This window comes from Chionomys nivalis, chromosome 3 (genome assembly GCF_950005125.1).
Source record: "Chionomys nivalis chromosome 3, mChiNiv1.1, whole genome shotgun sequence".
Taxonomy (NCBI): domain Eukaryota; kingdom Metazoa; phylum Chordata; class Mammalia; order Rodentia; family Cricetidae; genus Chionomys; species Chionomys nivalis.
The window spans coordinates 79,125,430-79,269,608 of record NC_080088.1 but is presented as its reverse complement, the minus strand read 5'-3'; the positions used below and the strand labels follow the sequence as shown (position 1 = coordinate 79,269,608).

Sequence of the window (144,179 nt, the reverse complement as noted above, 5' to 3'; positions counted from 1 at the left end):
CTGACTGGGAGAAGATCTTCACCAACCCCGCAACTGACAAAGGTCTGATCTCCAAAATATATAAAGAACTCAAGAAACCAGATCGTAAAGGGCTAATCAACCCAATTAAAAAATGGGGCACTGAGCTGAACAGAGAATTCTCAACAGAAGAAGTTCGAATGGCCAAAAGACATTTAAGGTCATGCTCAACTTCCTTAGCAATCAGGAAAATGCAAATCAAGACAACTTTAAGATACCATCTTACACCTGTCAGAACGGCTAAAATAAAAAACACCAATGATAGCCTTTGCTGGAGAGATTGTGGAGAAAGGGGTACACTCATCCATTGCTGGTGGGAATGCAAACTTGTGCAACCACTTTGGAAACCAGTACGGCGGTTTTTCAGGGAATTCGAGTTCAACCTACCCCTGGACCCAGCAATACCACTCTTGGGAATATACCCAAGAGATGCCCTATCATACAACAAAAGTATATGCTCAACTATGTTCATAGTAGCATTGTTTGTAATAGCCAGAACCTGGAAATGACCTACATGCCCTTCAATGGAAGAATGGATGAAGAAAGTATGTAATATATACATATTAGAGTACTACTCAGCAGTAAAAAACAATGACTTTGTGAATTTTGAATGCAAATGGACGGAAATAGAAAACACTATCCTGAGTGTGGTGAGCCAGACCCAAAAAGAGGAACAGGGGATGTACTCACTCATATTTGGTTTCTAGCCATAAATAAAGGACATTGAGACTATAATTTGTGATCCTAGAGAAGCTAAATAAGAAGGTGAACCCAAAGAAAAACATATAGTCATCCTCCTGAATATTAACCTTCATTAGGCGATGAAAGGAGACAGAGACAGAGACCCACATTGGAGCATCAGACTGAAATCTCAAGGTCCAAATCAGGAACAGAAGGAGAGAGAGCACGAGCAAGGAACTCAGGACTGTGAGAGGTGCACCCACACACTGAGACAATGGGGATGATCTATCAGGAACTCACCAAGGCCAGCTGGCCCGGATCTGTAAAAACATGGGATAAAACTGGACTCGCTGAACATAGCGGACAATGAGGACTACTGAGATCTCAAGAACAATGGCAATGGGTTTTTGATCCTACTGCACGTACTGGCTTTGTGAGAGCCTAGGCAGTTTGGATTCTCACCTTACTAGACCTGGATGGAGGTGGGTAGTCCTTGGACTTCCCACAGGGCAGGGAACCCTGATTACTCTTAGGGCTGATGAGGGAGGGTGACATGATCAGGGGAGGGGGAGGGAAATGGTAGGCGGTGGCGAGGAGGAGGCAGAAATCTTTAATAAATAAATAAATAAATAAATAAATAAAATATTTATACAGTGTGTTGTAACAAAAAATACCTTAAATTTGTATCAGTGTACCAAATATTTGAGATTAACAAAAAAGAAAGAAAATGTGGCAGTCTTACACAGATGCTATTCCATTCAGCACAAAGAAAAATGAAATCACATTGTCAGGAAAATGGATGGACTTGGAGAACATCATGTTAAGTGGAAGAAGTCAGACTCAGAACGACAAATGCCATATCTTTTCTCTCACATTCAGAATCCAGACTTAAATTTACAGATGTGTGCATGTGGGACGGGCCATTAGAAGGGACAAACAGATTCTAAAGGTGGGAAGGAGGGAGAGAAATAAAATCCATGTGACAGAAGGCTCTCTTTGGAGGACTGGCGAAGGAGACACAGGAAATGGGGAAGGGGACAATATGAATAGTCACTGGTGTAGTGACTGGCACAGTACCCACACTCATTCCAGTAAATAGTCCCTCATCTGGGAAAAGTTAGACTCTTTAGGAAGGGTGAGGTAGGTAAATACAGAAGAAGGAGGTAGGAAGATAAAATAACAATAGGAATATCTGAAATAATCAGAAGGAGTCATATTATCAGTTATTTACCTAAAAAGAATCCTATAACAATGTAATTCTGTTCATAAATATAAGTATACAATTGAAAGACGAATTTTCCTCAATTGAGCTAACAATGTCCCCTCTGAGAGCCAAAGACCACCTAACAAAAAAACCTAATGCTAGGCAGGAGAAGCCCTCTTTTTAGTTGTTGGTCAGGGTTGTCCAAGTAACATCCCAAATCAGACAGATTACCGCTGTTTTCCTTGGTTGACCCCCTATGTGTGGAAAGTAAGTTCCTATTGTTCAAGATAACATGCACTTCAAACACAGGACCCAGATACCCCTGAGCTGGAACTGACCTGAATTCCCTTTCCCTGAGGACTAGTGTTCATGGTACCAGAAGGTTCTATGCAAGCTTCCAAAGGTGGGAGGCAACCAACAGTCCTACCCAGCTATAGATCCTATGAACCACATCAATGGCCAGTGTGGCACAATAGTCCTAAGAGTGGAGCAGTGGCATGCATATCTTAGTGGCAGCAAACAACTTTCTAATTGGATTTAAGACCTGACTGACAAGAAGTAAGAAGGTCTGGCACTGAAAACCTAGCTATCTACTCAGTGATTGTGAAGTCATGGATATTGGAGGAGCATTTGCTACCACTGCTTTACTAAACCAGCATAACCCAGTCTAAATATCTGTCCTTAAATTCATAGACAAGTGTAGAAGGAGCTGAGGACTGCATTCTTGCCACCCAGCTCCCGGCCTGGCTAGCTTATGCCCCCAAATAACAACACACAAACTGTATTCATATAAACACTGCTTGGCCCATTTCTATTAATGTGTGTAGCACCACGAGGTGGTGACTTATCTTGCCTAACCCATATTTAGTAATCTGTGTAGCACCAGTCTTACCGGGAAAGACTCAGTATGTCTGACCTGGTGGCTTGCTTCATCGTGTCTGCCCTGGAGAGCAGTGGCATGGCGTCTCTGACCTCATTTCCTTCTTCCCAGCATTCTATTCTGTCTACTCCACCCACCTAAGGACTGGCCTACCAAGTGGGCCAAGGCAGTTTCTTTATTAACCAATGACCTTCCTCCATCAGACAAGTGTAGTCTTTACCCCTTGTCAAGCAACTTTCTCTTTGCAATAGACGGAGACCATTACAGAAAACCATAGCCAGTCAAAATGCAGGGTTGTGAAGCCCACTCTCAATGGATACCTCTACACCTCAACTCCTGCACCTAAAGTTCAGTGAACATTGTAGAAGAGAGGACAGAAAGACTTTAAGAGTCAGAGGATCAGAGAGTTTCCTGTGAGATTGTATCTCCTAGGAATGTCAGAAGCTACACATAGAATGTCTCACCAACATGATTGTCTAAACAATCATGAACAAGGAAAACATCAATGGACATGCTGAAGCAGACAAAAAAAAAAAAAAGCCCATGAGGCCCCAGTCCCATACAAAGAACTACAAGCAACGGAGAAATGCTGGGTGTGGGAGAAATAGCCTTCCCCAAGGAAGAACAATACCAACTGGTTATTCGATACCAATGATCGACTCTGAAAACATACACAAAATAACATTATACAGAGTGAGCAAGTTATATTTAGGAATATATATGTTAAATATATGCATGTATGTAAATATGATACACTTTTAAAATATATATATATATAATTAATGAAAAGAGTATATGAATTTGAAAGAGAGAAAAGAAAGGTATAAGGAAGAGTTTGAAGGCAGGAAAGGGAAGGGAGAAATGCAATTTTATATAATCACTAAAATAAAAATAAAAAGATATTGTGTTTGTGGTGATGAAAATGGAACCTAGAACTTCATGCATGCTAGGTAAGTGCCCTGCCCTCAAGCAACCTCCTCAACCCACATATGGAGAAAGAATTTCCATTGTAACAATTTGGGTCTGGAACCATGGCTCAGTGGTAGAGCCTCTGCCTAGAAAACCCTAGTGAGGTGCTCTGGTCCTGGCTTATTGCTTAGAATCTTGCCTATCTTAATGTAGACTCTGGTTCCATTCCCAATACTGCAAACTAATTAACTAAATAGGGAGAAGATTAAGAAATTTTTTTTATTAAAAATTTCCAACTCCTCCCATTTCCCTCCCCCTCCCTCCCTCTCCAGTCCAAAGAGCAGTCAGGGTTCCCTGCCCTGTGGGAAATTCAAGGTCCTCTCCCCTCCATCCAGGTCTAGGAAGGTGAGCATCCAAACAGACTAGGCTCCCACAAAGCCAGTACATGCAGTAGAATCAAAACCCAGTGCCATTGTCCTTGGCTTCTCAGGCAGCCCTCATTGTCAGCCATGTTCAGAGAGTCCAGTTTGATCACATGCTCCATTAGTCCCAGTCCAACTGGCCTTGGTGAGCTCCCATTAGATCAGCCCCACCATCTCAGTGGGTGAGTGCACCCCTCCCAGTCCTGACTTCCTTGCTCATGTTCTCCCTCCTTTTGCTCTTCATTTTGACCTTGGGAGCTCAGTCCAGTGCTCCAATGTGGGTATCTGTCTCTATCTCCATCCACCACCAGATGAAGGTTCTATGGTGATATGCAAGATATTCATCAGTGTGGCTATAGGATAGGGCCAGTTCATGCACCCTCTCCTCAGCTGCCCAAGGAACAAACGGGGGACATCTCCTTGGATACCTGGGAACCTCTCTAGAGTCAGGTCTCTTGCCAACCCTAAATGGCTCCCTTAATTAAGATATATACTTCCCTGCTCCCATATCCATCCTTACTCCATCCCAACCATCCCATTCCCCCAAGCTCTCCCCATCCTTCCCTTCTCACTTCTCTCTCTACATCTCCCCTTACCCCACTCCATCCACACCTCCAAGTTCCCAAGTTTTGCCTGGCAATCTTGTCTACTTCCAATATCCAGGAGGATAACTATATGTTTTTCTTTGGGTTCACCTTCTTATTTAGCTTCTCTAGGATCATGAATTATAGGATCAATGTCCTTTAATTATGGCTAGAATCCACTTATGAGTGAGTACGTACCATATTCATCTTTTTGGGTCTGGTTTACCTCACTCAGGATAGTGTTTTCTATTTCCATTCATTTGCATGCAAAATTCAAGATGTCATTGTTTTTTACTGCTGAGTAGTACTCTAATGCGTATATATTCCACACTTTCTTTATTCATTCTTCCATTGAGGGACATCTAGATTGTTTCCAGGTTCTGGCTATCACAAATAATGCTGCTATGAACATAGTTGAACAAATGCTTTTGTAGTATCATAGGGCATCTCTTGGGTATATTCCCAAGAGTGGTATTGCTGGATCCTGGGGTAGGTTGATCCTGAATTTCTGAGAAACCACCACACTGATTTCCAAAGTGGTTGCACAAGTTTGCATTCCCACCAGCAATGGATGAGTGTTCCTCTTACTCCACATCCTCTCCAGCAAAGGCTATCATTGGTGTTTTTTATTTTAGCCATTCTGACAGTGTAAGATGGTATCTCAAAGTTGTTTTGATTTGCAAAGAAATATTTTTAAATTAGCTTGCACAGTAGCAAGTTTCCTTTCGGTTCTTTTACATATACGTAGTTTGGGTTGACCTCTCTTCCTCCTCACAGACTGCTATCTCTGTTTAAATCTTTTTTATCTCAGTATTCTCTCCAAAGTTGATATCTTTACAAGGTGACTAAGCCACAAACCCTGGGCTCTCATGAGACAATTATTACAGCAGGAAAATGTGCCCATGAACAAGATGAGTGTAACTCACACTTTCTCATATTTTATTACCTTTCGGCGAGTTTTGACATACCAGGAACGTCTTTGAGAGATGGTGGCAACATCTTGGCTGCCTCAGCCTATAAAGTTATGTAGCAATAGCAGAAACTCCGAGACAACTCTTAACTTTTTTCAGGGACTGAAAGGTAGGCTGTCTTGCCTCTGGGACAGATCCTCCTCCTCTTTTTCCTCTGTCTTCCTCAAGGTCACCTACAATCTGGTATCAGATTGGCCAAGAGCAGATTTTGAGAACCAGAGTTTGGCATGGGCACGCATTCATTGCAGGTATGACAGCTGTGGGAAAAGCCTGAGATTTTAAGAGCTTGTTAGTTACTGCTCCTGTTGGTGGGAGTTACAGAGGATAGGCTGAGCCAACTTCCCAACACAACAGTCAAATAGATAATTAAGACATGGAGAAGGTTCCATGGGTAAAGGTGATTGCTGCCAAGTCTGAAGACAGATTCATCCTGGGACCCTCATGGTGGAAGGAGAGAACTGACTCTTGCAAGCTGTCCTCACACACAAGATACATAAATAAATGTCAAAAAATATAGACAAGTACCGGTGAAAAGCAGAAAATTTGGATGAATGTGGCCACTTTGGGAAAAGGAAAAAAGAAAGGGTTCCAGTGACTGTGAGTCTGTCGTTGGGGTCCTGGCATGAGTCTTAGGTTTAAACAGATAAAGAATATGTGGTAAAGGGAAAGAGGTATGCATAATTAAGCAGTGTTGTTATAGACAGGGTGTGGGTGTTCCTTGTTTGAATTATGGTTCCACAAGTGGCTGGAAGAAGCCCTGTTCTTGGGAGGATAAGCAATGTGCAGCCTTGTCATTGCAGACGCTGTCCTCATTTCGGGTATGGTGTGTCCCACAAAGGTTTATTCCCAGAAATTCAGGGATTGCTGCAGGCTGAGGACAATGACTGGAGGTGACCTTTAAGTGATTTGGAGGTCTGGAGGTGAACACTATGGAAAGCAGAGGTAGTTCAATGAGGCTGCAGAGGTGGCTCAGGCCATAAAGTGCCTGCCATGCACATGTGAGGATCTGAGTTCAAACACAAAAAACAATGTTTAAGGAAAACCAGAATACAAAATAGACCTGTAATCCCCAAGCTGGGAAAATGGAGACAGGATGATCCTTAAGGCTTGCTGACCAAATGGCTTAGTCTACTTGGTAAGTTTTAAGCCAATGAGAGGCCCAGTTTCTTTCTTTTTTCTTTCTTTCTTTTTTAATCTTTTTTGAGACAGGGTTTCTCTGTGTAACAGCCCTAACTGTCCTGGAACTTGCTCTGTAGACCAGGCTGGCCTTGAACTCACAGAGATTCTCCCGCTTCCACCTCCCAAGTGCTGGGATTAAAGGCGTGCGCCACCATCGCCCGGCTCATTGATTCTTTATATTGTTCTCTTTGTTTCTGTTTTGTCAATTTCAACCCAGAGTTTGACTATTTCCTGCCATCTACTCATCCTGGGTGAGCTTGCTTCTTTTTGTTCTAGTGCTTTCAGGTGTGCTGTGTGCCGTTAAGTTGCTAGTGTGAGATTTCTCCAAATTCTTTATGTAGATAGTGCTATGAACTTTCCTCTTAGCACTGCTTCCTTAGTGTCCTATAAGTTTGCATATGTTGTGGATTCATTTTCACTGAATTCTAGTAAATCTTTAATTTCTTTCTTTATTTCTTCCTTCACCCAGTGGTAATGCAGTTGAGAGCTGTTCAGTTTCCATGAGTTTGTAGGATTTCTGTAGTTTGTGTTATTGCTGAAATCTAACCTTAACCCATAGTGATCTGATAAGATATAGGAAGTTATTCCAGTTTTTTTTTTGTATATGTTGAGATTTGCTTTATGGCCAAGTATGTGGTCAATTTTAGAGAAGGTTCCATGAAGTGAAGTGCTATCTGAGCCTTAGGTGTGGGAATTTTCTGATATATATATTCCCTGGAACTGAATTCTAAAGACAGATGAAACAGGAACCTCAATGGACCATCTCACCTTTAGGCAAGTTCTGCAGTGATTTTTCTGTGGGTCCTGCATGTCCAGTTCATACAGCATAACAATATTTGGGAATTTGAGCATAGTTCTCTCCAAACCACTTCTTCCTCTTTGTTGGGCAAAGTATTTTTGGGGGTGTTCACAGTGATCTTTGGGGGGTATTGGTCCATCAAACTACATTAGTCCAGAAGAAATCCATAGGTTCTCATCTTCCGTGAAAACAAAAGAAGAACCTGTTTGCCAAAGCAACAAATCCTTAGACCCAAATTCTGAAGTCAAGATACCTTTTAAATATATATGTTTGTTTAGCTTAGCAGCCGATACAATGAAGTGTCTTTCTGTATTTAGTTTCTTCACTATCAAAAAAATTCAGAAAAACACAATAATATACATAATTTAGATTCTCTGTGTATATTCCATCTTTATATGGCTTATTTTTCTTTACTCCTTTTAATCTATGACTTTCTGTATTGTCTCTTTAAAGACTTTGTTTTTTTTAAAAATGATTTATTTCTTTTTATAACTCTCTATACTCTTTTCTTTCTCTCTCCCAAGCCTATATACATTTATCGAACACTGTGACCCATTTAGAGGTCTTTTTTTTTTAAAAAAATATGAATCTGTCTTTATTGTGTATCTGTGATTATTTTCTGGCCAGAAGTATCCTTTTTTAAAATGCTAACTGGGCATGACTAGGGTCAACACAGCCCTGCCTAATTACTCCACCTAATCCAACATGGCGGAGGCATGTTCACTGCCTCTGAGAGCCATGTAATATTGCCCCATTTTTAGGTACACATTGGGTGGCCATTAAGCAAATTGTAGCACTCTGCTCACAGACCCCACTTAAATGCTCCCTAGCTGGACCTCCTAAAAGAGTCAGAGCTCTTCTTGCTGGCAAACCAGGAATCCTTTTAAAGAAGCCATGCAGTTTTTGCTGCTACCACTGAGTCAGGAAGCCTTCTCTTAAAAGAATCATGCCTCTGCTTGTTTCTAGCGAATGAGTCCATACCCATAAAGAAACATGGTGTGTTCTCACTCATAAGTGAATATTAAGCATAAAGTAGGGGGTGACAAACATGCAATCCACAGCCCCAGAGAGGCTAGATAACTAAGAGGGCCCAAAGAGAGATGCATGAATTTTTCTGGCAATAGAAGATATCTCCTGGGTAAACTGGGGTTGGGGGTGGGGAGTACGAGGTGTAAGAACTTGAAGGAGCATGTTGGGCAGGCTGGGTGCATGAGGCAGGTTGGGAGCAGGATGGATGGGGAGAATAAGAATAGAAACATCTTGATGGGGGGCATTTTGGAGTTAGGGGAGAAACCTGGTGCCAGGAAACTCCCAGGAATCCACAAGAATGACCCTAGATAAGATGGTAAGACTCCTAGCAATAGTGGAGAGAGTGCCTGAGTGCCTGACTGACCATCTACTGTAATCAAATTGGTGACTACCCTAATTGTCATCAGAGAGCCTTGATCCAGTAACTGATGGAAGCAGACATAGAGATCCATAACCAAACACTGGGCCCATCTCTGGAGTCCTCCCGAAGAAAGGGAGGAGGGATTGTACAAGTCAAGTGGGTCAAGGTCATGATGGGGAAATCCACAGAGACAGTGGACCTGAGTTCCTGGGAGCACATGGACTCTGGACCATCAGTTAGGAAGCCTGCATGAGAATGACCTAGGCCCTTGCATGTGTGTTTGTGACAGTTGTGAGCTTGTTCTGTTGTAGTGCTCCTAGCAATGGGATCAGAACTTGCTCCTGAGGCTTAGTTGGCTTTTGGGAACCTGTTCCCCATACTAATTACCTTGCCCAGCCTTGATGTGCCATGTTTTGTTTAAGCCCATGGGAGGGCTGTCCCTTTTTTAATGGTGATGAGGAGGAATGGATGGGGAGGTGGGTAGATCAGTGTGTGTGTGTGTGTGTGTGTGTGTGTGTGTGTGTGTGGTGGGGGCAGGAACAAGAGGCGAGGATGGAGGGAAAACTGTGGTCCTTATGTAAAATAAGTGAAAAATGTTAATTAGACAAAATTTTAAAAAAGTAAAAGAAATAAAAAGAAATGGCGGTAAAGAGGAAAGACAGAGAAACTTTGCTAGGTGATGGTCATACCGACAACAGCACAGTTTACTGTTTTAGGGTTTGCTCCTTAAATACTTGTATTAACAACGAAAAGCACCCTACATTATGTTGTGCAAAAAAAGGTTAAAAACTAAAATCCAAAAGTTAAAAAAAATGGTGTAGATAATTAACAATGCCAGATGAATCAAGAAGTCAGGTGGCTGGAATTGGTTCCTGGCTAGGGAAACCCTCACTTTGGGCTGCATTTAAGAGTAAGAGCAGGCCCTAGGGACTCTTCTCCTGGCCCATAGCCATGGTGACAAATCCAGTAAGCATGAAATATTCTGTCACAACGTTTCTTCTGTTATTAATCACATGGGCACCCTTTGTTGACCCTGACACCTCCCCTCTCTTAATGAATCCTGTGGTAGGGTTCTATGTCTGTGTTGTGTGGCTCCTTTCATGTTGGGCTCTCAGGTTGGGTTTTAGGCATGTATTTTATGGTTGAATTTTGTGGCTCAATTTTATACTTGAGCTTTATATTGGATTTTGTAGTTGAGTTCTATGACTTGGTTGTCTTTGTGTTTACATTTCATGACTGGATTCTGTATCTTGGTTCTATGGCATGGTTTCATGTTAGATTCTGTTACTGGGTTTTATGACTGTGTTCTATAGTTGGGCTTGTGGCTTTGTTCTGAAGATGGGTTTCATAATAGAGTTTGGATCTTGATTCTGCAGCTGTGTTTTGTGTGGGACTCTGGCTGGAGCTTATGGTTGAGTTGGCTCTGTGGCTGAGTTCTGTGTCAGGCGCTATGTTTGGAGCTTGTGCTTAGGTTTGTGTCTTGACTCTGTAGCACTGGTTGTGCCTCCTTGTGATCAGATGACTGGCTAGAAGCTGCAGCTTATTATACCCAACCAGCAAACGAAGATAATATCTCATATCAGAAGCCCATAAAAAGATGAAAGTTCAGAGTACACCTTCTCTTTGAATGCATATTGCTTTCACACCATCATAAAGTTGAAAATTGTTTTTCGAAACCATTGTAAGTCTGTAGTTAATCATTTAAGAACAAAATATGCATCCTTGCTTCATAATATATCAGGAAAGGTTTGGAATTACATTTGATTATGTATGATCAAAATTTTAAAAAGAAAGAGAAAAGAAGAAACCAACAAAATCTAACTAACTGAATGGAAAGAAAGCAGGGCTAGAAAGGCATGGCTTGCTTTTTTATCACATAACAGATGAGTCCAGTTATGATACAGAGGATGCATGAAGCCAGCTGTGACCTCCTTTTCCATCTTATTGCCCTATCTTCCTTTGTATCTGGGGTTTGTCTTTAGGGTCTTGTCGGGGACCCTTCCCCAACTTCTTCAGTTATGGAAGACCCTGGGTAGTGCCACAGAAATCAGGATACAGGGAATGCAGAGTAAGAGATACAACTGCATACTTTATTGCAAAGCCAGTGCTCTTTTTATAATACTCAAATCATGATTCAAACTAGGTTCCCATAATACATGAAAATAGTTTCATAGACTGGTCACTTGGTTGCCACTAATTTCGAGGGCTTCATGCCCTAGCTAATCTAAACAAAAAGCTCAGTGTTATGGGAAAAAACACTTGCTGTAATATAATATGTAAAAAGACAAATCATAACCTAATCAGAGCCTTTGAACTACAGTGTACATCTGTGTTCTCAAGGACTGACCATTGGCAAGGCACTCTACTGATGGGAGAGGTTTGCCTCCTCCCAACTTGGTTTGCCAAGCCTATCAGCAAGAATGCTACCTCAAGTCTCCCTTGCACCGAGTTTCTATGCAGTTCAAAACCGGTCCTCTACAGGGTCTCAAGACAACTGCTACACTTCCAGACATGACAACTATATTCCAAACAGCAAGAAATGAGAATGGGTGATTTGAATGTTCTGGAGAGATGGCTCAGTGGTTAAGTATATACACTGTTTTGGGGGAGGACCTGGTTCAATTGCCTCTAGATTAGATACCTGTCCTCGTGAACACACACCTACACACAAAGGCATAGTTTTCAGAATTTTAAAGGAAAGAGCAGAGATTCGTAAATTAATGTATTCACCAGTTTTTCATTGTTGTGATTAAGTATTGAGAGTGGAGTCTTATGTGGCTTATGGCTTCAAATAGTTCAGTCTTTGGTTGTTTGTCTCCATTACTCTGAATTTGAGTTCAGCCTAAACATCATGGTGGAGCTGTGTGTAGAGGTGGAGGCTGATCACATTACATGGGACAGAAAGCAGAACGGGGAGGGAACCCAAGACCACGCAGAATCTTTTGGCTATGTTTCTAGGGTTGTGCTTCCTCCAGCCTCACCACAAGGGCTCCAGTTAGACCTGATCTTTTGGATTATTTGATATGAACAAAGCATCTGCCATGCAAGGATGCTCCAGCAGTCCTGTGGAGAGGCCTCCCACCAACATCTGATGCCAACTGGGCAAGCCAGGAAATGTGTTACCTTCAGAGTGAATCCTGCAGTCTCAGTCAAGGATTCAGAGACAGTATCCTGTGTGACATCCAACTCCATTGATAACTCTCTTGCTAGAGCCTTCCATTCAAATTGGCCCTGAATTGTTTGAAAGATTTATTTTATTTTTGATTATGTGTATGTGGACTGGAACTATAGCACAATGGTGGGATGTTTTCCTACCACAAATAAGGGTAGCACCAAAAATGTGTCTCTGTAGCCGGGCAGTGGTGGCGCACGCCTTTAATCCCAGCACTCGGGAGGCAGAGACAGGCGGATCTCTGTGAGTTCGAGACCAGCCTGGTCTACAAGAGCTAGTTCCAGGACAGGCTCCAAAACCACAGAGAAACCCTGTCTCAAAAAACCAAAAAAAAAAAAAAAAATGTGTCTCTGTGTATGTTTATGTATGTGATCACAGCTGCTTATGGAACCTAGAGTTGTGAGATTCTCCTAGATTTGGAGTTAGGGATTGTTGTGAGCTCTCTGATGTAGGTGTTGAGACAAGAGCAGCATGAACTCCTAACTTAGAGTGAGTATACACAGGCCTAGGACATAGGTCATTAGAATGCACTTGTTTAGTTTGCAGAAAGCCCTGGCTTCATTCTGATGCCTGAAAATAAAAGACAACAGATTTCTATGAGTTCCAGGTCAACCTGATCCACACAGAGAGTTTCGGAAAGCCAAAGCTACATAGTATGTTGATGGAGACTGCCTTTTCATTTCCCAACTGCTCAGACACAGAAACTATCTTAACTACAACACTGTTTGGCTAATGATTCAGGCATATTTATAGCTAGCTCTTACATCTTGAATTAACCCATTTCTATTTGTCTATGTATTGGCATGAGGATGTGGCTTACTGGTAAGGATCCGGCATCTGTCTCCTTCGGCAGCTTCATGGTGTCTCCCTGATTCTGCCTACTTTCTCTCTATATTTCTGTTCAGGTTTCCTGCCTGGCTTTACTCTGCTAAGCCATTAGCATAAACAGCTTCTTTACTAACCAATTGTAATAAAACATATTCACAGCATATAGAGGGGAATCCACATCAATAGTGAGACACTGTTTCAAAATAAACAACAAAACACAGGACAATGAGAAAAAAAATGAGCACATAATTGACTCCATACAACAGTGAAAAAAATTCAATCTTACAGTCACTCAAAGATGCTAATCATCAATAAAAAAAAGATGCAGAATTTGTAGGTTTTAATAGCATCTACTCATTATAGAATCCTGTGTCAGTTTGCTCTTCCTAGTGTACATTGCTGACTTTGGGCCAGCAGGCTCCACGTAGCAGGAATAGTAGCAGGCTGTCTTTTCAAGCCAGTCTTTCCACTTCTGAGGATCCGTGTGGGAGAAACATGAGAAACCGGCAAGTATTTCCAGACAATGAGCCTTGCCCGAGTGTCCTGTTACTACTTTGCTGGCACATGTGTTTGGTGGAAATAGAACAGTAACACACAGAATAGGTGATACGGCCGCTTAATATGGGTATAGATCTTTCGAAAGAACTAAACAACGTTTCTTGTGGGAGTTCATTCTCTTCCTCCAAAGATCAAACTCTGGTGGTGAGGGTTGGTTCAAGTATCTTAACTTTCTGAGCCATCTGGATGGGCCATCTTTAGATCTTTTAAACAAGATGGATAGTGTTTTCATGAAACATTTTATTTAAAGTTTATTTGATATTTTGTTATATTTATCTAGTGGAATACAGGAGGAATTCCCCCTCCCTGAGATAGCTCAAGCTGGCCTCAAATTCACAAGTTTGTTCTTGAACTCTTGATCCCTTTGTGTCCATCTTTTGAGTGCTGGGATTACAGGTGGGTCACCATGCCTAGCTTATATACGTGCCACGGATGGAAGCCAAGGCTTTGCATGTGCTCCGCAAGCACTCTACCAGTAGCTGTATACTCAACCTCCCTTTTCTTTTTGAGTCAGGGTCTTGCTACAGCTCAGGCTACTCTTGAACCTATTTCTTTGTTCTCAAATGCTGTGACGACAAGCATGTATCACCATGCCCAGCAGGATCCAAGTTTTGTTTCTAGGCCTTTCTTGTGACTGAAAATCCTCACGCAGACCAGAGTTCAGATCCTTAGCATCCATGTAAAAGCCAGATGTAGTGTGTGTATATAATCTTGACCCTAGAAAGAGACAGAAGATGCTGAGGACCAGGGGTTTCTTCTGTTTTGTTGCTTGTGTGTATGTGAACATGGCGGGGGGAGGCACTTGAGTGAGCCCTTGGAAAGACAGGAAAAACCTCATAGAGGTGTTCCCTGATTACTTTTCAACAAACCTCCTTCTGTCCACAGGACCTTCATCCCTAGGTGCTTTGTCACCTTACCTGATAAGTTATTTTCTGTTGTAACAAAATACCCGACAAGAGCATCTTAAGGAAGAAAGGTTGATTTTGGCCCTTCTCACCTTCAGAATGCGTCTCTTGGCCTCCCCCATCTACCCACATTATCTGCATTCTGCACACCTCACCCTGAATCTTGTCCTTGTGCACTATGCCCAGCAAATACCTGACAGTCTGCTCTGGATCTCTCGTTCCCGCCCTTCACTTCACCTCTTCCTTTCCCTTCCCTTCCCTACCCCCATCTCCTTCCTTTGTCTCTCTCTCTCTATCTCTCCCTCCCCTCCCTCCTTCCCTCTCTTTCTTTTCCTCTTCTCTCCTTTCTTTCTATATACCTATGTGTGTACACAAGTGTGCATATGTGCACATTGTGCGAAGGCCAGAGGACAATTTCAAATGTTACTCAAATGATGTCCACCTTATTTTTTTAGGTTTATTATTTTTATTTTATGTATATGGACATCTATGTGTATGTAGACCTGCAGGAAAGTCTGTGCACCATGTATTGCAGGAGCCAGAAGAGGGCACCATATCCCTTGGAACTAGAATTATAAAAGGTTGTAGGGCACCATGTGTGTGCTGGGACTAAAACCTGGGTATTTTGGAAGAGAGTCTCTTAACTGCTGAGTAATTTCTCCCACCTTGTTTTTTGACAGAGTCTCTCACTGATCTGGAGTTTTCTGATTGGCCAGGATGGCTAGCCAGCAAGCTCCAGGGATCTACCTCTCTCTACCTTCCTAGTACTAGGGTTACAAGCACATGCCACTATGACTAGTTTTGTGTGTGTGTGTCTGCTGTATATACTTATTCATATCTATATAGGTGCAAGTACACAGTGTTAGAATTTCTGGCATCACCTAGCCAACTCCAGAGTCTTACAGTCATGCATGTATTGTTAGTATTCAGGCAAATGCTTAATCAGCCAGTAACACTATAGCTGTACTGTACTACATAATCTATGTGCATGTACTCTTTGGCTGTGTAAGTCTCTGTAAGCATGCGATAGGATCTCTTTAAAAGCAAGCTCCAGCCAGGCCGTGGTGGCGCACGCCTTTAATACCAGCACTCAGGAGGCAGAGGCAGGTGGATCTCTGTGAGTTCGAGGCCAGCCTGGTCTATAAGAGCTAGTTCCAGGACAGGCTCCAAAGCTACAGAGAAACCCTGTCTTGAAAAACCAAAAAAAAAAAAAAAAAAAAAAGCAAGCTCCACCCATACCTTGCTCTCTCCACACCACTTCCCTTCCCAAGGCAGGCCTCAATAATCCTCCTCTTCTCACCCCTCTCAATAAACTTTCACATGGTTTTCTTGTCCATTGTGGTTCATCTTCTCTGCTGCTAAACTACAACATTTGGTGCTGTGAGACTTGGCAGGCCCTGAACCCAGTCTTCTTAGCCCACTTTCCAGCTACTCTACTGCTGGGCCCCTCCACATAACATCGGCTGTAATTGGTGACTCTCCCTTCTCCTGGTTAGTGTAAACACTTCCCTGGACCTGTGGGAATGACTGTTGATTGCCCAGCACCCCACTAGTGTCCTTGGAGGTGGGGAACCCCCAGCCACCGTCTTCAAGGCTATAGATGGCTCCCTTTTCCCAAAAGCACCTCTGGCCATTCCCCAAGATAGTGTTTTCATGTAGTCCTCATTTCTTGACTGTGGATTCTCAGATCTTGACCCTACCTGCAGCTTGTCTGGTACCTACATGTCTCTTGGACCCTCGTGTCCCTTGGGCTCAGCCCTGGTCTCTGCTCTTTGTTTGAGGAATCACTGAGGTGCTCGCGCCTTCTCATTCAATCCTCAGTTAATTTCTGGGATTCTAGAAATTCCAAGCCGTGAGTGAGGCAGGGAAATAAGGTCCAATGGCTTGGAAAAAAGCCTCAAACCTCTATGCTCAATGCCTGATTCAAAGGCTTCTAAACTCATCTTTGCACTCAGACATGGCCCAAATACCCCTTAGATAACCACTCAAAATGGCCAACTAGCAGCATTTAGACCCCAATATTTTATGTGACCTTTCTAACTTCTGCCAGCAAATGGGTGGATGAAAGGAGTTACCTTGCGTACAAGCCTTCTTTTACCTCAGCTCCAAACCCCTTCTCCATGCTTCCTGTTCACTCACTCACATCCTAGCAGCCATACAATCTGAACTAGAAGAAACCCCTACTAGCCTGGACCCTGTTAATGAACCCCCACTATTCCAACCTCAACATACAACTGCTCTTTCGGCTCCTCTAGCTTCTTCCATCTCTCCAGTAATGGGCTGTTTGAACCGTCTGACTCTCGCATATACTTTCACCCCTCCCATTAATTATTCTCATGCCAACATGGGACCCCATCCTTCCCTCTCCACCCATTCCAACCCGGCTACCCTTCTACTTTGGGAGGGGTTGCCAGAGTGGATAGACTGGTTAAGGTACATGTCCCTTTCTCATTAAATGAGCTCTCTCGTTAAAGAATTCCAATATATAACTCAATCGTATGGCCTCACGTTTCATCTCTCTCTCTCTTTCTCTCTCTCTCTCTCTCTCTCTCTCTCTCTCTCTCTCACACACACACACACACACACACATCATATATATATATATATATATATATGTATGTATATAATCCTAGCTAACAACCTGCTTCCTGAGGAACACAGGCAAGTTGGGGAACAGGCCAGAGCACATGCAGACAAAATTCATCAAACTAAGGCAGCACATCTGGCCGGGGCTGAGGTGGTCCCCGCCTGGAACTACCAATGGGACTGTAATATCCCAGGAAGCACTCTATCTAGAACCTGCCTCCTGGCAGGTCTCTGTAAGGCTGCCCTTAAACTGGTTAACTATGAAAAATTCTGAGAAAGCATCCAGGACAGACAGGAAAATCCATCTCAGTTCCTAGAATGCTTTACAAAGGCCCTATTACAGTATACAAATCTAGACTCTGAAAACCAGAGGGCACACAACTATTTATGACCTATTTCTTTTCCCAGAGCTTTCCCAACATTAGATCCAAGCTTAAGCATCTGGAGAGAGGACCCCTAGCCCCACAGGCAGAAGTCTTAGTGCTGACCTTTAAAGTGTACCATGGGAGAGATGAGAAAGACTGTAAACAGAAATACCAAACGCTGGCCAAGGACATCCAACTGACCTCAGTGATTACCTGGACTCCCTTATCCCCAGGGGCTCGAGGACCATTGGGTCCCTGCTTCAAATATGGTCAGGAGGGTCAATGCACCCGCCGGCTACCTAGGGCATGTCCAAAGTGCCACAAAGAGGGACATTAGTCAGTTGACAGTTCCCATGTATCTTATGGCATGGGGACATCAAACACAGAGCACCCTCCAGCTAACTTTCTAGGCCTGGCCACAGACAACTGAGGGGACCTGGGCTCTCTTGACCCCACCACTGTCTTCTCTGACAGGGAGCACCAGGTAGTCATCAGGGTATCAGGAAGGGCCAACTCCGTCCTCTTGGACACCAGAGTCATGTACTCGGTCCTGAGAGAGTTTTGGGAATCCACCTCTCTTTCTTGTTTCCCTATTGTTGGGGTTGAGGGACAGTCTTACCTGCCTCATCAGACTCTACCACTCAACTCCATTTTCGGGGCTATTCCTCTCATTCATTTATTTTTGGTTGTGCCAACTCATCCTGTACCCTTACTGGGAAGGATTTTTCTAGTCAAAGTGGGAGCTTCTATTTATTTTGCTCCCCTCATTTGCCTGACCCCAGACTCACCAGCCCTTCTCCTCCTAGTCACCCACCCTACTGGTTCCAACATGCCATTTTCTCTGCCAGCCTTCCAGGTGGACCTTCAAGTCTGGGATACCCAGCGCACTTCTGTTGCTAGACACCATTCACCTATTGTTGTCCAATTACAGGACCCTACCTGGTACATTATCCAAGCCCAGTACCCACTCTCACTCCAGAGCCTTAGGGGACTTAAACCCATCATCTCTTCCCTTCATCCTACATTTTCTCTTTTTAACACCCCTATACTTGTAGTTAAGAAACATAATGGGAATTACTGCCTGGTTCAAAACTTCCAGCTCATTAATTCTACGGGGGTCCCCCTCTATCCTGCGGTGCCTAATCCCTACACCCTTCTTTCCTCTATCTTTTCAGGGACCTCTCATTTCTCAGTCCTAGACCTCAAGGACATTTTCTTCTCTACCCCTCTCAATACTCAGTCTCAAAATATCTTTGCTTTCACAGGACTGATCCTGACACTCACCTCTCCGCACAGCTCACCTGGACTTTTCTACCCCAGGAATTCCAGGACAGCCCATATCTATTTGGCCAGGCCCTAGCTTATGACCTACTCTCTTTGTCTCTCCCCAAATCTAAACTCATACAGTACGAAACTGACCCTTTAAAATAAAATGTGAAATAACAATAAAAAAAAAATAAACTCATACAGTATGTAGATGACATTCTCGTTTGTAGCCTCTCCCTACAAACTAGCCAAACTAACACCTCTGCTCTTCCAAATTTCTTGTCTAGCCAAGGCTATAGAGTCTCACCTTCCTAGGTACAACTGTCTACTTCTCAGGTCACCTACTTGGGATTAACCATTACCCCAACCCACAAAGTCATTACTTTGAATAGAAAACACCTAATCCAGTTTCTTGCAGTCCTCTACAAAAGAGGAAATGCTATCATTCCTAGGAATAGCTGACTTCTATGTTTCTGGATTTCCTCTTTCTCCCTTCTTGCTCACCCTTATATGAGGCAGCCCTTGGCCTCCCACATGAACCACTCCTCAATCCCATTATTAAGCTCTTTCAGAAGCTCCAACAGGATCTCCTCCAGGCTCCAGCCCTTCATCTCCCAGACCTAACTCATCCCTTCTCCTTCTATATAGCAGAAAAAGAGCGATATACCCTTGGGTCCTAGGCCACCAGTTGGAACCTTTCTTTGCACTTGTAGCATACCTGTCAAAAAAAATCTAGATCTTAACGACTCAGGGATGGGCACCCTGCATATGTATTTTAGCAGCTACTGAGCTCTTAATTTGTAAATTAAAAAACTGATCTTTGGGTCACCCACCACTATTTTCTCCTCCCATCTCTTAATTTACAAAGGCTTACAAACGCTACCTCCTTCCTGGGTTCTTTCTCTCCAAATGGCACTAGTAGAAGATGCCACATTTACTTTCTAATCTTGCCCACCTCTCAGTATCTCAAATCCATCCTTTCCGTCTCTCCCTTTGAACCTATGTGTGGGAGGCCAGTTATAATCCTTGGCCTCCCATCCAAACCCTCACCTCTCTCTGATCAACTAGTCACTCTCCTACTCTAGCATCTCTGCTCCCTCCTGTGGAACTTTACTACTTTACTATGGAACTGACTACTCCCTACCCCGACCATACACCAACCCCTGCCAATCCCCAATCAACATCTGGAATCAAGTCCTTCTCTCTCCTCCAGACTAATGCCCCTCACCCCTTCTCCATAAATGGCAGGACCCTTTCAAAGTAATTCTTATAACACCTAGAGCTGCTAAGCTTGAGGGCCTCCCTCATTGGATTCACTTATCCTATCTCAAACCCTTTACTCCTCCACCTCAAGCTAATCCTTCTTCATAGACAGTGGCTCCAACAAGACCCTGCTTCCTTAAGTTTCAGAGGACATCAGGACACAGAGATCAACTGCCTTGTCCCCAATTTCAGAAGAATTAGGCTTCACCCCACAACTGTACTCAGCTTTACTGGATTGGGAACCCTCTATGTTTTTCTTCCTGACCTCTTTCCTTTTTCCCTTATCTCTACTAATCACACCCTGCTTCATCAATTTCCTCCCTATGGATCTCCAATGAGATATTCAAAATTTCTAATTAAACTAATTAGCTGTTGCTACAGGGCTACCAACCATTAGCCAGAGAGCTGGAGACATAAAGACTGTCAAACACGCTTGGGCTGTAAGAAACAACACCACCCCAGAGATAGCCACACCCCTGAACTCAAAAAGGAGACTCACAGAATAGACTTCACTGTAATTCTTTGCTATTGACTGCCCTCAGCAATCAACCACCTGTGTCTCCCAAGGGTTAAGGGGTTACCATGATGACGGAGAAGGAACAGGTGTTTTAAAAGAACGAGGCATATTCCAGATTCCTCTTTCTTGCTGTGTTACTGTCCATGACTTAAACACTAACTGATATAATTCTGATAAGCTATTATCTAGCTCTAGCAGAGCACCAAACACTATATCACTACATCATCATAGCCACAACCTCAGGATTTTAAATTCCCTTTGGGTGTCTTTTAATGTGTCTAGAATTTACCTCTTTTTGTAAACTGAAAATTCTTGTAGGCTCCAAGGAGTCGACCCAAAACAGTTCAGATTCACTCCAGATAAGTACCATCCCTCCTTTCCCTGGTTTTGGGACTGCCCTTCTCAATTACCAGCATCTAAGGAAAAATATGTTTTCCCTAAAGTTAACTTTACCTTCTGCCTTGCCAGCATCCTGCCAGGTCCAAAGGTGCCAGATGGTTCCACAGAGCCTGTGCAGTGGTGAAACAATCAACTACCCTAGGATGTGGCCAGCACTCCTGCTTTCTCAGGTCTCCCAAAATGGCATGCCTCCATGTCAGCAGGCGCCCCCACTTCCTGTCCCCACTTGCTATCCCTAACTCACATTTTATAATCAACAAAAGGGAAGAATGTTATCATTCCTGGCATCACCTGGCATCACCTTGCCAGCCCTGGGGTCCTATGGCTGCACATGTGCTATCAGGACTCAGGCTAATCCTAGCCAGTCCCAGGATCCTATGGCCATGCATGCATTGTCAGTATTCAGGCAAATGCTCAGTCATCCCAGGGCCTTATGGCCATAGGTCACTATGTAATCTATGTGCATGGGCTGCGTGGTTGTGTCTCTGTAAGCATGCCAAAGCTCCTTTAAAAGCAAGCTCTGCCCATTCCCTTACTCTTTCTACACCACTTCCCTTTTTGAGGCTGGCTTCCATGATCCCCCTTCTTTACACCCCTATCAATAACCTTCCATGTGGGCTTGTACATTGTGGTTTGTTCTCACCTCTGCTAAACTACAACACACAGGCCAGAGGTGGACTTTGGGTATCTTCTCCAATCAATCTTCACATTATTTACTTATTCTATTAATTTTTATTTTTTAAAATTATAATATAATTACATCATTCCTCCTTAATTTTCCTCATTCCAACCCCTCTCATGTACCTCCTTGCTCTTTCTCAAATTTATGGACTCTATTTATTTAGTTATTGTTACAGAGACACAGACACACAACCTACTCAGTCCATATAATGTTACCTTATATATATGATCTCTTTATGCAAGGTCTCTCATTGAGCCTGTAGCTCATACATTCAGATAGGCTTGCTGACCAATGAGCTTCAGGAATCTTCCTGTTTCTGGCTCCTCTCTACCCACCCACCCAGTGCTCTGATTACAGGTGTACATCATTGTTCCTAGCTTTATATGTGACTACTGGGGATCCAAACTCAGATCATCATGATTGTGCAGCAATCACTTTACCCACTGAGACATCTGTCAAGCCCATCCCAGCTGGCATTTTCTGTGGGTTCCTGAGATTGAACTCGTAGCTCATGCTTGCAAGGCAAACATTTTTCCCCACTGAGACGTTTACGTCTCTATGCTCAGTCCTGGATTGTCTAAGGCAGACTCTAGTGAGCTTTGGCTCACTGGTCTTAGAAAAAAGGTTCCTCCCAATTAAAACATGCACCAAAAACCCAGAACAGGGAACAGAAGCATTGGCAGGAAGAATCTGTAAATTTCAAAAAAAAAAAAATACAAGCAGTAACAATGAACTCATTCTCTGTTATAGTTAATGAGATGCAGTTATAATTGAAAGGATAAACTAATTCTCAAAATGAAAGCTAATAGCCAGTTCACAGTGTGCGTGCATACACTGTACACGTGGAGACCAGAGTCTTCGGTGGGTGTCTTTATCGATTGCTCTTCACTTATTTTTTAAGACAGGGTCACTCCATGTGTGCCAGATGGGCATGTTTACAGGGATCCTCTTGCCTCTCCCTCTGGAGTGCTGGGATAAAAGGCTTACCCCACCATGCCCAGTTTATAAAGTGTCACTTGTATGTAAATGTTTTTATGGTTGACCATTTAATATCGGGTGACCAGTTAGTGTGCTCTTCACTAGGGAAGACTACTTTTCCTGCTCTCAGCGTTCCTTACTTGCTGTAGTTATTTGTGTAGGGTCGAGATCTCATGGGCTTTTTTTTGTCCATTTTGCAATGATCAGTGTCATCCTTGTTCAGCTCATCTTTATGCAGTCACGTTGGTGAGACTTTATGGGTGTAACTTCTGCTGTTATTAGGAGATATGATCTCACAGTAAACTCCCTGATTGTCTGGCTTTTATAATCTTTCTGCACCTCTTCTGCATTGTTCCCTGAGCCTTTAATGTGGGAGTTGTATTGCAGATGTATTCAATGCAACTGGGCTCTGCAACTCTGCATTTGGATTGGTTGTGGTTTTCTGCAATTTTCTCTAACTGTTGCAAAGAGAAGTTTCCTCAATAAAGGATGAGGACTACACTTATCTGTAAGTATAAAGATTCATTTTTAGAACGTAGTTAAGGATATGTTGGTTTAGTAAAGTGGTAATTTCTCCATGATCCATGACTTCCCTAGCCCTGTGTATTTGGCTAGGTTTCTAGTACCAGACACGGATTCCCTCTTTTTGAGTGGGCCTTAAATCGAATTAGAGAGTTGTTGATTATTGCCAAAGTATTCTTTCCACTACTATACCCTTAGGTTTTTAAAGTTAAATGTATTCTCTGACAGTTTCATAGCTATATACAATGTATTCTTACCACACTCACTTCCACTCCCTCATCCTCCCTTCCGCCCTTGCTGACCTCCTTTTCCTCCAAGATCCCTCCCACTTTGATGTTTGTTTTCTCCTTTTGTTTTGTGACCCATTGAATTTATTTAATCAGGCACCCACTTTTACAGTAACACATCCAGGAGAGCAGAGTCCTCTTGGCTCTGAGAGAGTCTCATCTTTAATCTTTATTTGCTCCTGATGGGTGTGTAAACTGGTATGACCACTATGGAACTCAGTATTGGGGATACTACAAAAGCTAGAAATCAAATTAGTCATATGATCCAGCTATATGATTCATAGGCATGTAGCCCAAGGACTTGCGGAGATATTTCACATCCATGCTCATTGCTGCTCTCTTCACAATAGCTAGGAAACAGAATCATCCCAGGTGTCTATCAACAGGTGGACAGGCACACAGTGGAATTTTATTCAGAAACTGAGTTACAATAATTCATCCATGAGGGCAGAGTCCTTCTGACCAAATCATCTCTTAGAATCCCTCCTCTTTTTTTTTTAATTTTTAAGGTTTTTTTTTTTTAGATTTATTTATTTATTATGTATACAACATTCCTTCCATGTATGCTTGCATGCCAGAAGAGGGCACCAGATCTCATTCTAGATGGCTGTGAGCCACCATGTGGTTGCTGGGAATTGAACTCAGGACCTCTGGAAGAGCAGGCAGTGCTCTTAACCTCTGAGCCATCTCTCCAGCCCAGAATCCCTCCTCTTAACACTGTCACAATGACAATTAATAGGGCATGATGAGCCCTGTGTTGGGTACAACCTGCGGTTCCAACTGTTCTCGGGATCTCGAGACCAGCCCAAGCACTAGAGCGGACCCTATCTGAAAAAGAAAAAGAAAAAGAAGGTGGTGTAGAAGAGGAGGGGAGGGAAAGGAAGGGAAGGGGAGGGAAAACAAAGGAGAGTTGAGAAGTGAAGCCATGAGAAGAAGAAAATAAAAAAAATAAATTTGGCATGAACGTGGAAGGGGACTTGTGAGTCATAACAAATCCCTGCCTCAAACTTTACCACAACACCAATTCCAGAGGAATCAAAGTTCCACAGATGAAACATAGAACCGGGTAATAAACCACACTTAGATATTTTCCTCACATAATAATTTGAAAGTGGGAAATATGTTTCTAAGGAAATAAACGCAAAAGCCATAAACAGTATAACTAAGTTCAATTTCATAAAAGCATAAATAGATTCATAAGCAGAAACATCATAAATTAAGTAAAGATACGCAAGTGGGGTGGGGGGCACAAGGAATATAACTCATATCATAGAATACATGGTCAATTCTTGGGGCTGCAAAGATAGCTCAGTGGTCAACAGCTTATACTGCTCTTGCAGAAGATTTGGGCTCCATTCTCAGCACCCACATCTGGTGATTCACAACTAAGTCATGACTCCAGCTCAAGGGGGTCTGATACTGTCTTCTGGCCTTTGTGGCCACTGTACTTGTGTAGATGTCCTCTTGACCCCAGAGACAAAAGTAGTTAAACAACAACAACAAAACCTTGGAAACAACAAACAAACCACAAACAACAACACCCTCCTCAGCAAAAAGGGCTGAAATGATGGTTAAGAGCACTGGCTTCTTGCTTTTCCAGAAGACCTGGTTTCAATTCCATTCACAGCTACCTGAAACATCAGTTTCAGGGGATCCGGTGGCCTCCTCTAGCTCCCGAGAGCACCAGTCACACACATGGTACTCAGATACATACACAGGTAAAACAAACAGACAAACAAACCAAAGCAAAACAAAGCAAAGCAAAAACCCATACACATAAAGTAAAACAATAATTAGAAAAGTAAGATACAAATATCTAATTTTACATTGAAAAGGAATCCCATTCCTTAATATTAAAAAGAACTTTAGTCGAGGAGACACCCCAGTAAACAGCTTTCAATGCAAACATATGGTCTGAGTGTGCTCCCCAAAATCCATAGAAAAGAAAGAGATGTGGCCCTTTAACTCCAGTGTGTGTGTGTGTGTGTGTGTGTGTGTGTGTGTGTGTGTGGTGTGTGGTGTGTGTGTGTGTAAGCAGAAATAGCTAGGTCTCTGGCTTGTGGGGCTGCTCCTTTAACCTGACTGATTAGTCTCAGGCCAGTAAGAGTCTTTGTCTCACAAAAGCAAGACTGGGGACCAACGAGATGGTGAAGCAGGTAAAGGGATTTGCTACCAAGCCTGACAACCTGTGCTTGATCCCTGGAATCCACGGGGCAGTCAGAGAGAACTGATCCCTGCAAGTTGTCCTCCGACCTCCACTTGTGCCCCATGCCATGAACACACACATACGCAGATGAATTAAATAAACAAACAGCACAATAACAGTTATAAAAAAAAACCCAAACAGACCTACCCACCCAGATTGGTAGGTCTTAAGGAATGACACCCTCTGCCCCTACCCCACATGCACACATATGAATGCACACATACAGCTTGTGCTGAGGATATAGGTGGGGCAATTAACTAGCACAGCAAAGGCCTTGGGATCTGAGCCCAGCATGGGGCTGAACAACTGCTGTGTGTGTGTGTGTGTGTGTGTGTGTGTGTGTATGTCCACACTCCTTGCATATGGAAAAAGACAACAACCAAAAATCACACAAAGCCTTCCAGGAAAAGACTACAGATTGGTTTTTTAAGCACAGAGGTGACAAAAACGTAAATTGAAACAAGTTAATAAAGCCTCTGATATTAGGGCTGTTTGATAACAGTGCGGACCTTAGTGGGAAACCTTTGGCTTACTGTTCAGAGTCATGTCTCCTTAAGCCTCTCTGGGTAACTTCACTCATAAACATTTAATTCAGGAGGCAAGCTCATTGGTTTGGAAATTTCTATAACAGACAATCCATTTGCTGTCACCTGGGTAAGAAGCAACATGGGGGTCATTAAGTGAAGATCCTTTCAGGTGTGACATTTGTGGTATTATGCAGCTATAAGAAAGGACAAGTGGGTAGGAGGCTAGGGAGATGGCTCAATTGGTAAAAAGCTTGCCCGAGAAAAGTGAGGATGTGAGTTTGATACCCAGAACCTTTATTGTAAAAGCCAAGTACAGAGATGCATGTTTCTCGTTCTAGCTCAGTAATACTGGGGACCTGGGTACAGGCAGAGCCCTGGGGCTTGTTGGCTAATCAGATTGGTCTAATGAACAACCCTATCTTAAAACAACAAAACAAAACCCAAGTTAGATGGCACGTGGGGAATGACAGCTGAAATTAACCTCTGTTCTTCACAAACATGTACGTACCCACACCCACACACTCATGATCCCCCCCCCTTCCACACACATACAAGACGGCCAGGTACAGTGGTATCTGCCTGCAATCCCACTAGTGGGGAGTCTGAGGCAGGAAGATAGTGAGTTCAAGGCCATCCTGGGCTCCACAGCAACACTATCTTAGACAAATAAACCAAAGAACAGTGGTAAGAAGTGCCAGCCTGGGATAGCTTAAAAACCCTGGGAGCTGATCATTTTAAATAGTCACATTAATGACTACAAGAAAGAAAGAGAGAAAGAAGAAAGGAAGGAAGGAGGAAGGAAGGAAGGAAGGAAGGAAGGAAGGAAGACAAAAATAACAAACCAACCCAAACACTAAGAAATTTTTACTTCCAAGGGTCCAAGTGTCACTTGAAATTTTGGAAGTTCTAGTGGAATCCCTACACGTTGCTGGGGAAATTGAGGTTCTTTCTTGAGCTTTTAGTCTTGTTAATAAAAGAATTTGAAAAGAACTCAGAAAAAAACACAATGCCAATTTTATTAGAGCTTAAAATAAGATACAGATCTTGTTTGGCTGATAACCCTGGGAGGCCTGCTCTTTTCTGAAGGGAAACAGAGGAGTGGGGTGGAATGATGGTCAAGTTCAGAAAGAGTAAGAGAGAAAATCATGCCAGCATGGAGGTCAGCCACACTGCCGACAAGTACCTCATGTGAGGGAGGAGTGTTAGAAAAAGAGTAACACCCAAAGTGTTATGGAAAGCCTGCTTGGAAAAGAGATACAAAGAAAACAAGTTAAATTTTTTTTTTTTTTTTTAGTAATTCAGAAAAGCAGACCAATTTAGGAGGCTGCAGGACCAGAGCTATATAGGAGACATCACAGAGTGTAGGGATTCTGGGAAGACAAGCACATCCTCTCACTTAGGGACAATAAGTCCTCCTGTCTCTTTAGTTCGGCGTAAGATGGATGTACATTTTTGAGGGGTGTCCTTAGCCAGGTGATTGATGCACCCACCTGGAATGTTGGATCTCCACCCAGGCCAGAGATTCTATTCTCTGGTCTAGAGGGAAACAGTTTTCCCCTAGTTGGTTTTTAATGCTATTTTAAACTGAAGACCTGTATAGATGGCTCATTCAGTAAAGTATTTGTGCAATCATGAAGACCTGAGTTTGACTCCCACAGTGAGGTTCATTTTATAATCCCAGGGCTGGGAGTGGGTTAAGGTCTTAGGGACTCTCTGATCAATACACCTAGCAAAGTCGTGGGCTCCAGGTGTAGTGAGAGATTCTAAAAAGTGGAGAGCAATAAAAGAAGATAACCAATGTTTACATCCATGATGTCGGATAATGCTTTTGTACATTGTAAAATTTGTCATTCATATTAATTTAATAAGACACTGATTGGCCAGTAGTCAGGCAGAAAGTACAAGTGGGGTGATCAGACTAAGAGAGTTCTGAGAGAGGAAAGGCAAAGAGTCAGTCACCAGCCAGAGCAGAGGAAGCAAGATGAGAATGCCTCTGTGTGTTTCTTCAAGACTGAATAGCTGTGAGACCAGGCAGGACAGAAACTTTCATCTATAATCCAGCATTCATATGTGGTACACACACACACACACACACACACACACACACACACACACACACACATATACGTAAACACACATACAAACATATATATACATACACATACATATAAACATACAAACATATGCACTCATACATATATACTCACACACATATAAACATATGCACATACACTTAACACAAACATATATACATACACACATACAAATATATACACACATATGTAAACATATACACATACACACATATAAACATACACACATACAAACACAAACACACATACAAACATATATGCATAGATGCACACATATCCATAATACACACATACATACACGCATGCAAACATATACACACATAAACATATATTCACATACACAGACACACACAAACATAAACACACATACATACACACACATACAAAAATATACATATACACACATCCAGATATATACACATTCAAACACATGCGAACATACACACACATATCCACACACATGCAAACATACACTTATACGCATATGCAAACATATATACACATACACACAAACATATAAGCACACATATACACACATACAAACATACATACACACATACAATCATATGCACATACACACACATACAATCATATACACATACATACCAAAAATAAACACATTGACAAACCAACATGAGTTCCTAGAAATAAATATTAAGCTAAAAAAGGTTCAAGGCTCTGAACAAGTTAAAAATGATTAATATGTGTTAATAATTTTGATCATAAATGTTCCTTCAAAGTTCACCTGTTTCATGTGATAAAGGCCTAGGCCTCAGTGCAGCAGACGATGAGTCATGAGGGCTCTGACTTCAATGGATTGATTGGTTAATAGCTTAAAGCACTATTGGATAGGTAAGCATCTTAGAAGCATTGGAACCCCTCTCTCTCCTCCCTCTCTCTCTCTCTCTCTCTCTCTCTCTCTCTCTCTCTCTCTCTCTCTCTCTCTCTCTCCTTCCCTTCTCTACTCTGAACCCAGCTACAAAATGGGAATTTTAAAGGACCCTTGTTCTAGGACATGACTTGGCCATGCCCCTTCCTATCTTGGGGCTGTGACCTCATTTAGTCATTGAAACAGTCATGGGTCCTGGCCTGGCAGGAGGCCTTGCCATTATGAACTGGTTATCCAACTCTCTGGGGCCATGTGCCAGCTGCCTCTGGAAAACTGGACAGGTTTTCCCAGGAAAGATGAAGACAAGTCTAGCACCCAGTAGACTGAGGCACAGTAGGAGAGAGTAGGGAGGAGACAAGAAGGAAGAAATGAAAACAGGCTGCAGGATCTCTAAGGTGAGTGCCAAGGCAGGATCCCACATCACTTTCCACAGAGGGGAGATCCAAGTCAAACGTCTTTTCTCAGAGGTCCCCAGATGAACAGACAAGCAAATACATACATACAGAGATACATAGAAATACACACCGATGGAAACACACATATACAGAAGCATATACAGACACATACACAGGTACACACCAACGTACACACACTTACAGAAGCACACAAATACACAGAAACAGAGACAGAAATACATAGAAACAAAAACAAAAATATACAGAAATACAGCAGACACACAGAAATAGAGATACAGAGAAACACACATACCAATTCGAACACACAGAAATACACGGACAGACAGACACACAGGAACACACACACACATGCACAGAGATAGACACACACAGAAAAACACTCAGACACAGCAGAGGAAATCAACACACAAAGTTACCTACCCAGTCCTGAGGACAAATGTCCCCAGGGACAGACACACCCTCACAATTACACAAAGTAGCACACAGGATCAGGCAGCAGGCAGACAACCAGGAGGGAGTTTCCCACCATTGTCCTAGCCTGCAGCAGCTCTCTGTGCATAAGGCCCTGGTCCAGGCTGTTTTGGCACTGAGATGGATGGGATTGGAAGTGGGCACTCTCTAGGGAGGCCAAAGATGTAGAAAAAGAGAACCAGGAAAGAGAAGACTGTTGGGGGAGGGAACAGACAAGGTGGGTCATTGACTAAAGTGCGTAAAAGGATCAAGAAAGGGGCAGCAGAAGAACCTTCTAGGCAGAGGAAACAGTTTATAATCCTCTGCATTCCATTTTTCCTGTACTGACCCCTACTCATGCCAAGTAGAAACAGTGGTCCCACCCCTCTAGATATCTGCAGCCCTCTCCTTCAAGACCAGCATGGTTATTTTCCTTTCCAAAGACAGGAATCAATGGGTTTAGAGAAGCTGTGTCAGCATTCAAAATCACACAACATAAAGATTTATGTGGGAACCAGCTGATCTTTAACAGAAATCCCTCTAGGGACAGAGAACCACCCCCCCGCCCACTCCCTGTTAGTTCCCCTAGAGAAGAGAAATCTTGCTTGGCAAAGGTCATGCCAGGGAGAACAGGTATGGGAAAAGCTGTGCGATCAGCCTTCAGTCCTTCTGGCTGCTGTGCTGGGTTTTAGCCATACCCCTGTACCTACTCCCACCCTTACAGAGCAGGGCTTTAGGGACAGGCAGAAAGAGTGGGTGATGGAGCATGGCAGGGGCCTGGGAAAGACCTGATTAAAGGGCTAATCCTGCAAGCAGATCTCAGGCCAGGAGGCTCTAGTTTGTAGGATTTTCAGAGTTGTTACCAGCACAAATGCTCACAAACCTGCCAGAGTGATGGTATATGTTTGTAATCTCAGCTGTTCCCAGACATGCATGTGGGTGAGAAGTAGAATCAACAGTTGAGGGTGAGTTTATTCTTTATTATATTTACTTATATGTGCCACGACACTCATGTGGGAGGTCAGAGAACAACTTGTGTGAGTCCATTCTTTTCCTACCATGTGGGTCCCAGCATTGAACTCGATTTATTAGCTGGGCAGCAATCACCTTTATCCAATGATACATCTCACTGGCCCAACTATTTTTCATTTTTAAGATGTGGTCTCATGTAGTTAAGTCTGGTCTTGAACTCATGATGGTGCCTAGAAGATGGTCTTAAACTCTCCATCTTCCTGATTCTACCTCCTGAGTGCTATTATGACAAGTACATGCCACTACAACAGCCTGAAAATGACATTTACAAAAGGTCCAGGGGTCAGGCATATGTAGTGCCTGTTATTCCAGCACTTTGGAAGGTGGAGGCAGAAGACTCATGAGTTTGGCCTAAATAGAGAAACTCTGTCTTGAGAAGAAGGGGGAGGGGGGAGGAAGAGAGAAAGAAAAAAAAAATGACTAGGAGGGAGCAAGGCTCTAGGTTCTATTCCTAGCAGCTCTGGGTTCTATCTCTAGTAACACACACACACATACATACACACACACACATACACACACACACACACACAAACACCAGGTATCGTGGTCCATACCTGTAATCCTAGCACAGCCTAGACTATATAGTTCCCCTCCATCAACAAAAGAAGAAAACAAAGTTATCAAAAACCTGTTGAGTAAAATAACATACAGGCTGCGGAGATGGCCCCGTGGTTAAAGCACTTGATGTACACAGTATGGGGACCTGAGTTCGGATCTCCAGAGCCAGCGTATGATGCCCACCTGCAACTCCAGTTCTGGAAGGTGGAGACAGGATCCTCAGAGTAAGTTAGCTAGCAAGACTAGCCACATTGGCCAACTCTGGGTGTTGTTGAGAGACCCTGCCTCAATGAGTAAGGTGGAAGAATGAGCAAAGATATTCCTGACATCAACTTTAGCCTTCCACATGCACACACACTCATGCACAGGCACTCTCACACAGTACATGCCCACATATGCAAAAAACATGTGCACACCCATATACAGACAAAAAAATAGAAAAATAAAACAACATGTGTTCTTACTGTGTTGGAGGGCAGCTTACTCACTACACTCAAGTCCAAGTATGTAGAAGAAGATAGCACAGTGGGGCTCAGAGTTTGCTCTGGGTTCCAATATTTGGCAGGCATCTCTGGAACTCAGGTTCATGTCTGCAAGCAATACCGTAAGGACCCTGTGGTGACACGGGGTCCCAGATGGTTCTGAGTCATCACCCTTCTCAAGGTCCTTTATTTCATGCCATGTGAAATCTTGTTTACCACAGGAAGCAACATATTTAGGGGTTGATGAGATGGGTCAGATAGCAAAGCACTTGCTGCTAAGTCTGACAACCTGAGTTTCAGTCCCTGGAACCCACATCGTGGAAGGAAGTTCTCAGAACTGACTCTTGCGAGCTGCCTTCTGACCCCCCCACATATAGACTGTGCCCCCACAAATAAATAAATATAAAAAGAAATTGAAGTATCATAATCATAGATTTTAGAGGTCATGACAATGTCAAATTGTCCTGACCAGTTTTAGGCCAACTTGGCACAAGCTATGGTCATCTGAGAAAGGAGCTTCAGTTGAGGAAATGCCTCTATGAGATCCAGTTCTAAAGCATTTTCTTAATTAGTGACCAATGGGGGAGGGCCCAGCCCCTTATGAGTGGGACAATCCCTGAACTGGTTGTTCTGGGTCCTATAAGAAATCAGACTGAGTAAGCCATGGAGAGTAAGCCAGTAAGCAGCATCTTTCCATGGGCTCTACATCAGCTCCTGCCTGCAGGGTCCTGCCCTGTTTGAATTCCTGTCCTGGCTTCCTTAAATGATGAACTACAATGTAGAAATATAAGTCAAATAAACCCTTTTCTCCCCAACTTGCATTTGTCTTTGGTGTCTCATAGCAGCAACAATAGAACCCCTAACGAAGACAGTGTTATCATTTTTGAATTACTATTACTGTGTTTAGCTCAGGCTTCATGGGTCCAGGGTCCAGCGTCCAATCTACAAGCCTGGCCACAATGAGCCCAAAGTCTGGAGAAGATCAATACAGGTGTCTGCTTCAGTCCCTTAGCTGGAGGCTGTAATGTTCAATCTCAGTTATCAGCTTTGGGAGAGACACCTGTGGATATGCCTGAGCGTCCTCATTAGATGGAAGTGGGAAGACCTGTCCACTGCGGTGCACTGCTCCGTGGCTGGGGTCCTAGAGTATATAAAAAGGGGATGGCGAGCTAAGCACCAGCATTCATCGCTGTTTCTTGATTGCAGATGGAGTGTGATCAGATGCCCCAGTCTCCTGCCTCCGTGACTTTCCCTCAAGGATAGACTGCACATCTCGGAACTGTTAGCCTTCCTTCCTAAATTGATTTTGTCAAGAGTGTTTTGTTGCAACAACAGAAAAGTAATTACATAGAGGGGAAGAGGGGAGCAGCCCAGAGTTGCTTCCTCAGTTCCCTCTATCAGATGAGGCTCACATGGATGGGAAGATCATAAAGGGTGTGAAAGTCTGTGAGTGTTGGGGTGGGGGTGGGGCAGTAATGGGATACAGCTCAGTGGGAGAGCGCTCTCCAATTGTGTAAGAAGTTCAGGCCTGTGGAAGAATCCAAGCCTCTTTCGCCGAACCTATCAGTGCGTCTGAAAAACAGGACGCAGGCGGACGTGCAAGCTAGAGCATCATAGAGATCTAGGACTGGGAAGCGGGAACCAGAAGCTGACCAGCTGAAGCAGTAGTCTTCAGGCGGTGCTGGGTTAAAAGGTCAGAGATAAGGTAGTGCAGAAACCAACAGCTTGATTGGAGTAAGGCCAGGTGCCCAGACGGGCCGGAGCTGGGGCGGACCTGACAAAGCCGGCCTGGGGCGGGGGACCAGACCTTGGAGCAAGAGGAAGAGCCCGAAAGCGGGTTTAGAGCGCTGTGAGGCTGTGCAGGGTAGAGAGCCAAGTGGAATTGGGGGCGGGTCCTGGAGGCGCGGGGGTGGGGGCTGAGGGCGAGGTTTGGAAGTTCTGGACGGCGGGACATAGACTGGGGTGGAGCCTGGCTTCTCAAAACAGGGTCTGCTGAAGGCGGGGTCTCAGGGTACGGGGTTAGGGACTGAGGGCGGGGTCTGGAGGCGGCCGAGGATTGTGGGGCGGGCTTTAGGGAGGGGCCTGGTGGTGTGGGGGAGAGGCCAGGACGTGGGTTGGGCAGTTTAGGGCACAGGGGTCTTAGACCCAGTGGTTTGTGCACGCCGGGTCCGAGCACACTGGGCCAGAGCCCACTGAAGTCACGCCCCTCCCCCGCCCAGACCACGCCCAAGCCCCCACCAAACTCCTCCCCGAGGCCCCCTTGGGCTCTATTTCCTCCCCTGTGGGTGGAGGCTCTGTGGCGAGCACAATCCCTCGGTCCAGCGCCGTCAACCGCGTGTCTACGGCATCTTTGGGTTTGCTGATTTCCACCCTGCCTGGGCCTCCACACATCCGCTTGCACCCCAGGTAAGCAAGTGCCCCTCTCCGGGGGCGCCGGCCTAGAAGCAACCCTCGCAGCGACCTCCAGTCTCGCCTCCCAGGCCAAGACCAGCCGGACTCGGCCCCAAGGTAGGGTCAATGAGCTCCCTATCATTCCGTCCCCTAGGTACTTCTCAGGGTTTCCCAGCAGGTCGGGGGCTCGGGCCACCTTTTCCAGAGAGTTTTGGGCCCCCGAGGGCGAAGGTGAAGGTGGACGTGACTGGAAAATGCGCGGGAGCGAAGAGGGGCTATCGTGGCCCCGTGTTGCGGGGAATCCGGATGTATGAACGGGCGCTGCGTCACAGGAGTGTCTGTCACCGGAGAATCGGTGCCGAGCTCCTGCTGGGTGCCACGGATCGGGCGATGGCCGTAGACACAGCAGGGCATTGTCTGGGAGCCGCGTAGACCAGCCGCTGAGAAACGTCTTTAACAGGATTGCAACGTTTCAGCTGGTGCCGGGAGCGTGGAGAGCACACATCCTAATACCGGAGGTAGAGGGTTAGAGTGTCGTGAATGAGCCCCTGGGTGTGTGAGGGAAAGGGCCAACCGCGGCACCTGCTGTGGAGTGCTCTCTGGACCCGGGCAACAACATCCCGGGGAAAGGCCCAGGTTGGTGTGTTTGTAGATCACAAAAGAGGCTGACGTATGAGAAGTGTATACAGGGAAGAAAGAAGGTAGGGAGTGGTTGACAAGGGATTGGAAGACAATGAGGAGCCCACAGTTCCATTTTCAGAGCTATGGATAGGAGGATGCTTAAACCAGCAAGCAGCAACCATTCGATTGTGTCTCGAGAGGAAGAACCTGCAGCCAATATGTGGGGGAAGGTTGAAAGGACCGGGACAGAGGCAGCTGGCAGGACCTCTGATGGAAAGTGTGTGAAGACATGAGAAGTTAGAAATTCTTTATTTCCTCCCAGAAGAACTGTGTTTCGTGCGTGTTTGGAAGTTGTCCTCGAGGGAAGGCCTGTGTGGAGACAGCGCTGGGCTGCCGAGGGAATGGAAGGGGCCTTATTATTCTTTCTCTAGAACTGGGTTGAATCTAGGGCGTCATGCGAGGGGGGCACTCCACCACGCAAACACTTTGGTTGCTTCCTTCCTTTATGTGTGTGTGCTCACATGTGGTGTAGATGTGTGTGTATGTATGTATGTATGTGTACGTGTGTGTATGAGCTCAAGTGTGTGGAGGCCAGAGGGTGACTTCTTATGCATCCCTCAGTTGCTCTCCACCCTATCTTCTGAGACAGGGTCTCTTACTGAACCAGGAGCTTGCTGTTTTGGCAAAACAAGCCACCTGCCTCTTCCCTCCTGCCCGCTTCCCACTGGAGTTACAGGCACATATCACAATGTCCATTTTTTTTTTTCCCGTGGGTGCTGGGAATCTGAACTTAGGTTCTTCTGCTTGCATAGCATGCTCTTCACCCACCGAGCTACCATCTACCTAGCCCTTATGTTTTACTTTGAGACAAGAGTCTCACTAACTTGTTCATTCTGGCCTTGAACTCATTCTGTTGGCCTGGCAGGCCTTGAACTTTCAGTCCTCCGACCTCAGTTTGTCAGATAACTGGGTTGACAGATGAACCATAGACTTGGGCATGGAGGGGCCCTTTATTTCTGGGATGGGGGCCTGAAAGAAGAAGAGTGTGGAGGTAAGAGGAGGCTTGTAGGACCCAGCTTGGCTTGCAAAACCCATGAACTGCCTGGGATATGGAGACACAGGGCTCCCCAAGACTGCAGTCTGAGCCCAGCCAAGGTTCGTAGGCACCAGCATGACCTCTGCTGGGGTGAGCATTGTCTGGCTGGAGCGCTGGAGAAGAGGAATCCTAGACTGGGAAGTTGCCTTGGAAGCTCACTAGCCTGTGCAGCTGGCCCCTTCCAGCCATAGCTGCTGTTTGGATGGAGTTCCCAGAGCATCGTTCAGTCTGCCTTGAGTCCAGCCAGGTCTCAGGGAATATTGGGGATCTTTTTTGCCTCCCTTCTCAACTTCACTCACTCCCAAAGGGGAGTGTTTCCGTTAGTCAAGGAGCGAAGGGGCAATAGTTATACGCTGAGAGCCTGTGCCCATGGGAAAGGGTTCCAACTTTCTGCTTGCCAATCTGGGAAATGGGTCTGCGGTATCTTTCTCTGAGAGTATTAATGAGCCCTCAGCTGTGGATAGTGCTTGACAAATCTCAGTGCCTTTACACTCCTGAGGTCCTGGGAGTGGCCTCCACGCTCCACTCTGAGATAAGAAGAACACTATCCCCCTCCAAACCCAAGGCCATTGGCATAGTGCCTGGGAGACAGTGAACATTTGGCGAAGGAGCCTCTGGGCTTACGAAAGATGAGTGAGCAAAGGTCTCTTCCTCCCACTCCTGGGATGACACAAGAAATCATTGCTGCGGGGATGCTCCCCTGTGATCTGGGTGCCCCAGGCTGCCACATACTACTGCCTGGGCTTGTACCTACCTCCTGTTTGAGTGCTGCAGCCCTCAGGCTAGTAGGTTTACCTCATTTTCCCCAGCTGTAAAATGGGAATGATACCACTTAAACACCCTATATAGTTAAAGAGCTGAGGACAATGCCTGGCTAATAATCAGTGCCTGATGAAACCAGCCCATTATAGTGCAGAGCTCTTGCCTCAGGGCAGAACCGAGTACAGTAAGTAGCACGACTTGACCCAGGGAGAGTCAGAGAAGGCATCCTGACTGGGGACAGTGATTCAGCTAAGGATGGAGAGCTGTGCTCACTAGACAGAGGAGCAGCGTTGCAAACCGAAGGATCAGGAGGTACAAGGCTCTAAGCACACTGCTGCGTGCTTGGAGGAGTGATTAGCAGAGGTATGAAAGGACTTTGAGATCCTTGGGGGCTGGAGAGGTTGATCATTGGTAAGAGTGCTTGTTTTTGCTTGCAGAGGACCTGCATTCAGATCCCAGCACCCCCATCAGGTGGCTCACAACCATCTGATGTAACTCTAGCTACAAGGAATTTGATGCTCTCCTCTGCCCTCTTTGGGCAGTGCAATCACTCTCTCTCTCTCTCTCTCTCTCTCTCTCTCTCTCTCTCTCTCTCTCTCTCTCTCCCTCTCCCTCTCTCTCTCAAAACAAACAAACAAACAAACAAACAAACAAAACCTTGAGATCTGGAGGATAACAGGATAACTAGACCTCAGTGGGGAATTTAGAGACTATTCTGACCCCAGAGAACAGACTGCTGGGTGTGTGTGATGCTTATGAGGGCAGGAGCCAGGAGACCAGAATAGAGGTGACTAATCTGGTTCAAGTGATGGGACTGTATCAAATGGAGGTTTGAATGGGTGAGAATTTAGTGGACCTTGGATGGACTAGGTGGGTTGGGGCAGCCATTGATTGATATGAGTGGCTGGCGTGAGGGGAACAGGGTTACATTCAGCTCAGCAATCTGTTAATATGTTTCTGGTATTTGCCTCTTATCATATCTCCAGATAGCGAGCTGGTGGAGGAGTGGCCAAGCGCAAGCTTGGGAAAAAGAAGATGGAAGCTGGCTGGAAGAGAGGGCAGGGAGTAGGTGGGAGCCATGAGCCAAAGGTGCTATGGGTTAAGTAAAGAGGACGGCTGGCCAGCAATATGGTGAGCCTGGGGTAAAGGCCCCTGCTACTAAGCCTGATGACCTGAGGCTGATCTCCAGAATCCGTATGGTGGAAGGAGAGAACCAACTCTTGCAAGTTGTCCTCTGACATTCATATATGCAGGATGGCACTTGTGTAACCATCTCCGCACACCCACATGAAAAAATAAAATTGTGAAAAATAATAAGAGAAAGGCTGAGAGGTGCTGGAGACCTGGGTGAAGGCAGAACTCTTGCCTAGCGTGTGTGAAGGCCTGGGTAACATCCCCAGCATTACAAAAATAAATACTTTAATTAAAATATAAGTAAGAAACTCTCTCCGAATGCCCTGCTTGGATAATTTATGGACAGGAATCTTCCTCCCACATGTACCTCTCCTTTTACAGCATTTTTACTTTATTCATAGTGCCCCCCCCTTGTGTGTGTATGTGTAAAACTTGTAGGAATCAGTTTTTTTTTCTACCATGGGTGTCCCAGTGACTGAATTGAGTCGTTCGGTGGCGAGTGCCTTTACCTGAGAAGCTGTCCTCCCTCCTCCTTCAGACCTTCTCTAGGTCCTCTTTGGTCCCTTTCTAATAAGCCACCTCAGACTCAGAGTAGCTCTTGTCAGAGGAACGTAAAGAAGCCTGTCTCTTCCCTCGGTCTGGACTCTGTATCATTCTAGTGTGTTGCTATCGTATGTCCCAGAGTGGCTAGCACTCAGCTCCTTTTGGGCTCCTGAAGCCATATTTTGGTCTAAGGTTCCATGACTGTCTAAAAAGGGATTTTTCTCTCTTAGTCACATCCTGGTGTCCCCATTTGTTCTGTTTTTTTTTTTTTTTTTTTTTTTTTTGGCTTTATCTTCCTCCCATCACTGCTTGTGTTATTTGTATTCAAATCTGTATTGGGTGGTATTGGGAAACCTGTGTTCTTGGGGGAAGGGCCAGGAAAAAGGATGAGGCCTAAACCAGATAATTATGTGGAGAAAGAGCACTCCAGGCAGAGAGACGAGCAGGTGCAAAGGTCCTAAGGCCACCACAACCTTGGTATGTAGTAGAGACACAGCAAGGAAGCTGTTATGGCTGAAACAGAGATAGATAGATAGATAGATAGATAGATAGATAGATAGATAGATAGATAGATAGATGGAGAGAGAGACACACAGAGAGACAGAGAATGAACTAAGAGGAACAGGCAAAGATCCTGAAGGTTCTCAAAGACCTGAAGACCAACCACAGCAAACCCTTGGAAGATCCTTACCCCAGAGAGGATGGGCGGGTAGAAAGAACTTTTTGCTTTGTAATTTTGTTCTATATGAGTGTTAATGAACTCAAAAAAAGAGGAAGACAGGACACCTCTCCCCGCCCCCTCAACCAGGGCAATACATCTTCCCTTTGTACATGGTGGGGTTGCCCAGGGAAACTTCCTAGAGGGGTCCAGATTTCCTTCTTGCCCAGGGGTAGAGAGAAGGAATTAGCCAGGGGAAGAACTCTGTTGGTATGGAGGCAGGGGTTGATAAAGGCCAGACAATACATAGAGCAGAGTAGCAGGTAAGAGGAGCCTGAAGACGCAAAGATGCTGAGCCTGGAGGAGAAACCACAGAAGCCAAGCGCATGTGTTCTGTGGATGGGACCAGTGGCCACTCTCTTCTCAGGAGATGGAGATTAAACTTGTGCCCTCTCCCTGTACCCTTCACATGGGCAAGAGCTGGTGACTGGCTCTCGGCACCCTCTCCACTCCTACCACAGACTGAAGCATCATCTGCTCTGACTTCACTGAGCATATTTTGATCTGAATTGCTGGGGGTTAAAAAAAACTGAGATCCAAAATTAATTAATTTCAAGGCAGAATCTCACAATGTAGCCCTAGCTGCCCTGGAACTCTTTATGTAGACCAGGCTTACCTTTAATTCACAGACATCCCTAGCGGTGGCTTTAAAGGTGTGTATCACCATGAGTCTTTCCTGAGTTTGGATAGTATGCTGGGCAGTTTGTCCAAATCGGTGGCAGGTAGTCTTTGACCCTGGTTCTGCTCTATAATGTGACAGGTGTAATGGGCTTACTTCTGGGTTGGAGGCAGAGGGCCTGGACTTCTGGGAGATGACAGGGGACACAGACAATGACAGAGGCAAGAGATGCAGGTCTCAGGCTGAGCGACTGTTGAGAACAGTTCTGTGTGGATGACTGACCCTTGCCTGCTCTCACTTTATTCCCTCTCTTGTGGCCATGTCACTGTCTGTTTCTTGAATCCAGTGCATGGCCCTGCCTTGGGGTCTTTAGACTGGCTGTTGACTCTGTCTCGAATGTCCTGTTTCTCTTCTTTGTCTCCTGCACTTAAAATGTTGCCTTCTCAAGGAGTTTTTATTGACCAGTGTTTGTCTGTCCTTATTTTCCTTTCTCCTTTCCCCTCTTTCTTTATTCTTCCCTTTCCTCCTTTCCCTCTCTTCTTTGTGTGCGCATGTCTCTGCAAGCACAGGGGGAGGACAAACTCAAGTGTCCTTCCTCAGGCGCCATCCATCTTTTCTGAGACTGGGCCTCTCACTGGGACCTGGTGCTTGCCAATTAGGCTAGGCTGGCTGGCCAGCAGGCCTAGGAATCTTCCTTTGTTTTTGCTTCCCAAGTTCTGGGATCACAAGTGCACACCCCTTGGCCTGGCTTTCTTTTTAAAAAGTGCTTTCTGAAGATGAAACTCAGGCCCTTCTGCTTGTGACCTACACTTTACTGAGAAGCCATCTCCTCTGACCCAGGTCTTTCAAATGCAGCCTCTGGGTTCCTCTGGATCCCTCTTCACATTCTCCTCCAGGCCTTATTCTCTCCACGGGACTAGTTGCTGGCGGATACAATGAAACAAATTGATTAACAAAAAAATACTATGTATCTCTCCCCTGCCCTTTTAAACACATGAACTCCTGAGTTACCTATACAGTCTACTCAGTTCCCTGTGGAGATTCCCACGTGTAGATCAATATCTGTTGCATGGCAGGTACAAAAAAAAAATTGATGACAGGTATCTAGGTACTTGTGGATACAGCCTAAGAAGAGATCAGGCTGAATGTTGAGATGAGGCTCAATTTGGGTAGCGGTTTGTAAGACAGGTAAGCTCACCTTCTGGGTCTCAGCTTTCTACTTCCTCCTTTATGATCTTGGGTGATCCTGTGCCTCCCCAGCAATCTACAAGATGATAGAAGCAACCAGTCCTCAATGGACAGCTCAGCTGTGGCTTCCTGGAGACGTAGGTAGAGGCCAGAAGGACTTAGGGATGAGTCTTACTTAGTCAGAGATTCCTGGACCTCACATCCAGAAACAGAGCATTTAAGATATTTCTGCGTTTTCTTTTTTTCCAGAAGCAGTCTGAAGATGAGGTGATTGCCTCTATTTTGGTTGGTGTAGGCCTCTCTGGGAGGAACATTTTAAGCTGAGGCTGGATTTGGAGCTGGCAATAGACACTGTTAGTCAGGGTTCTCTAGAGTGTTGGTTCTCAACCTCCTAGTGCTGTGACCCGTTAATACAGTTTCTCATGTACTGGTGACCCTCCCCACCACCATAAAATTATTTCACTGCTGCTTCATAACTGTAATTTTGCTACTGTTATGAATTGTGATGTAAATATCTGATGTATGATCCCTGTGGGATTACTGCTCTAGAGGAATAGAACTTACAGAAAGAATATATGTTACAAAGGGGATTTATTAGGTAGGCTCACATAACATACACCGGGCAGTCCAGTAGTGGCTACCTGCACACTGGAGTGGGTGACAACGCAGTAGTCTCTCAGTCCTAGAGGGTGGGTGCCTCAGTTGTCTCAGTTTGTCACGGAAGGCCTGAAGGATTCTTGGAGAGTCTTCAGTTCACAATAGAAAGTCAAAGGAGATAGATTCTAGTGTTAGTATAAGATGGTGGCAGCAGAAACAGCAACAACGTAGATGCACCCCCCAGCAGCCAGTGAAGTCATGTAGGCAAAAGAAGTCCTGTTTTCTCCCCAGACCTCTTTATATCTAGGCTGCCACCAGAAGATGTGACATACACTGCGGGAGGGTCCTTTCCCTTTAGTTAATTCTCTCAGGGGATACCCTTCAACTGATCCTTAGAGGCACCTCTCTTAGCTGATTCCATAATCTGATCAAGTTGACAACTAAGATTAATCATCAAGGCAGGAATTGGTGCATTTTTTTACCTTCTTAGATAGCCCTATTCTAGGGGAAGAGACGGGTGCTTGGGCAAGTAGTTGCAAGGCAGAGTAATCCTAGCCCAGCAGAGGCACTGCAGTCCCTGGAAGTGATGACTCCGAGCCATTGTGAGTATCCTGAAGGCTTCTTGGAAGCAGTTGCAGGAAGTTTCTCACCTGCAAGCTCAGCTGGGTCTCAGATAGTGGGAGTGGTGACTGGGGGACTCTGCTGGAGGGAGTAGCCCAGCCAAAGACCTGGCATCATAGGTTGGCCCAGCATGCTGTTTCTGAAGTTTGAATGGATCTTCAGAATCTGTGGACCTAGAGTGAGAGCCGCAGAGTCAAGGAGATCAGTGGGGCTAGGTGGAGTGGTAGGAAGAGCTAGGTAACTATGGAGACCTTAATTGACAGGCCAGGAGCCATAAGAAGCCCTCAGGTTAGTGATCAGAAGAGATAGGTTTGAGCTATGAGCTGCTATTGGACTAATGTAGGAGGGCCAGAGTGGATGCCTTCTTTCTTGCTGTTACCATCAGTATCACGCCCCTGAACCTTTAAGGCTGTGATGTTTTCACTGGGGACTCACTTTTAGAGCTATATCATTGGCATGGACCCTCAGTCCACCCATTCAAGCTAAAAGAAAGACATGTTCCCTGTGTCCACTGCTGTTCCTGTCTCCACAGGGTATTGTCACAAAGCCTATGACATCTGGAGGGCCACCTACAGGTTGGTGTCCTTCACTGCAACTCTCCTCTCTGCTTCCTTCCCTCGGTACAGGGTCAGAGGCAGCATGGATGCTGTTATATTTTTAGAACATGACAAGCCTGGGATTGGAGAGATGGCTCACTTGTTAAGAGCGGATGCGGTTCCTACGACAGATCTGCCTCCCAGCACCTCTCAGTTGGCTAACAACCCCTGGAACTCCAGTTCCGGGGAATCTGATGCCTTCTGACTTTTTCATGCACTTGCATTTATGTGTACATAACCACACATAGACATATATATTACATATAATTAAAAATAAATCTTTAGTAAAAGTGAAACAAAAAGCAGCAACTGCCCCAGGCATGGTAGTGTAGGCCTTCTATCCCAGGTACTTTGGAGCCAGAGGCAGGAGGATTATAAACCCAATGCTAGCCTAAGAAATTCAGTGAAACAATTTCTCAAAATATGCATTAAAACAGGCTGGGAATATAGCTCAGTGACAGAGCACCTGCCTAGCACCTCCCAGTGATGGCTTGGAGGTGTGGCTCAGTGCTAGGATGCTTGTCTAGAACCAATGCAGTTATGGGTTCTAGTACACACACACACACACACACACACACACACACACACACACACACACAATCTAAAACTAAATCAAACAAGATTACAGCAGTAGCCACTTGCCACCTTCTCTTGAATCAGCAGCACCAGGATGGATTTTGATTTTGATTTACTGTGTTCGTTTTTATGGCCACGTTGCTCTCCTTGCACAGATGCTGGTTTGCTAAGGGAGGAAGGGAAAGTATCTTTTGAAAATAAACAACAGTCATATGACTTTAATGACCTAGAGGCACCCTAGGACATTTGGCAGTAGGTGAGTCCATTTGTAATATGAATACTTATTCCATGTGGCTTCTGGTTCTAACATAGAGAATTTAACCAAGAACAGTTGGGCTGGAGATACAGCTCAGTTGGTAGAGGGCTTGCCTAGCATATATAAAGCCCTGGGTTCAACTCCAAGCAGGATGGTGCATGCCCCTATCTCAGCATTCAGAATATGAGGGCAGAATGAGAAGTTCAAGATCACATTTGGCTGTATAGGGAGGATAGTCTGAGATCCAGGAGACCCTATGTCAAATAAATAAACAAAAGCTCCCCCAACCCTCCAAAACCCCAATAATAGCAAAACTTTTAAACAAACAAACAAACAAACTAACAAGCAAGCAAATAAACCCAAACTCTTAAAAACTTATAAACTAGGTGTGTTGGTGCATGTCTTGGGAAGATGAGGCAAGAGGATGGCAAGTTTGAATGCATGCACGAATGTGTGTGCACATACACACATAGACATATACACATGCATGCATGGATGCAAACACGCTTGGGAGTAGGGAAGAGTGAGGAAGATAATATGAGAAAAGGGGGTCTCTTAGATGGCTCAGTGAGTAAAAGTGCTTGCTGCCCATTCTGAAGACCTGAGTTTGATGCCTGGGGCACACTCAACACTGTAGAAGGAGAGAACTAAGTCCTCAAGGCTGTCCTTTGATCTCCACATGCACATGTGGCATGTATCCATGCATAAATGCACAATAAATAAATTATAAATAATTGATCAAATAAATAATTGAAAAACAGAATAGCATTCTAGGATGTAGCCATGTGGTAAAGTGCTTGCTTTGCACACAGCCCTGGTTCCATGCCCACTCCCACCCCGAATGTATACAGTATAATAATCACATAAACGGGCAACACAGGCTCCCATGATCATTGTGTTGGTCTGCTTTCTGCCAGGTGTGCTTTGCCTGAGACTCCCAGAAGTTCCAGTTTATGACTGGGTGGGTATTTGGCATTCCTGTTCTTGAAGGTGGGGTAGATGGTAGAGTCTAGGCCCAGCAGCCATGAGCAGAAGAGAAAGGAAGTGTAGTGGGGCGAAGGCTTAGGGGGACATGTCTGCACAAGAAATGACGAGGCAGTGCTGGATGTGTGAATTTGGTCTCGACAGGGAAATCTGGAAATTCATGGTGTGGATGTGCTGAACATCGCTTCTGAGTGGGTGAGCTTCCTCAAGGTCAGTGACAACAGATCAAAGACTAGCATGATTTGAGGACAGAGGGGAACAAGACAGCCTGGATTGGAGCGGGAGTCGCTGAGAGGTGGTGAACGAGAAGGCCGAGGTTCTTGGAAGCGGGCATAGATAGATGCCCTGTTAAGGGCCATAAACCCCGGGCAAGGAATCTGGTGAAAGGTGAGGCCCTTAGCGTAGGGAAGAAACATGAAGAAGTGTACTTACTTTCCAGCTGGCCATGGTGGCTCATATGTTATCACAGTGCTCAAGAGGCTGAGGCAGGAGGATATCAGCCTTGAGGCCACAGAGACCCACTATTAAAACAAAGAAATGGTCGTTGAGATGGCTCAGCAGGTAAAGCAGTTTGCTGCCAAACCTGACAATCTGAGCTTGGCCCCCAGAGTCCACACGGTGGAAGAGAGAATGGATTCTTATAGATTGTCCTCTGACTACCACGTGTTATGGCCCAAATGCTGAGTGCCAATAAACAAACAAACTAATTAGTAAAAACCAAGCAAGCACCCAAACCAACCAAACAAACCTTTGTTTCTTTTCTTATTTCCTTAAAAGTTAATTTTGTTTGCTATTATTTGTGTGGCTGCACACACACATAGACATGTGGAGCTCAGAAGTAAACACTGGGTATTTTCCTCAGTTGTCCTCCCCCTTTTTAACTGGATCTCTCATGCTGTCACACCTGGCTGTTATGTGGGTGCTGTTTAGCAGAGGATGACTTTGAACTTCTTAGCCTCCTGCTTCTATCTACTGGTTTCAGAACCATAGCCTGTCTCCTAGGAGAACCTGGGTAACATGGACCTCACAGGCCCCCAGTAAGGATTTACATGAGATGGACCAGGCACTGAGTCAATGCTCTCAAGAGTTCTTTTCCCCTCTCCCAGTCATGCATGTGTAAAGACCAAAGGACAACCATTGCCTTCCGTGATCGAGGCAGGGGGTGGGGTGACTACTAGGTGAGCCATGAGATTCCCGGAACGTCCCGTCTTAATGAAGCAGTGCTGATACTGTAGATACCTCCTCACACTCTTGGCTTTATAGGGGTGTGGGGAATCCAAACCCAAGGGCTATGTTATTGAAGTAAGAGCTTTACCCATTGAGCCATCTCCCAACCTTTTTTTTTTGTTTGTTTGTTTTTTTTCGAGACAGGGTTTCTCTGTGGTTTTGGAGCCTGTCCTTTCCAGGACAGGCTCTTGTAGACCAGGCTGGTCTCGAACTCACAGAGATCCGCCTGCCTCTGCCTCCCAAGTGCTGGGATTAAAGGCATGCGCCACCACCGCCCGGCCTCCCAACCTTTTAATATTTTTTTTTTTTTTTTTTTTAAGAAATCCTTTTTTGAGACAGGTTTTCATGTGACTGAGGCTGGTTTCTACATTTCTGATTCTCCTGTCTCTTCCTCCCCAGTTCTGGATAACAAGTCACCACCTCAGCTGGATTTATTTAGCACTGGGGATGGAACCATTATTTCATGCATGCTAGGGCAGAGCTGTACCAACTGAGCCACATCCGCTTGGTCACCCCCTCCCCCCCATCCTCTAGTCTTCTAGTCCTATGTACGTGTATGAGAGACCTTTTCGACGTTGTCCTAGAGGATGCTCAGGCTGTATACATTTCTAGTGATTTTAAAAATTTTGTTTTATTGTGTTTGGGGGCAAGTATGCTATAGCCTTCTCTCTCGTAGAATTTTCAGAGTCAGTTTTTCTCCTTTCGTCATGTGTGTCCTAGGGCTTGAACTCAGGGCTTCAGACTTGACAGCAAGCACCTTTACCTGCAGAGATACTTTGATGGTCCCTATACATTCTTACATAATGGTAAACTATGTAAAACATAAAATGGACCTCCCTTCCCCCTCCCTGCCCTCTCCCTATTTCTCCTCTCCTCTTCCTTCCCTTCTCTCCCTTTTTAGGAGACAGGGTCTTGCTGTGTAGTTAATGCCAGCCTGTAACTCATGATTTCCCTGCTTCAGCCTCCTGAGTGCTGGATTACAGGCACATGAATCTTCATTTGGCTCATTTCTGGCTCTGGCCATTGTCTAGAGCAGTCCTGGCTGGTACCACGTTGTGTGATGATCATCACTGCCAGTCATATGTGGCAGAGAATGTGTATCTAGCTGGTAAGACTGAGGAACTAAGTGTGTGTATTCTCACAAGTGTGGTGTTTGTGCACATGCATGTGGAGGTCAGAAGTCACCTTCAAGTAAATTCCTTTATTGTTCTGCTTTTTTTTTTTTTTTTTTGAGACAAGGTCTTTCCTTGGCTAGATTGACCAGCTGGCTAGCCCGGAGATATGCCTGGTTCTGATCTTCAGGGCAAGAATTACAGATGCATGCTGTCATGCCCAAGTGTTCTGTGGGTTCTGGGAAGTGTGTGTGTATGTATGTGTGTGTTATTGGGGATGGAACTTAGAGCCTGGAGTGTGGCAAGCAGGAAAGAGCTCTACAACTGAGCTAACCAAGCCCCCAGGACAAATTGGTTTAACTTTATATAGCCTCATGCTTTTGGGAGGCTGAGGCAGTAAGATTGAGAGTTTGAAACCATCATGGCCTCCATAATAAATTTCAGACTCAGGGCTAAGTTGCAAGACTCTATCTCTAAGTAATTAATTAATTAAACTAAAAAAACCTGCACAAGGACTAGAATTTCTAGGTATTATTGTTATTATTGTTGTTGTTGTTATTATTGTTAGTGATGCTGGTGATTGATCCCAGGGCTTCCTGTATATTAAGCAAGTGCTCACATTTAGCCTTGCCCCAGCTCATTACTAGTGGATTCCAGGTAGGTTCTTTACCACTGAACTCATTCTTTAGTTCAGTCTCTACTGGAACTTGCCATTCTCCTGCCTCAGCTTCCCCTTTAGCTCTATTTCTTGGCATGCTGCATCTCACCCAACTCAGGTAGTGTTTTTATGTTTTGCCTGAAACATATCATTGGCATCTGTGAGTCTGATGAGGCTGCCTCTGTCGTTACCCCAAACTGAACTGTGTTGGTGGTTTTCCATTACATAAATTAGAAATGGGCCATTACTGTCTCCCTGCATTTGCTTTGTTTTCGTAATTCTTTGATCTACCCACACCAGACAGTGCACAGTTTGGCATTCCTAATTTATTCACATAGCTGTGCCCCAGTTTACAGAATGTTTTCATCTTGCATAATTCAAGCAGTAATCATTAAACATTAACTTCTCAGTTCTCCCTCTTCCTTGCCAAGCTCTGGCAACCTCTAGTCTGTGTGTGTGTGTGTGTGTGTGTGTGTGTATATGTGTGTGTACATGTGCATATACATGCATGTATAGGTCAGAAGTTGACATCAGGCATCAGGTGTCTTCCTCAATTGTTCATCTAGTTTTTTAACACAGGGTCTCACACTGAACCTAGAGCTCACTGATTCAGCTAGATTGGCCCTAGGGACCCTGTCTTTCTCTCCACTTCTCCAGGGCTGGGATAACAGGTGTATGTTGGCATGCCCGATTTTCTTATTTGGTTACTGGGGATACCCTTCAGGCCCTCATTTTTTTTTAGTGATTTATTTATTTTTATTTTGTGTACATTGGTGTTTTGCCTGCATGTATGTCTGTGTGAGGTGTCAGATTTTGGAGGTCCAGACAGTCGTGAGCTCGGGCCCTCATTCTTGCACAGTAAACTCTTTACCCACTGAGCCATGTCCCCAGGCCTCTGTCCTTTTGACTGCTCTAGGGACCTTCTGTCGTTGGAATCAGGGCAGTGTTTGCCCTGTCTTCTTTCACTCACTTAAAAGCCTCCAAGGTTCATCCAAACCACAACTTTCTCCCTCTCCTCAATTTTCCTGTGGCATCTTAGAGTAGGGAACCCTAAGATTTCTGATCAAGTGCTGCACGTCAGGATTGCTTCTGCTAGGAGAGAAGGAGGGGTTCCACAGAGAGCATTTCAGGGGAGGAATGAAGATGCTCATTATCATGACTGAGGCAGTGATGTCATGGGTTTTGATATATGTCAAAGTACATCAAAGAGTGTGCTGGGAGTGGTGGTGCGTGCCTGTAATCTCTCAACATTTGGAAGGTGCAGGCAGGAGAAGCAGGAGCTTATGGGTAGTCACAGTTACATAGTGGGTTTGATGTCGTCTGGGCTACACTGAGACCTTTTCTCACCCCTTCTTCCAAAATAATGTGTGTGTATGTGTATATAACCACAAATTTTAAGCACATAGTTATTGCATTTTCCTTTTCTTTTTGGTGTTTCAAGACAGAGTTTCTCTGTGTAGCCCTGGCTGTCCTGGCATTCTCTCTGTGGACCAGGCTGGCCTAGAACTCAGAGATCGCCTGCCACTGGTCCGAATGCCAGGACTAAAGGCGTGCGCCACCACCCAGCTTGTGTTTTTCTTTTTTATTTCTTTCCTTTCCTACCTTTCTCCCTCCCTTTCCTCTTCCTTCCCTTTTCCTTTCTCCTTTTAACTCCTCCTTTTTGCCCCCTTCCCAGGGCATCATGTTGTAGCCTAGGCTTGCCTGAAACTTACCATCCTCTTGACTTAATTACTCCCAAGTACTGGGATGACAGACCTGCCCATCACATCCAGCTGTCCCTGAATGACCCTGCTCTCATATACCGTGATGCTGGGACCCCTGGAGAAATGCTACTGTGTGGGGACCCAGACCCAACCATGTTCATTCCAAGCCTCATGGAAGTGGCTGTGGGGTGAGGTGGTGGTGGTGGGTGCTTGGGGTGCGTTAGGTTTCCAGATTTGTGACGAACTATCTGAGATAGTTAACTTCGAAGGCGGAAAGGTTTGTTTTGGGCTCTCAGTTTCAGAGGTCGTAGTCCCTGGCTTGTGATGAGGCAGAGCAGGCTGCTCACCTCATGGGGTCCAGAGAAGATGGATGAAGGGGGAGAGAGGAGGATGGAAATGAAGAGACAGGGAGAGAGAGAGATGGAGGAGAGAGGGAGGGAGAAGAGGCACAGAGGAAAGAGAAGGAGGGGGAAAAGAGGAGGATGGATAGATAGATAGACAGACAGACAGACAGACAGACAGACAGACAGACAGATAGATAGATAGATAGATAGATAGATAGATAGCGCTAGCCCCTTTACCAGCGACCTGCTTCTTTGTTGCCACGTCTAGGTTTCCATTGCTCTCAGTAGCGCATTAGGCTGCAAATCCACCAGCAACTCAATTTTCTTGTGAGCCCAGAGGGCTCATGATCCAGTTACATTCAGCAGGCTTCCTCGTGGAACACTGACCCGCCAGGGACATAGCCCTCAACATGTATACTTCTGGGGAATATTTATAATCTAGATCCCCACAGGAGAAAAGTTCACATGATCCAGCAGTCAAGAGACAAAGGGGTCAGGTGTGGTGGCACAGGGTCCTCTCTGCATGGAAGGCTCATACCTGGCTGCAGGGTGGCTACTTTGCCTGTGGTCCCAGACTTGTGGGGTGATGAGGAGTGAGCTGAGTCAAGGAGGAGGAAACGTAGCCTGACTTGCAGATGCCTGAAGAATCTGTTTCACTAAAACACTTAATTTTTTTTAACCTTTACTTTTATTTTGCTTGCATGCATGTCTGTGCACCATGTATGTACAGTGCCCGTAACGGCTAGGAGAAGGCACCAGATCCCCTGGAACTGGAATCACAGATGATTGGGAGCTGCCATGGAGGTGCTGGGAATTGAACCTGGGTCTTCTGCAAGAACTGCCTCTCTCAGCACCTCACTAAAAAATCTGAAACTCAGTATGTGATGCCATTGTGTCTGTGTGGGCACACGTGTGTCACAGCGTCCATGTGGAGGCCTGAGGACGATTGAAGAGTTAGTGCCCCCTTTCCACCATGTGGTCTCAACAGTTGAACTCAGGTCATTGACTTAGTGGCAAGCCAGAGGGCTTGCTGAACCATCTTGCTGTCCTGTTTTTATTTTTATTGTGTTGAAGCAAAGTCTTGTGTAACATGAACTGTCTTTAAACTGTTTAGCCAAGGGTAGTCTTGAACTTCTGATCCCGCTGCCTCTACTTCCCATGGGCAGGGCTGGCAGTTGTATGTTACCATTCTCACGGAGTGGAGTGCTGGGCATGGAAACCAGGACCTTGTGAGTGCGTTTGCGTTCTGGGTAATTACTCTAGCAACTGAGCCACAGCCTGCTCCTCTTTTTCTTTTTTCCTTTCAAAATACAGTCTAAGCTGCTGACCTGGAACTTGCCTTCTTCCCGTCTCTGCTTTCTAAGGGCTGCGATGACAGATGTGTGCCACACCCAGCTCCTAACATTAAACTTTAGAACAATTTTTGAAAGTGTGTGCGTGCATGTGTGTGTGTGTGTGTGTGTTCCAGTCCTCCCAGCAAGGGGGTCTGAGAAGTTTTAAGCGCCCTATGAAACAATGTTTCACTGCCCCTTTTCTGGCTTCTGCTCTAGGCTTTCTTCTCTCCCAGCGGGAGATTCCTGGGGGAATTCCAGTTTCTTGGGGCCCATTGTTTCAATAGTCTGATACCCGGAAGTGAGGGACACAAGTTTCTGTTCCGAGTGTGCTCATCTCTGTCCATTGGGACTTTCAGAATAGTAAGGATCAAATTTAAATACACAGGCCCCAGTTAGGCATGTCAGGGTAGGGCTTTTAGCTCCTTATCCACTCCCCTTGCCTTTCCTTTCTCTCCTCCTCCCTCTCTCCTCAGCTTAGCTGGCCCCTCTGTTGGGGCCAGCTCTGTCCCCCTTCAGCACAAAGCCCTGGTCTCTCCCTCCTTGCATACAGGGATATTTTTAGTTAGTAAGAGGGATTATCAGCCGAGTCCCAGGTGGCAGGGGCCTGGCTGGGAGTGGGGCCAGCTAGGCTTCAAAGAGCAAGCAGGCGGGGCGTGGGGTGGTGGTGGGAGGTGGGGGTGGCATGGGGTGGGGAGGAACTCAGGGGTAGGAGGGCCTTGAGGATAATAAAAGCTGAGACTGAGCATGCTGGCCCAGCCACCTCTGCTAACTCTCCCATTGACCTCACTCACTTTAACTTGCCTTGTGGGCTGCTCTGGCCCAACCCAGCTTGAGCACAGGAGCCAGACTTTAAGGGAAGGACAATGGAGGTCAGGAGGGTTTCCAGGCAGAGTGAGCCTGCTCCGAACTGCCTAGGAATCATCTAGAAAGACTATAGTGCTGAGTACCTTCTATCCCAGCACTGGGGAGGCAGAGACCGGGGGATTTTGAATGCCAGCATATCCTGGGTTGCATAGGGAGACCCTGAGTTTAAGAACCAGGGGCTAGGGTAGGGGGTGGCTCAATTATGAGTGCTTGCCTAGCATGTGAGGGGCCATGGGTCCTGTCCCAGCACTGCAAAAATAACAGTAATATTTTTCATGGCAGGTGTGGTGATAGATGCCTATTAGCATTTGAGAGCTGGAGGCCAGACTGGGCAAGATTATATCTTTTAAAGCAAAGGTTGGGGATATGGCTCAGCAGTAGAGTTTGTACTCCTACAGTGAGGAGCTGGAAGTGTATTGCTAAGCCCAAGAGAATCTTTATCTAGAATTTACCAGGGGACTGGGCCTGCCTATGATCCTCCAATAAGAGGGTGGAGGCATGGTTTGGCAGTAGAGAACAGGCTTAGAATCCACCATTGTGGGTCTGGGAGTGTGACTTGGTGGTGAATCCCTTCCTAGAAATCCCCAATGAAGGACTAGGGTCACAGCTAATGGTAGCATGTTAGTTAGGGCTGGGGATATGTCTTCTGGGGAGCATTTGCCTAGCCTGGTCAAAGCTCTGGGTTCTACTCTCAGAACTGGAGATAGGGGTGGGGAAGGGGCATGAAGAAAATCATCCAAGGCCTCGGTGCTGACTCAGTGTGCAAGGGGCTTGAGTTCAAGTCCCCAGCTCTCACGGACATGCCTGTAATGCCAGTGTTGGGGATCAGAGACAGGAAGCTCTTGGGACAACTGACAAGCTGTAGGTTTAGTGAGAGACCCTGTCTCAAAAATAAGCTGGAAAACAAGTTAGTTAGGAAGATAGCCACTATATCTGGGCTCCACATGTACGTGCATGGGCCCATGCACTTGTATATGTATGCATATACTACCTTGATGCATGAATAATAAAACCCAGAGACAGATATTGGGGTTCAAGATGGAGATCAGAAAATCAAAGCAGTCAAGCCACTGGAGAGATCTTACCTCTACCAAGGCTCAAACAAAGGGACAATCTTGCAATGTTCTCCACCAACCTCAGACTCCACACTCCTGCGAGTTCCTGTCTCTTCCCCTTTATATTTATCTCTCCACCCAGCCATATCACTCCTGTCTCCGCCTCTCTAATACTGGGATTAAAGGCGTGTGGCTCCCTAGTATTGGGATTAAATGTGTGAGCCACCACCACCTGGATCTGTTTTCTGGATCAGTCTTGTATAGTCCAGGGTGGCCTCGAACTCATAGAGATTTGTCTGCCTCTATCTCCCAAATCCTGTGATTAAAGGTTGTGCCACCACTGCCTGCCCTCTTGTGGCTTAGCTTTGCCCTCTGATCTTCAGGCAAGCGTATTTATTAAAACAGAAATAATATACCACCATATACCCCACAACACAAAGAATCTTCCAGAAGCTGCCATATACCAATGACTTCTCAATCTTTCACAGACCACCAATTTTCTCTCTGGTGACCATTATTGACACTGTCACTTGTGTAGCTCTAGGCATCATTCCCAACCTCCCAGTCCTCCTGGAAGGGATTGTTATGGATCCCATTTACAGATGGGGAAGCTGAGACACAGAGAGATTAAGTCATCTACTACCAAGGTTACATAACTGGTACATGATTGAGCCAGAAATTAAACCAACCAAAATGAAATGCTTATGAATAGTCACAACCTATGTCCTACCTCCACTTCATCTAGCCCTCATCATAACCCACTAAAGTAGGGGTTTGCTGTACTCAATTTTCAGATTGGCCATAGCAGATATGAGGAGATGGAGCTGAGTTTCAAAAGAAAACGTGAAAATTGAGGAACCTTGAAGCCCTTCATCTTACTGCTGCTTAGAGTTTCCCAGCAAGGAACTGGGGGTGTTGACTGAGATTTCTGTCCCTTCTGGATAGGTGGTGGCTGGGGTTGTTGACCGAGATTTCTGTCCCTCTGGACCGGTGGTTCAGTTCCAAAGAAACACACAGAGGTCTACATTAATCATAAACTGGTTGGTCTATTAGCTCAGGCTTCTTATTAACTAATTCTTACATCTTATATTAGCCCATAATTCTTGTCTGTGTTAGTCACGTGGCTTGGTACCTTTATCAATGAGGCATTCTCATCTTGAGTCCTTTGTGTCTGGGTGGCACACTGAGTCTCTCTTCCCAGAATTCTCCTGTTTTCATTGCCCAGCCTCTATTTCCTGCCTAGTTGATCTGCCTCTACGTCCTACCTGATTGTCCCACTTGTACTTCCTGCCTGACTACTAGCCAATCAACATTTTATTAAAATACAAGTGACAGGATACAGACCATTGTCCCACAGCATGGGGCATGGCTCAACTGTAGAATTTAGAGTTTTGATACTGGGAAAGACAATATCCAGATTCTCCCAGGAGCCTCCAGGGCAAGCCAGCTGACCCATTGATTTGAGCCTAGTGAGACCCCATTTGGATTTAAAGAACTCTCAGATAACCAGTTTGCAAGAGTAGCTTTAAGAAGCCAGCCTAAGCATCATAAATTTATTTGGCTAATTTTGAATTTTATGTTGATAACATTTTGTGTAGTGTGTGTGTGTGTGTAAGTCTTTTTGTGCTTTGAGGAGGGAGAAGGAAGGGTGCTGAGGGACAAACTTGAGTTTAGATAGCATTTTGTGTAGACACATCTGACCTCATTGTTAATTTTGTTATTTTCTTGTTTGTCAATGTAAATTTGATTTTTCTTTTTTAGTTAGTCTTACATAGCCCAGGCTGACCTCAACCTCACCATGAAACCAAGGGTCTCCTGTCTCTCATGTCTTGAGTGCTGGGATTGCAGGAACATGCCACCTCCTACTTTTGTGAGGTGATTTGTTTTTATTTGCATGTGTAGTGTCCATAACTTTGTATGTATGTTTACTTGTGTGTATGAGTGCACACATAAATGTGAGCATGTGCATATAGGGGCTCTTGGTTGATTTTATGGACCTTTCTAAATTCTTCTCTGTAAATGGAGACTTATTTTTGTTTCCCAGCCACCCAGACCCAAATAATTACACAAAAACTATATTAATTGCAACATTATTTGGCTAATGGCTCAGGCATATTCTTAACTAGCTCTTATATCTTAAGTTAACCCATTTCTATTATTTTATATTTTACCATGATGTTTGTCATCACAAACTTGCTTCTTGGGCGGCTACATGGCGTCTGCCTGACTCTGCCTTGTTTTTTTTTTTACTTCATTCAGTTTAGTTTGCTGCCTAGCTATATTCTGCCCTATTACAGGCCAAAGCAACTTCTTTATTAACCAATGGTAATAAGACATATTCATAATATACAGAGGAAAATCCCACATCATCTCCCCATTTCTGTCTAAATGAAAAGGAAGATTTTAACTTTAACATAGTAAAATTATATGTAACAAAATGGTTTCAAGCAAGAATTATAGTTATAATATTTAGTCTATTTACATTTGACGAATTGAGGGAAATACTTTATACTATCTTTGTGAGTTTAAAGTTTTATATCTAATTTATCTTTTATCATAACTAAAAAATTGTAATTATAACTATCTAGTCTTCAATTCCATCAAAGACCTCAAAAGGATATATTACCCAAGTAAGCAGAAAGTGCATTGTTAGCAACTTCCAAAACTCTAAAATTGACAGAGACATCTTGCTGCCTGTACAGTTACCCTGGATAGCAGACAGAGGGGAATCCCACATCAGCCCTTTACCTTACTCATCCATGCAAGGTCTTTTTCTGGACCTGAGCTTGCTTTTTCAGCCCTTCTGATTAGCCAGCATGCTCTGGGAAAATCCTGCCTTTACCTCCTGTGGGTGGGGGTTACAGATAAATTGCTATGCCTCTCTGGCTTTTATGTAGTTCATTCTATTAAATTTCATCTTGAAAGAAAAGAAAAATGAAACAACTGCCCCCAACAAAACAAAATAAACAAAACCAAACCACACCAGCAGACATCAAACCTCAGTTAAGTGGTTTCATCACTGTGACAAAACATATATCAAACAATTTAATGGACAAAAGTTTTATCCTGGGTTTCTACTTGGAAAGCATCATTACATCACGTGGAGGGTGTGGCGGAGCAGAGCAGTCTGAGACACCGTGGTCAGGAAGCAGATAAAAAGGATTCAAGGCAGGGCTCAGGCACAATGCAGCCCCAAGAACATGCCCTGCAACCTCCAAGTGCTCTTCCTACTTCTTTCTGTATTCATTGGAGATGAACCACTGAGTCAGAACATCCAGGATCTAACCATGGAAATGCTTTCTTAGACAAACCAGAGGTATTGTTTACTGACTTTTAAAAGATTTATTTATTTTTATGCGTGTCTTAGTTACTGTTCTATTGCTGTGATGAAACACCATGGTCACAGCAACTTATAAAAGAAGGTACTTTTTTTTTTCTGAAAAAATAAACTTTAACTTCAGAGAACAAATAGAACAAAGGGATCAAACAATAATAAAAGGAAAACAGTGAAAGTCTACAGAATTAAAAGAAAAATCCTTTGGTTTCTTATTACTCAGATGATGCAATTGTACTGCGATTTTCTTTACATTCAATTAAATATAAAATAGTAAGAAAAATATTGATCTGTAATGTTGAAATAGAAATATACTCCATATCTATTATTAAATGTGGTAAAAGCCAAATAAATGCATATATTTGTGAAGATTATTATAGGAAGTTACTTTAAACAAACTCATAAATGTGCACAGTGAAATGTCTAGAAGAATACACAGTCAACTCTAAGAAAGTCCTCTCAAAGGAAAGAATCAGGGTCGCTGTGAAAAAACGGAACTTCACTGCTTATTCTAGGGAATTCTTTATTGTTTGACTTTTTTTTCACATTTAGGCAGAAGAATTTTTATTTATTTTTGTATTCTTTAATTTTTATACTTTTTGTTTCGCTACTGTGTGGAATATACTTAATCTCTTAACTTCTTTAGTTGTCCTTGTTAGGTGATGGCTTGCTAATCCGGTTCTGTATACTCTATCGGCACTCTCAAGTCTATTTCCCTGTCCCAGTGAAAACAGACATGTTTCTGTGGCACACATGGTACATTGTGCACTCTATGTCAGTTGTTCTTACTCTCACCACAGTAATTGTAATCTCTACATCCAAATATGTCCAGTCCTTATAGCCATGAGTGACTTTTCTCAGTGTTGCTTGAGCATGTCCAGCTATCCTACCACTGCCTAATCACTTTTTTTTTTTATTTGATTTTATTGAGCTGTACATTTTTCTCTGCTCCCCTCTCTTCCCCTACTCTACCCTTCAACCCTCTCTCATGGTCCCCATGCTCCCTATTTATTCAGGAGATCTTGTCTTTTTCTACTTCTCATGTAGATTAGATCTGTGTATGCCCTCTTAGGGTCTTCATTGTTGTCAAGGTTCTCTGGGATTGTGATTTGTAGGCTGGTTTTTCTTTGCTTTATGTTTAAAAACCACTTATGAGTGAGTACATATGATGATTGTCTTTCTGGGTCTGGGTTACCTCACTCAATATGATGTTTTCTAGATCCATCCATTTGCCTGCAAATTTCAAGATGTTGTTATTTTTTTCTGCTGTGTAGTACTCCACTGTGTAAATGTACCACATTTTTTAAATCCATTCTTTGGTCAAGAAGCATTTAGGTTGTTTCCAGGTTCTGGCTATGACAAACAAAGCTGCTATGAACGTAGTTGAGCACATGTCCTTGTGGTACCATTGAGCATCCTTTGGATATATACCTCAAAGTGGGTCTTAAGGAAGGAAAAGACATATTTAATTGGGGCTTGCTTACAGCTTCAGAGGGTTGGTTCATTATCACTATGGCAGGGAGTGTGCCAACAGCAGGCAAGTCTGGTGCTAAGAGTTTATATCCTGACCTGTAGGCAGAGGGACACTGGGCCTAGAGTTAGCACCTCAGTGGCACACCTTCTCCAAAAGCTATAGCTCCTACTTCTTCTTAAATTAAAAGGTCCTTCAAATAGGGACCAGACATTCAATATGTGAGTCTGTGGAGGCATTCCCATTCAGACCACGCCAGTGTGTGTGGGTGTTTTGCCTGCATGTGTGTCTGTGCACCGTGAGTGCAGTGCTGTGAGAACCAGAAGGAGGCTTTGACTCCACTAGAGCTGCAGCTGCAGATGGCCGTTAGTTGCTGTGTGGGAGGTGGGAATTGAACCCTGGTCCTTGGGAAGAGCAGTCAGTGCTCTAAACCACTGTGCCTTCTCCCCAGTATTCCCCTCTTCTGACGTTCCTTCAAGTAGAATGCTCTGTGGCTCTGGATGCTCAGCCCCTTCCACGGTATGCACGCTTCTAGTTGAGTTGATCTGTACTTACCTGATTGTGTATCCACAGCATGTTGTTCAGCTTCAATGAGTGGCTGTGGCAGGAGAAGTACTGGTTACCACCCAACAGCACATGGGCACAGCTGGAGGACCGAGATGGCCTGGTGTTCGCCCACCCTCACCACATGCTTGCTGCCTTGCCAGTGGCTCTAGTCCTGGTGGCTGTGCGTATCGTCTTTGAGAGGTGAGTGCCATGCTGTGGCTGGTGGAGCCCTGCGTTTGCATGCATGCATGCATGTGTATGTGTACCATGTGCATGCAGGTCCCACAAGTCAGAAAATGGTGTCAGATTCCCTAGAGGTGGAGTTAGGAGCCACTTGGTTGGGTGCTGGCATCTAAACTACATTCCTGGAAATATAGCAAGTGCTCTTAACAGATGAACCACCACCTCTCTAGCCCCTTGAACATCTTGTTTTCCTTTGTAAGTGTTTATGATAGGCGTCTGCTACCACTCCCAATTCGTGCTCCGCAAGCATTCTGCTGTCTCAGTCACATCTCCAGACTTCTGCAATTCTTATAAGGTTGTGTTTCAAGACAGAGCCTTTGGTCTTTCTCAGAAGGATCCCATTTTAGGTTCATGCCCTAACCAGAAGTGCATCTTGGTCTGTGGTTCCCACCATCAAGGGGTTTCTGAGCTCTCAGCCCCCTGAACACAGGCAGCATGTGAGCGATCTAAGGAGCATTTGCTGAAGTTATATTTACCTCATAGACTTATTGTTTTTTTAAATATGTATGTGTGTGCAGAAGTCGGAGCACATACTCCTGTCACTATCTTACTACCTTCTGTCAGGGTGACTAGCAAGCCCGGGTGATTCTCCTTTCTCCCCACAACCCCCAAAAAGGTGAGGTTACAGGCAGGCATATGGCCACATCCAGGTTTTTGCATGGGTGTTGGGGATTTGAACTCATGTCCTCATGCTTGTGTGGTAAATATCTTTACTGAACTATCTCCCTAGTCCTTTCATAGACTTTTGAAGGCACCTCTGCCATATACAACTCTAAGATGTCTGCATGTCTCAGCTCAATGCTTGATGCCAATATATGGGCTGGAACTACTATTAGTCCTGCTTTACAAAGGAAGAAATGGAGACACAGAACGCTTTAGTAACATGTCTAGGTAACATGTTCAGTAACATTTGTAGATCAGCTGGGTATGTAGGAATTGCGGGAAGCCCAGTTTAGACAGGCCTTCAAAGAAGGTTGCTTTCCCATAGGAGCTGGGAAAAATAGGGATGGGAGATGTCTTAATTAGGGTTTCTATTGCAGTGACAAAACACCATGACCATGGCAACTCTTATAAAGGAAAAACGTTTAATTTGAGTGGCTTACATTTTCAGAGGTTTATTCCATTATCATGTGACATGGTGGCTTGCAGGGAGATGTGGTGCTGGGGCAGTAGCCGAGTGTCCTATGTCCTGCAGGCAGCAAGAAGTGACTGAGACACTGGGTGTGGCTTGAGCATATATGAGACTTCCAAGCCCACCCCCACATGACACTCTTCCTCCAACAAGGCCACACCTCTTCATGGACAGGAGAGTAGGGTGGTACTGTGCCCGGCTTCACCACTGGAGCCCAGATGGGTGTATTTTCACATTTAAGTGGTGATCTTAGGCTGGGCATGGTGGTACATGACTATAATCCCTGCATTGGGAAAACTGAGGCAGGAGGATTGCCAGTTTGAGCATAGGCTGGGCTGCATAGGGAGACTGTAGCAAGCAAGCAAGCAAGCAAGCAAGCAAGCAAGCAAGCAAGCAAGCAGACACGATATCATAGCTTGGACTTCCCCATGTGGGGTAAGTACTCAATAGAGACTGGTCTCCCTTGCTCCACCACCATGGTATCTAACAGGAGTTCTTCACTAGATGGATCTAGGCCTCAGGTTTCTTTCTTTCTTTTTTTTTAATTATTATTATTTTATTTTATTACTTAAAAAATATACCAATCAAAATTCCCACTTCCTCCCCGCCTCCCACTTCACTCCCACTCCCTCCACACACCTTCTCCCGACACCCTCCAATCGTAAGAGAGAGCAAGCCACCCTGCCCTGTGGAAGGTCCAAGGCCATCCCCACTACATCCAGGCTGAGCAAGTATGCATCCAAAGAGAATAGGATCCCAAAAAGCCAGTACATGCAGTAGAGACAAATCCCAGTGCCACTGTCATTGGCCCCTCAGTCTGCCCCAACTGTTAACCACATTCAGAGGGACTTGTTTGCTCCTTCCTTCCTTCCTTCCTTCCTTCCTTCCTTCCTTCCTTCCTTCCTTCCTTCCTTCCTTCCTTCCTTCCTTCCTTCCTTCCTTCCTTCCTTCCTTCCTTCCTTCCTTCCTTCCGGACTAGTTTCCTAAGTGAGGTTTAGATGCTAGAACCCTGGAGATGGTGTTCAATCTCCATTTGTGGTCTTGGGGCACCCTCTTGTGGGCAATGTGGGGACTGATTAGCCAGGTTCCTTCCCTGAAGTAGGGATTGTGGGATATCAGACTTAACCCGTGATGCCTCTCCCTTGAGGAGCCTCATACAGGGAGACTAAGACTCAGAGGACTTTTGTTCTGGTTGAGGATGGGTGAAGGAACATGGGTTCCCTGTGAGTTGGCCTGAACATCCCTATCCTGAAGATGATGCTAGTCCCTTTTCCTAGGTTTGGTCCAGGGACTGGCTGAGTGTAGTGGTAGAAAATTTCCTTCCTGCGTGGGCATTTTGGCTCTGTGTTTCCACACCCTCTGTTCAGTAGATTTGAACCATACATGCTGATGACACTTGCCTGAGCCTCAGGTTCCCCCCATTTCCTCTTGCTGTGGTCACACCCCATTCATTTGAGTTCTACTGGGTTATGTCTCCCTTTGTACTCAGATTTGTGGCCTTGCCCCTGAGCCGGTGGATGGGTGTGCGGGATCAAATCAGGAGGCAGATGAAGCCCAACCCAGTGCTGGAGAAATACTTCCTCAGGATGGGGCAGAGACCCGTGGAGGTGAGCCCCAACATCCTCTTGACATCTGCGTGGAGGTGTCCCTGGGATCTGGAAACAGAAGTCCTTTGTAGTACTATTAGAGGTTGCATAGGGACCTTGAACTCACCCATAAGTGCCCCCTTCCTACATTCTACCTGAGTCCACAGATTCCCTGGTACATGAGGCTCCACCCCTCATCTCCTGGGAAGCGAGGCTCCACCTCTTCCTGCTGTGCTAAGACTAGCAGACCAGTCATATCCTCCTCAGGCTCTCTGTAGCTCGGAACCACTACTATCTCAGCATGAGACTGCCCTTCCTAGTCTCAGTTCCCTAGGTCTTGAAGCCCCATCCCTCATGTCTTTCTGAGATTTGAGGGTACACCCTCTCTGAGCCATAAGGGTCTGCCCCCTTTTAAGCTTCCTGAATTATGAAGTCCCACCTTTTCTGGTCTCCTTGGGACCTGGGGAAGCCTTTTAAAGATATCAAAGCTTGAATCTGCCCCTTCCTAGACTTCCTGGGACATGAGGCCCTACCCCTTCTGGTCTTCCAGAGACTTGAAGGTCCTATCCTCAGGTTCCCCAGGGTTGGAAGCTCTGGTACTCACAGCATTCCTGGATCATAAGCCCCTGCACCTCTAGGCTTTTTGGGACTTGAGGCCCTGATGATCCCAGACTTCTTGGGACTCAAGGTCATAGCCTGCTAGGCTTCCTGGGATATGAGTCCCCACATCTCTTAGTGTGGGGCATCCGCCGTATGCCCACTCACCAAGCAGATTCTGGGATCACGGTGAGAAGAGTAGGTTTCTTCCCTGTTCTGGAGAGGGACAAGGTGTCTGTTCAGTGGTTGGAATGCTAGAAGCTGTCCTGTACTCTGCTTCCATTCCTATCCAGGCTACCCAGTTGGCTTGGTCTGGACCGGGTTCTCTAGGGTAAGGTGCAAGTGAAGTCTGTGTATCCTGGCTGGGGACAGAGTAGCTTTTTGTTTGTTTTTGTTTTTTGAGACAGGGTTTCTCTGTGTAACTCTGGCTGTCCTTGAATTTGCTCTGTAGACCAGTCTGACCTTAAACTCACAGTCCGCTGGGCTCTGGCTCCCAAGTGCTGGGGTTTAAGGCATGCACCAACAGCCTGGCTGGCAGGTTAGCGTCTATAGAGCAGAGAACTAAATGCCTGCCTGGGGTAGTAGCCTAGTCTGCGTTCTGTTGCTGTGCTCAACATTGAATGCAAGTTGGAGAAGAAAAGTTTCATTCCGAATCACGCTTTCAAGTAACAGGCGATCACTGAGGAATGTGAGGGCAGGAAGCTGAGGCAGGAGTCGAAGCAGAGGCCATGGAGGAATACTACTTACTGGTTTGCTACTCTGGCTTGTGCTCAGCCAGCTTTCTTAACACAGCTCAGATTCATCTGTCTAGGGGTGATACCTCTCCCATCAGTCAATAATCAAGATAATTCACCAATGACACGGCCATAAGCCAAACTATTCTGGGCAGTGTTGCGACGCCCTTTTCCAGTTGATTCTTGGTGGTGCCAGGTTGACAATAAAAATTAAGCAGCGGGTAGGGTGAGACTCAACTCCCCAAGCGGCTGCAGAAAAGCCTGCCTCTCATCCTCATAAATGTTCTTGTGCCGGGGATGAACCCAGGACTTCATGCTAGGCAAGCACCACAGAGCTGTATCCCCCATTCTCCAGTCTCATTCTTGATGCCAGGCTCCACCAGTGACTTGTGTGTTGTATAAGCGGGACCAGTGTTCTGGAGGTCTCTCCACCCGTACAACCTCTCTTTCCTCTCACTATAGTGGATATGGCTCTGTGGGAAAGATCTTGAGCTTCCAGAGGGGGGTGGGGTGGGAGTCAAAGTGGGGCCCATGCATCTGGGGACAACAGTACGAGGCCAGCACTGGCCACTGTGACCCTTCTCCCTTATTATCCTCTGCTCAGACCCAGATGGTCCTCCTGGCTGCCCAATGTGGTCTCACACTACGGCAGACTCAACGCTGGTTCAGGAGACGTCGGAACCTGGAACGTCCTTGCCTGTCCAAGAAATTCTGTGAAGCTAGGTAATTATAGGGTGCAGGGGAGAGTCTTTCTGAATGATAAGGCCCCACTCCTCCTAGCCTTCCTTGGTGGTGAGGTCCCATCCCTTCAAATCTGTCTGGATAATGAAGCCCTGCCACTCTAGACTGTGGGTGATGAGGCCTCACCCCTCCCTAGCCTCCCTGTCACTCGAGGTCCTCCTCTTCCCAGACTCCCTGAGATGTGAGGCCCCACCCTTTTTCAGTCTCCCTGTCAGATGAAGCTCCACCACTGGGGCCTGGACACTGCTCTTTTGGCAGCTGCCTCACTAGCTTCCTCCCCCTCTGCAGCTGGAGGTTTGTCTTCTATCTGTGTTCCTTCGTGGGTGGCATCTCTGTCCTCTACCATGTGAGTAAACCTGAGGGTTGCCTATCCCACAACCACAAGCTTACTGAAGACCTCCTTGCACTGGGAGCTGACCATCTGCAGTGAATGAATCTGCGGGGGAGGAATGGGAGGCAGAACTGGAACAAGTGGGAGAGAGCAGGGCTGAGCTATGGTGGGGAGAGCATGCTGCCCTACTTTCTTTTTCTGTTGCTGTGATAGAATTTTCTGAGAAGCAGCTAAAGGGAGAAAGGATTTATTTTAGCTCATGGTTCGACGTCACAGTCCATCATAGCAGGGGAAGTAGCTTGAGGGAGTCACTTACATCCCTAGTCAGGAACAGACATTAAGGAATGCATATATGTTAGTGTTCAGCTTACTATTTTTCATTCAGCCCAGGGCCTACTTCATGAAATAGTGCTGTCCACATTCAGGATGCATCTTCCCGTCTCATTTAACCCAAATAGGAAAAATGTCTCATGTAGACATATGCACAGACCAACCTTATCAAGATAATCCCTCATTGAGCCCACCTTCCCGAGTGATTCTCAATTGTGTCAAGTTGACAGTCAAAACCAACCCTCAGACTTAACACTCAGCAGCTGTGGGCAGATGAATAGTGGATTTGAGGACCATGTGAGCTACACAGTGAGACCCTTGCTTGAAAAGTATAAAAGCAGGGCAGAGTGGAATCAGTACATGGAAGGCTGTAGAGGTCCTGGTTGTGGAGGGTTCAGATCCAGGGTAGGAGGCTGGCTTTTGCCTTTGGAGAGCTTGAGATCCTTTGTTCATTCATAGGAGCCATGGTTGTGGACACTGGCATTGTGCTGGGAAAATTACCCACAACAGGTGAGTGGCAAGTGAACTGTGGAGAAACTCAGTTCTGTGGTCACAGGCAAGAGAGACCCCACCCCACTCCCTGCCTATATGATGAGGCTCCGCCCCACTAGCTCCTATATGATGAGGCTCCGCCCCACTAGCTCCTGTATGTTGAGGCTCCGCCCTACTAGCTCCTGTATGATGAGGCCCTGCCCTTTTTGTTGCTTAGATGATGAGGCTTCTCCCCTGGGAGAATCTTCATCCAGGTCCCTTCCAGGGAGGGGCCTCCACACATCACAGTTAATCTTTCCTCACCCTGCTATAGACCCTGAATCTGGCCCTGTACTGGTGGTACCTTCTGGAGCTGGGCTTCTACATTTCACTGCTAATCACTCTGCCCTTTGACATTAAACGCAAGGTGAGTCATGAGTTACATGTCAAACTGGATGTGTGGGCGCCATGGTGGCGATGCCCTCTAATCTCTGGGGAGAGGCCGAAGTGGGATGAATTGGCCTCAGCGTTGCACTATGAGGTGCTCTTGATTCCTGGCAGAAGGTATGGGATCCAGAGGCCTTATAGATCTCCTGAAAAGGCTTACTTCCAGGCATGGGGCTCTCCAGCCACAGAGGCTTGTCCTAGTGGTGGCCCATTGTCTTCTGCAGGACTTCAAGGAGCAGGTGGTGCACCACTTTGTGACCGTGGGGCTGATAGCTTTCTCCTACAGCTCCAACTTGCTGCGCATTGGCTCTGTGGTGCTGCTGCTGCATGATTGCTCCGACTACCTGCTGGAGGTGGGTTCACCTCGACACTTGCCCTGCCAACCCTGCTGTTTTCCTGGCCATGAACAGGAGGCCCTGCCACAACTGGGCTATCTGATAGACCCCGTCTCTCCTAATCTGCTAGGGTGATGATGCCTTAATCCCTCAACCTCTCTGGGAGGTGAAACCTCACTTTTCCCTCTTTAGTGTCCCAGCAACATAAGGCCCATTTCCTCTTGGTCTCTCTGGGACAGGAAGTCCTTATCCCCGTCTGACTCATTTGGATGTGAGACCCTGCCTCTTCCAGCCTTTCAGGAACTGAAGCACCATGCTCCAGTCTCCCTGGAGATGAAATACTCTGTGACTTATCCCTGCCACTTTCTCTCTTTTTTGGTCCTTCCTATGTAGATCTGGAGATACAACCTTACCTCGATCACTTGCTCCCCCCATAGCTTCTTGTCCCCAAGTAAAGGATCCCCCTTGTCTGATCCACCGCTTTCCATGGATTCTTGGTCCTAAACCTATTTCTCTTTGCTGCTCTCCCCAGGCTTGTAAGATGTTCAACTATTCCCACTTTCGGCGAGTGTGCAACGCTCTCTTCATCATCTTCTCCTTAGTCTTCTTCTACACTCGCCTCATATTCTTCCCCACCCAGTGAGTCCTGAGGGACAGGGAGATGGGAGGGTGTGCTCAGGATCCAGGAAGGCCTCACCCTTGGTGCTCTACCTCAGGGAACTGGAGGTGTTGGCTGAAGTTTTTCCAGGAGGCAGGAAATGGTGTGCCTGGCCCAGAGCACAGCATATGCAAAGGCCCAAAGGTCAGAGAAAGAGAAACTGAGTACAGCACTAATATAGTGCACTCCCAAGACAGGAAGAGAGAGGAGGAGGCTGTCTTAGTGCCTGGTTACTAAAATTGTCTAGTAAACATTTTTTGATATTTGTTGAGTCTCTGAACTGTGTTAGGGAGTGAAGAAATATCAGAGAGAGCAATGCAAGTGTCTGCCCTGGAGCTAACTGATAAGGTGAGGAAAAGGATAGATAGGCAAGCAACAGACCACAAGGCACAAGGGACTGACAGCACTGAAGAGAAAATAAAACTAGGAAGTGTGAAGGAAGCAGGCATGTATGTAGTTGGCCTTGGATGAGTCCCTCTTCAGGGACTGTTTCACTGATAGCTGTTGTGTATAGAGAATGAATGGGGCTCAAGAACCATACTGATCATAGAGGAAGATGGTCCAGGTGGAGAGAGCAGCATATGCAAAGACTCCAAGACTTGAGTGTGTTCCAGTCTTGGAAGAACAGAAATGAGTTCATGTGTTTGGAACAGAGAGAAGGATAAGGTGCATGCAGGTAGGTGGCCAGGGGAAGTAATGAAGGATTCTATGGGATGTTATCTGAAGGGAGGTGGGAACCATGGAGGACTGAGGCGGATGTGGGAAGCTGGGGCAGATGAACCAGAGCAGGTGAGAGGAGATGACCAGAAGGGGACACCATCAGGACTAGGAGAAGCTTCAGGAAGCATCAGGAGCCCAGCTGCTCCATGCTGGTTTTCAGGGTCTTATGCTCCTTGGTAGACATGGAGGCATATGGTCTGTCAGCTTGGGCTTTCTGGTGGATGTGTAAATGCAGGAGTTGCCAGCTTGTGGCAGGCATTTGCAGCAGGCGCTGGGCAGTGTCATCTGGGGCAAAGGTATGGATACAAGCCAATTCCTAGAGCTCTCTTGTTTTTGTTGGAGAGTGATGGAGAAGTTCTAAGAGCTGAAGACTGGACCAGTAGTGAAGTTCAGTAATAAAGGTCTTGTCTAGTGCCCCTTAGGTACAGGGTTGGGTGGAGAGAAGAGTCGGAGGGATGAGAGAAAAGGAAGGGGAAAAGAAAGAAAGGATAATAAGAAGATGGATAATAAGATGGAGCAAAAAGTGAAAATGAAGAGGAGAGGAAGATGCAAAAAGATGGAAGGAAAGACTAAAGAAGGGAGTGTGGAAGTTGGTGAAGAAGATGGAGGAGGAGTGCGGAGGAGGGGGATGAGTGTGGAGGAAGGAGAGGTAAGTATGGAGGAGGGAGGAAGGAGAGAAGAAGGAGGAAGGGAGAGAGTGCAGAGGAAGAGGAGGCAGAAGAAGCAGTAAAGGAGAGGAGGGGTAGGCATTTGGGTTCCTAGAAGGCATAAGAGCATCGGGGAAAAGAAAAGAAGTAGCTAGGGACAAAGATTTTTCAAGGGCGTGTGGTTGGATTTTTCTTTCTTGCATATGAAATAGCATCAGGGTTAGTTTTGATGGTAGAGGGTATGTGTAGGACACGAGAGCTGTGACCTTGCAGAGTTGGTATAGTGGGGTTCAGGAACATTGTCTCTGACTGGCGTCCAGTGGCTCTGTGAGATGAGTATGTAAGTCTCAGGTTGATGTACAGAGTTACACTGTATCTAAGGACAGATGGGTAATCATAAAGGGTTACCTGGGAGGGCTAGTGGTACACTTGTTACTGCCTTGTAGTTGTGGTAGAGAAAGGCCAGTTGATACTCTTGTATGCTTCACTGACTTAGCATAAGCAGGTCAAGAGAGATACCATCTCAGGAGTGGGCACTAGGGAGGCTCAGGAGCACAGATGATCCTTGCAAGTTCTCAGAATGGGGAGCTATACAGACCGGTGAAACTCCTCCTTGCTTCCTGCTTTAGGGTCCTCTATTCCACTCTGTTTGACTCCATCAAGAACAGAAGTCCCTTCTTTGGCTACTATTACTTTAATGTGCTCCTGGTGATGCTGCAGATCCTTCATGTGTACTGGTTCTGTCTTATCCTGCGCATGATCTTCAGCTTCCTGTGGAAGGGTCAGGTATGGAGGTCTAACAGGGTTGGCTCCTGATGCCCCTCCTTGTCTCAGTGCTCCTCACTATGTTCTGAGCTCTGACCTCGTCTGTTTTCACAGATGGCAAAGGACATTCGTAGTGATGCGGAAGAATCAGATTCCAGTGATGACGGGGCAGTTCCTGAAAGTCCTCAACTGAAGAATGGGGTGACTCGAGGGTCTGTCCCAGCCATTGCCAATGGCCCACGGAGCCGGGCAACTGGGCGTCTGGCCAATGGGCATACCCAGTCCACATAGACAACCTAGGACTGACATTGAGGGTTGCCTCCAGCATTGTGGATGGATATCCAGATGCTGAGCTGGTGACCCTGGGAGACAGGGAGGTCCTCCTCAAGGTAGAAAGAGGACTGATGATCTGTTTCTAGCACTTCCCTTTTTATCTCATCTCCCTTTATCCCTTTGAGCAACTGGACAGAGCCTGGGGGAGCAGTGGACTCTGCATTTGGCCAGAGCCACCCTCAGGCTGTAGCCTGGGGGCTGTGGGGAGCCTTGGCTCCAAGGACCAATAAAACTTCAATAGAGATGAAGTCTCTGCCTGCGAGTTTTGATTCCCTTCACAGGTCTTCCTCTCTATTCCTCTGTTGACAGGATTCCTCACTGCTACATCAAGATTTATGTCCATTCCCACACACATAGTATCATGGTATGAAGATATTCCCCATCCCCTGGTCAGTGCCTTTGCCATGTTCTCCTCCAGAGTAGCTCTTCAAGGACACTGTTACTAGCTGATAGGCACTGGCTACAGGAAAAACATTATTAAGCTAAGATGCAGTTTCTCTGAGGTTACACAGTATTCCTCATCCAAGTCAGAAGGTAGAGTAGAGACCCAAACATGTCCTTGTAGTCTCTCACTTAAAGCAACCTGCAGCCCCACCCTGGGGTCTTTATACTCTTGGGACAGTGGAGACCCAGGATAGTGAGGTCATTGTCTTCAGAAGTGCTGTAGGAAAACTTCTTCCTCCATGATGGAAGCTTGATGACCATTGTCACTTAAGTCAGAAATCAAATCACAGGACTCATGTGTGGTTAGACCATGCTATCGTTAGGAGTATGCAGGAGGGACTAAGTGTCATGGAAAAGAGCAAAGCAGAGACAGTGGGGAGAAGAGGACCACCTCAGGGGATATCCAAAAATAAATGCTCTGGGGACAAAAAGCAGAGCCTGTCATGGCAGCCTATGACTGTCATCTAACACCAGGAAGAAAGAAGCCAGCAGACTGGAAAAACACACAAGCCTAATACAAAGCAAGAACCAGTCTCCAAAGAAGCAATGGGAGGGAGTGTCAAGGAACAGTTACCCAAAGAGAAAACTAGACTAAAATCTAAGATAGAAACAACTAAAGGAAAATGGAAAAATGTGCAAAGAATGTGGGCCTGCTCTCAGGGTAGAGCAGGTGGTGAGATGACATGTGGAGTGTGTCTTCTTGGGAGATATTGGAGAAAACAGGAGAAATATAGCTTCTTTTGAGAGAATAACAACTCAAGGGGATAAAAGTTAAGTAACACAGGCAGAGATTACATAGAGACTGTTGAAAGAACCAGGAAGACAAGACCACAGAAGGAAAGGAAAAGGGGATAGGGGAAAGAGATGAAAGGAAGAATAAGGAAAAAAGGAAAGGAGAAAGAGAAAAATGTTGTAGATAGTGCATGAATGGAAAGCCCGGAAAGAATAGGAAGGGGCATTTGAAAAAGAAGAATGATGGATATTGAAGATAAAAACAGCTTTGAGAGAATTTAAAGGTTCAAAACCAGTATGGCTACAAGCCTGAAATCACAGTACTGTGAATGTTAAGGCACAAAGACCATAGGTTTGATGTTGTGAGTCTTTATCTGTTCAGCTACTAAGCTCACAAATTGTGACAAAGAGACTTCTTATTAATTGTGAAAGCTTGAGCAATAGCTTAGGCTTGTTTTAACTAGTTCTTATAACTTAAATTAACCCCTATATTTTAATCTGTATTCCTTTATGGGGCTTAGTTACCTTTACTTTGTGAAGCCCATGCTGCTTTTTCTGCATCCATCTGTGTCTCCTCATGACTCTGCCCTTCCTCTACCCAGCATTCTCTGTCCTGAAAGTCCTGCCTAGCTATTGGCCATTTTTATCAAATCAATTAGTGACACATATTAATAGTGCATAAAAGACTGTTATACAGCATTTCCCCCTTTTTGTCTAAATAAAAAGAAAAATTTTTTACTCTAACATATTAAAACTATATATAATAAGAACAATTATCAGATATTTTCTAAATAGAAAAGTATCAACTTTAAAAAATGAGACTCTATTCAGTAAGAACAATTTTAAATAAGAATTAAATTTAAAATGCCCAGTCCTTTTGTATTTGGAAAATTTAGAGACAATACTCCTTTATCTATCATCTCTTGATGAGTCCAAAGTTTTGTACTAATTTATCTTCTATTATAACTAAGGAAAACTAACTATTCTTCAGTTCCATCAAAGACCCCAGAAGGATATACTAGTATCTTTGTAAACAGGAAGTGCAGTGCAAACTGCTTTCAGACCTATGTAATTCCAGACATCTGGCTGTCTGGACAGTCACTCAAGATCCTCTTCAATGTTGGGACATCTATCTATAGCCCTAGAATATCTGGCAGACTTTTCTATGAAGCAGGAATTTTTTTGGGGGGTGGGGGTGGGTGGGTGGTTTTTGGTCTTTCATTGTTTTTTTTTTTTTGATTTTTTTCTTTTCTTTTTTTTCTTTTTTTCTATTTATTTATTTATTAAAGATTTCTGCCTCCTCCCCGCCACCACTTCCCATTTCCCTCCCCCTCCCCCGATCAAGTCCCCCTCCCTTGTCAGCCCCAAAGAGCAATCAGGATTCCCTGCCCTGTGCAAAGACCAAGGACCGCCCACCTCCATCCAGGTCTAGTAAGGTGAGCATCCAAATGAAGCAGGAATTTTTAAGGACTGTCCTACTTCATCTTGGCAAAGTTTGGTAGTCTTTTTCTTTTGTGTCCTGCTTATCCAGTTTGTACAACATACTGTCAGCAGTCAAAGCAAGAACAGTTTCTTTGCCCAGTGGCTAACCTTGCCACAATGAAATTAAACTCCAGAAAAGATTTCTTCAATACCCGTTACATTATCTTTCTGAAGTAAGTTGTTGCTGCCAGGAGCAGACATGTCTCACTGTTCTGAAAAGCTTCAGGTTATTCAATCTTAAATGCCATATTCTGTAAGTCTTTAAGTGTTTGAAGACCATCTATCTGAGAATGTATAGGCTTAACCTTGAAAACATACCTAATATGACTACAAGTTTGATTATTAAAGATGACTACTAATCTGCATCTTTTAGTTATACATTACATTTTTAAATGAGCTGCATAAGAATAATACCACAACAAGAGTAGAAACATAATTCAGTATAACAAAAAATAACCTTAAATTTATATCAATATACAAAAATTCCATACCAATGTAAAATATTTGAAACAGTGGTTGTTCAAAAGTAAACTCAACAATGCACACTTTTATCCCATAATTTTTATACTATATTTCTCCTTTTACCTTCAGAAAGAGATCCCTGAATCTAAACTTCATTTAGCTTTTTCCCTGACCATGACCAGTAACAAATTGTAACCCCCTCCAAGTAATGAGAAACATCTATAGCCCAACAAATGACAACAACAACAACAAAAACCAAAACCCACCCACCCCACCTCTTGGGAATGGGTACATTGTGTTCTCTAAACTGCTTCCTGTTGTCTGGAGGTAATGATGTCTTTGGAGGACTGTGAGAAAATTATGATAATAGTAAAGTCCTGGTTAGAATAGTCAGTGAGGATGGACCATCTCAGCCAGCACCCTTGAAGCTGTTCTCGATGCAGAAGTCTGAGGATACTGCAACAGAGGCAATCTGAGAGTCTGGATCACCTGGGTCATTCATTTTTATTGGTGTCTTATCCCCTTGCTCTGAAAACACGAACTTTGAAAGGTAACATACATTAACACAAGTATGGGATATGTGTTGTATATGAACCTGCCAAAGATGTGTTGTCGTTGTTTGTTTGAGCAGGTAAAATATATGTTGTCTGTCTTGTAGTTATTTAAGGTTGATTTCTTTCTGTCTGTAAGCAGGCTTTCAGGGGGTCTTCTCTGATCAAATCTGATCCCTTATCAATCTTGAATGGATCCACAACCTTTTGTTTTCTGTGGAAACAAAAGTATAACCTCTTCCCCAAAGCAAAACTTTTTTTTTTGAATTCTGTTGAAAGTTAAGGCATCCTTAAAGTTTCTAGACTGGTTTATTCAGGGCATTCTTAAAGTTCCTAGGCTGGTTTATTTCAGCAGTCCCTTTCATAATCCTGTCTACCAGCATCTGTCATTTGCTTATCAGCATTCAAAAAATTCACAGACATCACAATAAAATAATAATGATATAGGATCAGACTTCCTGTATATTTCCTATCTTTGTGTGACTTATTATTTTTTATTACTTTATTTTTTATGACTATACCCTTTTTTTCTTATGCCTACATACATTGTTAAATGCACTCTGTCTTGTATAGAGGCTATTTTCCATCTAAACCCATTTTACTTTATATGTGTAACCTTTTCTGTTTGCATGAACAAAATCTTAAATGAAGCTTAACTCATGATGTGCTGGTAGCTGGCTCCACCCCATGTGTTTTCTGAGAGCCTAGCCTCACAGCAGAGGTACTGATCAGAGTCATGTTTACTACCCCAACTCTGGGAAGTTTCTGTGTCCATGATGCTGTAGGCATTTCTACCTAGAATCATGCCACCAAGTAGCATACTGCCCACTGCTCATAAACCCTATTCAAGTGCTTATTAGCAAGGCCTCTTAAAAGAGGCATGCCTCTGTATACTACTAGCCTCTAGCCTATCTGAGAGACTATGGCCACCAGGAAACCATGTTTGACTCTGTGTTGCAAATTCGCTGAATCTTTTTCAGGCCATATGTAGCCCCACATTGGGTGCCATATGCTGCAAGTCTTTCTCTATCCCACCAGCCAGCTCCCATATCATGACACAGAGACTTCTTATTAATCTTGAAATAAAAGATTATGAAATCTTGGCTGATAGATTTGTTTCTTTCTGATTAGTTCTTATATCTTAACCCATATTTTTCAATCTATGTTCTTTTATGTGGCTTGGTTAGCTTTACTTTGTGAAATCAATGCTGCTTTCTCTGCATCTCTAGAGTCTCCTTACAACTCTGTTCTTCTTCTTAGCATTGTCTCTGTCCTGAAAATTCTTCCTAGTTATTGGCCAGTCAACTTTTTATTAAACCAATCATAGTGACTCATATTAAGTATACAAAATGATTATTTTACAATGTTTTGAGGGCAGCCTGGGAAGGAGAACCAACATAGAAAAGCAACAACAAAAAACACAGAGCAAACATACATAGAGGTACATAGACACATGCAGCTGTAAAGAATAAATCATGTAGTTTCAAGAAAGTTGATGCAACTGGAAATCATGTCTTGTAAAATAAGCCACATTCTGGAGGACAAATACTGAATGTTTTCTTTTATGAAAAACTTAGATTTTAAATTATAAATATTTGTGCATATGTATGTGTTTGCATTTATATATTTATAGGTCATGAAGATATAAGGGATCATAAGAGAGGAGGAAGCAATCTTAAGAGAGATGAAGAACGTAATACATGTGACTTGGAAACAGAAGGGAAAGAGAACCAAACAGGAGGTGACAACCTGGGGAATGTGGACAGGAAGAGTAATGAGTGATTGAATAAGAACTCATGTGTATGAAGATGCTGCAATAAAACTCATTACTTTTTAATGTAAATGTAAGACACAAAATTAGGACCAATAAACTTAAAACACATAAAGGCCTTGCTAATAACTTAGTGCAGAGTAATGCTAGATTCTAAAAATGGGATTAGTTGTGATGGTTAACCTCTATTGTCAGCTTGTTGAGCTATAGAGTCAACTGAGAGATGGGCCTCTAGGCATACTTGTAAGGGAGTATTTTGATTAGGTTAATTGAAGTGAGAAGACCTGTCCATTCTGGGTGATATCATTCCCTGCTAAGAAGAATTTTATAACCAAATATGGTGGTTAATATTGATTGGGTGGAATATTCCACAGGAATATGCTAAGTTCGTCTGATCTATGGTATAGTTTAACTCTGGTGCTTCTTTGTTGACTTTTAGTAAGGATGACCTTTCTATATGAGATTTTGGTATTGAATTCACCTACTAATATGAGTACCCATTTTTCCATTTAATGTTTATTTTATGAAGTTAGAGTCCCAACATTTGGTGTGGTTGGTTTTAATGCTCTTGGTGTAATGTTTTCTGTTTTTTGATTTTATCAATGAGATGTGTTTCTTAGAGACAATATATAGTTGAATCTAGTTTTTTCTTAAATCTAAGAATAGATTTTATTTTTATTTTATAAGAATTCTTTAGAGCTTTAAATTTACTAGAACATTGAGAGGAAGGTACAGAGGTTTCATTGTTCCCTTTCCTACTGTCAACATTCTCCATCACAGTGATGTATTTGTTATAATCCACAATGACACATTCTCACCCAAAGTCTACACTGCACATTAGTGCTCATATTTTCCGTCTCATTCTTTTTTTTTTTTATTGAATTCAGGATTTAAACTGTAGCCCAGCTTTCCCTTAATCTTGCCCTCCCATCAGTCTCCAAAATGCCACAAATACATATGTGCACCATCACACCAAACTAGGATTCCTATTTTGTATCTTACATTCAGTGGGTTTTCACCAATGTGTAATGACCTGTGTTCACCACTGAAATACCATGTAGAGTCATTTCACAGCCTCCAGTCCTCCATGCTCTTCTTAGTTACACTTCCTCCTTCCCCACTCCTGTCAAGCTGTGACCTTCCACCATCTCCATGGTATCCCTTTTCCATTTTTAATCCAGCAAACTGGTCTGTATCGTTATTGGTGAGTTGAGTGCATTACATGGAAATTATTATTGAGAAATAGCTATGGATTTATGTTATTTCTGTCAGTTGGATCATTGTTTGTTTTTTATCCTGTCCCACATTCATATCTGGCTTATTTTGTTACATATAATAGCCTCCTTCCAGCTCACCTTTGTTCAGCTAATCTGCCCATGAAATCTATTCTTTCCTCTGCTTTCTTGACTGAAATTTCTTATTTATTTATTTATTAAAAATTTCTACCTCCTTCCCTCCCCCCATTTCCCTCCCCCTCCCTCTACTTCCTCTCCCCCTTTCTCTCTAAGTCCTAAGAGCACTCAGGGTTTCCTTCCCTGTGGGAAGTCCAAGGTCCTCCCCTCTCCATCCAGGTCTAGAAAGGTGAGCATCCACACAGACTAGTCTCCCACAAGGCCAGTCCATGCAGTAGAATCAAAACTCAGTGCCATTGTCCTTGGCTTCTCAGACAGCCCTCATTGTCAGTCACATTCAGAGAGTCCAGTTTGATCACATGCTCCATCAGTCCCAGTCCAGCTGGCCTTGGTGAGCTCCCATTAGATCAGTCCCCTTGTCTCAGTGGGTGGGCGCACCCCTCATGGTCCTGACTTCCTTGCTCATGTTCTCCACCCTTCTGCTCCTCCTTTGGACCTTGGGAACTCAGTCCAATGCTCCAATGTGGGTCTCTGTCTCTATCTCCATCCTTCACCAGATGAAGGTTCTATGGTGATATGCAAGATATTCATCAGTGTTATAGGATAAGGCCAGTACAGGCACCCTCTCCTATTCTACCCACAGAACTAGTTGGGGAAATCCTCTTGGACACCTGGGAACCCCTCTAGAGCCAAGACTCTGGCCAACCCTAAAATGGCTCCCTTGGTTAGGATAACTTCTTCCCTGCTCCCATATCCACCCTTTCTCCATCTCAATTATCCCATTCTCGGAAGCTCTCCCCAATCCTCCCCTTCTCCCTTCTCTCTCCCCATCTCCCCTTTCCCCCAATCCACCTCCACCCCCCTGCTCCCAACTTTTGCCAGATGATCTTGTCAACTTTCAATATCTAGGAGGATAACTATATGTTATTCTTTGGGTTCACCTTCTTATTTAGCTTCTCTAGGATCATGCATTATAGGCTCAATGTCCTTTGTTTATGGGCTAGAATCCACTAATGAGTGAGTACATACCATATTCCTCTTTTTGGGTTTGGGTTGTCTCACTCAGTAAAGTGTTTTCTATTTCCATCCATTTGCATGCAAAGTTCAAGATATCATTGTTTTTTTTACCGCTGAGTAGAACTCTAAAGTATATATGCTTCTGTAATGCAAAGGACACTGTCATTAAGACAAAAAGGCAACCTGAAATTTCTTCTGTTGCTTATAGTATTCCTTTAGTGTCTTCTGCAGTGCTGGCGTGGTGATCAGTAACTCCCTCAGTTGTGTTTACCTTGAAATGTCCTTATTTCTTTTCAGATTTAGAAGATCACTCTGGCATAGTAGGCTTGACTGGTAATTAATCTGCTTTTGGGACTTGAAATAAATAATTTCATGACTTCCTGGCTAATGTTACTCTGTTATTTGCTTTTGTAGGTGATTTGATGCTTTTTTCTTTACATCATTACATATTGTTTCTTTGCTTTGTATTTTTGATTTCTTGACTGTAATATGCCATGGGAAGGTTCTTCTCTGGTCATGTCTGTTTGGAGTTCTACATGTGTTTTGTGTTTGAATGTCTGAACGTTTTCTAGGTTTGGGGATTTTTCTGTTGTAATTTTGTTAAATGAATATTCTGCACCTTTGGTGTTTATTGTTAGGAATCTTTCCTTATATGTTTCCTTATATCTGCAGATGCAAAAATCCCAATCAAGCCAAATCACAAGTCAAGTTAAGAAAATATCCAGGTTTAATGGGATTGCTGCGTTCTTGGGTGGCCCCAAGTGGGAGCCAGGAGGCCACTAACATGACCACCAGGAGGAAGGAAAAGAGACCACAAGAAAACTTTCTAGGGAAGCAGTTTAAATAGACTGAGGTCATGGTCAAGATTTCGGCGGGCTTGTTTTGACCTTCCTCTGGGGAGGGGTCAAGACTTGGTGGTCACAGGGATGGGGCTTCCAAAGATGGAGGCCAGAGATCTGGCCTTATGTTCCAGACTTTGTTTATTGGATAACAGGAAGCTGAGGTGATATTTTGACTAACATTTAGGCTCTCTTAGGAAAAAGGGGTGTTGACTCAAGTCTGGCTACTTCCCGTGGGCATAGGGCAACACAGGGAAGGGGAGAGCTAGGTGTTAGTGGGTCCATGCTCAGTGAGAGATGTGGCTGGAAAGGCATCCCATGTACTGTCATCCCAGAGATGTCAGGTATCTGTTCCTTGGAGGAGGTGAGAAGGCAGGTGTCTAGGAAAAAATATTGTTATTACCAAAGATGAGTGTGCCAGCATGAGGAGCAGGTAACATTGTAGCATCCTGGAATACTGAAGGGTGGAAGGTCCTGTTTGCTAGACAGACCAAGTTTCCTGAGTAGGTGCCCCCTTGAACCTAGAGAGATGGTAACAACATGGGTGTCCCAGGAGCTTGGCGGCCGAGGGGGTGATGAGGATTACTGTGTGAGGTCTTGTCCGTCGAGGTTTGAGAGACCTAGGAGTTAACTATTTGAGGAGTACTCTGTCCCCTGGGGAGAGTGGGGCAGGTTTAAGGGCATTAGGGTCCACTGGTGTGGGTCCAGGGAGACAACTGTCAGCATGTGAATGGAGAAGGGACCTTAAAAGGGAGAGGTAGGGTAGGTACCCTGCCAGTGGAGGAGTTTGGACTGGGAGGTGATGGCTAAGGAGAAAGGGCTGCCATAAAGCGCTCAGAAGGGCTCAGGCCCATAGGGGAATGTGGGGTGGCCCTGAGGCGAGTAAGGGCAATGTAGAGAAGGGAGGACCAAGATAACCTGAGTTCAATGGAGAGCTTGATTAGCTGTTGTTTGATGAGTCCATTGTCCATCTGGATGGTTCGTGGGACACCAAACCAGGAATGATGCGGTCCCAGAATACCTGAGCCACCACATCTACTATTTCCTTAAGACCGGAAATGCTTCTATCCATCCTGTAAAAGTGTCTATAAGTGTTAGGAGATAATGGAGTTGTTTATGAGTAGGCATATGAGTGAAATCAGCCTGCCAATCTTTGTCTGGTTGGTGTCCACGAAGCTGGTGTAGAGACTGACGTATGTGGAGAGCCCTCTGTGGGTTTGCCTGGGCACACATTTGGCAGGATGAATGAACCTGTAAAATATGATCTTGGAGATGGGTGGGGTCAAAAAGGGGTCCCAAGAAGTGGAACAAAGCTTTGGGGAAGTGGCTAAGGATATCTTGATCCAGTAAAGGTGCTGGACAAAAAGGTATCACAAAGAAAGAATGAGAAAAAAATTGTGCTGTAAGAATGCAGGGCAGTGGCAAAGTTTTGAGTGGGGAGGAACAGGTCCTGTCTACCCTCAAAACTGAAATTAGTGAGGAGAATGTAAGGCCTGGGTGAGATGTTGGAACATAATATGTAGCTCCCATGTCCAAAATAAAAGTAATGGACTTATCTGCTACCTACAGCTTTACCCTAGGCATGGATAGGGTTACAGAATATACCAAGTCTGGGCAGCATCAAACCTCTGCAAGGCTGAGAATTTTGAAGGCTGACACAATTTCACTTGCCGATGTTGGTGAGGCTGGACCTCTGTGGCATGGCATAGAGGACAAGCCCACATGGGGACATTGTGATTTCCTGTGTCCAGGTTGCTATCAAATAGGGCATAGCCTCAGAGGAGATGTAGTGCAATATTGTGCCACATGACCATTTAGGCCACACTTGTAAGAGCTTGCTAGTGAGGTTGACGTAAGCTGGGCTCTCTCAGGTTAGAGCCCTGTGGTTGGCTTCCCTTGTTCCCCTTCCTGTGATCTTAGGGCAGCTGCTAAAGCCTGGGCCTGCAGAGTAGCTGCCTGTTGTAGCCTTGTCTGTTGGAAAGATTCAGCTGATTTTTCTCGGGCATTAAAAACTTTAAAGGCCATTTTCATCAATTTTCTTATAAGGGTTTGGGGACCCACCTCAACCTTTCTTAACTTTTTCCTAATATATGGTGGTGACTGAGAAATAAAATGGGTAGCCAAGACCATGGCTCCTGCTGCGGAGGCTGGATCTAGCCTGGTGATTGGACTATGGTTTCTTGTAACCAATTTTAAAAAAAACATCTGGATGTTGTCAAAGTTAACTACTTTTTACGAGACCATTTCCATACCCTGAAGGAGACAATGGACCATGATGTCCTGCCTCTGTTGGCTGCTTTGGTCAGGTTAGTAGTCCCAGTGTGGTTCTGTGGCCCACACAGACATTTATCCCACAGGGAGTGTTTTGTCTACCAAATGAATCTGGTCTGCATATTCCCTAGCTACTACCTGAATTCTATTTCGCTCCTCAGGAGAGAGAGTAGAAGCTTGGATGACATAATAGTCATGCCAGGTAAGATCATAGGTCTGAGACAAACAACGAAACTTTTCTGAGCGAGAGCTGGAAGATAAAAGGGAACATGAACTTTCATAATGCCATGGACTCCCACCACCTGCTGGAGAGGACAGAGAAGGGTGGAGCTATGGTGGGATCTGGTATGGTAGGAGACTGGGAAGGTTTGGGAGGGATTAGCCCAGTGCACAGAGGGGTCCAAGGGTGGGGAGATGAGGTAGGAAGGGGAGGGGAGGAGGAAGGTGGGTAAGGTAGAAGTTGGCCTTGAACCTCCAGATTGGGAAGGGAAGGGGTAGATAGGGAAAGAGAGGAATGTGAAGAATGTTGCTCCACAGAAGGGGGTTGGGTGGTATAGGCTTGAGGGACTGGGGGAGGTTCCAGTGCCTCTGGCTTCATGGTCCAGCTAGAATTGTCAGGGTCCCAATTCCCAGATGACCAAGAATTTGGAGGCATTGCGGCCTTAGCCACCAAGACTGGTGCTGTGAGACACTGGCTACTAAGAGAAGGGTGAGAGCACAGAGCCCCCAAACCATGGACATATGTAAGCTCTGCCCATCTGTCTTTATGGTAACAAAAATTTTAGTGCATAGGGAAATTAGCTGTTTGTGACATTGTATCGGACAGGCCCAATTTATAAAGATTTTGTAAGAGGCATCCCAGGGGCGACAGCAGATCTGACTTTGAACTGAAAGTGCCCATTTTAAAGTCTATGCCCAACCAAGTGGCGTAAGTCTATTACGGCATGTCCACTAAAATAGCTATAAGGCCTAACGGGGTCATGGAAATTGAATGCTAGGCATCCCTGAAGCAAACAAAGTCCACCTCAGCCAGGCCCAGTCTTGCAGGTCTGGCCACTGCTGAGATAAAACTCTTGGTATGAGCTCGCGGCTTCAACAAGAGTCTGATAATCAACAAAAGTAAGTATGAATGTGTCCCCCCCAAAGCCCTATAGCATAGACAAGAAAAAGGGACTCACCAAGATGCAGCCATTGTAGCCGTAGCCCTGGGGCCAGTTTTAGCATGACGTGGAGAGCTCAGATTGTGGACTAGGGGCTTTTGACACATGGCCTAGCGCCATACAGAAAGGCCACCCTACAGAGTGGGACCTCCAAGTGATTTGGTGTTTTTTCCTTTACAGCATTAAATATTGTTTCTTTGCTTGTAGTTTTGACATCTTGGCTGTAATATGTCATGGGAAGGTACTTCTCTGGTCATGACTGTTTGGAGTTCTGAATGTCTTTTGTGTTTGAATGTCTGAATGTTTTCTAGGCTTGGGAATTTTTCTGCTGTAATTTTGTTGAATGAATATCCTGCACCTCTTGTGTTTATGTTGCTCCTTCTAGTCCTATGGGTTCTTGGGTTTGGTCTTTCATGGACATTGTGGTCATGCTCATTTATTTTTTGCTTCTTGGTGTCTGTATGTATTATTTTTTCACCCTTCTCCATCTGGCAGTCTTTCTTTTGCTTCTTTGAGTCCATTGTTCATGCTTCCCACTGTGCTTTTTTATTTGATTTATTTTTCATTTTCAACACTTTTTTCTGTCCTCCTCACAGTCTGATTGCTAAAGTTTTTCTCATGGTGCTTATTGTTTTTGTCTGTCTTGCTGCCATTTTCCTCTGTATTAATAACTTTGTCTACAGGTATTGATGATATGTATGCAATTAATCTGCCTGTGGATATCCTCCTTCGGGTCTTTGATCATTTTTTGCAAGAAAACTTCTGGAATGTTGTTGGAGGAGGTGCTTATTCTTCCCGGCCACTCAGAACCAAAATAGCCACACAGAAACTGTATTAATTAAATCACTGCTTGGCCCATTAGCTTTATCTTCTTATTGGCTAAATCTTACATCTTAATTTAACCCATTTCTATTAATCTGTTTATCATTAAGAGGTCGTGGCCTACCAGCAAAATTTTAGCACATCTGTCTCCAGTGGTAGCAGCCTCATGGAGTCTCTGTGACTCTGCCCTTCTTCCTTTCAGAATTCCATTTAGTTTTCCCCACCTCGCTCTGTTCCCCTACAGCTCTACTATAGTCCCAAAGCAGTACCTTTATTAACCAATGAACACAACACATAGACAGAAGGACCTCCTACACCATTTCCCCTTTTCTGTTTAAACAAAAATGAAGGCTCTAACTTTAACATTGCAAAACTACATATAACAAAACAGGTATAAAGCAAGAACTACAGTAACAATATGTATATTTACTTTATTTTTATCTTAACTAAGGAAAACTATAACCATAAATTCTTCAACTCCATCAAAGACTCCAGAAGGATATAATATTACTTAAGTAAACAGGAAGTGCATTTAAGCAGCTTCCAAAATTCTAGAACTGACAGAGACATCTCACTGTCAGGAGCCATGTCCCCCTCAAAACTATTATAGGGATCACCGCCCTGAGGAGTTTTGCAGAGGGCTCTACTTCTCAATTGTATTGAGAATTGTTTTATTGACAAAGCCTATCCCACACCCAAATTGTCTGTTAATAGAGAGCTATCTGTTAGCGGAGCCTGCCTCACACTCTAATTATCCAGAGAACTAGGTGTGTCAACTTGTGAACTGACAGAGGAATCGTGACCTGACTGATCGTAACCTCTTGGCCTACGTGACCGGCATGGACTACGTGGCAAGATCCCGTTCCCCAGCCCCCCAAGCTCCTCATCCAGGGGCTATATAAGCTGTAACCATGACTCTAATAAACGGAGGCTTTGACAAGTTTGCCTAGCCTCCTTCCTCTTATCAGCCCATGTCTTTCAGGTGGTACCTCTCCGTGACCCTGGAATAACTGACCAGCAAGGCGGGTTACAGACCCTAGACAGAGTAACCTGTCAAGGCGGTCTACATCTCACTGCCTGGACAGTCACCCAAAGTTCCTCTGTACTGTTGGGGTATACATCTTCAGCCTGCTGGCCCATAGTATCCAGCAGACTCTTTTATGAAGCAGGGTAATTTAAAGACAGTTCAGCCTATATTAGTTTGTCAGTAACTTCTATGTTGTGCAGAATGTCTGGCAGACTCTTTCATGAAGCAGGAACCCCAAAGGACCATCTCACCTTTAGGCAAGTTGAGCAGTCATTTCTCTGTGGCTCCTGCATCCAGTTTACTTAACAAACTCTATAAGGAGACTCTTCAATGCCCATCTTCCTTTTGAAGTACATTGGTGCTGCCAGGAGCAAATGTGTCTCACTGTCATGAAAAGTCCTAAATTTTTAAAACACTTTAAATGACATATTCTGTGGGCTTTGAATGATTTGAAGAATATGTAGCTAGCTGATATATATATATATATATATATATATATATATAATATATATATATCTAGAAAATCTAACTAACATGACTATAAGCTTGACTATTATAGATGATTATCTATTAACCTATCTTTCTTAATTATACATTACATTTTTAAATGAACTACACAATCACAATACCTTAATCAAGAGCAGAAATACATATACATATAACAAAATTAACCTTAAATTTATATCAATAAAACAAGATCCATACCAATGCAAAGTATCCATCTCTATAGTATATTCTCCTTTAAATATAAACAAACATTTCTAGACAATATTTGGGATTATGGGTGTAGTTATTTCTCTCCAAACTGCTTTCTGTTGTTTATTGGGTAAAGAATTTTTTTTTCAGGGTGGTTACAGGAACCTTTCAGGGGGTCTTATTGTATCAAACCATATTAGTCTGGAGGCAATTCATGGGTTTTCATCTTCTGTGAAAACAAAAGAACCTCTTTTCCAAAGCAACATATCCTTAGCCCCGTATTCTGAAATCAAGATACCTTTAAAAATATATATGCTCGTTTAGCTTAGCAGCCCATACAATAAAATGTCTCTGTACTTAGCTCATTCACAGTAAAAAAAAAAAATTCAAAGATAACACAATAATACACATAGTCCAGACTCTCTGTGAATTTTCCATTTTTACATGGCTTATTTTTATTCTGTTGCTTTTTAATATTTATTTTGTTATATTTACTTTTTCAATCGATGACTGCTGGTCTTTTTCAACTCTCTATACTCTTTTTCTTCTCTCTCCCAAGCCTATATACATTTATCTGACACTATGACTCATCTGGATTTGTCTTTATTGCATATCTATAATTCTTTACTGTCCAACAGAGCTTTTGAAAATGCTAAGTGCTTCCTAAAACTTAAGCTGCACCATTAGTATGGCATACAGAGTACTTCCTGCTTTCCAGCCCAGTCTAAAAGTTAAGCTTCACCATTACTTTGATATATACGGTACTTCCGGCTTGCTCCATGCAGTCTAGCATGGCAGAGCCACTTGTGCCTCTGAGCTGGTGCACACCACCCCAGTTCCAGGCACAAAGCTGGTTCACGTTGCAGCAAGCAAGTTGCAGCACACTGCTCACAAACCCCATCCAAATACTTGGTATCCTGAAAGAGCTAGAGGTCTTCCTGGCAGTGTGACCCAGAAAGCCAGCATTTTAAAGCAGCCATGGCTTTTTTTCCTGCTAAGGCTGAATTAGGAAAATCTCTCTTAAAGGAGTTGCAGCGAGCTGCCAGCAAACAGCAAGAAGCTGTGTTAAACTCTGTTTTTCCCCCCAGAATTCCTTTTCAAAGCCTCTCAGGTTCATGTGGATTTAGTTGGCCATGTGGGTGCCAATTTGTTGGAGTAGGCACTTGTTCGTCCTGGCAACCCAGAACCAAAATAACCACACAGAAACTCTATTAATTAAATCATTGCTTGGCTCATTAGCTTTAACTTCTTATTGACTAACTCTTACATTTTAATTTAACCCATTTCTATATCACCACGAGGTTGTGGCCTACCAGAAACATTTCAGCACATTTGTCTCCCATGGTGGTGGCTTCATGGCATTTCCCTGACTTTGCCCTTCTTTCTCCTAGAATTCTGTTTAGTTTTCCTCACCTCGCTCTGTTCCCCTACAGCTCCACTATAGGCCCAACAGTTCCCTTATTAACCAAAGAAAACAACACATAGATAGAAGGACTTCCTACACCAGAATGTTTATTGATAGTTTACCTATTTCAGAATGTTGAGTTCACCAGTTGAACTTTTTCAGGGAAATTATGTTGACTTCCTATTTTATGTTTCTTGTATTTTGTGCTTGTAGTCTGCACATCTGCTAGTTTGTATGTCTCCCCTGTATCTTAGAGAGGTGGTGGTGGTGAATTTCAGCTGCAGTTTAGATCACAGGGAAAGTCAGCACCACAAGTTCACAGGTCTCCTTAGAAAGCTGACCCCACACCCTATATTTTCCTTAATGAATTTTGTTACATGTTTAGTAGTATGTTTGTGCCACTGTAGAAAACAGTGTAGAAGTTCCTAACAAAATTAAAAGAAGAAATACCATTCAACCCACCATCCACTCCTAGGTATATAGACCCAGAAGACATCTACAGAGATAATTGCACATCCATGATTATTGCTGTGCTTTTCTGCTGGTAAGAAAAGGGAGCACACAGATATCCATCATCAGGTGAATAGTTAAAGTAAATATGGAGCATATTCACAGTGGCATTTCTTCAGCCTTAAAGTAGAATAAAGTCATAACATTTAAAAGGAAAATTTTGGAACCAGAAATTATTAAATTTGGTGAATTAAGCCATAGTCATAGTATAAATACCACAGGGAGCTGGATCTCTCTCCCCCCCTCTCTTTCTCTCCCTCCCTCTCTTTCTTCTCAGCCTGAAAGTACAAGGTATCCAAGAAAGGAGTGAAAGTATGTGATGTTGGGAAAAGTATGGTGAGTTGGGAAAAGGCAGCGGGTAGAGAAACATACACATGAGTGTAGAAATGAGGATTGTTTTAAGATAAGGAAGAAACAGGAAGAGGTTGATAGAGGGGATGCAGTATCAGTATGTAAGGGAGATGATTAGGAACAAAATATATGTATGAAAATGTAATAATGAAATCTCTTTCATGTGCTAACTTTAAAGTTAATACCAAATTTATTAAGCATTGTACCTATAATGCATTTTGTTCCTGAGACCCTGAATAGAGTTCATTTGTGGTCTGAACAAAATGATGTAGCACTTGGGGGCAAAGATACAACCCAGGAGCCCTGCACTGGATGCCAATATGGAGAAGACCTCCACAGCCACCATGACCTTCCCTTTGGTGCTGTGGTAGACAGGGAGGAAGGTGACCCAGACACTGCAGAACACCAGCATGCTGAATGTCAGGAACTTGGCTTCATTGAAGGTGTCAGGTAGGTTTCTGGCCAGGAAAGCCACAGTGAAGCTTCCCAAGGCCAGAACTCCCAGATATCCCAGCACACAGTAGAAAGCAGTGACTGATCCCTTGTTGCACAGGATGATAATGTGTTCACGCTCAGAGTGTGCATCTGTGTCAATGAAGGGGGGAGATTTTCCCAGCCAGACCCCACACAAGATAATCTGGATCAAGGTGCAGATGGGAACAATGAAGTTAGGTGCCCGCATTACCAACAACCACCTGATTCTTCTTCCCGGGGTAGTGACCTTGTAGGCCAGAACCACAGTAATAGTTTTGGCCAAGATAGTGGAAACAGCCACAGTGAACAACACTCCAAATGTGGTCTGCTGCAGGATGCAAGTGGTTGTGTTGGGGTGGCCAATGAAGAGAAAAGAGCAGAGAAAACAGCAGTTAAGGGTGATGAGCAGGATGTAGCTGAGAGTGCGGTTATTTGCCTTCACGATGGGAGTGTCTTGCTGCTTCAGAAAGATCCCAAGAATGAGAGCTGACAGTGCAGAGAAGTACAAGGCTGTGCATGACAGACCTATCCCTAGGGGATCATCATAATCCAGGAAGGTCATAGATTTTTGGAGGCAATGGTTTTGGTCTGTGTTGGGATATTGATGATCTAGACACTTCACACACTGATCTGCATCTGGTGAAAGCATGTATATGTGTTATTTCAGGTTAGTTTTCTTTTGTCCACTTTATCCACTCACTTGAGTAGTTTAGCCTAATAGACATCCCTTGTTACTTCAGAAAATCAAATGAAAGAATGTTTTATGGGGAAATATGTGAGTACCGTGTATTTCCTGCAATGTGACATGAACAAAGGTACAGTTTCTCCTCTTAATTCAATTCTGTGTTGTTTAGAAGATTCCGATACCATTATTTTCCCTATTCCAGAATCTTACATAATTACTTACAATATACATCTTCAATTTGGTCGCAATACTGAATTCACACAAAATATTTCCTGGACTGGGGAGAGCTGATTCACTGGGTAAATGAATTGCTGCCTAAGCCTGATGATTTGAGTTTGGATTCCCAGGGCCCACATAAAAACTTGATGCTGTAGCACAAGCATCTATAATCTCAGAGCACCCCTATAATAAGATGAGAGACAGACAATATTTTCCAGGAGGTCATGGGGCATCTAACTTGGCTAATGCATCTGTGAAGAAATGTGATCTCAAGCAGAGTGCGGGTGATGACTGACTCTCCAGTTCCATCTGTGCACCATGACACATGCACACCCACACTCCTGGACTCTCTCTCTCTCTCTCTCTCTCTCTCTCTCTCTCTCTCTCTCTCTCTCTCTTTCTCTCTCTCACACACACACACACACACACACACACACACACACCCCACACACACTATAAGTTTAGTGAGTTAAGAAAGGGTTTCTCAAGTTCTTTCCTTGTAATGGTATTTTTAGATATGGGGTTCAAATTGAGCTTCTCAGTGAACTGACTTTTCTGGTTGATTTTCTTCTGTCTGAAGGCATTTTAGTAAGTAAGCGTTGAATTCTAACAGTTTGCCACATAGTGGTGCATATCTGTCGTTCTCGCACTTGGGATGTGGAATCAGGAGAAATAGAAGTACAAAGCCTGACTCAGCTACTTGGCAAGTTAGGGGACAGCCTGGCCTTTATGAGATCTTTTCTGGAAAATAACAACAAACATCAAAAAAGTGGGCTGTTTAAAGGTGTTAACACAACAATTTTGGGAAGGAATTCACTTCATATATAGACATTGGATTCTTTTTATTATTATTTTATTTATTTTCTTTTTTGGATTCTTTTTTAAAGATTAATTTTTATTAAAGAAGATATTAAAATTTTAGTTATGTGTATGTGTGCATGTTTGTGGGCTTGTGCACATGATGCAGATGGCCTAAGATCACCTGGAGGTTTTGGATGGTTCCCCAAAGTAGCCTTTGATTTCCCCATGTATGCTATGCATTTTGGGGTTGTTTGAATAAAAATGTCCCTTAATGGTCACAAACATTTGGATATTGAGATGTCACGAAGTGGCACTATTTTGGATGGATTAGGATGTATGATCTTGTAGGAGGAAGTGAAGTGTGTCATTGGGGGTAGGTGTTGAAGTTTCAAAAACCCAAGCCAGGCCAAGGGGCTTTCCTCCTTCTGCCTGCAGACCCAGATGTAAAACTCTTAGGTACTCTTGCAGCACCATGTCTGACTACATTCTGCCCTGCTTCCTCCCATGGACTAGACCTCTAAACCTGTAAGCAAGCCTCAGTTAAAGGCTTTATTTTATAAGAGCTTCTGTGGTTATGGTGTTGGTACATAGCATTAGATCAATGACTAATATAGAAGATGATACCAGGCATGGGGTATTGCTATGTCAGGACTGACCATGATGCTTCTTGGTGTAATGTGGAAGACTTTGGAACTTTGGACCTGCAAAGTAATTGGATGATTTAAGTGGGGCTTAATGGGCCATCCTAATAGAAGGCAGTGGTGATGCAAACAGTGTAGATTTGATGGCCTGTCTCAAGAGATTTCAGAGAAGAATATTAATACATAGCTTAGAGATTTTTCTCATATTTTGCAGAAGATTGTGGCTGTCTTCTGCTTTTCCCCAAAAATCTATCTGATGCTAAATTGAAGAGTTTTGGATTAATGACCCTGGAAGAGGTTATTTCAAGATAGCTTAAAATTTAATATGTTACATGATCCCTCTTATGCATATCTATAATAAGAAGAAGCAAGTTGAGCATGGAAAAGTATAATATGTACAGTATGAGGAAAAAATCAACACCATGAAGTGTAAAGAATCTAAATCCAGAGCTCAAGGGGACTGTGGTGGTTTAAATGAAAATGTTCCTCCCATAGTTCATAGAGAAGTGGTACTATTAGGAGGTGTGGTCTTGTTAGAATAGCCATGACTTGATTAGAGGAAGTGTGTCACTAGGGGTTGGGCTTTGAGATCTCAGCATGTCTCACTCAGTTCTTTTCTTGCTGCCTGCAGATCAAAAATGTATACCTCTTAGCTACCTCTGCAGCACAATGTGTGCCTGTATGCCACCATGATTCCCACCACAATGACAGTGGACTAAGCCACTAAACTGTGGGCCAGCCCCAATTAAATGTTTTTATTTATAAGGGCTGCCATGGTCATGGTGTCTCTTCACAGCAACAGAGACTCTAGCTAAGACAGAAATAAACATTTAAAGCAAAGCCCCATGCTAAATTTAATAAAGGGAGTGGTTACTTCTGGAAGACCCTACCCAGAATATCTTCCAACTTATGGAAAAAAAATCAAATAAAAGTTTAAGCAGTGAATGAAACCATGACAACAGAAAGCTAGTACAAATGTAATAGAAGTAGGGGGCATCTTCCAGCTCTACCAAGAGTAAAACTTGGCAGCTTTGGCTACATGGTTCTGCATTTTAGAGTCAAGAATATATGAAAGAAGTTATGGGGTCTCCTTTCACAGTTAAGGAAAGCTTGTGAGGTTGGGTGTGTGTCAGGGGTGTGCATATGGAAACCCAGAAACACCATTGTATGAAGTTGTGAAGGTGTAGCCTGGATTTGTTGAAGACCCAAAGATGTTGGAGATGCCAGAGTTATGAGATACCTGCTGAGGAAAGCTGCAGACTGGCTGTGGAACCAGTCTAAGAGAGAGATGTGTGTTTTGCAGTTAACAAAGCTAGACGGAGTTGGAGTACTGGAAATTGCTTTGGCATCAGATATAGAGATGCAGAATTTAGAGTTTTTCTGTTGACTTTTGGTCTTGCTTTGGTCTAGTATTTTCTCTGTATGCTGCATTTTCTTCCTTATGGAATGGTGATGTATATTCTTTGCCATTGTATGTTGCAAGTACGTGACTTGCTTTTTTATTTTGATTTTACGTGGGTTACAGTTAAAGAGATTGCACGAGTCTCAGAGGAAACTGAACTTTGTACTTGTAAACTGTATGGAGACTGTCATAGATTATGGAGACTTTTGAAATTAGACTAAATGAGGCAGCAAACTCCACTAGAGCAGGTACAAGGGAGCCACTGCTGAGGGAGCAGGCTGGAGCCTGAGCCTCTACCGGTACAGATGTGAGTCCAGGATCTCTGAGGGAGACCTCTGTGGGACTGGGTCCAAGCCTGGGACTTTTGAGGGAGTGGGACCAAAGTCAAGAAATTTCATGGGAGTGGGCCCAGGCCAGGGAAGTCTATTGAAACAGGCCCAAACAAGCAAACTTCTCTGGAGCAAGCCTGAAGCAGTGAACTCCATTGGAGCATGTACAAGGGAGTGACCATAACAGGATAAGGACCAAGTCAGAGACTTCTCAGGACCGGGTACATGGGAGCCACTACTAACAGAGCAAGCCCAAATCAGAGACCTCTGTGGAAACGAGTGTGAATCAGTGACTTCTAAGATAGCAGCCTGAGCCAGCAACCTCTGCCAGAGCAGGTCCAAGACAGCAACCACAGCAGAAACAGCTCTAAGCAAGCAATCTCTATGGGAGCAGGCACCAAATGACCCTTGGTATTGCACAGCAATCCCTGGGAACACTGAGTGACCTCCAGGAACATGGAGTGACCAAAGGGGTAATGGAAACTGTGGCCCTGACTGCATCATGAGGAACAACCATCTGAACCTTGGATTCAGTGGCACCTGGAAGATTTATCACTACACACAGATAGTCCCAACTAATCAGAGGAAAAGATGAGTAGGCAAGGTCAGAACACATGCAACACCACAAAGAACAACATGACACCTATAAAAGCTAATGACCCCACAACAGCAAGACTTGAGCAACCAAATATAGATAAACCAGAAAAAAAGTCCTAAAAATAACTTTAGGAGAATGAGGCCCTTAAAGGGGAAATGAATAATTTCCTCAAAGAAATGGAGGAAAAGACAAATGAAAATTTGGAAGAAATCAATAAATCCCTTAAAGAAAACCAAGAAAAAGCAATCAAACAAGTGAAAGAATCTATTCAAGACTTGAAAACTGAAATAGAGACAGTAAAGAAAACATAAACTGAGGGAATTATAGAAATGGAAATTATGAGAAAATGATCAAAAACCACAAATGGCTAGCTTAAACAGCAGAATACAAGAGATGAAAGAAAGAATCTCAAATAGAGGAAATAGACTCACTGGTCAAAGAAAATATTAAACCTAACAAGAGCTTAACACAGAATATCCAGGAAATATGGGACAGCATGAAGAGATCAAACTTAAGAATAATAGGTATAGAAGAAGGAGAAGTCCAACTCAAAAGCACAGAAAATATAAGTTAAAAAAGCATAGAAGAAAACTTTCCCAAACTAAAGAAAGACATGCCTATAAAGATACAAGAAACTTACAGAACACCAAATAGACTAGATCAAAAAATGTCTCCTGACCACATAATAATCAAAACATTAAAACATACAGAGTAAAGAAAGAATATTAAGAGCTGCAAAGGGAAAAGACCAAGTTACATGCAAAGGCAGCACTATCAGAATTACACCTGACATCTCAATGGAAACAATGAAAGCCAGAAGATCCTGGTCAAGCGTTATGCAGACATTAAGAGACCAGATGTCAGCCCAGACTACTATACCCAGCAAAACTTTCAATCACCATAGATGGATAAAACAAGATATTCCAAGACAAAACCAGATTCAAACAATACCTAGCCACACACTCAGCCCTATACAAAGTACTAGAAGAAAATTTCCAACCCAAGGGAGTTGACTACATCAAAAAACACACAGATGATCACACATCAGAGAATCCCAAAGAGGGGAAAAACACACATTATAACATCACCAACAATGAAAACTAAAATAACAGGAACGTGGCAATAATTAGTCATTAATATACCTTAATATAAATGGACTCAACTCACCTATAAAAAGACACAGGGTAACAGATTGGATATGAAAACGGAATCCATCCTTCTGCTGCATACAAGAAACATACCTCAACCTCAAAGACAGACATCACTTCAGAGTAAAGGGTTGGAAAAACAATTTTCCAATCAAATGGACCAAAGAAACAAATTGGTGTAGCTATCATAATATCTAAAAAAATATGCTTCAAACTAAAATCAATCAAATGAGACAAAGAAGGACATTTCATATTAGTTACAGGAAAAATCCATTAAGAGGAAATCTCAATACTGAACATCTATGTCCAGAATACAAGGGCACCCTCATATATAACAGAAATACTTATAAAGCTTAAATCACACATTAAACCCCACACACTAACAGTGGGAGACTTTAGCACTCTACTCTCACCACTGGACAGGTCTGTCAGGCAGAAAATTAGCATAGAAATAAGGAATTAACAGATGTTATGAATCAAATTGACTTAACAGGCGTTTATAGAACATTCCATCCAAACAAAAAGGAAAATACCTTCTTCTCAGCACCTCATGGAACCTTCTCAAAAATTGACCACATACTAGGTAACAAAGCAAACTTAAAACATATATGAAATTGGTACCAAGCCCACATATCTTATCAGATTACCATGGTTTAAAATTAGAATTCAACAGCAACAATAATTTCAGTAATTCTAGAAAGCCTATACACACATGGAAATTAGACAATGCTCATCTGAGTCACCAATGGGTTAAGGAAAAAATAAAGGAAGTAATTAAAGATTTCCTAAAATTCAATGAAAATGATTATGAAACATACTTAAATTTATGGGACACAATGAAAATAGTGTTAAGAGGAAAGTTCATAGCACTAAATGCCTACATAAAAAAAGCTGGAAAACCCCCACACCAATGAATTAACAGAGCACTTGAAAATTCTATAACAAAAGAAGCAAACTCACCCAGGAGAATTAGATGGCAGGAAATAATCAATTTCAGAGCTGAAATCAACAAAATAGAGACAAAGAAAACAGTACAATGAATCAATGTGACAAAGAGTTGGTTCTTCAAGAAAAATCAAGGAAATAGATAAACCTTTATCCAAACTGGCCATAAGGCAGAGAGAGAATATACAAATTATCAAACTCAGAAATGAAAAGGGGGACATAAAACAGACACAGAAGAAATCCCAAGAATCATTAGGTCATATTTTGAAAACCTATACTCCCCAAAATTGGAAAACTTAAAGGAAATAGACAACTTTCTGGATAAATATCATTTATCAAAATTAAATCAAGACCAAATAATAAAATTAAGTAGACCTATAACTGCTAAAAATGTAGAAACAGTTATCTAAAATCTCCCAACCAACCAACCAACCAACCAACCAACCAACCAAGCAAACAAACCAACAAAAAGCCCAGGATGCAATGGTTTCAGCTCAGAATTCTACAAGATTTTCAAAGAACTAATGCCAATACTCCTCAAAATGTTTCACACAATAGAAACAGAAGAAACATTGTAAATCTCTTTTTATGAGGCTATAATTACTCTGATATCCAAACCACACAAGACTAAGAAAGAGAATTACAGACCAACCTCACTCATGGACAATGATGCAAAAAAATACTCAATAAAATACTGGCAAATTGAATCGAAGAACACATTAGAAAAATCATTCACCATGATAAAATAGGCATCATCCCAGATATGCAGGGATTGTTCAACATATGAAAATGTGTCAATATAATCCACCATATAAACTAACTGAAAAATAAAAACCACATGATCATCTCATTTGATACTGAGAAAGCCTTTGACAAAATACAACATCCTTTCATGATAAAAGTCTTGCAGAGAGCAGGAGTGAAAGGAACATATTTAAGCATAATAATGGCAACACACAGGTAACCAACAGTCAACATCAAACTAAATGTGGAGAAACTCACAGTTATCCCACAGAAATCAGGAACAAGAAAAGGTAGTCCACTCTCTCCATATCTATTCAAGATAGTTCTTGAAGTCCTAGCTAGAAAAATAAGAAAACAAAAGGAGATCAAGGGGATACAAATCAGAAAAAAAGAAATCAAACTCATCATTTGCAGATGGTATGATAGTTTACATAAACAACCAAAAAATTCCACCAAGGAACTTGTACAGCTTATGAACACTTACAGTAATGTGTCAGGATACAAAGTTAACTAAAAAAGAAATCAGTATCTCTCCTTTAAACAGATAATAAATGGGCCGAGAAAAAAAATCAGAGAAACATCATACTTACAATAGCTACAAATAGCATAAAGTATCTTGGAGTAACAGTCCTGTACAGTAATGGAACTTCTGGAGGCATCATGATCCCTGACTTCAAGTTCTACTAAAAAGCTACAGTACTGAAAACAGCCTGGTATTGGCATAAAAATAGACAGAAGGGTCAATGGAATCAAACAAAGACCTTGATATTAATCCACATGTTGTCTGAGGTTTTTATGCTGCCTGATTCCTGCAATCGTTAAGTCCCAAAGAAATTACATAGAGTTCTACATTAGCTATAAACTGATTGGCCCATTAGCTCAGACTTCTTATTATCTCTCATAACTTATATTAGCCCATTTTTCTTGTCTATGTTAGCTACTTGGCTCGGTACCTTATTGCAAGGTAGTCACATCTTGCTTCTTCTGTGGCTGGGTCATGACTGCAGACTAGGACTTCCTTCTTCCTCGAATTTTCATTGCCCTGTATCTACTTCCTGCCTGGTTGTCCCACATTTACTTCCTGCCTAGCTACTGGCCAATCAGCATTTGACAGGGTACAAACCATTGTCCCATAGCACATTCCCCCCTTTTTAAGAAAAACCAAGAACTCTGAATCTAATATCCTTTGTTTAGCTTTTCTCCTGACCATTATTTATAACATCTTATAACCAACATTCTAAACAACGGAAAATATCTATAGTCCAATTTTTGGGAATGTGGGCATAGTTTTCCAGGCTACTTCCTGCTGGTTGGGGGCTCTGGTAGTCTTATGGGGACCTAAAGAAAATTTATAATTATCATCAAATTATGACTGGACTATCCTGTAGGCTTGATCATCTCAGGCAGCAGTCTTGAATCTGTTCTGGATGTAGAACTCAGACATCTGGGCCATCCATTCCTATCAGAGATTTCTCAGGTGGTCTTCTCTGATAAAACCTGATTTTTCTTAACTCAGAATGAATCAATATCTTCTCGTTTTCTGTGGAAACAAAAACAAAACCTCTTCTCCAAAGTAACATATCTTTTGACTTCAATTTTGAAATCAAGGTATTTTAAAAATACCTATCTTTAATTAATTCAGCAGCATTTATAAACAAATATCTTTTAGCAGTTGTTGCTCCTTCCTCAGTATTCAAACAATTCAAAAAGAGCATAAAAACATACAGCATCCAGATTTTCTGTGTGTTTTCCATCTTTATGTAGCTTTATTTTAAACTCCATTTTGTTTATTTTTATTTTTAAGTTTTTGAGACAGGTTTTCTGTGTATCTTTTCTGCCCTGGAACTCCCTTTGTAGACCAGGCTGTCCTGGAACTCACAGAGATCTGCCTGGCTCTGTCTCCCAAGTGCTTGGATTTAAGGTGTGTGCCTCCACATCTTGAACTCACAGAGGTCTGTCTGCCTCTCTCTCCCAAGTGCTGGGATTAAAGGTGTGTGCCACCACATCCAACTATTCTCTTTCTTTTTTTTATTTTAAGGACTTTAACCTTTTTCTTTTCTCTCCCAAGCCTGCATATATTTTCTACATACTGTAAAACATTTAGAAGTTTTCTTTGTCTTTGAATCTCTCTTTACTGTATATCTCTTTTTCTGACCACATGAGTCTTTAATTTGCTAGTCAATATGGATAGGATTAAAACTGTGGCTTTGATGGCTGGATCCAGCCCATTCCTTAGCTTTCTGAGATTCCAAACACATGGCAGAGGTACCAGCTGTAGCCATGTATATTTCTACAACTCTATGGCATTTCAAGGTCCCTGCCACCAAGCAAGCTGCAGCAGTCTGCTCAAAAACCACATTCTAATGCTCTGTAGCTGGACCTCCTGCCTGAAAGAGTCATATTTTTCTCTGGCAAGACAGCCCAGAAAACAGCATTTTAAAACAGCATGGTTTGTTTCCTGCTACAGCTGAAAACCAAAAAGTGTACAGTCAGATTTTCATCAACACCATTTAAGTGTTTTGTGGCAGGACCTCTTAAAAGAGCTGCAAAGTTTTACAGCTAAAGCTGAGTTAGGAATCCTCTCTTAAATGAGAGTGCTTGCCTCTAGTAAGCAGAGCCCACCAGAGAAAGTGCTGTTATCAATAAGTTGTGCTTAACTACTCTCTTCTGTCTAGAATTACTTCACAAACTCTCTCAGGCTTTGTGGATGCAGTTGTCCACGTGGGCACCAATTGTTATTTGAGGTTTCTGTCCCGCCTGATTCCCGCAGTTATTAAGTCCCAAAGACACAGAGTTTTACATTAGTTATAAACTGATTGGCCCATTAGCTCAGACTTCTTATTAACTCTTATAACATTATTCTTGTCCTTGTTAGCCACATGGCTCACAGTACCTTATTTGGCAAGGCAGTCACATCTGGCTTTTTCTGTGGCTGGGTAACAGGGGCAGACTAGGACTTCCTTCTTCCCATAATTCTCATTGCCCCGCCTCTACTTTCTGCCTGACTACTGGCCAATCAACATTTTATTAAAATACAATCGACAGGTACAAACCATTGTCCCATAGCACTTCACCCTGACGCCCCCTATTTCAAAAAAGTTTGTCCATAGGTTTGGGAACACTGTTTAGGGGTTGTTGATTATTACTTGTACTAGATAGAGGGTTGGGGTGAAAAGTATTTTTGTTCAAAAAGAGGGGGTGGATAGTAATAGTGGGTAATAGACTGAATACTCATGAGCTATTATTTATGGAATTTACTTTGGTATAGTTTTTGCATATTGATCCAAGTTCAAATTATATTTATTACTTCTGTTTACATTTGTACACCCATGCAAAGTTATTTTGTCAGGTTGTATATATGCATGTTTCTACCTATGTTTAGGACATTTTGTATATTGATACAACTTTTAGGATATATTTTTACTTTGCATTATATATTACTCCTACCTCTGATCAAGATACTTATACATTGTTTACATTTTGAAGTCATTGTCCTCATTTGTTGCACATTTGTTTATAGATTAAATATTCTGACATGAAGTTTTACTCTTTAGGTTATACAGGTACTAATTATTATAGGTCAATAGTTGTTCATGTTTGTTGTACATACAGTCAGATCAATTTGGTTCTTTAGCGACATAGCATTCTGTCTAGGTAGGTAATCTTCAACCACTTCAAGGATCTGTGGAACATGGCATTTAAATGATTTAGAGTTCTGTTGACATGAGACATGATTGCTTCTGACAGCACCAGTCTATTCCCAAGAGAATGTTGAACATCGAAAACACTCCGCTTGGAGTTTGTTTTCTTCTTGGCAAAACTGACCTTTGGGCAAGGAAATAACAATGCCTCAACCACTGACAAGTTACGTCGTATCCAGAAATGGATAAGCAGGATTGTCAAATCTTGCCAAGACAGGGTAAGACAATTTTAAAAAATTTCCTGCCTCTGAAAAAGGTCTGTCAGTTGCTCTAGGCCTTAGCCAAAGTTGGTTGATTCAATGTTGCAAAGCAAGACTTTGGGTAATTGCTCAGGTAGCTTATTGTCTCTGTCATATATTGCCTGCTCTGGAAGATACTTGATTGTACTTCCTGTCTGTTCAAGTAATATTATCTCCCTTCTCAGGCCTTCGATGGGATTGAAGATTAGATAGTCATAGTTACTGTACTCTTATGATCTAGCCAAGCCATTTCCTATACAAGACTTAGTCTTCATAGGATAGAATGTTTATTAAAACATTTAGCATATATTCCTTGTTTAATATTGTTTATGCTGGATGCAATTCTAATTATGCTTGATATCTATTCCTAGTGTATATAGTTTTGTATTGGGTTTGGAACTCTCTTAGTTAAACAAAAGGAGGAAGTGCTGTGAGAGCACATTCTGGTCCTTCAACCAATAGCCTTTAAGATACCAGCCCACTTGGGTGTGCTCTCTTATACTGTAAAAAGCAGCAGTAACTATGTGCCTGCTCTCTTGCTTTTGGCTCCTACTTCTGAATGCTAGACCTTGTTCCTGTTTGCTCAGAGGACTGTTATCTAGGACAGTGATCTGTAAGTTTTCCCCTTAAATAAACAACCCTTTTATTATCCATAATTCTAAACTGGTATGGGATTGTTTTGTGACTTAGGACATCATACACACACACCTACGAACAACTGAATTTTGACAAAGAAGTAAAAAATATAAAATGGAAAAAGAAAGCATATTCAACATATGGTTCTGGAATAACTGTACACACCTACGAACAACTGAATTTTGACAAAGAAGTAAAAAATATAAAATGGAAAAAGAAAGCATATTCAACATATGGTGCTGGAATAACTGTATATCAACAAATAGAACAATGAAAATAGACCCATGTCTATCACCATGTACAAAACTCAAGTCCAAATGGATCAAAAACCTCAAAATAAAACCAACCACATTGAACCTCATAGAACAGAAATTGGGAAGTACACTTGAATGCATTGACACAGGAGACTACTTCTTAAGTATAACCCAGTAGCACAGATGCTGAGAGGAACAATTAATAAATGGGACCTCTGGAAACTGAATAGCTTCTGTAAAGCAAAGAACATGGTCAATAAGATAAAAAAACAGCCTGCGGAATGGGAAAAGATCTTCATGAACCCACTACAGACAGACATTTGATTTCCAAAATATACAAAGAACTCAAGAAATTGGTCATCAAAAGAACAAATAATCTAGTAAAAAAGTGAGGTACAGACCTAAAGAGAAAACTCTCAACAGAGGAATCTAAAATGTCTGAAAGACACTTAAGGAAATGCTCAACATCCTTAGCCATCAGGGAAATGTGAATCAAAACAAGTCTGAGATTCCATCTTACACCAGTAAGAATCGCCAATTCAAAATTGCTGATACCTTATACTGGAGAGGATGTGGGGTAAAGGGAACACTCCTGCATGACTGGTGGGAGTGCAAACTGGTACAGCCCCTTTGAATTTCAGTATGGCAATTTCTCAGAAAATTAGGAAACAACCTACCTCAAGACCCAGCAATACCACTTTTGGATATATACCCAAAGGGTGCTCAATAGTGCCACAAGGACATGTGCTCAACTATGTTCATAGCAAAATTGTTTGCCATAGCCAGAACCTGGAAATAACCTAAATGCCCCTCAACTGAAGAACTGATAAGATGTGGTACAGTTACACAATGGAGTACTACACAGCAGAAAAAAATAATGACATCTGAAGATTTGTAGGCAAATGGATGGATCTAGAAAATGTCATATTGAATCAGGTAACTCAGACCCAGAAAGACAAATATAATATTTCCTTACTCATTAATGGCTTTTAGATATAAAACAAAGAAAACCAGCTTACGCTATATAATCCCAGAGAACCTAGAAAATAATGAGGACCCTAAGTGAGACATACATGGATCTAATTTACATGGGAAGTTGAAAAAGATAAGATCTCCTGAGTAAATTAGGATCATGGAGACCATGGTAGAGGGTACAAGCGGAGGAGAGAGAAGGGGCAGGGAGAGAGAAAAATGTATAGTGCAATAAAATCAATAAAAAATTAAAAATAAATTAGACTAAATGCATTTTATATTATAATATGGCTACATGCCTATGGGAAGGCAGGTAGTGGAATGTGGTGGTTTGAAAAAGAATGGTCCCATAGAGTTGAATGGTTAGTCATCAGAGAGGAGTACTACTTGAGAAAGATTAGGAGAATTGCTCTTTTTGAAGTAGGTATGGCTTTTTTTTTTTTTGTTTGTTTTTTGTTTTTTGTTTTTTCGAGACAGGGTTTCTCTGTGGCTTTGGAGCCTGTCCTGGAACTAGCTCTTGTAGACCAGGCTGATCTCAAACTCACAGAGATTCACCTGCCTCTGCCTCCCAAGTGCTGGGATTAAAGGCGTGCGCCACCACCGCCCGGCTAGGTATGGCCTTTTTAGTTGAAGTGTATCACTGTGGATGGGCTTTGAGCTTTCAAAAGCCAAAGCCAGTACCAGTGGCTCTCTTCCTGCTTTCTACAGATTCTGATGTATAGCCCTCAGCTACTCTGCCTGTACCATGTCTGCTGGTGTGCTGCCATGTTTCCTGACATGGTTATAATGGAGTAAACCTCTGAAAATGTAAAATGCTTCCCTTATAAAAGTTGTTGTGGTCACAGTGTCTCCTCAGAGCAAAAGAATACTGAACAAGTTGTGTGCCCTTTATAACACAATTATAAAAAATACATTTTATTATTTACTTATTTTTTTTCTTGTAGATTCATCTATTTTATGGGTATGGGTCCTTTGTCTGTACCATGTATATAGTTGGTGTCTTCAGAGGGCATAAGATTCCCCAGAACTAGAGTTATATATGGTTGTAGAAACTATCTTTTTTTTTTTTTTTTTTTTTTTTTTTTTTTTTTTTTTGAGACAGGGTTTCTCTGTAGCTTCGGAGCCTGTCCTGGAACTAGCTCTTGTAGACCAGGCTGGCCTCAAACTCACAGATCTCTGCCTGCCTCTGTCTCCCGAGTGCTGGGATTAAAGGCATGCGCCACCACTGCCCAGCTGTAGAAACTATGTTATTAAATGAAATTAATCAGGTTTCCAAAGACAATCTTTATATGCTTTCTTTCATTATTGTTGTCTAGGTTTTACACACACACACACACACACACACACAGATGCATGCATACTCCCACACATGCACACACACACGGATTAGAGTACTTGGAAAGAAGACAAACTTCTAGAAGGAAGGAGGGGCATAAGGGAGGATGTGGATATAAATATAGTCAAATTGTATGTTATATGTGAACACCCATTTATAACACTCATTTTATTATACACCAAATATACACTAGTAAAATACTTTCTTTTGAGATAGTCTCTTGCATTTATTGTGTTGCTGAGGATAAACTTGGACTTCTGATCCCCTTCCCTTCTTCTCCCAAGTGCTGGAATTATGAGTGAATCACCAAATACAGCACATACAATTTTGGAGCTGAAACTCTACCAGTGGAGCTAAATGCCCAATTCCACTAATCAAAGACTTTTAAAAAATAAATTAGAGGGCCTTCAAGATGGCTCACTGGGCAAAGGGGCTTGCCACCAAGCCCACAACCTTAGTTCAATTCCCTGGAAGATAATTACCTCTCCCCCACTATTTTTTAAAAAGTGAATTTAAAAAGTTTAATGGAGAGCGTAGAAGGGAGGGAAGCAGAGAAAAATGTGTAGCTCAATAAAATCAATAAAAATTGTAAAACATATATGCAAGGAATGTATGTTTGCATATGGGCATATGCACATGAATGCCCATGAGGGCCAGTGACATTTGACCATGAACCTAGACTTTTATAGGCAGTTGTGAAATACCTGATGTGAGTGCTAGGAAATAAATTTGGGTCCTCTGAAAAACCAAGAAAGCATTTTTAACTATGACCCATCTCTTAAACCCTCATTTAAAAATTCTTATTTAATGTTTTTGCATTTTAAATTACAGCATAATTGTATTGCTTATCCTCTTCCCTTTCTTCCCTTCAGGCACTCCCATGTTCCTGCTCCCAACTCCCCCCATGTTCCCAGACTCTCACATTGATAGCCTCTTTCCTCCATCCAATCACACACACACACACACACACACACACACACATGCGCGCGTGCGCGCGTACACACACACAATGCATACATTTACATATTTACACATTCATGAACACACATACAAATACACCTGCCAAGTCCATTTTCCTTGTCTGTGTACATAGTTTCAGGGCTGACCGTTTTGTATTAGACAGGTAATTAGCTTCATCCTCAGCAGGAGACTAATTCTCCTTTCAGCAGTCACCAGTTGCCTTGCCACCAGTTCTTTGGGGTGAGACCCCATGATAACTCAACCTTATGAGTTAGTGTGTTTATTGATATTGGCATTTCCCAATGGCTTTTTCATGAAGCCATTTTGAAATAGTTTCAAAGACATGTCTCACCATGTTGCCCATGCTAGTTTTAAACTTTTAGGCTGAAACCATCCTTCTACCTTTGTCTCCTGGTTCCTTGAGTCTACATCATGTGCCACCACTTGGAATTTCAATACTAAAAGAGTTGGGAGTATGCCATACTCTGCCATTTCTACTTATATTCACAATGCTAGATTCCATGAATCTAGTAATTCCCATAATGTTTATCAACTACAAGTATGCAATAATTGATGAGTATCTTTTATTTCATTCTTAAAGGTGTAAAGAACTTCATAAGAGAGGGACTATAGTAGAAAAGAAGCAGAGAGTTCTCTCCTATTTTCCTACAAGATGGAACTGAAATGACATTGGCTGGTTGTATGTTAACAGGGACAGCTACATATAAGCTCTGGGATTCAACAAGAAAACTCCAACCTGGTGCAACCCAGTTTTACACAGTTAAATGGTCATAAAAGTGCACCTAGAACCCATATTACGACAATATTAATTCGGGAGTAGGCTATGGGAGAGAGAAGAGAGAGAAAGCAAGAGAAAGAGAGAAGAGAGAGAGCTCTATTGGAGTAGAATCTGACCCCCTTCAGACTACAATTCCAAAGAAAAGACACTTAACCTGCTAATGAGGGTCATTTGTAGGAAGAGACCTCTGTGTTACTCTGCAGATTCTCAATGTGCAGTACCATGACCTGTTTGAGAGAGGTTCTATTGTCTGAGCTTCTCTGGGTTCAGAAACATCTGCCTTTTCTTATTTCTAGAATGGTCAGTGGGTGTCACTCATATGACAATCTTGGTTCTGGGGTGCACCTCTGACATAAACCTGTTAGGAGTTCTATAGTGTCGGGGATTCAGACTTGCAGAATAAGGTGGAAAGTGCTTCCCTTGAAAATGGATGAAACCTCTCTGAATGTGGGGGAGTAGAGGGCTGCCTATGTGTTACGCTATGAGTCAAGTGTGAGGACTCCTGGAATGAGGCTGGCAGATCATGTTTGTTATGCTCCTCTCTCCCAGCACAGATCTTTGAAGATTTGTCACCCCTTGCCCATTTTCAGAGGTATCTGGAGACACACCCAGTAGGGAAACATTTGACCTGACTTCAAGGTGGTGAAGAATTTGTAAACAAACGTTGTCTAGCTCATTTCAAATGCCCTGCCTGATCTTTCCAGTGTGTAAAAAAGCAGAGAGGAATTTCAACTACTTTTAGCTTCAAATAACTTTGGCTAATCACCTTTTGTGTACCCAAATCTGAGAGAGACAGTGCATGAATGTGAGTATTAAACAATCATTCTACATGCATTACACACCATCTCAGAAGACACAGAGAAGAACACGGATACACATAGGCTCCAGTCCCCTTAGCCCTGTGATTGGCTTCAAAAACATCAATGTGAAGAAAATTTATTTGCTATTAAGATAACTTTTGAAGCAGTTTTATGTTGTCTGACGTTTCTGTTCTGCCCAGTTCCCTCAGTAGTTAAGTCCCAAAGAAATCACATAGAGGTCTACATTAGTTATAAACTGCTTGGTCCATTAGCTCAGGCTTCTTGTTAACTAATTCTTATAACTTACATTAGCCCATAATTCTTGTCTATGTTAGTCATGTGGCTAGGTACTTTTTTCCGGTGAGGCAGTCACATCTTGCTGTGTCTGAATCATGACTACAGAATGCACTTCCCTCTTCCCAGAATTCTCGTTGCCCTGCCTCTACTTCCTGCCTGCTCACCTGGCCTATGCTTCCTGCCTGGCTACTTCCCAATCAATGTTTTAATAAAATACAATTGACAGGGTGCAAACAATTGTCCCACAGTAGTTTTCATTATGTAGCCCTGGCTGTCCTGGAACTTGTTATGTAGAACAGGCTGGTTGTATCCTCACAGAGATTGGCCTGCCTCTGTCTCCTGAGTGAAGAAGTTGTGCATCACTACACTTTGCTTAATATTCTTTTTCTTATTAATAAATATCTTGGGCTATGGAGTGTGAGAATCAGTGTTCAGATGCCTAGAATCTTCATAAAAAGACTGTTAATTAGAAGTAGAGAATATCTCCTTAAAACACACTTACCTGTCTTGTTTGAAATCTCATTCTCTGGACACAGAATGCAGTCAAAACAACAAGCCACCTTTCCTTCTGGGAGGGATTTTCTGAATCCAGGACTACAACTTTCACTGCAGACAGACTGGGGAGTCTGAAGAAAATCAGATGTGAGCAAGTAATACTTCAAAATCTGAATTATACCTACTACTATAGTGAGCACATTATTCGTAGAACTGGATAATTAGTGAACATAGTTTTTGTATCCATAAATAATCAACTGATTGGATGTTGCTGTAGCTTGGACACCACACGCCCCCTTAATGGTGATGACCTTCAGCCTATGGTGCTGCTGAGACATGGTGAAGTCTTTAAGTGGAGAGGTCTTGGGGTTGGAGAAATGGTTTTGTATTAACAGCATGGGATGCTCTTGCAGAGGTCATGAATTACATTACATGGCTCAAAGCTGCCTGTAACTCCAGCTCCAGGGGATCCGACAGCCTCTTTTGGCCTCCATAAGCACCTGCACTCATCATGCAGATAAAAGTTCCTTCCTCCAATGTGCATATAAACAGTGAAAATAAAAACAAAATAATTTTTAAAAGGCGAGAAAGTTAGTGATTGGAGGCTTGCCATTGGAAGGTGTATTAGGGCAATGGACTCATCCTACCTCTTGTGTTGCTGGCATGAGGTGATTGTCTTCTCCTGCCACAAACAACACCACAGTGCCTTATCCCACCAAAGTAACAGCTATGAGTCCTAGAATCATCCAAATTCAACCTAAAGATATGTCAGTAATGAAACTCCCAACAAATGGTGTGCATATTCTTATATGAAATGTGTGAACATTTAGATGCATATTGGTAAATGAACATGTTCTAGTTCTATACAGTATATAAGAAAATTCTTTCCCTTAAATTGGAAGTATAAAATTTAAAAAGCACATTCTTGGTTCAAGGAATTGCTGTGTATGATAATGGATTAAAAGTTGCCTTTGCAAGATTCAGTAAAAGACAAGAGTCACAAGAGTCATAGTAAAAAACCAAATAGACTCTACTTTTAGCAGAGGAAGAACTGAAGGAAAACGAAATAAGCCTATATGGCACTTTTGTTTCCAAAGGAACAATCAAGCTAGCGCTGCTTCACCATCTTGCTCGTACCAGGTCAAGGACAAAAGTAGCCGTCAATGAGGGGCAGTGGTACATGGACACTAGAAAACAGCAGCTGGAACATGTCAACCCAATTTGCTAGCCATGAGTGGATTGATTATTGGTGATGGGGAACTTCAGCCAATCACATTCTGTTTAGGGTGTGTCCTCCTGGGGCCACAGAAAAACAGAGAAAACATCCAGGTGTGCTTGCCTCCTCCCTTTTTCGTTCCCTGTGCTCCTGGATCGCTGGAACCCTGGTTTTGTAAGTTCTCTTTCTCCCGTTTATTAAAAGCTGAATCTATTATATTAAACTGGTCTGGTTAATTCTAAATACCGATCGACCACGCCCCTTCAGATTGGAGCAAAACTGGGTGAGCAGATGGGAGCTGAAATGAGGCATAGGAGCTTGGAGCTGAGATTCCTGCCTGGCATCCTGGAAACCATTGTCTGAGCAGGAAGCACCCCTACCGCTGCCTTGGTGAACTGCTATGAAATATTTCCTCCACTATCATCCGTGGCCCTAAACCATGCACTGTGCTTCTTATTCCTACTTTACTCTCTATTTCCATTTCTCCAATTCCTTCCTCAATTCACTATTGAAGGAATTATGGACACCCTTGACTCTAAAATCTGTGAAGTATATCTTCTCCAATCAGTACTCTACTGATGCTGTCTCTGAACCATGTTAGGAAAAAAATTCACAGGTGTCCTCTACTGCAAGTTAATATGAATATTTCCGTCAAATCACTGTATTTGTTGTTGTAATTGAATCCCATAAAGACGTTAGGACATCACATGTTCAAGGATTGGTAGAATTAATATTGTGGAAATGACCATTCTACCAAAAACTATTTACAGATTCAATACAATACCAATTTAAAATTCATACTTCATTCTGCACAAAAATAGAAATAGTCTAAATTTTGTATGGGTCCACAAACAAAACATATAATATTTTATATATTTATATTTTTAAAATTTATATAGAAAACTTAAAAATATCAGTATATCATAAAATCATAAATCTGAAAGGCAAAAGAAAAAATAAAGAAAAATATGTAGTATAGTATAAAAACATTAAAAGACGTTTTCACACAAAATATCTTGATCATGCTTCTTCTTTCAATTCCTTTCAGATCTTCTCCTCCATTCAACCCCATGCCCTTTCTTTCTCTGTGTTTACAAAACAAGCAAACAAAACTGAAAACAAACAAAATCCTCAAGAAACACACACATATAAAGAAAAGACCAATAAAAAGACCAATAAGGTAAAAAGTTCCCAAACAAAGAAATACGATATAAAAGTTCTAAAAAAAATGAAACTGAGATTCTTGGGAATGGAGTCTTCTGTGAAGAGAGACTCTATTGGAAGAAATTACTCTTTCCTTTACAAGAAAATATCCATTGCAGATAGCTTTTTGTTTAGGAGATCCCGATCAAGATTTGTTTTAATATGTGTAGTTCATAGCATTACAATTATACCCAACTCACCTCTGTAATTCCTGTGGCCCATTCTATCATGTCCTCAGATAAAGATAATTGTTGACCAAGTGGACCATATGGAGAAAACCGTCCAACCTTTACCTTAAGTTCTAGACCTTCTGGAAAGTTACAGTAGTTGAGTATATCATACTCTGCATTCAGTTTCATTTTCTCATCCAAATTCACTTGTTCTCCAGCATGATTAGTAAATTCCATGTCTTTTAGAAAAGGGTGCAGCTAAAAAAGATATATTATTTTATGAAGTTGTTACCAGAGCAAAGAGAAAGAACTGAAGTGTTTGGGAAAGTATTATATTGTTTAAATCCTTAATGAATAAAGCAAATTTGACAAGGTATCAAGAATGTAGGGCAAATGGCAGCCTATGACTAGCTAAAATATTACAATATTTTTGAAAATAACAATCTTTGCAATAGATAGCAATTCTAATTATAAGCGCCACATAATCAATAAATGAAAAAAAAACCTGGAAGTTGTCAGTTTGTTTAACAAAAGTTAGCCATATCTATTTATTGTCAGAATTAACCTTTCCTGTTTTGCTTTTTGTTTCTGTGATAAAAGCTTGCATGTTACAGTCCATACTGAAGGAAACCAAATCAAGAACTCAAGGCAGGAACCTTGAGGTAGAAAAGGAAGCAGAGATCATGGAGGAATGTACTTATTGGTTTATCTTCCATGGCTTGCTGAGCTTTCATTTTTATACAAACCAGGACAACCTGACCAAGAATGGCATTGTCTACAGTGGGATGGACTCTCCCACATCAATTATTTATTAAGAAAATGTCCCATAGACTTGCCCACAGGTCAACCTGATATCAGTTATAATTTATCAGCTAAGGCTATTTCTTCCTTAGGTGACTGTCATTTGTGTCAAACTGATTAAAAACTGACCAGTATATTGCCTAGACAGTGTTTATAAAATGAGGCTCTGACTATCTTTTGGTGTTAGATGAGATTCTTTATGTAAAGTGTAAAGAGTAGCTTTTGTATCACTTAGATACTTACATAGTTTTTGGAGCAGGGACATAACTCAGTTGGTAGAGTTGCCTAGCATGAGTGAAATCTTGGGTGTGATCCTAGATCTGCAATAACTGGGTATGGTTGTACATGGCTGCTATCTTAGCATTTGAGTGGAGGCACCTTGCATAAGATTGGATACTGCTCCTCTCACAAGCCAAAGATTGTTAAGCAAAAATCCCAATATTGGTTATATGATAATTTCTTATGAGTTGTTTGCTATGGAGGCCCAGAGATCCTCCAAACAACACAGGCTGTTGCCATTGCTCCTGCTTGTCCAGAACTAAGATGCTATTGTTGAAGACTCCAAGCTAGTACTGAGCTTGAAGTCCTTCCTCCAGGATAGCCTTCAGTTGTGGATACCATGGGTTCTGTTGGGGAAGCAAAGTCACCAGTGGTCCTATCCAGCTACAAGCCCCTTGGTTATGATAATGACTTTCCTGTCACTGGTATAATAGTACATCATAGGTGGGAATTCATAGCTGCTATTCATGGCTGAAGAAGTCGTTGACTGTAGAGGGAACATGTTTCTGTTATTTTGCTAAGTGGACATGGTGCCAAACTCTTTTAAAAATACTCGTGCTTATACCTAATAGATTAATGCTGCTTTTAATATTCAGCAGAGAAATGTCTTGGAAAGAGCAGAGGTTCACAACCGGTCAAAATTCTAAGAACAATGACTGAAGCATATAGTGATCTCAATGATGAATTGTCCCTCATAAGCACAGACGTTGAGCACTTGCTGTTATTTGGGGAGGTTTAGAAAATGCTGCCTTGTTGGAGGAATTATGTCACTGGGTGTGGGCTTTGAGAGTTTAAAGATTCACACCACTTCCAGTTTGCTAGCTCTGATTGAAGCAAAAGGTGTGAGCTCTCAGCTTCCTGCTTTAGTTGGTAACCAAGCCTACTTCTTGCTGCCATGTTTGCCTCAAAATTATGGACTCTAAACCTCTGGAACTGTAAGCCAAAATAAACCCTGTCTTCTGGAAGTTGCCTTGGTCACAGTGTTTCATTATAGCAATAGAAAAGTAATTAACACAGAAGTTGTTGCCAGTAGAGAGGTATTAGTGTGATGAACCAAAGCAGGTTGTTTTATGGAGAAATGTGGGAGTCTTTGGAACTTTGGAGTATAAAATCATTGAATGCTGTAGGCAGAGATTAAAGGGCCTTTCTAGTAAGATCCTGGAGGATAGTGTTGTTCAAAACAGTGTGTACCACTTGGGTATCTCAAGAGGTTACAGGAAGGAATAATAGCAGAGCAACTGAGCTAGAGGCCATTCCTGCAATATTTTGAGACAAAATTCTATTTGTCTCTGCCTTTGTCCTAAAAACATGCCCATGGCTAAATTAAAAAGTAATAGACTGAATTTCTTTAGCACAGGAAAGTTCAAGACAGACTAGTATCAAATCTTTGGCATCATTACTATTAATGACTCTTATATAAATTTAAAAGGAAAGAATGGAGCAGAAAAAAGTAAAAATTGGTTTAGAGATAAAAAGAACACTAAGAAAGTTAATGTTGCAGTTGAGGTATATGGTACAAGAAAGGCTGTGGTTGTTTGCAAGATTAGTGCCATTAAGAAGAGACCTCTGCCTATCCAGGAGCTGGGAAGATCTTTCCATTTTCTGATATCTTCTTTAATTTCTTTCTTCAAAGACTTAAGTTCCTTTCATACAGGTCTTACACTTCTTTGGTTAGCATTACCCCAAGATATTTTATAATGTTTGTGGCTATTGTAAAATGTTATGTTTCTCTGATTTCTTTCTTAGTCCTTTATCATTTGCATACAGAAGGGCTACTGAGTTTTTTTTGAGTTGTTCTTGTATTCTGCCACAGAAATAAAAGTATTTATCACCTGTACGAATTCATCAGTGACCCTGGTAGAGATTTTGGGGTCATGTATGTATACTATCATATCATCTGCAAATAACAAAGGTTTGACTTCTACCTTTTCAATTTATATCCCTTTGACCTCCTTTTGTTGTCTTATTTCTCTAGCCAGAACTTCAAGAATTATGTTGAGTAGATATGGAGAGAGTGGACAGCCTTGTCTTGTTCCTGAATTTAGTGGAATTGTTTTGCATTTATCTCCATTTAATTTGATGTTGGCTGTAGACTTTCTGTATATTGGTTTAATTATGTTTAGATGCATTCCTTTGATCCCTGATCTCTCCAATACCTTTATCATGAAAGGTGTTGGAGTTTGTTGAGTATCTTTTCAGCATCTAATGAGATGATCATATGCTTTTTCTGTTTTAGTTTATTTATATAGTGGATTACTTTGACAGATTTTCATATGTTGAACCATCCCTGCATCTCTGGGATGAAGCCCACTTGATCATGGTAGAGTTTTTTTTGATGTGTCCTTGGATTTGGTTTGCCAGTATTTTATTGAGTATTTTAGCATTAATGTTCATGAGGGAGTTGATCTGTAATTCTCTTTCTTAGATGATTGTTTGTTGGTTTTGGTATTAGGGTAATTGTGGCCTCATAAAAGGAGTTTGACAATGTTCCTTCTCTTTCTATTGTGTGGAGCAATACGAGGAGTGTAAGTATTACGTCTCCTTTGAAGTTCTGGTAGAAATCTGTACTGAAAACCTCTGGCTCTGGGCTTTTTTTTCTTGGTTGGGAGACTTTTGATGATTTCTTCTCAACATAGTAAAAATGGCAGTCTTACCTAAAGCAATCTACAGATTAAATGCTATCCCTAAGAAAATCCCAGCACAATTCTTCACAGACCTCAAAAGAACAATACTCAACTCTTATGGAAAAGCAAAAGTCTCAAGATAGCCCAAACAATCTTTTACAAGAAATAAACTTCTAAAGGCATCCCCATTCCTGACATCAAGCTCTACTATAGAGTTATAAGAATGAAAACAGCTTGATACTGAAATAAAAACAGACATATGGACCAATGGAATTAAAAGAAGACTGATATTAATCCACACACCTATGAACACTTGATTTTTGGTAAAGAAGCTAAAATTTTACAATGGAATAACGACAGAAATTTCAACAAATGCTGTTGGCATAACTGGATGTCAATATGAAAAAGAATGCAAGTAAATCCACGTCTATTCCCATGCACAAAACTCAAGTCGTAATGGATTAAAGACCTCAACATAAATTCAGTTTCACTGAATCTCAGAGAAGAGAAAGTGGGAAGTAGCATTGAACACAGTGGCACAGGATTCTGCTTCCTAAAGATGTCATTAGTAGCACAGACACTAATACACCGAGAGCAACAATTAATAAATGGGACCTCCTGAAACTGAGAAGTTTCTGTAAGGCAAAGGACACAGTCAATATGACAAAATGGCATCCTAAAAAACAGGAAATGATCTTCACCAGCCCAACATCGGATAGAAGACTGATCTCCAAAATTCATAAAGAACTCAAGAATTGGAGGGGTGAGTGTGTTTCTGACCAGTGGGCTGCAGAAGCCTGGGTCACAGAGCACAGAAATTCCTCGACCCCCTAATCTTTCTGGTCATTCTGCAGGGGCTTCTTCCCGCAGTTACTGCCCTTCTCTTCCTATCCCATCCCAGTTTCCCTAAGGCACCCCTCCCCTCCTTTGGGGCCATAAGACCCCCTAGCTCAGCACGTATTGGTTCTGGGACCCGGTGGTGAGTGGCGGGAGTTGCTTTGTTTCACTCAGCTTGCCAGTGGCAAGCTAGACCTTTTGTCTGTGAGGTACCTGCCTAGGAAGGAGCCCTTATCCTGCAACAGAAGACCCATTGGGGGGGTCCCTGGCCAACAAGGGTCCCTGATCCTGTACCAGAAGAACCATCAGAGAGCATTTGAAGGAAGATATGGGCAGGCACCAAGGCAAGAATTTCTCCAACAATCTGAAAAACAACATGAAAACACCAGAACCCAGCAATCTTACAACATAAGGACTTGAACACCTTAATCCAGAAAAAGTGGAAAAATTGACATTATGAAAGCGATAGAGTCCCTTAAACAGGATATGAAAAACTCCCTTAAAGAAATGAATGAGAAGTATAACAAAAAGTTTGAAGAAATGAGTAAATCTGTAAATGATACCCTGGGAAACCAAGAAAAAACAATCAAACAGGTAATGGAAACAGTTCAGCAATTGAAAACTGAAATGGAGGCAATGAAGAAAACACAAACCGAGGGCCAGCTGGATAGGGAAAATCTAGGTAAAAGAACAGAGACTACAGAAACAAGCATAACCAACAGAATACAAGAGATAGAAGAAAGAATCTCAGATTCTGAAGATACCATAGAGAAAATAAATGCACCGATCAAAGAAAATAGCAAATCCAACAAATTCTCATCACAAAACATTCAGGAAATCTGGAACACAATAAAAAGACCAAACCTAAGAATAATAGGGGTAGAAGAAGGAGAATTACAGATCAAAGGCCCAGAAAATATATTCAACGAAATTATAGAAGAAAACTTTCCCAACCTAAAGAAAGATATTCCTATGAAGGTTCAAGAAGCATACACAACATTGAATAGACTGGATCAAAAAAAAAAATCCCCTCGCCATATAATAAACAAAACACAAAACATACAGATCAAAGAAAGAATATTAAGAGCTGCAAAGGAAAAATGTCAGGTAATGTATAAAGGTAAACCTATCAGACTTACACCAGACTTCTCTATGGAACCCATGAAAGCCAGAAGGTCCTGGATAGAAGTACTGCAGAAACTAAGAGACCATGGATGCAAGCCCAGACTACTATACCCAGCCAAGCTATCATTCACTATCAATGGAAAAAACAAAATATTCCAGGATAAAAACAAATTTAAACAATATGTAGCCATAAATCCAGCCTTACAGAAAGTAATAGAAGGAAAACCACAACCCAAGGAATCCAACATTGCCAACACTGCCTACAATAACTCAGATATCTAGAAACCCTTCACAAACACAATTCAAAGAAAGGAAACACATAAACTCTACTACCCCTCGAAAAATAAATAAATAAAAAAATGGAGTCAACAACCACTGGTCATTAATATCACTTAATATCAATGGACTCAATTCACCTATAAAAGGGCACAGACTAAGAGATTGGATACGAAAACAAGATCCAACATTCTGCTGTTTACAAGAAACACACCTCAACCACAAAGACAGACATCTACTCAGAGTAAAGGGTTGGGAAAAGGTTTTTCAAGCAAATGGTCCTAAGAAACAAGTGGGTGTGGCCATACTAATTTCTAAAAAAATTGACTTCAAACTAAAATCAATAGAAGAAATGGAGATGGATATTTTATACTCATAACAGGAATAATTCATCAGGATGAAGTCTCAATCCTTAATGTCTATTCCCCTAATATAAAAGTACCCACTTATGTAAAAGAAACACTTCTAGAACTCAAGGCAGTCATCAAACCACACACACTAATAGTAGGAGACTTCAACACACCTCTTTCACCAATGGACAGGTCAATCAGACAGAAACCTAAGAGAGAAATAAAAGAATTAATGGAGGTAATGAATCAAATGGACTTAACAGACATCTATAGAACATTCCACCCAAATAGGAAAGAATATAGCTTCTTCTCTGCAGCTCATGGAACCTTCTTGAAAATTGACCACATACTTGGTAACAAAGCAAACTTCCACATATTCAAAAAAATATTAGTAACCACCTGTATCTTGTTGGATCACCATGGATTAAAGCTAGAATTCAACAACAATGCTATCCCCAGAAAGCCTACAAACTCATGAAAACTGAACAGTCAACTACTGAATCACCCTTAGGTCAAGGAAGAAATAAAGAAAGAAATTAAAGTCTTCCTTGAATTTAATGAAAATAAAGACACAACATACTCAAACCTATGGGACACTATGAAAGCAGTGCTAAGAGGAAAGTTCATAGCACTAAGTGCCCACTTAAAGAAAACAGAGTAAGCATACATTGGAGACTTAACAGCACACCTGAAAGCTCTAGAAAAAAAAGAAGCAGACTCACCTAGGAGGAGTAGAAGACTGGAAATAATCAAACTGAGGGCTGAAATCAACATAATAGAAAGACAGAAAACAACCCAAAGAATCAATGAAACAAAAAGCTGGAGAAAATCAACAAGATTGACAAACCCCTATCCAAAATAATCAAACAGCAGAGAGAGAACACACATATTAATAAGATCAGAAATGAAAAGGGGGACATAACCACAGACACAGAGGAAATTCAGAGAATCATTAGATCTTACTACAAAAGCCTGTTTGCCACAAAATTGGAAAATGTAAAAGAAATTAACAATTTTTTAGATAAGTACCATATACCAAAGTTGAACCAAGACCAGGTGAACAATCTAAATAGACCTGTTAGTCGCAAAAAATTAGAACTGTTATCAAAAACCTCCCTACCAAAAAAATCCCAGTACCAGATGGTTTCAATGCAGAATTCTTCCAGAACTTCCAAGAGGAGCTAATACGTATACTCCTAAATGTATTTCACAATATAGAAACAAAAGAGTCATTGCCAAATTCCTTTTATGAAGCCACAGTTACCCTGATACCAAACCACACAAAGACTCAACCAAGAAAGAGAATTACAGGTCAATCTCACTCATGAACATCGACACAAAAATTTTTAATAAAATTCTGGCAAACCGAATCCAAGAACACATTAGAAAAAATATCCATTATGACCAAGTAAGCTTCATCCCAGTGATGCAGGGCTGGTTCAACATACTCAAATCTATCAATGTAATCTACCATATAAATAAACCTAAAGAAAAAAAACCATATGATCATTTCATTAGATGCTAAAAAAGCATTTGACAAAATTTAACACCCTTTTATGAAAAAGGTTTTGGAGAGATTAGGGATATAAAGTTTATTTCTAAATATAATAAAAGCTATTTACAGCAAGCCGACAGCTAACATCAAATTTAATGGAGAGAAACTCAAAGCCATTCCACTAAAATCAGGAACATGACAAGGCTGTCTACGCTCTACATATCTCTTCAATATAATGCTTGAAGTTCTTGCAATAGCAATAAGACAGCATAAGGAGATCAAGGGGATTTGAATTGGAAAAAAAGAAGTTGAACTTTCGTTATTTGCAGATGATTTGATAGTGTACATAAGTGACTCCAAAAACTCTACCAAAGAACTCCTATAGCTGATAAATACCTTTAGTAATGTGGAAGGATACAAGATCAACTCCAAAAAATCAGTTGCCTTCCTATACACTAAGGATAAGGAAGCAGAGAGGGAAGTCAGAGAAGCATCACCTTTCACGATAGCCACACATAGCATAAATTATCTTGGGATAACTCTGACCAAGGAAGTGAAAGATCTTTTTGACAAGAACTTTAAGTCTTTGAAGAAAGAAATTGAAGAGGATATCAGAAAATGGAAGGATCTCCCTTGCTCTTGGATTGGGAGGATCAACATAGTAAAAATGGCAATTCTACCAAAAGCAATTTATAGATTCAATGCAATCCCCATCAAAATCCCATCAAAATTCTTCACAGACCTTGAGAGAAAAATAATCAACTTTATATCAAAAAACAAAAAACCCAGGATGCCAAAACAATCTTATACAATAAAGGAACTTCTGTAGGCATTACCATTCCTGACTTCAAACTATTACAGAGCTACAGTATTGGAAACAGCTTGGTATTGGCATATAAACAGAGAAGTCGACCAATGGAATCGAATAGAAGACCCATATATAAATCCACAAACCAATGAACACCTGATTTTCAACAAGGGAGCCAAAAGTATACAATGGAAGAAAGAAAGCATCTTCAACAAATGGTGCTTGAATAACTGGATGTCAACCTGTAGAAGAATGAAAATAGATCCATAACTATCACCATGCACAAAAATCAAGTCCAAATGGATTAAAGACCTCAATGTCAATCTGAACACACTGAACCTGATAAAAGAGAAAGTGGGAAGTACTCTACAACACAGGGACACAGGAGACCACTTCCTACGTATAACCCCAGCAGCACAGACATTAAAAGCAACATTGAATAAATGGGACCTCCTGAAACTGAGAAGCTTCTGTAAAGCAAAGGACACTGTCATTAAGACAAAAAGGCTACCTACTGACTGGAAGAAGATCTTCACCAACCCTGCAACAGACAAAGGTCTGCTCTCCAAAATATATAAAAAAACTCAAGAAACTAGACATTAAAATGCTAATTAACCCAATTAAATAATGTGGCACTGGGTTTTGATCCTACTGCATGTAATGACTTTGTGGGAGCCTCGTCTGTTTGGATGCTCACCTTCCTAGTCCTGGATGAAGGGTGAGGACCTTGGACTTCCCACAGGGTAGGGAATCCTGACTGCTCTTTGTACTGGAGAGGGAGGAGAATGGGGGTGGCGGGACTGGGAGGAAAATGGGAGGAGGTGGAAATTTTTAATTAAATAATAAAAAAAATACAAAAAAATGTGCACTGAACTGAACAGAGAATTCTCAACAGAAGAAGTTCAAATGGCCAAAACCCACTTAAGGTCATTCTCAACCTCTTTAGCGATCAGGGAAATGCAAATCAAAACAACTTTGAGATACCATCTTACACCTGTCAGAATGGCTAAAATCAAAAACACAATGATAGCCTTTGCTGGAGAGGATGTGGAGTAAGAGGAACACTCTTCCATTGCTGGTGGGAATGCAAACTTGTGCAACCACTTTGGAAATCAGTGTGGTGGTTTCTCAGGAAATTCGGGATCAACCTACCCCAGGATCCAGCAATACCACTCTTGGGAATATACCCAAGAGATGCCCTATCATACTACAAAAGCATTTGTTCATCTATGTTCATAGCAGCATTATTTGTATTAGCCAGAACCTGGAAACAACCTAGATGCCCTTCAATGGAAGAATGGATAAAGAAAGTGTGGACTATATACATATTAGAGTACTACTCCGTGGTAAAAAACAATGACATCTTGAATTTTGCATGCAAATGAATGGAAATAGAAAACACTATCCTGAGTGAGGTAAGCCAGACCCAAAAAGATGAACATGGTATGTACTCACTCGTAATTGGTTTCTAGCCATACATAAAGGACATTGAACCTATAATTTGTGATCCTAGAGAAGCTAAATAAGAAAGTAAACCCAAAGAAAAACATAGTTATCCTCCTGGATATTGGAAGTAGACAAGATTGCTGGGCAAAAATTGGGAACTTGGGGTGGGGGTAGGATGGGGGTAAGGGGAGATGGGGAGAGAAAAGTGAGAAGGGGAGGATGGGGAGAGCTTGAGGGAATGGGATGGTTGGGATGGAGGAAAGGGGGATATGGGAGCAGAGAAGTATATATCTTAATTAAGGGAGCCATTTTAGGATTGGCAAGAGACTTGACTCTAGAGGGGTTCCCAGGTGTCCATGAAGATGTCCCCAGCTCGTTCCTTGGGTAGCTGAGGATAGGGAGCCTGAAATGACCCGATCCTATAGCCATACTGATGAACATCTTGCATATCACCATAGAACCTTCATCCGGCGATGAATGGAGATAGAGACAGAGACCCACATTGGAGCACCAGACTGAGCTTCCAAGGTCCAAATGAGGAGTAGAAGGAGGGCGAACATGAACAAGGAAGTCAGGAGCGCTAGGGGTGCACCCACCCACTGAGACGGTAGGGCTGATCTAAAGGGAACTCGCCAAGGCCAGCTGTACTGGTACTGAAAAACATGGGATCAAACCCGACTCTTTGAACGTGCCTGTCAATGAGGGCTGAGTGAGAAACCAAGGACAATGGCACTGGGTTTTGATTCTACTGCATGTACTGGCTTTGTGGGAGCCTAGTCTGTTTGGATGCTTACCTTCCTAGACCTGGATGGAGGACCTTGAACTTCTCACAGAGCAGGAAACCCTGACTGCTCTTTGTACTGGAGAGGGAGGGGGGAGGGGGGATATGGGAGGCAGGGAGGAGGCGGAAACTTTTAATTTAATAAAAAAGCTTTTGCCAGCCTGAGCTAGTTCCAGGACAGGAACCAAAAGCTACAGAGAAACCCTGTCTCGAAAATCCAAAAAAAAAAAAAAAAAAAAAAAAAAAAAGCTTTTTTAGCATCTAATGAAATGATAAAGTGTTTTTTTTTTTTCAGTTTGTTTATTGGTGGGTTACATTGACAGAGTTTTATATGTTGAAACATCTCTGCATCTTTGGGATGAACCGGACTTGATCATGGTGTATGATGGTTCTGGATTCCATTTGCCAGTATTTTATTGAGTATTTTTGCATCAATGTTCATGAGTGAGATTGGCCTGTAATTCTCCTTCTTAGTAATGTCTTTCTGTGGTTTGAGTATCGGGTGATTGTAGCCTCATAAAAAGAATTTGGTATTGTTCCTTCTGTTTCTATTGTGTGGAATAACTTAAGGAGTATTGGTATTAGTTCTTCTTTGAAAGTCTTGTAGAATTCTGAGCAGAAACCATCTGGTCCTGGGCTTTTTTTGTTTGGGAGACTTTTGGTGACTGTTTCTATTTCTTCAACATTTATAGGTCTGTTTAATTTGCTTATCTGGTCTTGATTTAATTTTGGTAAGTGTTATTTATCCAGAAATTGTTGATTTCCTTTATGTTTCCAATTTTGTAGAGTACAGGTTTTCAAAATATGACCTGATGATTCTTTGTATTTCCTCCATGTTTGTTATTATTCCCCCATTTTCATTTCTGATTTTGTTAATTTGAATATTCTCTCTCTGCCTTTTGGTTAGTTTGGATAAGGGTTTGTCTATTTTGTTGATTTTCTCGAAGAACCAACTCTTTGTCTCATTGACTTTGTATTGTTTTCTTTATTTTTATTTTATTGATTTCAGCTCTCAAATTGATTATTTCTTGCCATCTAGTTCTCTTGGGAGAGTTTGTTCTAAAGTTATCAAATGTTCTGTTAATTCACTAGTGTGGGATTTTTCCAGCTTCTTTATTTAGGCATTTATTGCTATCGACTTTTAACACTGCTTTCATTGTGTCCCATAGATTTGGGTATGTTGTGTGGTTATTTTCATTGAATTTTAAGAAGTCTTTAATTTTTCCCTTTATTTCTTTCTCAACCCATTGATGATTCAGGTGAGCAATGTTTAATTTCCATGTGTTTGTGGGCTTTCTGGAATTAGTATTGCTGTTGACTTCTAGTTTTAAACCATGATGATCTGATAAGGTACATTGGGTTGTTCCATTTTTTTGTATTTGTTGAGGTTAGTTTTGTTACCTAGTATGTGGTCAGTTTTTGAGATGGTTCCATGAGGTGCTGAGAAGAAGGTATAATTTTTGCTGTTTGGATGGAATATTCTATAGATGTCTATTAAGTCCATTTGAATCATAACATCTGTTCTCTTATTTCTCTGTTCATTTTTTGTCTGACTGACTTGTCCAGTGGTGAGAGGGGAGTGTTGAAATCTCCCACTATTAGTAAGTGGGTTTAATGTATGATTTAGGCTTTAGAAGTGTTTCTTTTACATATGAGGGTGCCCTTGTATTTGGGGCATAGATGTTCACTATTGAGATTTCCTTTTGATAGATTTGTCCTGTGACTAATATGAAATGACCTTCTTTGTCTCTTTTGACTGGTTTTAGCTTAAAGTCTTTTAGTTAGATATTAGGATAGCTACACCTGATTGTTTCTTAGGTCTATTTGATTGGTATATTTTTTCCCCAACCCTTTACTCTGAGATGATGTCTTTCTTTGAAGTTGAGATGTGTTTCTTGTATGCAGAAGAAGGATAGATTCTTTTTTCATATCTAATCTGTTAGCCTGTGTTTTTTTTATAGGTGAGTTGAGTCCATTTACATTAAGGGATGTTAATGACCAGTGATTTCTACCTCTTGTTAACTTAGTTTTCATTGTTGCTGATATTAATCTGTGCATTTCCCCCCTTCTTTGGGATTTGCTGCTATTAGACCATTAGTTGTCTCTGTTTTTTGTTGGTGTACCAACTTCCTTGGGTTGTAGTTTTCCTTCTAATGTTTTGTGTAAGGCTGGGTTTGTGACTAGTTATTGGTGAAATCTAGTTTTGTTATATAATGTCTTGTTTCGTCCTTCTATGGTGATTGAAAGTTTTGTTGTATATAGTAGTCTGGGCTGATATCCATGGTCTCTTAATGTTTGCATAATGCTTGACCATGATCTTCTAGCTTTCATTGTCTCCAATGAGAAGTGTAATTCTGATAGGGTTACCTGTATGTGTTATTTGGCCTTTTCCCTTTGCAGTTCTTAATATTCTTTCTTTACTCTGTATGTTTAGTGCTTTGATTATTATGTAGTCAGAGTACTTTTTCTTTGGGTCCAATATATTTGCTGTTCTATTGTATCTTAATAGGCATATCTTTAGGTTGGGAATGTTTTTTCTATGATTTTGTTAAATATAGTTTCTGTGCTTTTGAGTTGAACTTCTTCTCCTTCTCCTATAACTATTATTTTTAGATTTGGCCTTTTCATAGTGTCCTATATTTCCTGGATATTTTGAGTTAAGCTTTTGTTAGATTTAATGTTTTCTCTAACTGATGAATCTATTTCTTCTATTGCATATTCAGTGCTTGAGATTCTCTCTTCTATCTCTTGTATTCTGCTGTTAATGCTTGCATTTGTGGTTCCTGATCTTTTTCTCATGATTTCTGTTTTTATAATTCCCTTTGCTTATGTTTTCTTTATTGTCTCTATTTCAGTTTTCAAGCCTTGAATAGTTTCTTTCATATGTTTGGTTTCATTTTCTTGGTTTTCTTTGAGGGATTTGCTGATGTCTTCCAACTTTTTGTTTGTCTTTTCCTCCATTTCTTTAAGGGAATTTCTCATTTCCTCTTTAAGAGTTTTGAACATTCTCTTGATTTGTTTAGGTCATTTTCTTTTGCTTCATCTATATTTGGTTGTTCAGGTCTTGCTGTTGTAGGATCTTTAGGTTTTACCAGTGTTGTGTTGCTCTTTGTGGTGTTGCATGCATTCTTACCTTTTCTACTCATCTGTTTTTCTAATAGATGTGGTTGAGGCTGTCTGAGATTCTGTTGAATAATCTTCTAGGTACCAAAGAATCCAAAGCTGAGATGGTTGTTCCTCATGGTACAGTTTTACAGTTCTAGCTGCCCCATTGGTTACTCTATGTTCCTGGAGATAGCTCAGTGCTCCTGTGCTTTGCTTTGCTCCCTTGGAGTTTGCTGTCTCAGGCCTAATTTGGCCTAGGTTACAGGCTTTGCACTATTTCTGTAAATCCTAGTTTTGATCACCTCTGCAGAAGTCCTTGCCTTGGAGTTGGTCCTGCAAAGGTTTTTGGCTCCAGTCTACTGTCTTGGAGTATTCAGCCTCAGGTGCATCCAGAATCACAGAGGACCTGGGCCAGGGCTACTCCCTCAGAGGTCACAGACTCATGCTCAGACCTGCTAAGGCTCTGGGTTCCTGCCTATTCCTTTTGATGTCCCAAACCAATGCCCAGACCCACAGGAGGTCCTGGCTCAGGCATACTCCCTCTGAGGTCCCAGACTCACATCTGGCCCTGCATAAATCTCTGATTCCTGCCTACTCTCTCAGAGGTCCCAGATTCATGCCCAGACTGGCAGAGGTCCTGGCTCAGGCCTTGTTCCTGGGAGGTGCTAAACTCATACCCAGACCCACAGGGGTTCTGACTTAGGACTACTCCCTTGAAGGGCCCAGATTCATGTCCAGACCCTCAGTGGATTCTGACTCTGGCTCTCTTACTCAGCAATTACACTGTGTCAGGTCTGAGAGTTTTTGACGGAGTCTTTAGGGTCTCTCATGTATAGTATATTATCATCTACAAGGGAGGATGTTTTGACTTCTCCTTTTTTGTATCTTTTTTAGTCCCAGTTCTTAACTTATTACTTCTGTTGAAATCACATTAGTTGTCTGTGTCTATGTAGTGCTGTGGAATAACCCTTCTGTATGCTGTGGACATGTTTTATTCCCATTGATTAATAAAGAATCTTCTTTTTCTTATGACAAGGCAGAAATACAGCTAGGCAGGAATGCTAGAAAGAGATACAGAGAGGAGAAGGGCAAAGTCAAGAGAGATATGAACAGCTGCCCAAGAAATAACATGCCAATAGATCAGTAAATGCCACGGCCACTTGGCAATATATAGATTAACAGAAATGGGCTAATTTCAAATAATTCAGTAAAAGTAGGGTACAGATCTAAACAGAGAACTATCAACAGACAAATATAAAATGGTTGAAAGATGTTGAAGGAAATGGTTAACATCCTTAGCAATCAGAGAAATGCAAATTATAACAACTCTGAGATTCAATCTTATACTTGTCATGATGGCCAAGATAAAAAACACTGATGACAGCTTATGCTGGAGACGATGTGGGGTAAAGGGAGCATTTCTCCATTTTTGGTAGGGGTGCAAACTGATACCACCACTTTGGATATCAGTATGGTGATTTCTCAGAAAATTAAGAAACAGCCTATCTCAAGACCCAGTATTACCACTTTTGGGTATTTACCCAAAGGATGTTCAATCACACCACAAGGACATGTACTTGACTATGTTCATAGTCCCATTATTTGTTATACCAAGAAATTGGAAATGACCTAAATGCCCTTCGAACAAAGAATGAATAAAGAAAATGTGGTACAATTACACAATTGAGTACTACATAGTGGGAACAAAAAAATGACATCTTGAAATTTGCAGGCAAATGGATGGATCTAGAAAACATCATATTGAATGGGATAACCCAAAGCCAGAAAGACAAATATAATATGTACTTACTCATAATTGGCTTTTAGACATAAAGCAAAGAAAAACCAGCCTACATTTCACAATCCCAGAGAACCTAGTCCGCAAAGAGAACCCTAAAAAGGACATGCATGGATCTAATCTACATGGGAAGTAGAAAAGACAAGATCTCATGAGTAAACTGAGAGTGTGGGGATCATGGGAGAAAGTAGAAGGGGAGGAGAGAGGAAGGGAGGTGAATGGAGAAAAATATATAGCTCAATAAATATGGTAAAAATAGGTTAATTTGAATATAAGAGCTAGTTAGTAATAAGCTTGAACTATAGGCCAAACAGTTTATATATAAAGTAAGCCTCTGAGTGAGTATTTAAAGCAGGTGCAAGATGGGGTGGGACAGAAAACCCTCCATCTACAGAGCAACTTACTCTGTGACAACTCCAACCCTACCTTCTTCTGTGGTCTTTATTGCATGTTGTGGAATTACATATGCCTGGGAACTCTACCCTCATTCATCTGCACTGCCCAGTCTGCCTGTACAGGCTTTGCTGCATGTTGTGGTAGTCCTTTGAAGTATCCTATTTTTAGCCAATTCAGTTCTTTCATTTTCTTTTGAAGCCTCTTCTCCATGGATGGGACTCCATATACTTAAGTGTAATTAACTCTCAGCTGGTTTTTTCCTCCAGTTTTTCCTGCAGATTCCATTCTCCATGTTGTATGATCCTTCCATGTGCCTAGACACCGTATCCTTCACAATTAGCTCTGGACTCTCAGCTGAAGTCCACAGCCTCCACTGAATCTCATGGGACTCACAAGATTGGATATGCTCTATATTTTTTTTATACAGAAATCAGTGATCTGTCAATATAAAAAACTGATGTGGATTTAGAACACATTTTTCCCTTACTTTTAATCATTTCTGTATAGACCTTTACTTACCCCTTTGTAAGTGTTTCTAGTAGTTTATTTTGTATTCTTAGAGAATCTAAGATAAGAAGTATGACCTCCTAAAGCATAAACTTAGAAAAATCACATTGCTTATGTTATGAGCAATCCAATGGGAAATTACCTGCCAGGCTGAAAACATCAACTCTTCTGTCTTTCTTAATAGTTTTACTTCTGCTTGATGAAGAAGCATCTCATGAAGGCCACGGGCCACAGCATACACAGCATTGTATGTATTGTAAGCATACTCAGTCATGACCTTATCAAAATGGTTGTTAGGTGAGTCATGCAAGGAAACATTAGGCACACAGTTCTCAACTGTAGTACAGTCATTGTCAGCAAATGAGCAGTTAAAAAAGTAGAACCAGAACCATTTAAGGTAAAAATCTTCTGGGTATTTGGAAGGGTGAAGTTTTTGGGTAAAATTTCTGAAACCAGAGAGTTCTTTGTGGTGATGTGAGAAAATGAGGCTCCCATGCAATGACTGCAAAATGAAATGCTTTGAATGGTTGATATCATTCCATTCTGAGTTCATGATCCAAACTTTCCCCGTAACTAAAGTCTGCTTTAAATAAGACAGGAAGCCTCTCAGAAAGTCACTGTCCCCATAGGTGATGATCACATTCGCTGATGATTTCAGAACCCGTGTAGGATTCAATTGTTCCTGTGCCAAAAAGGATACTTTACTGACTGGGATCATCTCCACAAAATCTATACATATTCTGTTTCTGTCCATTTCTGCCCTCAGGTCTGAGATTATCTGAACACCCTTTTGTCCTTCAGATACAATCATCCCCACCCAATTCCAGTGGAAATAATTCAACAGTAAGACAATGCCACTGGCCAGAGATGTGTCCTTGGGGGCCATTTGATAGAGATTGGGAAACTGATCATGATTATTCAGGTTAGGATCAAAAGACCCAATGGTCAGCTAAAATGAAAAGAAGTAGAAGCAATATTAGGAGGAGGAACAATAAAGCATGGGTCAAATCATGACAGACTTGTAGAATCAGCTAGAGTGATGAAGAGAATTTGATCATTACATCTGTACACCTGTGTACACGAGGTCAAGGCTGATAATGGTATTACCTTGTTATTCTTTACTTTAATTTTTTCTTTTTCTTTTGAGCATAGGTCTCTAAGTGAACCTGTAGCTCACTGTTTTGGCTAGCCCGACTTTCCAATGAGAGACTCTCTGCTTTACCAGAACTGAGGTTAAAGATATATCCTGTCATGGCCAGATTTCATGTGAGTGCTAGAGATCCACACTCAGGTTCTCATGCTTGTGAATCAAATACTTTACTCCCAAAGTCACCTCTCTAGATCATAATACCATTAAAATACTGGTATCCTACTTTCTGAGAGCTTTCTAGAAAATTCCTCATCACTCACAGTTCCAGGTAATCACTGTCTGCTCCTGCCTATCCCTTTTCTCTGTCCTAGACCAAGGAAATGTGGATGTGTCACCAAGTCACTGAACACTTACTCTTTGGGATTATAAACTTTATCAGATGTATAATCATAATTTTCTTTCATGTTCATTTTTCACCTTGGGATGACCCTGAACTTGTAAGTGTTTTTCATCTCTCCACTCCACTCGTTCTCACCTGTGGATATTTGTAGAGTCCCAGCAGTGTTCCTATCTGGGCAGATATTATCCATGATACTCCTGAGAGTACGGCAACAGACTTCATTTCTTTCCTGCAGTTGTAATTACTTATATATTTCTTCCCTGATAGCCACGTGATGCATCTATCCAATGTCGAATATTCATTATACAGGACATTATAGATATCATATCCCAGAGACACATTGGGTAAAAGATAAGGGTTCATGTTGATCTCCTCAATGGCAAAAACCATTGCCAAGACAATCTGGTAGTTCTTTATATTTAACCTGAACAGAGGACACAAGAATATTTAAGGGTGCTGTATTTTGAATGTCAACTATCTCCCATATATTCACATCTAAACACTCTGTCCTCAGCTGATGACATTGATGAAGTCTCTGGAACTTTCAAAAGTTTGAGCGTTACTGAAAGAAGTTTGTCAGTGAAGACAAGCCTTTAGACATTATATATTGGCTTCAGTTCAGGCTCAACTTCTTATTTATGGAGTGAAAATACAATGTGACCAGCCAAATTTCTGCACCTGTCGTGGTGATTTCTCTTCTTGTTGTCGTGCCTAAACTAACACGATGGATAGTATCTCTCTATAATTATAAGCCAAAATAAATCCTTTTCCTTAGCTTGCTTTTGTTATGGTATTTTGTCACATTAATAGAAAAAAAATTACAAAGAGGAAATATTCAAACCATGACTATTATTTTTGCATGCAATATAATCACTTTTAGAGATTAAATGTTTATTTAATTATTATCTTTATAACGTTAGCATTTTAAAATTTGTATCAACTTGGAGTGAAATAATAATGATGTATTTTTCTGTAGGTAATCTTATCTTGTCATGAAAATGGAGTCTCATGAATGAGATTAGCATCTTTCTGTGGGCCCAGAGGCAATATTCAGTCACTGGCTATGTCAGAGAAGCAGGTGGAAGCATGGCCTGGGGAAAAAAATTCAGAATAAATTTCAGATTTCAGTGCAGAGGAGCTGGGTTCTTCAAATTGCAATCCCTGTGTTTGGATTCTGTGAAGCATATTCTCATGGGTGACATATATATCAACTTCTGATTTTGTCAATATAAAAACATTGAACAAGAGTATGGGGTATGTGCATGGAAAGTCTCAAGCAGGGACTTCTGTGGAAGTATGATAAAAAGCAGGGGATGAAATTAATATAAGATTTAGTTGATAAGAACCTAGAGCTAACAGGCCAAGCAGTGATTTAATTAATACAGTTTCTGTTTAATTATTTTGGGTCTAAGCTAGCTGGGTGGCTGGGATGAACAAGTGGGTCCTCCTCCAACAGAGAAGTACTCCAAAAATACTACTTCCAGGAGAAGCACACACCTATCACAAACTATATTCAGTGCTACTCATAGAAGCTACATTATGAAACTAACCTTAGTGTCCAATAACAGAACTATGAATAAAGAAAATGTGGTACATGTAGTGGAATTTTATTTAGGTATAACGAATGAACTTATGTCACTTGTTGGAACATGGATGTAATTTAATCATATTAAGTGAATTAAGTCAGTCCTAGGAAGACAAATATCATGTTTTATCATTGGTAAGTCCTAGATTTCATGTAGATACATAAAACCTGATAAGTGTATGGATGACATAAAAGTAGACATGAAATTGGATGAACAAAGTAGAGTATGAGCATGATAGCAGCTTGAAAATGGAAAGAATTGCTGGGAATGGAGGCATACAAGGAAATACTTTCAAGAAAAGCATCTATGTATCTTTGTTTAGTAAATTAAAGATGTTTAATACTTCAAAAAAAAGAGAGAAAAATAGTGGCCCTCTAAAATAAAATTAGAGATGAAAACAGGACATACATCAGATTCCAATAAAATCCAGAAGATTATTATGGAACATTTTGCAAACTCATATTTTAAGTATGTTTTAATGAATAAAACTTGCCTGAAGATCAGAGTGCAAAGCTAACCACACTAGTCAGCCATACAGGCCAGGCAGTGGTGCTGTACACCTTCAGCACCAGCACTAGAGAGAAATATAAGACAGGATAGGGCAGAAACTCACTATCTTTTCAGTCTGAAGATTTTGTAGAAGAGCTCTCTAGTGGTTGGTTGCTCTGCTTTTGATTTTCAGTTTGAAGTCAAATATCTGTCTCTGAGTTTTTATTATTCATGATGCATCTGGCACCCATTTTTGGAGTACAAATTTACAATAAAAGTCATTTGTCTCTTGCTTTGCAGTCTCTGGTATAAGCCAGAGCTCCACACAGCCAGAGTTACCACCCTACTGGCTAGGTTTTGCTTTCCTCTCCTCTGGTGGGTTTTCCCTTGAACCCCTTTTGGGATGTTGACAAACTGTGTAGATGCCTTGAAATTAAGTCAGGCTTTTACTGATCTATGCCACAGCAATAAGCCACATATCTCCATTAATATTTGTGGTCTACTTGGTGAGAAAATTGGGGATTCTTAAGGGAGGAATTAGTAAAATGGAGTTTCTTTCCCCATGAGAAAACACAACTACAATAGTGAAAGTTAGGTCTCTTCTGATTATGTAATGCATGATTTAAAAATAGAACAATGAAATGAAAGAATTAAAAACCAAGATTGACATGCTGTTATCATTTTAATAACCCTTGTTCTAATTTTGTTAATTCTTGATTTGCCTTTCTTTCTTTCTTTCTTTCTTTCTTTCTTTCTTTCTTTCTTTCTTTCTTTCTTTCTTCTTTTATATATATATATATATATATTCAAGACAGGGTTTCTCCATAGCTTTTTGGTCCTGTCCTGGAACTAGCTCTTGTAGACCAGGCTGACCTCGAAGTCACAGAGATCTGCCTGCCTCTGCCTCCCGAGTGCTGGAATTAAAGGTATGCAGCACCACCGCCCGGCTCTGGTTTGTCTCTTAAAATGTTGTTTGGCTTGACTGCCAAGATACATGCCTTAGAAAAATTTAATAAAACATACCACAGAGCTATCCAAATCCAGATAGAAGAATTTTGGCATTGCATTATAATGAGAGGAACAACCTAAGGTTTCCAAACAACCAACCTTAATATTATAGAGTAACCTTGCAGGAATTATCAAATGGTAGAAGATCTGTTAATAGCTAGTTGGACTTCTGTGTCAATGTTAAATTTAAGGATAAATCAAAGAATCAATAGTCTCATCTGGTATGCATTCACCTTTTGTGAAGCAAATATTAAACTTGTGGTCAATTTATAATACAGTTATCCCTAAAGATTGGGTGGACACAATTAAAGCTGTTTTAAAACCTGGTTCACAATCACAATGGAGGACCTGTTTCTGATGGAGTGTAACTAGAGGCATGGAAATCTCTCAAGATCAACTTCCTGGAGAAGGAGTTTATGCTATTATAGAAAGACAGTCCCTACATGATGGTTACATCCTGGCTTTATGCCGTGCAACAGCTTTGACTGCTTGGTACAGAATTGAAGTAGGAAAGGTTGAATCATTTACCAAAGTCTTACAAGGCCCAAAAGAAATCTTCTTGAATTTCTTACAAAGATTTGCATCAGCAGTAAATAGAATGATACCAAATTTAGGAACTAGACAAATAATAATTGAATTTCAGGCTTTTGAAAATGCTAATTCTCAATGTAAAAAGAATTAGGTCATTAAAGGCAATGTCAGCACCTTTGGAGGAATGGATCTGAGTCTTGGAGGAGAGCCACTTGTTTGTCCCGGTTGCCAGAACCAAAATAATCACACAGGAACTGTATTGATTAAGTCACTGCTTGGCCCATTAGCTCTAGCTTCTTATTGCCTAACTCTTACATCTTAATTTAACCCATCTCCATTAATCTGTGTATTGTCACATGGCAGTTGCTTACTGGCAAATATTCAGCATGTCTGACTCTAGTGGCTCCATGGTGACTCTATCCACCCTCCTTTCTCCCAGCATTCCGTTCTGTCTTCCCTGCCTACCTAAGTTCTGCCCTCTCAACAGGCCAAGGCAATTTCTTTATTCATTAATGATAATCACATCACACAGAGGGAACTCCCACATCACCTCCCCTTTGTTGTTTCAATAAAAAGGAAGGCTTTAACTTTAACGTAGTAAATTTACATATCATAAAACAGTTATCAAACAAGAATTACAGTTATAATATTTATATCTATTCTGTCATTTATCATAACTAAAAAAACTATATTTATTTTTCAACTCTATTAAAGACTCCAGAAGGATATTTTGAAAGTCTCTGAAAGAATTGAAGAATACCTATTTATCTAAAATACATTTCTGTACATCTAGAAAATCTAACTAACATGACTACAAGCTTGAGTATTATAGATGATTATCTATTAACCTATATTTCTTAATTATACATTACATTTTGAAATGAATTACATAATCACAATACCTTAATCAAGAACATAAATATACATATAAGATTGACCTTAAATTTGTATCAATAAACCAAGATCCATACCAATACAAATCTCTATATCATATCCCCCTTTAAATGTAAACAAACAATTATAAACAATTTGGGGAATATGGGCATAGTTATTTCTCTCTAAACTTCTTCCTGCTGTTTATTGGGTGAAGTAATTTTTGAGGGTATTTTTGGGGTGTTCATGGGGACTTTTCTGGGGGTCTTGTTCCATCAAACCACACAAGTCTGGAAGCAATCCACAGGTTCTCATCCTCTGTAGAGACAATAGAAGAACCTCTTTTCCAAAGCAACATATCCTTAGACCCAAATTCTGAAGTCAAGGTACCTTTATAATAAACCTGCTGGTTTAGCTTAGCAGTCCATAAAATGAAATGTCCCTTTGCACTTAGCTCCTCTACAGTAAAAATATTTAAAGAATACACAATAATATACATAGTCCGGACTCTCTGTGAATTTTCCAATTTTTATGTGGCTTATTTTTACTCTTTTGTTTTTAAATATTTATTTTATTACCTTTACTCCTTTAATCTATGACTGTCTGTCTTTTTATCCAACACTGTGACCCATTTATAAGTTTTTTATCGGAATTTGTCTTTATTGCATATCTGTAATTATTTTTTGACCAGAAGTGCTCCTTAAAATGCTAAGCACTTAAGAATCTAAGCTGTGACATTACTAGGTCAAATATGTTACCACCTGCTTGCCTTGCCCAATCCAGCATGGTGGACCTGCTTGTGCCTCTGAGCCACACACACAACCCCATTTCCAGGCAAACACCCAGTACAAGTTGCCATCAAGCAAGCCACAGCACTCTGCTCACATTTCCATTTAAATACTGGGTCTTTCAAAAAAGTCAGAGGTCACATTTGCAGCAAGTTCCATAACACCTAAATTTCAAAATGGCAGAGCTTTGTTTCTGCTGCTGCTGCTGAGTCAGGAAATCCTCTTTTAAAGGAACTGAGGCATGCTGCCAGAAAACAGCAAGAAGCTGTGTTAAATTCTCTCTCTATTTTTTTTGTGTGTGTCTAGAATTCCTTTTTAAACTCTCTCAGCCTTTTAAGTGGATTCAGTTGGCCCCACATTGGGTGCCAATTTGTTGGAAGAGAGCTCCTTGTTTATCCTGGTCACCTAAAACCAAAATAATCACACAGGGACTGTATTAATTAAATCACTGCTTGGCCCATTAGCTCTAGCTTCTTATTGTCTAACTCTTTCATCTTAATTTAACCCATCTTCATTAATCTGTGTATCAATATGTGGCAGTGGCTCACAGGCAAAGATTTGGCATATCTGACTTTGGTGGCTCCATGCTGTCTCTCTCCACCCTCCTTCCTCCCAATATTCAGTTCTGTCTTCCCCACCTACCTTAGTTATGCCCTCTCAACAGGCCAAGGCAATTTATTTATTAATGGTAATTACAGCACACAGAAGGGACTCCCACGTCATCTGAGATATAATAAATCTCATGACCCTGATGATATATGGATAGAAGAGGTGACTTCCAGAAGTTTAAGGCAAACAAGTCATCTTACAAGGGATTGTAAACATTGCATTTCTAGAAACAATGTTTTTTTCTAGGTATAATCCAATCAGAATGTCTCTCCTTTCTGGATTATATACAAGGTATGGCAAAGTCTGGCATTGGATTAATGAATGTAGATAAACAAGAGACATTCAATGCAATCCTTTGCATTGGGAACCTCCTTGAGGGACCTGTCACAAACCCCTGTGTCAAATCCAATTCAGTTGTCTCATGTAACTGTAAAGGAAACTCCTCCCCAGAGCATAATGAATCTAATCCCTATTGTCAGAAACCACACTGATGTGGATAATATAACAACTAAAAAGAAAGAATAAAAAATCAGGAGAAACCATAAAGTGAGTATATTAGTAAACTTCTATAAATTAACAAAGACCAAAATTAAAAAACAAATAAATAACTTTGTCACTGAAGGTTTGGTTGACACAGATAAGAGTATAACAATAATTGTACCAGAAAGTTGTCATCCAAATTGATGTCTTCAGGAACTTAATGCCCATGTCTAAGGGATTCAAACTTTATTTCAGGTAACACAGAACATGAGATGGGTAAAATATATAGGCCTAGAAGGACAGAGAGAAAAATAAAAATCATAAGTAGCTAACATAAAATATGTAGAGAAAGAGAGTCCTTTGACATTCAGTCATAAATGAAATGTCTCCCTCAAATACATCTCCAGAGGACTCAGGAAATCTTATGGAAGGGGAGGCAGGAAGACTGTAAGAGCTAGAAGAGATGGAGGACTCCAAGGAAACAGTCACTTCTAGACACATCAGGACTGACACACATATGAATTCACATAGTCTGGCAGCATTCACAGGGCCTGCACATGTCTAAGCCAGATGAGGTCTCAGCACTGAAAGGCAATGTAGACACAAGCCCCATTCCCTAATCCAAAAGCTATCTCCAGTTGATAACCACTGGTGATGAAAAATCAGGTGTTTTCCAATGGAGTCTCATTAGGTATACAGACCCCACTTAAGGGAATGTCTCATGTCCAGCAGTAGATGGCCAACACAAAATGAATCAAATATTTTTGGAGATTTTTTTGTTTTTAATGCATTTTTTTGGGGGAATTTCTTTCTTAAAGTTATTTCTTTTTTCCCTATCTATTGTTTGTCTGTCTCTCTGTCTTCACACATGATGTATATATATATATACACATTCATACACATATATAATAATTTCAAATTTTATTTTATGGGTTTTCTCTGTGTGTGAAGCTGTGTCTCTATATCTGTAAAGGTCTTATGCTTTGTTTTTAGATATTTTTCCTGTTTGTTTTATCCTATTCTGTTTTTAAAGATCTTATACTATTATATTATAATAATATCATATTTTTGTTTTGTTTTCTAATTGAAAAGAGAAAGATAGGGAAAGAGTGAAACCAAGTTAGCAGAATCTGTAACTAACAGGGAAAGATTATAACATGTACATAAGAAACTGATACAATTATGAAGGAAAATTTTACAAACTGCATTTCATTAATTTGGAAAAGTTAAAAAGTAAATGACTTTCCATATTATGCCAAATCCCCAACATTAAATCAAGAAGAAATAAAACATTTAAATAGAACCATAAAAAAATGAAGAGATTAAAATAATAATGGAAAGTCTTCAGCCAAAAAAGTTCAGGGCCAGATGGATTCACAATACAATTCTACCGGACTTTTAATCTTTCAGATCCTTTTTAAATTATTAAAAGAGAAAAAAACAGAATGAGCATTCCCAAACTTCTACAAAGTCAGTATCACTCTACTGAAAAAAACAGATAGCAATAGCATAGGCCAATATTCCTGAGGAACGCAGACTAAAAATAGTCAACAAAATATTACAAACAGAATACAATAAAAAGATCTTCAACTATGACCAAGTTGGCTTTCTAATTGAAATGTGGGGATGGTTCCACCTATGTCTCAAGTAAATAAATCACATAATGGATATATGTCCAATAGTAATCACATGATTATTTCCATACATGCATAAAATCTTTGATAACATTTATCTGTATTAAAGATCAAGTTCATTAATTGTAGGGCTAGAAAAAACATACCTCAACACAATAAGATTATATCTATATTTATATCTACCCTGCAGACAACATCATCAACATAAATGGAGACAAGCTTGTGTAATCCCTCTCAGAATTCAGTCAAGAATGTCTACCACCTCTACTACTTTCAAATACTGTTCTTGAAGTATTAGCTAGAGAAGGAATTTAGGGGAATACAAGTAAGCAAAGAATAAGGTATACTATTATTATTGAAAGATAGCATGATACTATAAAATAGAGATCCTAAAAATTCTACCAGAAAAGAAATGATAATCAAATTCAGTAACATAACAGGATATGGAGTCAGCTTGCATAATCAATAGCTTTTTTGATACATCAACAACAAACATACAAAAAATAAGATCATGAACACATGCACAGGCACAATGGCCTCAAAGAAAATAAACTATCTAGGAATAAATGTAACCAAGGAAATAAAGGATTTCTTTAATGACAACTTTTAACTTTGGAAGAAGGAAAGACACTGGGAAATGAAGTTCAATGCAATTTCAGTCAAAATCCCACCTTATTTTTCTTAATAACAAATAAAAAATCTATTCTATAATTTATACAAAACCACAATACAATCCCAAGATAAAATAATGATGCTGGAGGAATTTCCATTCCAGATCTTAGTATATATTAGACAGCTATAGTAATAAAAAGACATGGTACTGACATAAAGCATCCATGTAGACCAATGGAACAAAATCAAATCCCAAACAGGAGTACATGTAACTTCAGCAACTTAGTACTTGACTAAGATGCCAAAAATAACTATACCAAAAAAGAAAGCATCTTCAATAAATGGTTCTGAGAAGACTGGATGTTCACATGCAGAAGAATGAAAATAACCTGTATCTATCAGCTTGTACAAAAACTAAATTCAAATGGGTCTAAGACCTAAATGTAAAGTCTGAAACACTGAAACAGCTAGAAGAAAACATAGGCAGTACCACCATGCTAGAATTGTAGGGAAGGATTCTGTCCAAGTATTAAGTCCAATAGTTGACAATCGGTTCTTCATAAAACTAAAAATCTGCACAGTAATCAACAGGTGAAGAAAAAGCCCAGAGTAAGAAAATCATTATCAAGTATACATTTGACAGAGATTTTATACCAATATAAGTACAAGTAACTCAAAAAGCTGATATAAACAGCTTAAAAAGAAAAAGATCCTTTACTACTCAGAGACTGCTCCTTAGACTCTTTGGAAATATTTGATGCCAGAGGCTTGTATTGTGATTGTAAATAGTACTATTGGATATCATTCAGTGACAACACAGTCTGGAAGAGAGTCAGGAATGTTTGAATGATCAGGAAAGAATTGAGTCTCAGAAAGGGGAAGGTAGAATGAAGGAAACTAAAAATTTTTGTTCTTTTTGAAGCAAAAAAAAAAAAAACTGATAAAACTAGTAAAGAAAAATAAAGTAGAAACAGTTCTTGGCATATGGAGTAGAAAGAGCAGTATGAAGGATGTAGACAACGGCACTGATGTATGCACATATAATATTTCTAGGCATTATCTATTTGAAAATATGACAGAAAACAAAGAAATAAAAAATGAACTTACTGATGATAGAGGCTCTCACTGCTTGGATCTTCAGCGATGGAATCATATACAATAGTATGAAGTGGGAAAAATGCAGCAACCACCATATCCCCACCCTTATACACACTGACTCCTGTCTTTTTAGCACAGGAAGAACGATCAAAGGAATAAACATAGCTGGAATACTGCAGAACCAGAAACATAAAAAGCAGAGGGAGCATCATGGAAGAATCTACAAAGTCAAACTGTGTAGAGTCTGAATTTTCAGAGCAGGCAGGCGTATACATATCCCATGTACTTGTACCTGTTCATGTAAATTCCAATGTTTTTGTTGGCTATGATGACCACTCTCATTCCCAAAGATCCTTCAACTCAGATTATTAATATTTCCCTGATGGATTCTGAAAAACATTCATCCTGGGGCATCACATCTGGAGTCCAGGTAAATATATATATAAGATTAAAAATATGCTTGAGGCTCATCTTCTCCAGTCCCTAGTGGCATGATTTCATCCAGTTCCACTGACAACAGGGCTCCCTTCTGAAATGAAGTCCTGGAAAGACTTGACCAAGCTGGTGTTAAGAAATTTTTACCTTCAGTTATGGATAAAAATATTGTCATGAGGGATGAGGAATGGGTAGTTAAGGATAGTCAGTGGATAGCTAAATTATTTTTAATCAGGCACAAAGCCTTGGGTTATATGGCACCACATAAACTGAGCATCTTTAATCCTAGCACTGAAAGATCAAGAGACAGAAAAATCAGGCGGTCAAGATCATCTTTATATATTTAGCATGGTTAAGGTCTACCTATACTAGAGATTATACTTCAAAAAGTGTTCTTATAATTCATCTATATGTCCACAGCATTTATTTTGCCCATGTTTGTGTTTTTTTTTATAGTATGTGGTGTATCTGGCCCTCATCTTTTCTGAAACAGAAGAAAATCAACAGAAAATATTAATAAATTCTTCTATTACTAAAAACAGTGAAAGCAAAATATATGGACATATATGTTGTCCAGGAGCAAAGGAAAATATCAGGGAAGTGAAATAATTCAGTATCATATTGTAGTGGTGTATTGTTTTATTTTATCTTTACCAAATAATGATATATCCTATTTGGTTTATAAATTGTGTCATGTTCTATTCTACATAAATCATTAATAATGTGAGAAATCATGGAGTATATGGGACCCACTTGCCCTTTGCCTTCAATTTTCTCCCAACCTAATAATGCTTTGAAACTAGAGACTACTAGGTTTTTGTGTTTATATGTGTATCTGTGTTTGTGTGTGGACACCATGTGGAAGCCAGAGGTTTAAGTTAGATGTCTTCCTTAACTCCTCTCCATCTTAGTTTTTAAAAATATGGTTCTTAGTAAAACCAGAACTGCCTAATTTAGGTAGATGAAATGGGCAAATGCCTTCACAAGGAAGTTCGGAGACTACAAGTGTTCTGTTTTTTTTTTTTTTTTTTTTTTTTTTTTATGTCAGAACTGGGAAACTAAACTCAGGTTCTTATTATTTTGTAGTCAACCGTACCATCTCCCTAGCCCTTAGAGTCTACAATTTTTTAGATATAAGTACTTTAAGTGGACTTCAATTGGAGACATGTCAATATTATTCTTTCAAAATGTAGCTATCACAACGACAGAAAGGTATAGAATAAACATTGAATTTCAAAGATGCTTTTGTGAAAATGTTTATTTGTAACACTCTCTAATTCTTTGCAACATTGAGTATGAAATACAGTGTCTTCTGCATTCTAGGCAGGTGCTTTTTTTAAGTTATATTACCAGTCCATAAACCCATAATTTGTTTCATGCTATGATGTTGAAACTTTGGGTTCACAGGTTTAAATTACTGCTGTACAATAGTGCTCTTGTATACTGTAAATATTTTTCAATTGCATTGTTTTAATAAAACATTGATTGGCCAATAGCTATGTATGAAGTATAGGCCAGATAACCATAAAGAGAGAATTCTGGGGAGAGGAAAGACACAGTCACCAACCAGATGCAGAAGAAGCAAGATGAGAATGCCTCACTGAGAAAAAGTACCAAGACATGTGCCTAACCATAGACAAGAATTTTGGGTTAATCTAAGCTGTAAGAGCTAGTTAATCATAAGCCTGAGATAATAGGCCAAGCAGTTTGAAATTAATATAAACCTCTGTTTGTTTCTTTGGGATTGAATGGCTGTGGGACCAGGTAACATAGATGCTTCTATGTAAAAATGGTATGCAAATGTTTGGCAAAAATTTCCAGATAAAGCCTGAGAAAGCTTTAAAAGAAAAGCTTTAAAAGACAAGAGCAGAGCCAAGTACAACTTCTTGGTAATAGTCTCTTCACCAATAGACTCTGTTTTCTAGAGACAATCAGAGATGTGGCTCCTTTAAAAGCATCTTCCTGACTCAGGCTTATCAGCAAAAACATCACAGTTCTTTTAAGAGGCCCTGTCACCAAACACTTAAATGGTGTTTATGAACAGCTGTTGGCATGCTTGTCAAGGTGGCTTGAACCTAGAAACTCTGCATAGTTTTGAGAGCAAATCTGGCTCCCACCAGTAACTCCGCCATGAAGCCAGAATTTCAGAAAGCTAATATATGTGCTGTGGCCTGCTGTCAAGGCCTCAGCTTTAATTTTAGATGGTAGAGAACAGTCACAGTGATGCAGAAGAATCAGACTCCGGTGATGATGGGGCAGTTCCTGAATGTCCTCAACTGAAGAATGTGGTGACTCAAGGGTCTGTCCCAGCCATTGCCAATGGCCCATGGAGCCAGACAGATGGGTGTCTGGCCAATGGGCACAGCCAGACCATGTAGACAATCTAGGACTGACATTGAGGGTTGCCTCCAGCAATGTGGATGGATATCCAGATGCTCTCCTGGTGACCCTGAGAGATAGGAAGGTCCTCCCCAAGGTAGGAAGAGGACCGATGATCTGTTTCCAGCACTTTGCTCCTGTCTAGTCTCCTTTTACCCCTTTGAGCAACTGGACAGAGCCTGGGGAGCAGTGGACTCTGCTTCTGGCCAGAGCCACCCTCCGGCTGTAGCCTGGGGTTGTGGGGAGCCTTGGCTCCAAGGATCAATAAAACTTCAACAGAGACAAATTCTCTGCCTGCGAGTTTTGGTTCCCTTCACAGTTTTTCCTCTCCTTTTCTCTGTTCACAGGATTTCTCACTGCCACATCAAGATCTATGTCCATCTCCACCCACACAGCATCATGGCTTGAAGATACTCCCCATCCCTCGATCAGTGCCTTCACCATGTTCTCCTCCAGAGTAGCTCTCCAGGGACACTGTTATTAGCTGATAGGCACTGGCTACAGGAAAGATGTTGTTAAGCTTAGATGCAGCTTCTCTGTCTGAAGTTGCACAGCATTCCTCGTCCAAGTCAGAAGGTAGAGCAGAGACCCAAGCATGTCCTTGTAGTCTCTCGCTTAAGCAACCTGCAGCCTCACTCTGGGGTCTTTCTACTTTTGGGACAGTGGAGATCCAAGACAGTGAGGTCATTGTCTTCAGAAATTCTGTAGGAAAACATCATCCTCCAAGATGGATGCTAGGTGACCATTGTCGCTTAAGTCAGAAATCAAACCACAGGATCCGTGCATGGTTAGTCCATGCTATCTTTGGCAGTATGCAAGAGGGACTGAGTGTCATGAAAAAGAGTGAAGTACAGACAGTGGAGAGTAGAGGCTACCTCAGGGGATATTCAAAAATAAATGCTCTGGGGACAAAAAGCAGAGCCTGCCATGGCAGCCTATGACTGTCATCTAACACCAGGAAGGAAGAAGCCAACAGACTGGAAAAACACACAAGCTTAATACAAAGCAGGAACCAGTCTACAAAGAGGCAACGCGAGGGAGTGTCAAGGAGCAGGTACTCAGAAGAGAAAACTGGACTAAAATCTGAGATAGAAACAATTTATGGTAAGTTGACTCCCAATTTTCTGAGAAACTGCCACACTGATTTCCAAAGTAGTTGCACAACTTTGTATTTTCACCGTCAATGGATGTGTGTTTTCCTTTCTCAGCATCCTCTCCAGAATAAGCTATCATTGGTGTTTTTGATTTTAGCCATTCTGACAGGTGTAAGATGGTATCTCAAAGTTGTTTTGATTTGCATTTCCCTGATAGCTAAGGAAGATGAACATGTCCTTAAGTATCTTTCAGCCATTTGAACTTCTTCTGTTAAGAATTCTCTGTTCAGTTCAGTAACCCATCTTTTAATTGGGTTATTTAGAATATTAATGTCTAGTTTCTTGAGTTCATTTATATATTTTGGAGATCAGTTCTTTGTCTCATGTGGGGTTGGTGAAGATCTTCTTCCATTCAGAAGGTTGCCTTTTTGTCTTAATGATTGTGTCCTTTGCTTTACAGAAGCTTCTCAGTTTCAGGAGGTTCCATTTATTCATTGCTGCTCTTATTGTCTGTGTTACTAAGGTTATATGTAGGAAGTGGTCTCCTGTGCCCATGCATTGCAAGCTACTTCCCACTTTCTCTTCTATCAGGTTCAGTGTGGTCAGATTTATATTAAGGTCTTTAATCCATTTTGACTTGAGTTTTGTGCATGGTGATAGATATGGATCTATTTTCATTCTTCTACAGGTTGACATCAAATTATACCAGCACCATTTGTTGAAGATGCTTTCTTTCTTCTATTGTATAATCCAGCAATACCACTTTTGGGAATGTACCCAAGAGATGCCCAATCATACTACATTAGCATTTGTTCAACTATGTTCATAGCAGCATTATTTGTAATAACCAGAACCTGGAAACAACTTAGATGCCCCTCAATGGAAAAATGGATAAAGAAAGTGTGGCAATCTACACATTAGAGTACTACTAAGTGGTAAAAAACAATGACATCTTGAATTTTGCATGAAAATGGATAGAAGTAAAAAACACTATTTGAGTGAGATAATGTAGACCCAAAATATGAATATGGTATTTACTCACTCATTAATGGATTCTAGCCATAAACAAAGGACTTTGAGCTTATAGTTAGTGATCCTAGAGAAGCTAAGTAATAAGGTGATCCCAAAGAAAAACATGTTTATCCTCCTGGAAATTGGAAGCAGACAAGATCTCCAGGCAAAAGTTGGGAGTATGGGAGTGGGGGTAGGGGGAAGGGGAGAGGGGGAGAAAGAGGGGAAAAGGGAGAAGGGGAGGGTTGGGAAGAGCTTGGGGGAGTGGGATGGTTAAGATAGAGGAAGGATGGTTATGGGAGCAGGAATATAAAGATATAATTTTTTATATCTTTCTGAAATGTTAGATTGGATTTATATCTTGGCTTTTTAAGGTTACCTTCATGGTTTGTTGTAGGACAATTAATAAAAACCCAGAGACAGATATTGGGGTTCAATCTAAAGATCAGCAAAATAAAACTGTAAGCTACTGGCTGTTAACTCTACCTTAGTCCAAAATTAGGATTGTTGTTTTGGACTGAGGTGGAAGTAAGTGTCAGTGGCCGACAGTTTTGCTTTTCTGACCTTAAGGTTGAACCCCAGTATCAGTCTCTGAGTTTTTATTAATCATCCTACAGTTTATCTTTTGTTTGTATCTATTTGCAATTCTTCTAGTAAAGTACACCACTTCTGAAGGAATTCACTGTGCTCTACTCATATTTTGAAAGTCAGGAGATACTTAAAATCATTTCAATAAAAATTTCATGTGCACATTCATTGATTGTATTATGTAATCCTTTCATATGTTAAGGCTATTTTATTGCATCATTGCAAAAGTAAAGTGTTCTATTGCTATACAATAATTAGGTGTTGACCTGTGGCCATATTAATCACTTTATTTTACTACATAATGATTATCAAAGTAACTTTTGGTGACCATTAAATTATCTCTAAGTAAGATATTTAGCTATTAATCAATTTTTGTGAAGTTCAAATATTTCTAAGAACTCTAAGTATTTTATACATTACATGGAACTTACCATACTGATCAGAATATCAATTTGGGTAAGGATTATAGAAATGCAATAAATATAATTTTCAACAATTAGACAAGATCACATATGTTAGAGAAAACATAATATAGAAATATTTAGAACTTGATTTTTTTTACCCCAAATATCAAACTAGGTCCATTTATTAAACATTTATTTACTGAATTGTAAGTTAAATTCCTCCTTAGTTTCTGAGTTATTATGAGGTTATTGACAATTTCTGAACTCAGTAGAAGTTTTCTAATATCTATGTGTCTTTAAAATGGAAGGTAGAGAAGGTTTTTTAAAAGTGGAACAAATTATAGACTCAGTGGCCCCTATCCACGGCTAGAAACCAATTATGAGTGAGTACATCCCATGATCTTCTTTTTGGGTCTGGGTTACCTCACTCAGGATAGTATTTTCTATTTCCATCCCATTTGCATGCAAAATTCGAGAAGTCATTGTTTTTTACCGCAGAATTGTACTCTAATGTATATATATATTCCACACTTTCTTCAACCATTCTTCCATTGAAGGACATCTAGGTTGCTTCCAGGTTCTGCCTATTACAAATAATGCTGCTATGAACATAGTTGAACAAATGCTTTTGTCATATGATAGGGCGTCTCTTGGGTATATTCCCAAGAGTGGTATTGCTGGGTCCAGGGGTAAGTTGATCCCAAATTTCCTGAGAAACCGCCACACTGATTTCCAAAGTGGTTGCACAAGTTTGCAGTCCCACCAGCAATGGATGAGGGTACCCCTTTCTCCACAACCTCTCCAGCAAAGGCTATCCTTGGTGTTTTTGATTTTAGCCATTCTGACAGGTGTAAGATGATATCTCAAAGTTGTTTTGATTTGCATTTCTCTGATCGCTAAGGAGGTTGAGCAAGACCTTAAGTGTCTTTTGGCCATTTGAACTTCTTCTGTTGAGAATTCTCTGTTCAAATCAGTGCCCCATTTTTTAATTGGGTTATTTAGCATTTTAGCGTCTAGTTTCTTGAGTTCTTTATATATTTTGGAGATCAGACCTTTGTCTGTTGTAGGGTTGGTGAAGATCTTCTCCCAGTCAGTAGGCTGCCTTTTTGTCTTAGTGACAGTGTCCTTTGCTTTACAGAAGCTTCTCAGTTTCAGGAGGTCCCATTTATTCAATGTTGCCCTTAATGTCTGTGCTGTTGGGGTTATACATAGGAAGCGATCTCCTGTGCCCATGTGTTGTAGGGTACTTCCCATTTTCTCTACTATCAGGTTCAGTGTGTTCAGATTGATATTGAGGTCTTTGATCCATTTGGACTTGATTTTTGTGCATGGTGATAGATATGGGTCTATTTTCATTCTTCTACAGGTTTACATCCAATTGTGCCAGCACCATTTGTTGAAGATGCTTTCTATAATTTGTGATCCTAAAGAAGCTAAATAAGAGGGTGAGCCCAAGGAAAAACATATAGTTATCCTCCTGGCTATGGGAAGTAGACAAGATTGTCGGGCAAAAAATTGGAATCTTGGGGGTGGGGTGGGATGGGAGTAAGGGGAGATGGGGAGAGAAAAGTGTGAAGGAGAGGATGGGGGGAACTTGGGGAAACGGGATGATTGGAGATAAAGGAAGGTTAGATAGGTGAGAAGGGAAGCACATATCTTAGTTAAGGGAGCCACCTAAGGGTTGGCAAGAGACTTGAACCTGGAGTGGCTACCTGGTGCCAGGGCAATGTCCCCAGTTATTTCCTTGGGCAGCTGAGGATAGGGAACCTGAAATGACCCTATCCTATAGTCATACTGATGAATATCTTGCATATCACCATAGAACCTTCATCTAGCGATGGATGGAGATAGAGACAGAGACCCACACTGGAGCACCGGACTGAGCTCCCAAGGTCCTAACGAGGAGCAGAAGGAGGGAAAACATGAGCAAGGAAGGCAGGACCACGAGGGGTGCACCCACCCACTGAGACAGTGGGTCTGATCTATTGGGAGCTCACCAAGGCCAGCTGGACTGTGACTGAAAAAGCATGGGATAAAACCGGACTCTCTGAACATGGTGGACAATGAGAGCTGACGAGAGGCCAAGGACAATGGCACAGGGTTTTGATCCTACTTCATGTTCTGGCTTTGTGGGAGCCTAGACAGTTTGGATGTTCACCTTCCTAGACCTGGATGGAGTGGGGAGGACCTTGGTCTTTCCACAGGGCAGGGAACCCTGACTGATCTTGGGGCTGGAGAGGGAGGAGAAGAGGAGTGGGGAGGGGGAGAGGGGGAGGAGGAGGGGGAGGGAAATGGGAGGCGGGGAGGAGGCGGAAAATTTTTTTTTTCAATAAAAAAAAAGTGGAACAAAATGCTGTCACAGGATTGTCCATTTGATCAGGAATTTGATAATTATCATACTCATTTAAGTTTTAAATGTTGCAGGTTGTTGTTTGCCTTAAATTATTATTCTGGAAAGTCTTTATTTTGTGCACTTAGAAGGGTAATGTGTGAAGCCGGCTGCCCTCTGCAGGGAGCCTGCAATGTGAAGGCTTTAGTGCTCCTTTCCCTCAAGTCAAGCGTCTGACACAGTCACTGGAGTCTCCTGTTGTCTCCACGGGGATGGACAGGATGCGTGTTTGGTTTGTGAGACCACAGTGCCATGCCCTATTGGTTTCCTGGTGTCCTGAGATTGTAAGGCTTTGAGAGAGGCTTTTTAGAGGGACTCCTAATTCACAACAGGGCTGCGTTCAGGATCCTGTGCTGGGTTTCTGTGTTCTGTCTCTACACTGGCGCTTCTGCCACCTACTTGTTTTCTCAGAACTAGAGTTGAGAGTGGCCACTCACAAACACTGTTTTCAGTAACTCTGTGCCTTGTAGACTTGCCTACAGGTTCATTCTATGGGGGCATTTTCTCGATTAAGATTTTTTTCCCAGATGATGCTGACATAAAAATTTTCTGGTACAGATAGTTTTGCTAGTCTTTTTAATAGTGATACTCCCTACTTTATTTATATGCATACTGTGTGTATGTATATGTATGCACACATATGCACACATACACCTTAGGTTTAAATTAAATTTACCCAAAATTTATGGGAAATCCAGAATTAGGAAGGTGAACTTGATCTACCTTGAGATTCATGAATTTTCATCCTAAGATCAGCAATCTATGCTTGTTTCTTTTACAGTGAATACTAATTGGTGTGTCCATATTTTGATTTCCCTAGTATATTAAGGAGACTCAATTTCCTTTTCTTTATGACTAACCTATAAGTGACTGATGTAGGTGGGTCTTCTTTCTATCTTTTGCTTTCATTGGTTAATTAATAAAGAAAACTGCTTGGCCTGATAGGTCAGAACATAGGTAGGCGGGGAAGACAGAACAGAATGCTGGGAAGAAGGCAATGAGGCAGATGCCATAGCTCTCCTCTCCGAGATGGACGCAGGTTAGAAACTTCCCGGTAAGCCACCACTTCGTGGTGGTACACAGATTATTAGAAATGGGTTAATCAAGATGTGAGAATTAGCCAATAAGAGGCTAGAACTAATGGGCCAGGCAGCGTTTAAATGAATACAGTTTCCTTGTAATTATTTCGGGTGTAAACTAGCTGGAGAACCAGGCAAGACAAAAAGCAGGCCTGCTCACATCCTCACTACAGGTGACTTCTCTGAAATTGCTTCTAACCCATTGTTCACAGGTCATGGCATATTATTCTAAATTCCCAGATGCTTCAGTGTTGAGAGCAGAACACAAAGTGAACTTTAAAAATCAGATAATCAGCACACATACATATGCCTTTAGATGAACATGCATACTGTTTACAAGGATCAGTTCTTAGATCCTGTGGGTGTAGATAAATTTCCAAGAGGAACCATAAAATGATTGCATGGTAGCTGAAGCCTCTGCCCCATGGTAACTATGGTCTTTTCTTGCCCAAGTTCAGCAGCCAGGACAGTTTGAACTTTATAGAGGATGTCATTTGATGATCCAGCAGTTCAAGCCTTTTCAACACCGTTTACAGAAGGATGAATAACTGAAAGAGGTGAGCTGAAGATCTTGGAATGA

The 144,179-nt window shown here is 41.9% G+C and overlaps 2 protein-coding genes across 6 annotated transcripts; one reads left to right on the top strand and one right to left on the bottom strand.

The window, feature by feature from the left end:
- The first annotated feature begins 33,621 nt into the window (after nucleotides 1-33,621).
- On the top strand, nucleotides 33,622-68,678 carry Cers4 (ceramide synthase 4). Of its 5 annotated transcripts, none has more exons than XM_057766011.1 (12): nucleotides 33,622-33,711; nucleotides 34,425-34,526; nucleotides 58,396-58,569; nucleotides 61,233-61,350; nucleotides 63,265-63,383; nucleotides 63,690-63,747; nucleotides 64,522-64,572; nucleotides 64,868-64,960; nucleotides 65,205-65,333; nucleotides 65,848-65,954; nucleotides 67,970-68,126; nucleotides 68,220-68,678. In XM_057766011.1, the coding sequence occupies exons 3-12, from the start codon at nucleotides 58,397-58,399 to the stop codon at nucleotides 68,394-68,396; spliced, it is 1,182 nt and encodes a 393-aa protein (XP_057621994.1). In that variant the 5' UTR covers nucleotides 33,622-33,711; nucleotides 34,425-34,526; nucleotide 58,396; the 3' UTR covers nucleotides 68,397-68,678. The 5 variants fall into 5 exon arrangements, with proteins under 5 accessions (XP_057621994.1, XP_057621995.1, XP_057621992.1 ...); XM_057766012.1 differs by lacking the exons at nucleotides 33,622-33,711; nucleotides 34,425-34,526 and adding exons at nucleotides 34,131-34,424; nucleotides 34,564-34,927; XM_057766009.1 differs by lacking the exon at nucleotides 33,622-33,711 and adding an exon at nucleotides 34,742-34,927 and having other exon boundaries at nucleotides 34,131-34,526.
- A 16,845-nt stretch (nucleotides 68,679-85,523) lies between these two features.
- On the bottom strand, nucleotides 85,524-134,432 carry LOC130871333 (vomeronasal type-2 receptor 116-like). The gene is made up of 6 exons (XM_057764683.1): nucleotides 134,230-134,432; nucleotides 124,648-124,936; nucleotides 123,165-123,971; nucleotides 106,425-106,652; nucleotides 103,813-103,936; nucleotides 85,524-86,440 (listed from the first exon to the last, which is right to left on the bottom strand). The coding sequence occupies exons 1-6, from the start codon at nucleotides 134,430-134,432 to the stop codon at nucleotides 85,524-85,526; spliced, it is 2,568 nt and encodes an 855-aa protein (XP_057620666.1).
- Between the last annotated feature and the right edge of the window lie 9,747 nt (nucleotides 134,433-144,179).

What these genes read in the sequence shown, in the direction of transcription:
- Cers4 (XM_057766011.1), top strand. Translation starts at nt 58,397, where the DNA reads ATGTTGTTCAGCTTCAATGAGTGGCTGTGGCAGGAGAAGTACTGGTTA. An exon ending in GCATCTCTGTCCTCTACCAT is followed by an intron (nt 63,748 to 64,521) that starts GTGAGTAAACCT and finishes GTTCATTCATAG; the next exon opens with GAGCCATGGTTGTGGACACT. An exon ending in CCTTTGACATTAAACGCAAG is followed by an intron (nt 64,961 to 65,204) that starts GTGAGTCATGAG and finishes TGTCTTCTGCAG; the next exon opens with GACTTCAAGGAGCAGGTGGT.
- LOC130871333 (XM_057764683.1), bottom strand. Translation starts at nt 134,432, where the DNA reads ATGATGCTCCCTCTGCTTTTTATGTTTCTGGTTCTGCAGTATTCCAGC. An exon ending in GACTCTACAAATATCCACAG is followed by an intron (nt 123,972 to 124,647) that starts GTGAGAACGAGT and finishes TTTTCATTTTAG; the next exon opens with CTGACCATTGGGTCTTTTGA. An exon ending in GGGCCACAGGAATTACAGAG is followed by an intron (nt 103,937 to 106,424) that starts GTGAGTTGGGTA and finishes GATTTTCTTCAG; the next exon opens with ACTCCCCAGTCTGTCTGCAG.